At 41.0% G+C, this 113,616-nt stretch overlaps 5 protein-coding genes, 1 long non-coding RNA gene and 1 pseudogene across 8 annotated transcripts in view; 6 read left to right on the top strand and 1 right to left on the bottom strand.

Moving 5' to 3' along the window:
• The first annotated feature begins 2,379 nt into the window (after positions 1 to 2,379).
• On the top strand, positions 2,380 to 12,227 carry katnal1 (katanin p60 subunit A-like 1). 3 transcript variants are annotated; one of them, XM_060887676.1, is made up of 11 exons: positions 2,380 to 2,438; positions 5,148 to 5,310; positions 6,085 to 6,245; positions 7,097 to 7,241; positions 7,902 to 8,026; positions 8,903 to 9,008; positions 9,287 to 9,445; positions 9,658 to 9,784; positions 9,862 to 9,996; positions 10,103 to 10,229; positions 11,380 to 12,227. In XM_060887676.1, exons 2-11 carry the CDS (start codon positions 5,149 to 5,151, stop codon positions 11,576 to 11,578), a joined length of 1,446 nt encoding a protein of 481 aa, XP_060743659.1. In that variant the 5' UTR covers positions 2,380 to 2,438; position 5,148; the 3' UTR covers positions 11,579 to 12,227. The 3 variants fall into 3 exon arrangements, with proteins under 3 accessions (XP_060743659.1, XP_060743658.1, XP_060743660.1); XM_060887675.1 differs by lacking the exon at positions 2,380 to 2,438 and adding an exon at positions 3,783 to 4,010; XM_060887677.1 differs by lacking the exon at positions 2,380 to 2,438 and adding an exon at positions 5,015 to 5,034.
• Positions 12,228 to 15,201: 2,974 nt separating this feature from the next.
• On the top strand, positions 15,202 to 18,637 carry LOC132857702 (tripartite motif-containing protein 16-like). Its single transcript, XM_060887678.1, has 6 exons — positions 15,202 to 15,509; positions 16,598 to 16,681; positions 16,827 to 17,060; positions 17,249 to 17,375; positions 17,644 to 17,703; positions 18,033 to 18,637. The coding sequence occupies exons 1-6, from the start codon at positions 15,354 to 15,356 to the stop codon at positions 18,560 to 18,562; spliced, it is 1,191 nt and encodes a 396-aa protein (XP_060743661.1). The 5' UTR covers positions 15,202 to 15,353; the 3' UTR covers positions 18,563 to 18,637.
• A 9,888-nt stretch (positions 18,638 to 28,525) lies between these two features.
• LOC132857692 (tripartite motif-containing protein 16-like) lies at positions 28,526 to 95,813 on the top strand (annotated as a pseudogene).
• Positions 41,279 to 46,621, top strand: LOC132857707 (telomerase protein component 1-like). The gene is made up of 11 exons (XM_060887685.1): positions 41,279 to 41,390; positions 41,515 to 41,639; positions 42,397 to 42,496; positions 42,652 to 42,837; positions 42,964 to 43,150; positions 43,235 to 43,291; positions 43,699 to 43,831; positions 44,765 to 44,995; positions 45,552 to 45,709; positions 45,955 to 46,064; positions 46,517 to 46,621. Exons 5-11 carry the CDS (start codon positions 43,148 to 43,150, stop codon positions 46,518 to 46,520), a joined length of 696 nt encoding a protein of 231 aa, XP_060743668.1. The 5' UTR covers positions 41,279 to 41,390; positions 41,515 to 41,639; positions 42,397 to 42,496; positions 42,652 to 42,837; positions 42,964 to 43,147; the 3' UTR covers positions 46,521 to 46,621.
• On the top strand, positions 68,919 to 75,585 carry LOC132857696 (tripartite motif-containing protein 16-like). Its single transcript, XM_060887670.1, has 6 exons — positions 68,919 to 69,556; positions 70,908 to 71,003; positions 71,121 to 71,354; positions 71,523 to 71,682; positions 72,786 to 72,845; positions 74,572 to 75,585. Exons 1-6 carry the CDS (start codon positions 68,969 to 68,971, stop codon positions 75,099 to 75,101), a joined length of 1,668 nt encoding a protein of 555 aa, XP_060743653.1. The 5' UTR covers positions 68,919 to 68,968; the 3' UTR covers positions 75,102 to 75,585.
• On the bottom strand, positions 76,401 to 80,645 carry LOC132857718 (uncharacterized). Its single transcript, XR_009649603.1, has 3 exons — positions 80,478 to 80,645; positions 79,345 to 79,402; positions 76,401 to 76,987 (listed from the first exon to the last, which is right to left on the bottom strand). It is a non-coding gene; the product is annotated as an uncharacterized LOC132857718 (long non-coding RNA).
• A 13,632-nt stretch (positions 95,814 to 109,445) lies between the features above and the next one.
• The window catches only part of LOC132857713 (E3 ubiquitin/ISG15 ligase TRIM25-like), a 5,683-nt gene continuing 1,512 nt past the window's right edge, over positions 109,446 to 113,616 (top strand). Inside the window, exons 1-5 of the mRNA XM_060887693.1 lie at positions 109,446 to 110,040; positions 110,845 to 110,940; positions 111,175 to 111,408; positions 111,597 to 111,756; positions 112,189 to 112,248. Coding sequence (XP_060743676.1) covers positions 109,456 to 110,040; positions 110,845 to 110,940; positions 111,175 to 111,408; positions 111,597 to 111,756; positions 112,189 to 112,248 — 1,135 coding nt within the window. The 5' untranslated portion in view covers positions 109,446 to 109,455. The remainder of the gene's footprint in view (positions 110,041 to 110,844; positions 110,941 to 111,174; positions 111,409 to 111,596; positions 111,757 to 112,188; positions 112,249 to 113,616) is intronic.

The raw sequence follows: 113,616 nt of genomic DNA, 5'->3' as shown, positions 1-113,616 counted from the left end.
ATGAGTGATTTTCCTCCTTAGTGCTTTGTGCTACCAACTTCCCATTTCAACCATGAAGGACATTTCGAGATTAACGAGGTTTAATCCCGTTACAAACTGGTCTCCAACTTATAACCAGATGTAACCACTTCAAAACGCCTTATCGGCTGAAGCAGATTCCCTTGGTCTCTCTCCCCTCCAAACACTAGAGCACTTAAGGTCACACTTCCAGCTACAACTGATCATCACCTAACATTTTGGAAAATTCTGTTTATGTGCAACATCATTAGTCTTTTTACTTTCTCACACTTACTCTATTCCAATGTAAAGATGCAAAATACTTTACCAAAAAACCATGCACACACTTGCACTCGCAGCACTATTCCAAGTTACTTTTTCCATTACTCTGTCCTGCTGCACAGCTGAACCCAATAAAACCGTCAAATGTTTTTTACTCTTGCCCGTGCCTACCAGTGTGATATTTTATTCTTTAATATACTTTAATTCTCTCAAAGCTCAAAACTTCCACGACACAGATCAAACAGAGTTTCAGATCCTGTACCTGAGCAGCCTGTGTGGACAAAGATGGCCAAATTCTTCTAATGTTGTAGAGAAGGAACTGACATGAGCATGTCACATTGCCAACATGCAAGGAAAAGGACAGTTGATTGTCCTTGATTACACCAAGCTGTGACTGAGGGGGAGATCAGATCGTTATGCAGGGACATTGCAAAATCGTGACCTGGGCATGAATTACCTGGGATGATCAGCAGTTCAGTACTTACTGACTTCTAAAATTTCATGATAGCACATTAGGTGGAATATCTGTGGCAGAAAATAGTGGAGGAGACTTTGTCTGAGTTTTGCACCTCTTATACATGTTTTGTCTTTGTCCATCCTTGTATAACTTGTGGACAGGAGTCTTGGATACCATAACAAAATTAACTGGGGGGAAAATAACTAAATGCTCTTACTGCAATATTTGAGGTTTTTCCCGTACTGAACTTCTACACTTAAAATGGATGCCCTGGCCTATCCTACTTGCTAATAAGACTATTACAGACTAACTGGAAATCAACACCTCCTCTCTTTCCCAATAGATTAGAGATAATTGTTTTGTAAAACTGGAAAAGATTAGACTCTATGGGAAAATTTAAATTATGGAACCCTTTTTTCAGCTGGCCTAGAGTATACATTTCTTTACCTCCAACATGAGTGATGGTTTGGCTGGGTGCTCTGGTGGTCTGGGGGACAAGGTGGCTTAGTGGTTAGCACGTTTGCCTCACACCTCCAGGGTTGGGGGTTCGATTCCCGCCTCCGCCTTGTGTGTGTGGAGTTTGCATGTTCTCCCCGTGCCTCGGGGGTTTCCTCCGGGTACTCCAGTTTCCTCCCCCAGTCCAAAGACATGCATGGTAGGTTGATTGGCATCTCTGGAAAATTGTCCGTAGTGTGTGATTGCATGAGTGAATGAGAGCGTGTGTGTGCCCTCCAATGGGTTGGCACTCCATCCAGGGTGTATCCTGCCTTTATGCCCGACGAAGCCTGAGATAGGCACAGGCTCCCCGTGACCCAAGGTAGTTCGGATAAGCGGTAGAAAATGTGAGAGATAGTGAGTGGTGGTGGTCTGATCTATTACAAACACACTTGAAAGAAAACAGGATTTTATTTTTAATTCAAACTTAATATGTGTATATTCATTTTATGATTCATTGCTAACAGTAAGGGTAATTTTTGCCAATTATTTTATTTTTGTAAACCCCCCAAAAAAGAGGAGAAAGTCTCTCTCTTTAAAGCCACACCCAGTCTCAGCCACGCTATAACACGATATGAGTCACTCAGAGTGGCACTTTCTCTCTCAGTGTAAGAAAATGGCAAAGGCCAGTATTTTAGTAGATCACGATACGTTTATTTGTCCATTGTGTCTGGATCACCCGAATGATCCCGTAAGTACTCAGTGTGGGCACAATTTCTGTAAGACGTGTATTAATGGCTTCTGGGATAAGGAAGATCAGAGGAGCGTATACAGCTGCCCCCAGTGTAGAAAAACTTTCACTCCAAGGCCTATTCTATCCAGGAACAACATGCTGGCTGAAGTAGTGGAGGAAATGAAGAAGACTGAACTCCAAGCTGCTTCTCCTGCTCACTGTTACGCTGGACCTGGAGATGTGGAGTGTGATTTCTGCACTGGGAGAAAACACAAATCTGTCATGTCCTGTCTGGTTTGTCAGGCCTCCTATTGTGAAGATCATCTTAAACCTCACTATCAGTCTCCTGCCTTTAAGAAGCACAAGTTAGTTGAAGCCTGTGCAGAGCTTCAAGGGAAGATCTGCTCTGAACATGACAAACTGATGGAGATCTACTGTCGTACTGACTAAAGCTTCATCTGTCACTTGTGTATGATGGATCAACACAAAGGCCACAACAAGGTTGTAGCTGAAGCTGAAAGAAATAAAAAACAAGTAAGAACTTGGTGCCATCATTCCTTTACATATCACTTTCTAGAAATTTTGTTTGTAATTTATACTTATTAATTTAATTAGTTCTATGATTTCTATGAATTCTGATTTAACACCAAATTGTAGGCAAGAAAGGGTTAAACATTTAAGTGTACATTGGACCCAAGTTTTGTATGTTTGTGTGTGTAGCTGGGTGTAACTGTGTGTTCTCTTCTGAAATGTAAACCTTGGTAGTTTGTACTAACAGATTTATTAATAGTTAAAAAAAAATTAATAAAGTGCAGTAGAGCAACAAATGAATTCTTTAACCACTCTCAGATGGGGAACACCACAAGTTAAGCAAGAAAGCCTAAAAGAAAAAGCACAGAATTTACTAGGTGAGAAGGCAAGGTAAGAGGCACACTATACAGAAGTGCCAACTCCAAGATAAATGCAAACTTGCTCTACCAGCCAGTAACAGTGTCATATGGAGTGTGGGAGGCCTCTGTTTTGTGGAGGAGACCTTCAGGGTCTGGGAGATGTGATACCTGAGACTGGTGCAAGGCTTCACAATAGGCTGAAAGGACATAAAGAGCTTGAAGTCAAATTAATGGATGTTACATCTTTTCAAAAACCCTATATCTTGGACTGGATATGACATTGGTGAAATAATCATGAATTTGTGTATTATATTAAATCTTTATATTATTCTTTATAATAACCTTTTGTTTTATGTTTATATTCTGTAAAGCTGCTTTGAGACAATGTCAGTTGTTAAAAGCGCTATACAAATAAACTTGAATTTGAAGAAAATCATATTATTATTGGTGCTCTACAAACCTCTACCCACCCAACATGAACTGTAGAGATCTAGAGTGAGGAAAAGATCTCAGAAAATCACTCTGGATCCCTCAAATCCAAGTCATCAGCTTTTTAAACCTTTACCATCGACACAGAGCCCCAAATACCAGCACAATCAGACACAAGAACAGTTTCTTCCCCCAGAAAATCTACCTGATGAACAGTTAAATGTTCCCCATTACACAATAACAGTGTGCAGTAACCTTACAGTTGATTATTACCACCTCCATCCTTATACATCCTGCATCTCATTCTATTCTATTCTCACATCTATAGCACAACTCTACATACAATTTATTTATTTTTCAATTTATTTTTTAATTTTTTACATATGTGTAGTTTTTTTTTGTTTTGTTTTGTTTTTTTGTAAATCTCATCTTGTTGTCTCTGTATAAAAACATTATAGCATAAACATTGTACATAAAACGAGCCGGAAACAGAATCATTTATGAAGCGGAAGTGGTTGAAAATTTTGGCACAACAACCGGAAACCCAAAATCTACAGGAAATAAAAAGAAATAAAATGTGTCAAACCTAATATTTTATGATTCTCAGCATCAGGTGTCACTAATATCAGAATGTTTTACATCACGTCGTACTGACTGACGTGTAAAGAAATCCCATTGGCCGTCCATATTATCGGTTCTGCGTCACTAATCTGTCGCTTGTTTCACGTGTCTCCATGGTAACGTCAGAGCTGCGCGAGCTGTGAGCCGCACAATAGTTCACATCAAGGTAATAACATTGTTCATTCGAGCTCAGAGATGCATTGTAACGCGTTTTATGTTCAGAAATTTACACGATTGTTTAATAGTCGTTATTTTGTTTGTGAACTCGGTATTAATGCTGTATTAATCCCTGGTCTAAGGCCTGGTCTGGTGCTTCAGATGGGAAGTGATGTTAGTAACAAACACTAGTGACACTGTATTTCACATCAGCTCCAGGAGACAGAGTAATGATAGGAAAGTTGGGAGTTTATCTTTATCTGTTGTCACTAGTATAAATACCTGATGGCATGCATATCAGCTTATAATAATAATAATAATAATAATAATAATAATAATAATAATATCAATAACTATTCATAATCATAATAATAACACAAACACCAACAACACCAATAATAATAATAATAATAATAATAATAATAATAATAACAACATTACTACTACTAATAATAACACCAACAATAACAACAACAACAACAATAATAATAATAATAATAATAATAATAATAATGATAATAATAATAATAATAACAATAATAATAATATTGAATGTATGTTTCTACATTTCAACATATTTTTTTCAAATAGTTTAAATATTTTCTACATACTTTTCTCAGTCCTGGGGATTCCCCTGGACACTGAACAGGAGGTGGGAGAAAGTAAGATGGTAGCTGCCATCATTGATGAAGAATGACTCTCACCTCTTGTACAAAACAGTTTCATCTTTAAGCAGCTCCTTCACTCACAGACCAGTCGCTATAATGCACCCTGTTGTTACTGTTTTTTAAACTGTGCCATAACAGTAACTTACATTTTTGTGCAATAGCAACTGTGCAATAAAACCATTTTTTAAACTGTGCAATATTACCTAGTGCAATTTGTTCGAAAGTGTAACTACCGAATTGCTTGCTTCTTTTCTTTTGTATTTATACAATGTACTGTACTGTATATGTTTCTATGTTTCTACTCTATATTTGCACATTTTTTTCTATGCTGCTCTAACATAGAAATTTTCCACTGTGGGACAAAAGGTACATCTTATCTTATCTTATCTTATCTTATCTTATCTTATCTTATCTTATGTTCGGTCAAGCAATCTTAAATCAGGTTTTTATGTCAAGTACTAACTGAGATATTTTTTCAGGATGAATTTGGCCGAGATTTGTGATAATACGAAAAAGGGAAGGGAATATGCACTGCTCGGGAACTATGACTCTTCGATGGTGTACTACCAGGGTGTTCTACAACAGATCCAAAAGCACTGTCAGTCTCTTAAAGATCCTGCACTAAAGTTCAAATGGCAGCAAGTAAGACACACAAACACACACACACGCACACACACACACACATCATTCAGTGAGCTCTATTGTCCAGTGGCTGTCATCATTGTCACTGTCAAGAAAGCAAAATGTCCTACAAAGTACAACAGTGCCACCAGTTGTCCATTAATATATATGATCTATTATATATGATGCTTTGGGAAGCACGATGACTTGGTGGTTATCACGTGTGACTCACACCTCTGGGGTTGGGTTTGATTCCTTAATTTTCTGTGGTGTGTGTTTGTTTGATGGGTTGGGTGTCTAGTGTGTCTAGTTTGTTCCCCATTTTGTGCCTTGAGTCCACTAGGAAAGAGTCCAGGCTCCTCACAAGGCTTCATAGAAAAAGCAGTACAGAATATGGATGGATGGATGGATGGATGGATGGATGGGTGTATGGATATTATATGTTGTGGTATTGTGTTATTGTGACTGATTGGCCTCACCCTATGATAAAACAGGAGTGGTCTCTTCAACTTCACAATCACCAGAATACACCCCAACTGGGCAGATTTTGACTGATGCACAGATTGAGGGGATATCCAAAGATAACAGCCCCAAAGGCTTGTAGAATTGCCACCAGTGTACATTGACACTTCATATCGGTTTTACATTCAGTTTATATATTATCTGTATATATATATATATATATATATATATATATATATATATATATATATATATATATATATATATATATATATGTCTTACAAGCACTGTTTACCGATCTCATGTGCCACTATGTTACATGTTTGGATTCAGGTTAGACAGGAGCTGGTGGAGGAATATGAACAGGTCAAAAGCATTGTAAACACTCTGGAGAGTTTCAAGATGGAAAAACCAGTTGATGTTCTCAGTAATCGACCAGAGGACTACATATCGGACCCTGCAGTGTGGCCACCCCCCACCCCTGTTGAGCACAGGTACTGATCAGGATTATTGTACTGAACTACAGTAACTTTGACTACGTCCAGCTGCTCAAGTGTCTTTATCTTAGGCAGGTATATCAGTCGGATCAAACCAGCTATAACAAGCTGAAGGATCTGATGCCCAGTATAAAAAGCATGATAGAAATGTGATGTACACAATTTATTAGGGGTGTAAGGACACACTCTGTTCATGATTCAATGGAATGAAGAAAAATGCTGACTGAAAAGACTCAATTTGTACTTCAGAATCATAAACAATAATTTATATAAGTAATGTTTTAATATGGTAAAACAAAATGCATAACAGTTCACCCTTCTTTAAAAATAAAGAAATTAATGCATTTATTAATCCTGGCAAATGGTATTAAATTAACAAAGTCTGTGACCTGCTGAAGATGATCATGACGAGCTCTGTAGCAGCACCTGAGTTATTTTAACTGGAGATTGAACTTGACATATCCTCCATGAAAGAATGAGATCATATGACCAGTCTGCTCTCTCTCTCTCTCTCTCTCTCTCTCTCTCTCTCTCTCTCTCTCTCTCTCTCTCTGTATGTATGGGTATGCTAACTGTATGGGCTGCACAGACTGGGACCTCTGGTGTTAAAACAGTGCAATTGCATTAGACACATATTAAATTGATTGTTGATTGGTAATTTATTTACTTCTCTATAATATATTGCAGATATGACAAAAAGGATTTTTTTTTATCCTACTGTACATTTGTAGGTGGCTAGAATGACATTAAACTTAAGCAATGCTAAGGAACATTTATTGTGGCCCTGTGACAGTTTTATCTGTTATATCATCCATATATCTGCTTGTCATTTGGTTTCTGAATCCCAGGATACCTGTTCAAGTGAAAAGGCCAAACACTGGTGCGAAGGCCCAGCGTAAAGACTGTCCTGTCCGAGGCGCTGCAGGAAAATGCCAACCAAGTTCGAAATCAGATCGACCCGCTGGCCGCATTCCTAGAGTTAATGAAGAGAAGGTTAGCAAAAAAAGTATTATATTTAACAGCAATTTCAGGTCAGAATGGCCAGATGTAAATGTGTCATGGAAGATAAAATGAATTATAAGGAATTATAGGAAATCTTTGTAAGGCTGTGTACTGAATTTAAATGCATCAACTCTCTGAAGTGGAGGGGCACGGTGGCTTAGTGGTTGGCACGTTCGCCTCACACCTCCAGGGTCAGGGTTCGAATCCCGCCTCCACCTTGTGTGTGTGGAGTTTGCATGTTCTCCCCGTGCCTCAGGGGTTTCCTCCGGGTACTCCGGTTTCCTCCCCCGGTCCAAAGACATGCATGGTAGGTTGATTGGCATCTCTGGAATATTGTCCAGAATTGTGTGTGTCCTGCGATGGGTTGGCACTCCGTCCAGGGTGTATCCTGCCTTGATGCCCGATGACGCCTGAGATAGGCACAGGCTCCCCGTGACCCGAGGTAGTTCGGATAAGCGGTAGAAGATGAGTGAATGAATGAATGAATCTCTCTGAAGTGACTCAAACTGTCCCAAAACCTTGCTTAAATTATAGACTTATATAGAATTTTAGAATTATAGGTAAACTTTATCAAGACATAATCTTAGCTTTACTCTACTGTATGTCTGTAGACTGTATTAATTCTGACCATGTTGTTTTTGTCCCTTTCAGGGTAAGAATGTCCAGGAGGGGGCAGCAGAAGGAGAGTTAAAGAAATTTGATGATGCAGGTTATGACAGTGACTTGGTTAACAATTTGGAGAGAGACATCGTGTCAAGAAATCCTAATATCCACTGGTAAAAAAGGAACCTCTTTTGGACAACTATAAAACTATTAATAAGCAAACTTTACTAAAGTTCCTACTGTATAAGTCCTTGTGGTCATAGAAATTAGGAATTGCTTTTGTTAGGAATTATTTCTATATGAAAACAGAAAACCTAAATCCTGGATGATACAGATCATGCACATTAACAGACAACAAAAATTGCATGTCTAATTTTTTTTTTACCAGTTCATTGGCATTTCACGGAATGGAAATAGACTTATAGGACTTTTTCATTCCAGAATAAAGAACCGAATGTTGTGTCTATGAGTCTGATCTAAAATGAGTCAGGACTCTGTTGTTCTTTCAGTGTGAGATGCGGGCAATCTTACACTGAATTTTAGTGTTGTAGATAAAATCTGAGCAAGCACATGGTGCATCTCAGAGAGCAGAAATGGGTTTGATATCAACATTTACTCTGAAGATACAAACGTTTGTGTAGAAAAAACTCACCGTTTTTCTGTGAATTTATTAACCCCTTGTAGAGAAGAACAGAAATACAGAGTGTCTACTTTCATATGAGCTTCATATTAACCATCACACAAAGATATTCATTCATTAACATGGACATGTTCATAAACACAGGAGTAAATGTTTTGTCTTCTGGTAATAAAGCATGCACATCCGAGATCAATGGTATGTTTTGGTCAGAGAACGAAATAGGAAAAATGTGCAATAATACTGTGCAACACTGTATTCAACAATCTGTTGTTTTTTTTTTTTCTTCTCTGTGAATTTCAAAATTAGATTCCTGTACAATTTGTTACAGCTGTCAATCACTGCAATGATAAAAAAAAAATGCCATATTGGACTGTTAGTCATACAGACTGTTGATGCTTGATTCATATAGGAATGATATAGCAGACCTGGAGGAAGCCAAGAAACTGCTACGGGAAGCCGTGGTTTTGCCAATGTGGATGCCAGATTTCTTCAAAGGCATACGGCGCCCATGGAAGGTGAATATGTTAGCACAGATATGTGCTATGTTTTGCATGTCACACACCTACTCAAATACTTAATGCAGGTAATAAATCGTAAGATTAACGTGACCAGGTTGCGGCAAAGGTTTTATGATTCGGTGGCATTAAACACATAGATATTGGGTGAAATCCACTTGGTGGTATTCCCTCATTAGTTTACACTTGGTGTTCTTTTATAACCAATGTATGTCTCTATAATAATTGCCCCAGTATGTTTGTCCAGTTTGTCATTGTTTTTCTGTACAATGTGCCAGGGTGTACTGATGGTTGGACCTCCAGGTACAGGCAAGACCATGTTGGCTAAAGCTGTAGCTACCGAGTGTGGTACTACTTTCTTTAATGTCTCATCCTCCACACTTACCTCCAAGTACCGGGGAGAGTCAGAGAAACTTGTTCGGCTGCTCTTCGAAATGGTAATGAAGCCCTACAATATTACTGACCATAAGTTAGTAAAACTTTTCTGAATTTTAGAGAATCTCAAGGCAAATCAGGCTTTTTCATTTCATTTTAGTTTAAAATGCTACTTAAAATGTGAGCCAATGTCTAAAAACTTAATGATCAACTTAATTGGCTCGGGGGTCTCTTGTAGCTTCTCTACAAACAAACAAACACTTCTTTTCAACAGGCTCGATTTTATGCCCCGACCACTATATTCATCGATGAAATCGACTCGATTTGCGGGAGACGTGGAACATCAGATGAACACGAAGCAAGCCGCAGAGTAAAATCTGAGCTTCTGGTGCAGATGGATGGTAAGATGGATGAGCACATCAGCAGCTTGAGGTTCAGGTTTTAGTTTTTTGAATATAACCTTAAATTCATTGTGCAGGTGTAGGAGGTGCAACAGAAAATGATGACCCCTCTAAAATGGTGATGGTTCTGGCTGCAACAAACTTTCCCTGGGACATAGACGAAGCCCTGAGGAGAAGGCTGGAAAAGAGGATCTATATTCCACTGCCCACTGGTACAATCCAAATTATTTCTTGTGCTCTATTCTCTTACTCATAGAACAAGTTCATCCAAACTGCAGCTAATATTTTATACTTATTACATGTAACTGCTCTCTTCAGTAAAAGGGCGAGTGGATCTGCTCAGGATTAGCCTGAGGGAGGTGGAATTGTCTCCTGATGTTGACTTACCCACCATTGCTGAGAAGACGGAGGACTACTCTGGTGCAGACATCACCAACATTTGCAGGTACAACATCATAATAAAGGCATACAGTTGGTATACAGGTTAGTATAACGTTACATGGTAGATCGAGTAGATGGTGATTGATGAATAGTTTGCAAAGCTTGCTTGAAACGTGTTCATCTCCTAGGCAAACAGGAAAAGCAAAAAAGCTCTTATACCCCTTTTCCAATGCTGGTTCAGAGCTAGTGCTGGTGCTTGTTCAAAGTTGGTTCCACTGGCGAACCTTCTAAGAACCGGTTTGCTTTTCCATCAGTTAGAGAGCATCACAGAGCCGAGTCTGACGTCACTGTATACGTGTCACGTTACAGAGCAACTTTAGCCCAGCAGCGGCAAACACAAACACAACATCAACAATGGCGGATGTTGCTTTACTGTTAATGCTCATGGCTTTGCGAACCATAATTAGCATCCAAACGCGGCGAATCCAACGTGTACGTGCAGCTCCATGTAATCTGTATAAACGGAGGTTGTAATCGAGAAAGTACATAACGTTATTTTATCATTAACACAGAAAAAGGTTAGCCTTATCATGTAGCTACCTACTATCATATGTGCTGATAATTGATCATATTGCAGTAAAGTAAAAGTGTATTAAACATTAGTATACTTAAGGTATATTATCAAATGCACTAACAGTAGCCCCGCCCACAGCCCCGCCCACAGCCCCGACACAAGCAGTTCTTAAGTCTAGACCAGCAACGTTTTGGTGCTACTTAAGAACCACTTTTCCTGGTTCAGTGCCTGGTTCTAAATTAGGCTCCGAACCAGCACTCAAACTGCCTCGGTGGTAAAGGGGCATTAGAGTTTGATATAAAACTAAAGTTCTTCTATTTCGCAGTCCATCCAGTTAAAGCCAGAGAAAACATGTATCTCTGATGTTTTGTCCAAGATCTAGTAGAAAGTCTTCCTAGAAGTGTGGAGCGTATTATAACAGCAAAGAGGAATAAATCTGTGCTGATATGTTAAAAAAATCAGATATAGATGTGATCAGGTGTCCATATACATTTTGCTGTATAGTCTACATATTTCCAAGGTGAACTTAAGATAAAACGACAGAGTGAATGTAGGTATAAGGTATGTTCATCTAACAACCTGAATTTCCTGAATTATCATATTTAACAAAACAATTAACAGTATATGTTTGTGTACTCAGAGATGCAGCCATGATGGCAATGCGTCGGAGGATTCAAGGCTTGAGCCCAGAGGAGATCCGAGCGCTATCTAAAGAAGAGCTGCAGATGCCTGTCACTATGGAGGACTTTGAAATCGCTCTTAAAAAGATCTCCAAGTCCGTTTCTGCTGCCGACCTGAAAAAATATGAGGCCTGGATGAATGAATTTGGCTCTGTTTAATTAGAAATACTGAACAGCAGGGATGATAGGAATCACCATCTCAGGCTTCAATGCTTAATTATGCTCTATTGCCCAGTCTGCTGTAAACATTCAGCCAATTTTATAAATAACATTTATAAAGTTTCTAATTCGGTTACCATCGAGCCATTGTTATTTCTGACATTCCTTATATATTTAATTTAGCTAAATTAGACTAAAGTTCAGCATTGGTACTCTTTGGCCTGATTTTATGGTACTGTTTACTGTGACTTCAATAAACCATAGTATATTGTTTACTTTTATACATATTTTACTTTTCTTTATGGAAATTCCAATATTACCAATGTTATTTCCTCCTATCTACAGAACCTAAGTGTAATGTTCGTTCTTTGCCATACTTTGTAGACATTACACAAAACATCAGGACCCATATTCATAAAGATTTTAAAAATGCTCTGAGAGAGCTCCTAACTTAGCTTAAAAATTCTAGAACTAAACTAATCTAAAGTTGAACTCTTATCTTAAGAGTGATTCAGGACCAATCTCAGTGCAACTCTGAGCAAGGAAAACAGAACAACTAGAGAGGAGGCGGCGATAAACCCGTTACTAGGTATGACATTCTTTTAAAGACTTGTGATTTATTGTCCAATAAAATGAATTGGTTTTAAAATCTGGTCTATTATAAGCCTTAATTTTGTCTCTGTGTTATTTGAGGCTATATCGTGTAGGGTTTACATTTGTGACCGATCATATTAGAGATACACTAACGTCTGTATACAAATGCAATAAATGTAATGTTAATGTAACCCTAACCCTTACTAGGATCTGCTCTTTAATCATAAGAGGACACGCCCACATTTCTAAGAATTTTCTTAGAATTACGTCACTAGGAGCAACTCTTTGCCCTGGAGCTGGATCTGAAGTCCAGCACTTGGCGTGAGAAGGGGAACACACACCCCAGACAGGATGTCAGTTCAATGCAGGGCACCAAGGCAGAGGCAGCGGTTTTATCCACACCCCCTAAATGACCTGATGGGCCATTGGTCAGATACAGTGATACAGTCATAAATGATAACTCTTGGAGACTATTTATAATCCTCCATGCTGTAGCACCCATGCATGTTTGTATGTGTAAATATAAATATGTTTTCTATATTTAATCCGAATTTTATTCCTATTACGTTCTGATTTGCCTTACTGAATCTAAGATAGACATGACTGCTGTTCTCAGAGGGTTATCTGGATGTAAAAAAAAATAATATCAGTTAATTAAAAGTAAAAATCTTTAACAACTAATGCTTTAGGTTTAAATTAATTACAAAAAATCACAGAGGAATTCAGAATATAGCCCTGGGGATCTGTAGAAATAATTCTAAAATACTTTTTTGTGGCTTTATGTTGTTAGTACAAATAACATATATACAAACTATGTATATATTTTTGTTTTATGCCTTGATTACCATCATAAATAACTGCAACACCTCCTCCCCTGCCTTTTAGGCGTGGCTGATGTATACAACTGTAACCGGGCAGACAAGCTTCATTTAATGCATCATAATTTGGTTTAATCCATGTTTCTGTTAAAGATAGTACATGAAACTCCTGATTGATAATAAGTTTGTTGACAGTAAGTGCTTTAGATGTATGAGATCTAATATTACAGTCTAATATTACTGTCTACAGACTAACACAGGCTTACTGTAATCAGATTTTTTGCTAAACAGGTTACTAAAACACACTGAAAGTTTCTACATTTTTGCTTACTTCTGGAAACAGACACAGTCTCTATATTGTGAAAACTAGGTGACAATTCATTGCAGCTAGCTGAAGGTCAGTCTAAAACCTGGCATTGGCTCTGGATTATCACAAATTAAAACAAATTAACGTCTATGTGCTATGCTAGAAATGAAAGCAGCACCTTCCAGAGCAGGATGGATGCCATCCTGCCCTAACAGGCCGGCCTTGTCCTCAAAACTACTCCAAATGTCTATAAAAACCCAATTGTTCTCAGAGCAATACCTGGAAATCCAGCAGTTGAATTGCATTACAGACTGAGACATCGCCCTCACTATTTACACACCTCTACAATTTTACTTTTAGTAACCGCTGATGAAGGCGTATATCATTAGCTCCTATATGAAGAACCTATGCTTGCCTGGCTCACGGTATACACCTAACCTGAGCTGCTGTAACCCCTAAAGGCCTGACTAATTTCACATGCCTTAAAGTAGAGTCTTTTTTACCAAGAGATCTTTCAGGTTTCTCAGTAGGGGCTTCAATGAGTAGAACAAACATGGTTGAGACATGAAGCAGAGAGGAGTGGTGCTCCCGTAAGTGAGCCTTAGGATTAGATCTGGCTTTGTCATTATGCCAATGAGTTGTCACCTCAAGTGGACTACAATGTGTGCCACGTGAATAAATCACACGTTCAGAGTTAACTGGATTTGTAAGTACACACACCTGTTCACAATCACCCATTTGCTGTAGTTGCTGATCGTTTGTTCTGGGCTTGTGTATTGGATTGTTTGCTTGATTCTTTACAGGTTTTCCCCAATTGTTTAAAGATGTTTGCTAAATCTTTGGTCCATTGTCCAAAAACTCTAAACACAAATCCACAAACACAATGCAAGAATCTTTTGCACCAAACTCACACACACCTACTGTACACACACCCACACACATTGTATGAATAGATCAACAACAACACACCGATGTGCTCAACACCGTTGTGCTTGACACTGATGTTTGCATGAGTTTAAATATTTGGTTGCATGCAGCTTCATGTGATTTTAATAATTCAAGATAAAAATTCTAATATATTAAAATTAATATTTATATTTATTCCTAATGAGCAAGACATTGGCAACTGTGTTAAGGAAACCTCCGTGCGATGATGTGAGGAAGAAAACTTGTGAGGAACCAGACTCAAAAGGGATGTCTCCATATAATGTGAATATAAATAAAGTGTGTATTATATACAGTCACGTGCAATTGTGTAACTGGGAGTTTTTGAACAACTTATGAGTATGAGCACCAGAATCATTTCAAAATTTATTATACTTTTAACGAATTATTTTCTGTTGAGGTTCAGTTCTGTCTAAAGCACAAAAAGGATCATGGCAATTGCAATCCAAAGCCATCTACGTGGTCTTCAAGTGGCATTATCCACAGCAATCTCCAGGCTGTCCATTGGGAGCCACCCTTAGCAGCAGTAAGCAACCTCAAAATGATGAGACTCTAAATAGCAGTAGGGCTGCAATGGATCAGGGGAACAGAAAGGGTTAAGATCACTGTTTCAAGATCTGGTCTGGGGAGCAGAAAGGGTTAGGAGCACGGTTTCAAGATCCAATTTTAGTGTGTAAACAACTGGGAAAAATTGGGATAAATAAAAATGTAGTAAACCTACATTTGCATCCAGATCTGCCATCTGCATAACAATAATGCTGTTTTGGTCTTTTTTTAAAGTAGATTTTGTTACTTAATGATGTTAGAATCTATCGTAACACGAATTTGTCTGTTTTTTTTCTTAGTAGATCAAAGTATGTGCTCATGAAAAAAAACTTTATGAAAAAAAATTACTGTATGCCTGCACTTTTTAAAACCACACCCACTCTTTGTGTGAGGCTATAAAATACACAGTAACTGAAAGTTGATTTCAACTCCTGAGATTTCAGCACAGGAAGAAAATGTACAGCTGTTAATTTGTGTCTGGTGTCTCAGGCCTTCTGTTGTGAAGCTCATCTAAAACCTTACTATTATTCTCCTACCTTAAATAAGCACAGGTTAGTCGAAGCCAATGCAGAGCTCCAAGAGAAGATTCTGCTCTCATCAAGACAAACAAATCAAGATCTACTGCGGTGCTGATCAAAGCATCATCTGTTGCTTGTGTACGGTGGATGAACACAAAAGCCACGATATGGTTTCGAATAAGGCAGAAATAACTGAAAAACAGGTGAGAACTTGACGTCATTATTCTTTAACAAAACTAATACTATTTTTTAAACTAGTGTTAAACAGGTCAGACCAGCTCAATGGAGCTTAAAATTCAGTCCCCTTAGAGCATTTTACAGCTCTGTGACAGTTTTTTAGATTTTTAAACTGTTTTCTTTTACTTGTTAGTTTATAATAGTTTTAAAAAGTTTCTATATAATTTCTATTTGCACATATTGCATAAATGTATGTACTCTGGATTCAAACACAGTATATTAAAGAGTAATGATTTACATGGTTTATGGAGGTCTAAGGGCAATGAATTATGAGAATGGCTCAAGTGGGAAGGGCTGCAAGCTTGGTAAAAAAAACAGTTGTCTTAAGGGGGTGTGTTGTGCATGATGTTATCTCATTGGTATGTACTGTTGAGAGGACAAGGCTTCACCTTTGCATATACAGATTGAGATCGAATGAAAACAACTGTCAGACATGCTGCTAATACTGGAATGAGGAACCCAGTGAATGGACCTGCCATATTTTAGACATGTCACTGCCTGTACAGTGAAGCAGTACTATGGAGATGGGTGTTACTGTTTACGCAATACACGACGCTGCTTGAGGAGCTCAAACATAGAAACAGGACGGTACAGATGACTGGAAAATGGTTCATCTGATGATATGAATGTTTACCTGAAATGTTTGCATTTGCACAAAGTTCTGTCACATGGAAACTCAGCGTGAGAAACACAGATTTATAGAAACTAGTGACTAGGAAGAAGAAATAAATTAGTTATGTGCTTTCCAACATTTGATCATCTACAGAAAAAATCTAATAAATGTGTCTGTGAGTGAATTAAAAAAAAAAAAAAAAAACAGAACACCACAATGCAAAAGTGCAGCAAAAATATGTAGACAGACGTTAATCAATGTTAGCAATGTTAACAGTTGTCATTCAGTTGAATTTTTTTATTTTCAAATACAATTCTATAATTATTAAAAAAAAACTATAATTCAGCAGAACATGAGTAAATTTAACTCTTTAGCTGCAGTTATTATTGACATGCTGATTAACTGATGCAGAAATAATGAAATGTGTTTTATTTGGTAAAGGAGGAGCAGATGAAATCGCAGCAGAGGATCCAGGAGAAGCAGAAGAAGGTGCAGGAGCTGAAACAGTCTGTGGACATTATTAAGGTGAGGAGAAAACTGGGGGATTCACATAAACACACATTATAGAGTCACTGTGAGACAAAGAGATGATCTTTAAATGTGTGTGTGTGTGTGTGTGTGTGTGTGTGTGTGTGTGTGTGTGTGTGTGTGTGTGTGTGTGTTCTAATAGATGCGTTCACAGGCAGCAGTGGATGACAGTGAGAGGATCTTTACTGAGCTGATCAGCTCCATGGAGAAAAAGCGCTCAGAGGTGAAGGAGCTGATCAGAGCTCAGGAGAAAGCTGAAGTGAGTCGAGCTGAACGACTCCTGAATCAACTGGAGCAGGAGATTGCTGATCTTAAGGAGAGAATCACTGAGCTGGAGCAGCTTTCACACACACATGATGACATCCACTTCCTCAAGGTAACACTCACTGTCTGATCTACAGAGGGCGCTGTTCCTCACAAAGTTTCCTCCTAAAAGCTCATTACAGCAACAAGAAATGTTCCTGTCTGAGATCACAAGTGTGTCTTTGTTCTGATTCAGTCTGAGATTCATTCGTTCCTCTCGTCCACTTTTCTCCTTCTCTATGATGTGTTTCCTCTCTGTAGAGTTTCCCGTCTCTCTGTGTTTCTCCTGGATGTGACGACTCACTCAGCTTCACTGTCAATCAACATGTCTCATTTGATGGAACGGGGAAATTTCTCTCAGAACTGAAAAAACACGCTGAGCAAATTTGTGAGTAGCTAAAGTTAAACAATCACAGAAAAGAAAAGCATACAATTCATCAAACAGAAATAAGAAGTTAGCAGGAACAAGACTGCAAAAAATCACAAAGAATTAGCATCAGCCTTGTACATGACATCACAAATGTAGCAAACAGACATTCAATGGAACTAAAGGTGAGCCCAGTGAGATAGTGATGTTGAGGCCTCTCTGAAACCAGCAAGGAATCTAATGCTTTTCATGCTTTAAACTGTTTTATTTTAAATCTGTGTCTCTACAGCTGCAGCAATTCAGATGATTTTACCCTCAGAACTGAAGAGCAGAGAAGATTTTATGCAGTGTAAGTGTAAAACACACACACACACACACACACACACACACACACACACACACGCACACACTTGTGAGTAGCACAAGTTAAACAATCACAGAAAAGTGACAAGTTAATCACAGAAAAAAGAGGCATACAATTCAGATGATTTTATCCAAACATATGTGTTGTTTATCTAAATCTGATCTATTTTTCATTTGATGACTGATGTTGGATATTATTTATAATATTTCATAGAGAGCAACATTAGGAGGTTAGAAACCCAGACAGGTGTCTCACACACACTTATTATAAATCCTGTGATTAACATCTAACCTCTGGATATTTTGTTGTTTTAGATTTCTGTTATTTGACTCTGGATCCAAACACAGTACATCATCAGCTAAATGTGTCTGAAATGAACAGAGTGGTGACATGCAGTGAGACAAAACAGCGATACTCTGATCATCCAGAGAGATTTGACTCCTGGACTCAGGTGTTGTGTAAGGAGAGTGTGTGTGGACGCTGTTACTGGGAGGTGGAGTGGAGTGGTAAAGATGTGTTCATTTCAGTGTCATATAAAGAGATCAGCAGGAAGGGACGGGGTAATGAGTGTGGGTTTGGACGCAACAGTCAGTCCTGGAGTCTACAGTGTTCTTCTTCCTCTGTCTCTTTTTGGCACAGTGACATAAAGACTGTGATCAAAGATCCATCGTCCTCCAGAATAGGAGTATATGTGGATCACAGTGCAGGAACTCTGTCCTTCTACAGCGTCTCTGACACCATGAGGCTCCTCCACAGAGTCCACACCACATTCACTCAGCCTCTATACACTGGGGTTTATGTGTGGCAATATAACTCAACTGTGAGGTTATGTGATCCAAACTGAATTGTTAGTAACTCTGTTAATTACAATTTACATAATTTACAAAAATATTACAGTAAAATTACATCTGATGTTTAATTTTTCCTTGCATTGAAATTAGAATTTTATGCACAAACTGTAACACTTACATTCTATCTATCTATCTATCTATCTATCTATCTATCTATCTATCTATCTATACTTATGTGAATCATTTGCAATGTGACATAATTCAGTTTTTTGTCTATGCCAGAAACATTTCTCAGTAATACTTAAACTTACTCAAACTGTTGTCTTTTGGAGTATAGACTTATACAGATTTTTTTGTCTTACTAAATGAAACAATGTTTGAAATTAATTACAAAATCCTTATAAAAGCCTTTTTTGAAAGTGGTCATATAGTCATAAGTGTACAAAATGGGGCTCAGATTAAAGTAACTTTACAACTTTTAAGTAAAGGGGTGGGGGGCATGGTGGCTTAGTGGTTAGCACGTTTGCCTCATACCTCCAGGGTTGGGGGTTCGATTCCCACCTCCACCTTGTGTGTGTTTAGTTTGCATGTTCTCCCCGTGCCTCGGGGGTTTCCTCCGGGTACTCCGGTTTCCTCCCCCGGTCCAAAGACATGCATGGTAGGTTGATTGGCATCTCTGGAAAATTGTCCGTAGTGTGTGATTGTGCGAGTGAATGAGAGTGTGTGTGTGCCCTGTGATGGGTTGGCACTCCATCCAGGGTGTATCCTGCTTGATGCCCAATGACGCCTGAGATAGGCACAGGCTCCCCGTGACCCAAGGTAGTTTGGATAAGCGGTAGAAAATGAATGAAAGAATGAATGAAGTAAAGGGGTTTAGTTCTGGGGTGAGAGAGAATAAGATATGTCTGCACAAACTGCCTGTCAGTAAATTGGAGATTCAGTGATACAGGGCAGGGCAAAGTCCCAGGTCCTCAATCTTGGTGGTGAGTTTCCAAGCTGTTGTACAGGCTTTGCACATGGAACTAGGAGTAAGATGAGCAGTCGATCACCTGCATGAATCAATTGGGGCTGGGCTGGCTGGGTATAGCTTTTCCACCTGGACCAGGTATCAACAGGTATCACTTTGTTGCTGTTTTTGTATGCCGAAGGCAGAAATTGAGGCCTTTCTCTAAAGAAGAGTTTGAAGGTTTTAAAGTCCATAAATGGTGGCGGTGTTTCTTTGACAGCAAAGAGAACATAAGGGAAGAAAGAAGTTCTAGTTCTTCCCTTCCTTGTCTACCACCCACAAGAACATACGCTTGAGTATCTGCTTGAACCTCTTAACCAAGCTATCAGTCTGTTAGTGGTAGTTTGACATCATAAGTCAAACTACAAAACATAAGTGTTTTAACTGCAATAACCTGCACAGATCAGATATTAGTCAAGAGACAAAGGTCACACCTTGGTCAGTGAGAAGGTCCTTTTTGAATCCTTACCTGGCTGCAGAGGATCACAAGTTTCCTGGTAATATTCCAGGAGAAGTGTTCTTAAAGGGAAATAGGTGGTGTATTACCAAGGTGACCACAAATTGAATGCTTGTCTCGAAAAGACAAGGTTGTCCCTTTTGGTCTTCTCTGGCATCATCTGAACTCCTAATTCTGATTGGGATTAGTTGCAATAGATAGTTTGGGCACTAGGCCCACCAGGAATCGGCCACTTATCAGAGTGAATCCCCACCAAACCTCAGCAGCAGGAACCTCCCTGATGTCCACATGCATGCAGGAATCTAAAAGGCCCACATCCTGGCAGCATGGAGCTGGATAACTGAGCAATGTCCTCTCCATTTTGAAAACTTTGGAAGGGGTGTGACTCTTAGGATGAAGGTGGTGGAAGGGGTGAAGTTGTGGGCCTAGTCCCTCTCAGGCCAGCCATGAGGAGGAAGACAGCCTCAACCTTTGTTCAGTGGTCATCTTCTTGTTGCTGGACAGTGGCAGTTTTGAGTCTACAAAGAGAAAAGGTAATATGAATAAAAAAAGAAGAAAAAACAGTTAATATACCTCACAGAAGTGAGTACACCCCTCAAATTTACATAAATATTATATTTTATTTTTTCATGTGACAACACTGAAGAAATGACACTTTGCTAAAATGTAAAGTAGTGGGTGTACAGCTTTTTCAACAGTGTAAATTTGCTCTCCGCTCAAAATAACTCAACGCACAGCCATTAATGTCTAAACCACTGGCCACAAAAGAGAGTACACCCCTAAGAGAAAATGTCCAAATTGAGTCCAATTAGACATTTTCTATTCCCGTTGTCATGTGACTTGTTAGTGTTACAAGGTCTCAGTGAATTGGGAGCAAGTGTGTTAAATTTGGTTTTATTGCTCTCACTCTCATGCTGGTCACTAGAAGTTCAACATGGCACCTCATGGCAAAGAACTCTCTGAGGATCTGAAAAAAAGAATTGTTTCTCTATAAAAAGATGGTGTAATCTATAAGAAGATTGCTAATGCCCTGAAACTGAGCTGCAGCATGGTGGCCAAAACCATACAGCAGTTTAACAGGACAGGTTCCACTCAGAACAGGCATCGCCATGGTCGACCAAAGAAGTTGAGTGCATGTGGTCAGCATCATATCCAGACGTTGTGTTTGGGAAATAGACATTTGAATGCTGCCAGCATTCCTGCAGAAGTTGAAGGGGTGGGGGGTCAGCCTGTCATTTCTCAGACCATAGCCCGCACACTGCATCAAATGCATGGCTGCATGGCTGTCGTCCCAGAAGGAAGCCTCTTCTAAAAATGATGCACAAGAAATCCCACAAACAGTTTGCTGAAGACAAGCAGACTAAGGACATGGATTACTGGAACCATGTCCTGTGGTCTGATAAGATCAAGATAAACTTATTTGGTTCAGATGGTGTCAAGTGTGTGTGGCGACAGCTGGGTGAGGAGTACAAAGACAAATATGTCTTGCCTACAATCAAGCATGGTGGTGGGAGTGTCATGATCTGGGGCTGCATGTTGCGCTGCCGGCACTGGGGAAACTACAGTTCATTGAGGGAACAGTAGGAAAATAATTTTATGTCATTGTTTTATTTCCTTTTAGTTCTAGCATATGTGGTGGAAATCTTTACTCTAGAGATGTTTGTAAGGCCTTGTCCTTCTATGCTCGTGACTAGTAGTTATTGTGACTGGAAATTGTCATTGCCAGCGGTTGCTTTCTTAGATTATGAAAAGGGCAGAGGGGACTGGAGATGAGTTGGCTCATAAACAGCTTCTAGTAAACTTTGGTAAGACAAGATTAGCTTGATCAGGACATGAGCAAGTGTTGTGCATTTAAGCCAATGATTGATGATGTTTTGCTTTTACATGTCTTCTTTGTTTGAATCTTGTTTGAATAACAAAAGCACATGGCCAGAAGTCCGGGCTGATCCCTGACAGTACCCCCCCGAGGCGCGGTCCCAAAGCGCCAAATCCTGACAAGGTCCAGGAGGGGGGGAGGCACACGGCGAGGTAGATGGGGGAGCAAGGACCACGGCGAAGGCAGATAGGAGGAGCAAGGCGTAGGGCGAGGCAAGTGAGGGGAGTGAAGCACACGGCGGCACAGCCAGAGGGGGCCGAGCGACATCCACAGCCGAACAGGGGGGCCGAGCGACGTCCGCAGCCGAACAGGGGGGCAGAGCGACATCCGCAGCTGAACAGAGGGGCCGGGTGACGTCCACAGCCGAACAGGGGGGCCGAGAGCAACCCCTGACGCACTGCGGCCAGACCCACCTCTCAGAAACCAGGAAAGGGAAGGGAGGGCGGGGGAAAAAATAAAAAAATAAATAAATCCTAATCCACAGAACAGAAAAATAATCCAAGGTGCAAAACATGGGCCTGCAACACCCCCGCGGACAGGAAGTGGGGCGGCGTCCTCCACGGAAACCGGATGTGAAGCGACGCCCCCCACCGGACAGGTGCGGGGCGATGTCACAGGACACCGAAAAAACAAAACAAAACTCGGGCTGGTGACATGGCCTGCAACCAGGAAGTGAGGCGGCGCCCTGTGCGGAGAAACCGAAAGCGGAGCGGCGTGCCTCACCGGAAAAATGCAAACCGATGTCACCAAAACCGAGAAGTCCAGGAAAAAAGGTCCAATAAGAAAAAGGAAAAATGCTCCCACCATTGGCTGGTCCAAGCTAAAGCCAACCTGCTGGGTCTGAGTTGTTGGCGAATCATTCTGTCACGGTCTGGGTAGGAGGGAGACAGACCCATATGCAGGATAGCTTTAACTGACAGGGGTTTAATAAACAATAAAGACTACACGGTGAAATACACGACATAACCAATACAAATGACGACACTTAACAACGGTTAACATGACTAGACATGACCACACACACAACTAATGATTCGCGCTGCCATCGGCAACACGGCACACTTAAATACAAAAGACAATCAGATACAATTAGGAACAGGTGTGGAGACAGGGAGGAACAGACGAAGGCGGAGCAGACACGTGACAACAACAATAACAAAAGCACATGGCCAGAAGTCAGGGCTGATCCCTGACAACAATAAACTGTGAAACCTTTTTACTATTGCCCATGCCTACAAGTGTGATACTTCATACTGTAAATCTCTCAAACCTCAAACTTCCACAACAAGTTGTTGTTGTTGGCAGGATTCCGCACTTGAGGATCAGGATTCCGCACTTAGGGAATTCCCAAAGAGGCGTACTGCAGGTGCCTCACCTCACCTTGGGCATGAGCGTGAGAGGACGCGGGAGTTCACCGTGAGCCACCTCAACTCTGGAATCAGAGTGATTGGATACGTGGAAAGTGAGAGAACTTATTTTTGAGAACACTGCTATTATAGTTGAATAGTAAAATTATATTGTTGGATGTCTCTGTGTGGAAAGTGCTGTAAAGACAGGATCTGTCAACAGGTCAGGGTCCTGGATAGGCACCTAGTGCATGGCCTAGAAATAAAAAGTAAAGCACAGCACTAATCTGGGATTAGGTGCTAAAGGTGTATTTTTTGCGATGTTTTATGGAGTTGGGCAGACAAGGTCTTCTTAGATCGTGCAGAGGAAAACACATTTTTGTAAGTTAACACAAACTCATCTGCCAACACTGCGACTTGAGAGAGGGAGGTTTCCTTCTGTTTGTTCAGGTAAACCACCACTCGCTCTGTGAGACAATTTTTAAATTCTTCCAACAAAATTAATTCCCACAGTGAATTGAAATCATTAACTTTGCTAGCAACACACCATTTGTCAAAAAGAATATCCTTCTCTCTAGCAAACTCCACAAAAGTCAGATTAGACATTTTCCTATGATTTCTAAATCTTTGTCTATATGCCTCAGGCACCAACTCATAAGTGCGCAGAATAGCAGCTTTCACTGTGTCATATTTTAAACTGTCTTCTAAGGGCAGGGTAGAGCAAGACTTCCTGAGCTGTACCAATCAGACAACACTGTAAAAACAGAGACCAAAGATCATTTGGCCAATGGAGGGAAAGAGCAATGCGCTCAAACATATTGAAATAAGAGTCCACCTTCGTCTCCCTAAAGTGAGGCACTAAAGCAATATGCTTGCTCACATCAAAGGTAGCCGAGGACGAATCGACCACCAGGGAAACATTTGGATCTGGTGCTTCCAGCTCGAGCTGTCGCAGCTTTATTTGCTTCTCAGCCTCTATTTCCAGTCTGCGTATTTCTAATTGCAGCTCTAACTCAGCCTGCAGCACTTGGGCTTTTTCTTGGGCTTCTAGTTGTAAATGGGCCAGGTGGACCTTCAGTCGCGCATCTCCTCTAGACCCAGTTGAGACGGGAGAGAACGGTTCAAAAAGTGGTAAGCTGGCTTTGGCATCGGATTCCTCCTCTGCCTCAGCTGCAGCCTGTTCCTCCCCAAGGTTCTGCTCATCCCCAGAAGTAGGCTGTGCGACTCCCCATTGGCCTCCTCATCAAAAAAAAAAGAAAATCACATTGTGAATCTACAACCATTTATGATAAAGCATAATATATATATACACCAAAGAGCTCATTGTGGATTTTCGGAAATCCAACAACAGGAGACATCTACCAGTTAACATCAATGGAACTGAGGTAGAGCGAGTCTCCAGCTTTAAGTTCCTGGGAGGTCACATCTCTGAGGATCTGTCCTGGCAGCAGAACACTTCATCTCTAATTAAAAAAGCACAACAATGCCTATACTTCTTGAGAAGTCTCAAGAAATCTCATCTGTCCCCGGGGATTTTAACGAGTTTCTACCGCTGCACCATCGAAAGCATCCTGACCAACTCCATCTCCATATGGTACGGAAGCTCCACTGTTTGTGAACGTAAAGCCCTGCAAAGGGTGGTCAAAACCGCCCAACGCAACACATTCACCACAGCAGATGTCTGCACAGAGCTCACAACATTATCAAGGACTCTTCACATCCCAGTCATAAACTGTTTAACCTCCTTCCATCAGGAAGGAGATACAGGAACTTACGCACCAGAACCAGCAGGTTCAGGGACAGCTTTTTTCCATCCACCATCACACTACTGAACTCTACACTACACCGCTAGATCACTACAAAACAAACACAAAAACAAAACACTGTATATATACCTCTGTGCAATACATGTACATATTACATAGTTTATCTTTTTTTTACTCCTCATTACATCTGCACTATTTTTTGTATCTTTATATCATTACTGTACATTCTGCCCAACATTTCACATTCATCTATGTGTATATAAAGTGTATATATATATATATATATATATATATATATATATATATATATATATATATATATATATATATAGTAGTTTATTCAGCTTGATAACTCTTTAAATGCCATAATCTTTTAATCTTATAACCTTTCACTCTGCACACTCCTCTTCAATGCCGTAGCCTTAGAACCATTTCTGCAATTCTGTAATATTGTAATATTTATTTATTGTATATGCTTTCATATATACCAACTGCTGTAAATATGCTATATATTCATCTGCACTTTTGCACGACTGCTACATTTTGCAATTCTGGTAGATGCCAAACTGCATTTCGTTGCTGTGTACCTGTACTATGCAATGACAATAAAGTTGTTTCTATCTATCTATCTATCTATCTATCTATCTATCTATATAAATAGATACATACAGGGATAACTGACTCCATTTCACAGGGTAATGCAAAAGCAGATGTAGCAGCAAAGGCAGCTGAAAAAAATGTATAAAGAAACTTTGTGTATTTTGAAAATATGAACTCCCACAGCTGACCTTGAGGATCTTCAGGCATGTTGCACAGCATAAATTGTTTTTATTTACTAAAAACAATTTATTTATAAGTTGATGCATGAGTAAGACCATGGGTTTGGGTTTGGGTTCATTGGAGTCAGTAAAAACACAGGACAAATCATGCTCAAGCATTTTATACTGTTTTCCCTTTTTGTAGTTTAAATGAGGTTTCGCTTTGAATGTGTATTGAGCATAAGAACTGAATGTCTCCCAAATGGCTGGGATACATGTTGTTGTTTTTAAATGTTAATCATGGTCATGTAAACCTTGGCTTTATATTGTTACAATTGTTATCAACCAAATGGTCACTTTAAATGGTAATCATGGTCACGTAGACCCTTTGTTAGTGGCGATCCTTGATGTCCTGCTGCCGCTCCCATACTAATGATGTAATCAAGTTTTATTCATTTAGAGTTCTAAACATATTACCTTATGATACATAAGCCTTTTATAGGAATGAGCTCTTTTCTATGTGCATCTTGGAGTGGAATCTGGGTACATTTATCTGTAATTTCTTACACTAGCCTAATGCTTAGAGAGTTTGACTCCTAACCCTAAGGTTGTGGGTTCGAGTCTCGTGCCAGCCACGACTGAGGTGCCCTTGAGCAAGGCACCGAACCCCCCCAACTGCTCCCCGGACGCCGCAGCATAAATGGCTGCTCACTGCTCCGGGTGTGTGTTCACAGTGTGTGTGTTCACTGCTGTGTGTGTGCACTTTGGATGGGTTAAATGCAGAGAACAAATTCAATATGGGTCACCATACTTAGCCGTGTGTCACGTCACTTTAGTTAAATTCAAATTTTACATTCATATTAATATGAAAGGAAAGGGCAAGGTCACTCCCTTTGTGACATTTGTCCCATTGTTTAAGGTGTCCATTTGTTTCAAGGTCTGAGTCAAGAAGGAATGCCAAGCATTAGAGGTGAACTCATTCCTATGATAATGAAGTGGTCTGAGAAAGACTGTTATGTTAATCAGCTTAAGGATGAGTGAAATTCCAGGATCTGGTGTGAGGCTGTTACATGCTTTCATGTTTTGATTGTCGCCTGATAGGGGCCTGGGACTGCCCCCTAAAATGTGTATAATTACAATGTATTACAACTTTAAGTCAGACTTGGTTACTGCAAAACCCATGCCAGTACCCTCTGACTTGAAGACTCGCGTTCATCGTGTCTCTACAATAAAGACTACAACACAAGGAAATCCAAGTCTCCTGGTCTTCTCTGAAAAAAGTTGGTAGCAACAGATGGTGCCGTGACCCAGATAGAGCTTCTCATCTCACTAAACTTCTTCAAAACATTGTTCCAGACTCAGGATTTTTTCAACTCAGCGTGGACGAAGGAATTGAACTCAAACCTTCTGATTGGTAGCCTAACACCTTAACCATTAGGCTACCACATCCCCCTTCAATAGACTCTTCAATAGACTATACTTTGTCTGGATGAATGCTATAGTGACAGACTCAATCAAACAGAATTTGACAAAAGAAATATGGCATTCATCCAGACAAAGTATGGTCTATTGAAGAGTGTAAAAAGGTGCTAGGTGCTTGTATCAGAAAGAAACATGTCAAAGGAATGATCTGTTGCCACATGGAATTTTGTGTTACCTCAGCATGCACAATGAATTGAAGAACAATACAAAGAATTACATGCTTGTGTACCTTCTGAAAAAAAAGACTTTAATTATTTGAAAACGTCAACATCGTCAGAAAATGTATATCCTGACTTGCAGTCTTTGTCTAACCAAGAGGGAGATAGAGTGTCCCATAGCAACTTTACTGATCAGCCAGTCAATGCCCTTGAAGTGTGTGGAGCACAAAAATGTCTTCAAAGTAGAAAAGAACAGGTAGGAAATACTCCTTGCCCATCTTAAGTTTTACAAGTGCAAACAGTCATTAAAGCTTTAGGGCATGATGCAACTTTCTCAAAGTTTGCCATCAGCACATTCTCATTTTTTTTTTAATTTAGGAGAGCATTAGCAAAAAATGAATCTCTATGACATGTCTCTAGTGGAGGTAACTCAACTCTTGTCTCAGGTGTTAACTGTTAAAAAAGGGCACTGGGTAAAAGATTGTAGAAAAAAGCAGCAAGATATCAGCAACAATTTTTCCTGTTTTCATTTACCTGATGACAAAAGGGACCAAGCTACAATGTGCACTGCAGAAGCTTTGTCACTAAACAACAAAGAACTAGAATCAAAGAATCAAGCAATAAGTTGACATCTGACTTTAACCTACCTCAAAAGGTTTATTTGAGCGTGTTTGCTACCGCAGCCATTCCTTTTTGTCTAAAATTGACTCATCTACTCTCTATATCTCCTGCATGTGTTGAAAGAGAATTTAGACAAAAATGTAATGTAATTCCTCAAAGGATGGTTTATCTGTATTTCATGTTGTCTGCAAACTTAACATTAAGTAGCTGCACCAACAGGAGCTTTTTAGTTTTATTCTCAATCACACCCACTGTCTCAGCTAATAAACATCCGCCAACGCAAATGCAATAGCACTTCTATAGAATAGTCTGTTGTTTTTTGTGTGTGTTGGGTGTGTCTTGAAATTCACAGGAAATTCAGGTTTTAAAGCAAGAGAATTTTTACATTTGCAGGATCTTCCCTGTGATTTAACGATTCATTCATGACCTATTGCATAATTGAATGTGTTTTTACATCAGAGCAGGAAAGTTTATGCAAGTTTAAAACTCTCTCTCTCTCTCTCTCTCTCTCTCTCTCTCTCTCTCTCTTTCAGTGTGAAAGCAGGAAAATGGCAAAGGCCAGTATTTCAGTAGATCAGGATCAGTTCAGCTGTCCAGTGTGTCTGGGTCTCCTGAATGATCCCGTGGCTATTCCCTGTGGCCATAGTTTCTGTAAGGTGTGTATTAATGGCTGCTGGGATCAGGAGGATGTGAAGGGTGTCTACAGCTGTCCTCAGTGTAAAGAGACTTTCACGCCAAGGCCTGTTCTACGCAGGAACAACATGCTGGCTGAAGTGGTGGACAAAGTGAAGACTGAACTCCAAGTTCTCCTGCTCACTGGATCTCTCATGCTGGATCTGGACATGTGGAGTGTGATTTCTGCACCGGGAGAAAAGACAAAGCTGTCAAGTCCTGTCTGGTTTGTTTGGCCTCCTATTGTGAAGATCATCTTAAACCTCACTATCAGTCTCCTGCCTTTAAGAAGCACAAGTTAGTTGAAGCCTGTGCAGAGCTCCAAGAGAAGATCTGCTCTGAACATGACAAACTGATGGAGATTTACTGTCGTACTGACCAAAGCCTCATCTGTTACTTGTGTACAATAGACAAACACAAAGGTCATGATACAGTTTCAGCTAAAGCAGAAAGAATAGAAAAACAGGTAAGAACTGAATATCATGCTAATATTTTCAAGTAAATATATGTTGTCAAGTCAAAGGGTTGTTGTTTGTTTGTTGGTAGTTTACAAATGACTGTTATAAATGATTGCTCAGTTATAAATTGTACACAGACTGTGTTTAAACTTTTATTACTCTATTGCTTGTTTATAATATTTTCAGTTTAGTAAATTGTAACCCATTTTATTGTATACATGTTTATATTACACATTTTAGTAGTGAAAATATATAGTCTGATAGATAGATAGATAGATAGATAGATAGATAGATAGATAGATAGATAGATAGATAGATAGATAGATAGAACTTTTTTTGTAATTGTGCAGTAAAGGTCCACAAAAAATTCCAGTTATGCAGAAGTTATTTCATAACTCCACTGAAAGGTCAATTAAAAGCAATTAAAATAAATAAAATGTATTTATGTGACTGTTTATGTACAAACTTAATGCAATGTACTTTGATAACGGAACATTTTCCCCCATTTTCTTTACATTTTTATTCTATGATATACAGGTCATACATGTCTTCTCTTTAAAGTTCTCTAGTATTTTTTATATTCTGGTTGTGGGCCAGCTGATGGAACCATGTATTTGTTTCTCTGCTGTAGACTACTTTAAAATTGTTCACATATGGTAATAAAGCCTGCCTGTACTTGCAACCATCTATTTCACCTGTACAATATAAGTGGACTTCATCTTTTCCTTTGCACCTAAGATTAACACACTGAGCTACTGATGCTGAAATAATTATATTTATCTTATTTGGTATCAGAATGAGTTAAAGGAGGAGCAGATGAAATTCCAGCAGAGGATCCAGGAGACACAGAAGAAAGTGCAGGAGCTGAAACAGACTGTGGAGTCTGTTATAGTAAGAATCTCTTTGAAATCTCTTTTTCTTTGTTGAAATCACAGAACAGTTGCTCTTTTGATTAAACTAGCTCCATTTTGTGTGTGTGTGTGTGTGTGTGTGTGTGTGTGTGTGTGCAACAGACATGTTCCCAGGGAGCAGTAGATGACAGTGAGAGGATTTTTTCTGAGCTGATCAGATTCACAAAGAAAAGGTGTGTGTGTGTGTTCTAATAGATGCGTTCACAGGCAGCAGTGGATGACAGTGAGAGGATCTTTACTGAGCTGATCAGCTCCATGGAGAAAAAGCGCTCAGAGGTGAAGGAGCTGATCAGAGCTCAGGAGGAAGCTGAAGTGAGTCGAGCCGAACGACTCCTGAATAAATTGAAGCAGGAGATTGCTGAACTTAAGAGGAGATTCACTCAGCTGGAGCAGCTTTCACACACACGATGACATCCACTTCCTCCAGGTAACACTCAATGTCTGATCTACTGAGGGCGCTGTTCCTCACAAAGTTTCCTCCTAAAAGCTCATTACAGCAACAAGAAATGTTCCTGTCTGAGATCACAAGTGTGTCTTTGTTCTGATTCAGTCTGAGATTCATTCGTTCCTCTCGTCCACTTTTCTCCTTCTCTATGATGTGTTTCCGCTCTGTAGAATTTCCCGTCTCTCTGTGTTTCTCCTAAATGTGACGACTCACCCAGCTTCACTGTCTATCAACATGTCTCATTTGATGGAGTGAGGAAATCTCTCTCAGATCTGAAAAAACAAGTTGAGCAAATCTGTGAGGAGGAATTAAACAAAATTCGACCACAAGGTAAACAAACAAATTTTCTGCATCACAGTAACAGAAGTAAGTAACATAATTCATTCATGTAATAGAAATAAGAAGTAAGCAGGAACAAGACTATTGTCATCTATTCCTATGGATTAACATCCGACCTTGTTACTTCAAATCCAGAACCCGTTCTTACTGAACATCACAAATGCATATTATAAATATGCTAAGAACTGAGGTTAAGTGAAACAGAACATAATCTGTAAACTGAAAGTAAAAACATATGTATTGTCAGAGCTTTACATAGGAAACTGTATTGCTTAAGCACAAGTTTTAAGATGTCACTGATGCTTACATTTAAATGCTGCTTAATGTAAAATATTTTAACCAATATCTTTGTTGAGGCACTAAATCCACTCTCAACTTTTTCATTTTCACACTTACATTATTTTTGTGTCTCTTTTGTCTCTGTGTCTAAACAGCTCCAGTATTTCAGATGATTTTACCATCAGAACCAAAAATCAGAGAAGATTTTCTGCAGCGTAACTGTACAACAGAGCTTTACATAGGAAACTGTATTGCTTACACACAAGTTTTAAAGTTTTAAGATGTCACTGATGTTTACATTTAAATGCTGCTTAATGTAAAATATTTTAACCAATATCTTTGTTGAGGCACTAAATCCAATCTCAACATTTTTATTTTCACATTTACATTATTTTTCAGTCTCTGTTTATCTCTGTGTTTAAACAGCTCCAGTATTTCAGATGACTTCACCATCAGAAACAAAAAGCAGACAAGATTTTCTGCAGTGTAAGTGTACAACCCCTACACACACACGCAGTACTTAGTATAAGTAATAATTATAGCCGCAATAAATTGTAGGACCCTGTGGGCAAAATGTCCCCTCTAGCTACATGGTAGTACAACAGGTTTAGTCTCTCATGATTTAGTGACAGGCCCTGGAGCTGGGAATGGAACAGGGCATTGGACTGGAATTGGGGTTAAAGCAGGACATTTTACTGGAACTGTGACTAAAGCAGGACATTGGACTGGAACTGGGACTGAAGCAGGGCATTGGACTGAAACTGGGACTGAAGCAGCGCCTGTGAATGGAGCAGGACCTGGCATAGAATAGCCTGGGAGGCTGTTAAGTCGGGCTTGAACAGGGCCTTGAAGATGAAGAAAGGTTGAGAGGCCGCCACATTGGTCTTGGCATGGAGCAAGGCTTCCAAAAAGGCCTGGAATATGGCTTGGAATCAGGCTTGGGAATCCACCACATCAGCCTCTGGGGAGAGCTCTGTGCTTGAGGCTGCAATGTTGGCCTCATCAAAGAAAAGGTCTTGGGAGTGGTGGAGGCCACCTGGTCTTCTAATTGGTGATGAAAGACCATCAATTTTGCCCACCATGTTGGCTCTCCACACTGGCCTTTTCAGGGCTCTCCCACAAATTTCCAGTTCACGACTTCCGGTTCATTCCGGTTCATCAAAAGGCAGGATTCTTTTCTTTGGGTTCTGGGTTTGCTATGTTTAAGAAAATTAGAACTGGGCCTGGAGCAGGAACCTAGAGATCATACACTTGTTGAGTACTAGTTTTTTCTCTGATGGAAGCGGATGGAATCACATGTTGGCGGATTCTAACTACCAAAATTATTCAAATAAACATTGTAGTTTTTGAGATATACTAATTTTTAACGGAACATGTCATTTTCAAGCAAGAGACTCAAAAATAGGCCTAGGGTTGAATAGGTTTATAAAGTCTTCTAATAAAGTTTCTAGTGTTCCTTATAAATACTGCATAATGCCTTATTGGCTCTCTTGTGCATCTTCTTCTAATGCCTATTCAGTTGCTTAGAGCCAGGATAATGTGGTGTATTCCACTCCTAAAAAGAGTGAAGATGAAGACTATGGAAGCAATTTAAAAAAAAGAAAGAAAAAATATCAGATAAATTAATGAAATTTCATAGCTTTAGGTGTAAAAATGATGAGGGGAGCGTACATGTAGAGGAATTACATCATGCAGATAGCTGAGATCATCATGCTCTGGGGATGATTTTCATCCAATTGATGAAATTAGAGGGAGAATGGATGGAGAAAATCAGCAAAAACTTCTTTACTTCAAAAGAAACTGCTTAAATCTACTAAAGAAAAAAATAAACATAGTGAAAGTGAAGGACAAATGCACTCTAACGTGGACATTTCTATTACTGTAGATTTCTGTTATCTGACTCTGGATCCAAAAACAGCACATCGTCAACTCATCCATGTCTGAGAAGAACAGAGCGGTGACACGCAGAAGGAAAGAACGACCATACCCTGAACATCCAGAGAGATTTGACTCCTGGCCTCAGGTGTTGTGTAAGGAGAGTTTGTGTGAACGCAGTTATTGGGAGGTGGAGTGGAGTGGTATTTGTGTGGACATATCAGTCTCATTTAATAATATCAAGAGGAAAGGACGGCTGAATAGCGGTTTGTATGGATGCAACAGTCAGTCCTGGAGTCTGCAGTGTTTTTCTTTCTCTCAATGTTTCTGGCACAACGGAAACAAGACTGAGCTCCAAGGTCTATCATCCTCCAGAATAGGAGTGTATGTGGATCTCAGTGCAGGAACTCTGTCCTTCTACAGCGTCTCTGACACCATGAGGCTCCTCCACAGTGTCCAAATCCCATCCAATAAGCCTCTATATGCTGGATTCCGTGTATGCTATTTGTACTCAACTTTGAAGTTATGTGATCAAGTTTAATTCTTACTAAAATTTCTTAGTCAAATTAAAACTGACGTGTCAGATTTTCTCTAGATTAATAATTTACCTAAAAAAACAAAGCAGGATTTTTGTAGAAAAATGTTTTTAAAAAATATTGTTTCTTTAGAAAAGGCATTTTTATTTAATACATTGTACCTTGCATGATAATTCGTTGGCTATGCTTCATTACTACAAAATATTTTCTAGATTAATCTGTTGACAATAAGTGTGCAGCTCTATAATCCTTGGTGATGAATTGTTGAATTGAATTGTTACTGTTGTTTACTGATAGACGGACTGTGTTTTTCTTTGTTTCTCTCACTGAAGCCATTGTTTTTATTAAACTTTCCAACCTGCACTTCTATTTGTTTCAGCATCTTTGTCCTGAAAACATTTTTGACACAAAGGATGTCACTTGTATACATGTATAAACACAAAGCTTTTTTTAATCTTTATTGATGCTTTTAAACAATATTATAGTTATGATGCAAAGTAATTATTAACTTTTATATCACCAATTATTATTAAAGCAAATTTCTAGCAAATTGCACTGGAATAAAGAGATAAAGTGTGAAGCAGAGTGTTGAACGTTAAATTGCTGCCGTGTGGAGGTGTTGATCATCCTCTCCTGGACAGGAAGTAGGTCTGTCCCAGTGCATCTCCATACATGATCTGACTCGGATCTAAACAAACAGACCCACCTGTGACGGAGAGAAATAGAGAGAGAGAAAGAGAAATAGAGAGAGGGGGACTCAACAACTCAACAAAACAAAACAAACACACAACTCAACAAAAACAAACACAAAGACAGACACATCTGTTCATTTGTGTCTCTGTCCCACAGTTTGACCGCCCTGTCGTACGAGGCGGAGATGATGATGCCCTCTGTGAGACGCAGGACACTGATCCTGTCTCTGTGCGCCTGCAGAATCCACACCACATTTACTTCAGAGTAGATTCAATAACTTCAAACTCCACAAAGACATTTAGACTACAGTCCAAATCATCAAGATGATGACTTGATTATTATTTTCCTATAAAAGCACAACAAGTTTCAACAGTCTGTATTCCAATAATGGACCTAAGTAGTGTATACTGTAGAAAACTGGCGTACGTGTTCCTTAGTGACACATGTTTTCGGATCGCGTAGGAAACCCTTTCACAATCCCACTAAGCAATGTGTCCTAGTTTGCACAGGTTAGTTTTGAAAACACAAGATCAACTATCAGAATTGGTCTTACCTTGAACACAGGTGTCCTTTGAAGTCCCTCGGTCTTCTAACAAAGGATCAAACAATATTAGAATATGTAAAATTTATTAAAATGCAAAGATTATAACAAACCAAGAAACACTCTCCAAGTGTAAGTTTGCATTTGTTCTCTGATGCACATAGATTATAACATGCACTGAGCTTGTTTACACTAGAATGCACACACAATCTAATTCAAGACAAGCTTTTATATATTTTCAAGCCTTTCACCAATACGCCATTCTTACTGACTTTAAAACCAACATTCCTTTCCATTCCTCTCTTAAAAAAACAACACCCTCTACCATTTCTCTCTCAAAGTCGGTGACCCTGTGGCAGAGATGGGGGACCCTGTCTGCAGTTCTGGCCCTGTGCCAACACATTGCTTCAATTTTACACAATGGGTTGGGATCTGATAAGTCATCAGGACGGATCTCCACATCTCTTTTTTGCCCTAACCATCCAATTTAGTGATGTGCTATATGCATTAAATTTTGAGCTGTAAAAGACTGGCTGCTCGGTTTTCTCCTAATAACGAGTCAGAACAACCTGTAACACATTTTCCCAAGATTTCCCACTCATCATCGGCAGATTTGGCCAAAGAGAGATGCAGAGATGCATGGTTCATTTGGAATGGGTGTGGATAACCAGCTCGAGTTGAAACCTGAGATAAGTCTACCTCTACCGCATATCTGTGCGCACTCCATATCAAACGTTTCAACATCAGTACACCTGGCTTATCTAACTTCGTATACCACTCTTTCTCATAGCTCTCATCTGATTCACATCTGTGTATGTGTGAAGTGCAATGTAAAGTTTCTGGTTTTATGTAGTCTGTGTGAGAAGAAGAGGTGAGAATTTTTGCTCTTCCCACAAAAGTGTGTGTAACATCAATAAAAGAAAAAAATCACACGGTTTCCATTTGTATCATAGAGCAGAGATCTGGGATACCATTTTACAAAGCAGGAGTCATCTCCCCATTATATCTTAGGCCTAGTGATGTGCTGATAAGATTTAAATTTAATTTGCACATCGAATCTTGACCCAACAGATTTATTGGGCAATATTTAGAAATCAAAAAAGAAAATTCAAATTGTTTCTGTGTAGTGATGGTTTCGCACCTTAAGGGCGCTGAGAATGTCTCAATGACTGACATTCCTGAAGTAATCAGGGAGTGATTGCTCATTTTAAGTGAAATAGAAAATTCACACAATCGTATCACAATGTCCTGCTCCTGAGTCAACTAGAAACTGTATTGGTATTTGTTCAACAAGTAATGTAATCACAGGCATTTCTTTAAACCTGGCTCATTATATTTAGCATAGCTTTCATTCACAAGTATAATAGAAAACTACACCCGGTTACGTATGTAACCCGGTTCCCTGAGAAGGGAACGAGACGCTGCGTCAGTGCTTACGCTTCTGTGAGGAAGTTGTGTCAGAAGCTCTGTGTGAGCACACGCCATTTTAATGGCTCGGGAAGTACATTTACATTTACATTTACAGTTACAGCATTTGGCAGACGCCCTTATCCAGAGCGACGTACATAAGTGCTTAAATCTCTAACATTGAATACATTAATGCTGGCTCACTAAGTTACATATTTAAGATACCATGAGTTTAAAACATTTGTTCAAAGTTACAATGAAAAAGTGTCAAAGGTGTGTTTTTTTTTGTTTTTTTTAAATGCAAAAGATAAGGAAAGAAGTGCTAGTTGAAGTGTTTCCTGAATAAGTAGGTCTTCAACCGCCGCTTGAAAATAGCCAGTGACTCAGCTGTCCGGACCTCTAGGGGAAGTTCGTTCCACCACCTTGGTGCCAGTACAGAGAAGAGTCTTGTAGTATACTTGCCTCTTACCCTGAGAGATGGTGGAACCAGTCGAGCAGTGCTGGTAGATCGGAGGGTGCGGGGTGCAGTGCGAGGAGTGATGAGGGCTTTGAGGTAAGAGGGAGCTGGTCCATTTTTGGCTTTGTAGGCCAGCATCAGTGTTTTGAATCTGATGCGTGCAGCTACCGGAAGCCAGTGGAGGGATCGCAGCAGCGGGGTGGTATGCGAGAACTTTGGCAGGTTGAAAACAAGCCGGGCAGCTGCATTTTGGATCATTTGCAGAGGACGGATTGCGTTCATAGGTAGACCTGCCAGCAGTGCATTGCAGTAATCCAGTCTAGAAATGACAAGAGACTGAACAAGTACCTGAGCAGCCTGTGTGGACAGAAATGGTCGAATCCTTCTAATGTTGTAGAGAAGAAACCGACATGAGTGAAGTACACGTGACGGAGTGATTACGCGTCAGCAAGTCCATATAAAGGCATCTATGTCACACTACTCCAGCTTCTATTTGTCTGAAGGAAGCGCGAGAGGATGCCCGGGGTGTGGCCAGCGACGCAGCGTCTCGTTCACTTATCAGGGAACCAGGTTACATACGTAACCTGGTGTAGTTCCCTTTCGAGTGAACTCGACGCTGCATCAGTGCTGACGCTATGGGAACGCCAATACCCACGTCACCACGCACCAGTCAATGACTGTGCCAGAGGCCGTGAGAGAGCACGAGCCGACTGGGAACAGACCATCAATAGTCCTAGTGGAGTGAGCCCTGATGCCCGAGAGGCAAGGCAAGACCGCGCACCTCATAGGCCTGAGCTAATGGCCTCCACTACCGAGTGCGCCCGGCACTTTTTGGAAACCGGATTACCCTTATTACGGGCCCCCATTCCACAGCCAGCCATCCTGGGCACCATAGGGAAATATCCTGCCCCGGGGTGCAGAAAAGCCTTGGACATGCCAGGGGAAAGGCATACAGACAGAGCCTCAGCCACGTCCATACAAAATCCGCTCCACCATGTGGGGGTGGAGACGTCACTCCCCGGGCCTCAGCACCTGCCTTGACAGGAAGTCTGCCTCCTTATTTACATGCCCTGGGATGGAAATCGCTCTCAGCTAAAGGAACCTGGTCTCTGCCCAGAGCAGAATCTGCTGTGCCAACCTGAAATGGGGGTGCAAACGCAGACTGCCCTGATGATTGATATTGGGAACCACTGCAGTGCTGTCTGTCCATACTAAGACATGGCAGCCCCTGAGGTGTGGAAGAAAGTGTTAGAAACACAGCCCTCATCTCCAGGCATTTTATGTGCCACGAGAGATAAGGGCCCTCCCATAGACCCTGGGCAGGACAGCCATTCTAGGTTGCTCCCCAGCCCGAAAGAGAGGCGTCTGTCGAAAGAGTCCTGCAATGGTGACACGCCCCTAGAGTGGGACCCAATTCCAGAAACCGGGGTCTTACCACATAAGAAGTGTACAAAGCCCACAGCACGTAACCCTTATAACCCTGAGGGAATGTCTGCGAGGATGAAAGCCTGCACCCCTGAGCCAGAGCTGGAATGGCCTCATGTGGAGCAGAACCAAAGGGATAACATTGGCTGCTGCCGACATGAGGCCAAGCACCCTCTGTGCCTCGGCGACAGAGAGGCCTTGGCCTAGCCGAATAGCTTTCACCGCTGACAAGATGGAAGCCACCCGAGCGGGAGACAGATGTGCTCGCATCATGGTGGGGTCCCAAACTAGCCCCAGAAAGGTGGATCTCTAAAAAGGAGAAAGCACACACTTTTCCAACTGGGTCCAACCTGAGGCCTAGAGACCTCATATGGGCAAGCACAGCATCTCAACGACTGGCCGCCATAGCCATCGACTGGGCCAGAATGAGCCAGTCATCCAGGTAATTCAATACACGGATGCCCTGGAGGCACAATGGTGCTAGTTCAGTGTTCATGCACTTTGTAAACGTGCGTTGTGAAAGGGCTAGGCCAAAAGGAAGAACACAATACCGGTACACTTCGCCCCAGCAGAATGCCTATGTGAAAATAAGCGTCCTCAAGGACAATCGTCACAAATCAGTCTTTGGACCTGATCTGGGACACGATAACCTTGAGCATGAGGATCTTGAACCTATAAGTCTTCAGAGTACGGTTCAGAGCCCACAGGTCCAAAATCGGACGCAGCCCCCCGTCCCACTTGGGAACAATGAAATATCGGCTGCAAAGCTGGAGTCCTGCCCTGGGAGGGGAACATGCTCTATGGCCCCTTTCCTCAGGTGTGAGAGAAGTTCCTCTTGTAGGAACACCGCCTGGTGTCTGGCAACAATCGTGGGCAGCACACCCTGGAATCGCTGAGGATGGGAGGAGAACTGGATCCTGTAGCCTTTTTCTACGGTATCCAGGACCCACTGAGACACCTCTGGCATGCTGCCTGGCTGTCTGACAATGGTGTCAACCTCGCGCAGACCTCTCGGTTGCAATGAAACTGGCAGGTGCCAACCCAGGGAGATCCGTGCAAGGAAGAGGAGCAAGCACAGACCCCACTGCTCCCTGAAATGCCAGAGGTGGCGGGGCAGGCAGTAGGGGAGCCTGAATGCAGCCGACTGGCATTTACCTCATGGTGCCTGTTGATAACAGTAATCACTGCATCACAGAACAAGCCCTGAGGTGTCTAGGAGAGAGGACATATCCTCATCTTTAATATTAGTTAAATTGAGCCACAGATGCCACTCCGTGGCATATGAAGCGGGCCTTCTGCTTTGTGGCACGGAGCGCAAAGTCAGTGGCTCGGTGGAGCTCAGATACCACCTGAAGGCAGGTTTCCTCCGTGCGGGCGATGTAGGTGAGAGATAGCCCGTAAGCGTCTCTTCAATCCCAGGCATCGCCCCATACCATGGCTTTCAAGCCCTATAGTGGCTGAATAGTCAGACATGGCAGGAGAAATAATACACGCTGAAAAAGGAATTCTTCAAGACCTCGACACATCAGCATGGCGGTCTGGGAAAAATGGCAGCCGCCCACGTGAAGGTGGCCTGCAGCCTGAAGTCAGAAAGCGGTCGTCTAGCCTATAACGGACGACACTTACTTCCTCTTCAGGCCAATCTAATTTTAGCCTAGACAAAGCACATGTCACCGCCTCGAGGAGCTACTTGAACGCAGCTGATTGCGTCGACTATTCAGAGGTGGGAAGCGGGATGGGAGAGTACGCAGAGGGATCCCTCACATTGCACGCAGCCGGCTCCCTCGAGAGCCGACCGGGCATGCGCATCTCCCAAACAAACAATGCAAAGAGAGTGTGTGTCGTCCCCTGTGATAAAGCGGGGGCACGGATGCACGCATCTCTTAAAATGCTTAGTTTGCAACATATTATTTTTTCCTCGCCTAGCTTTCCCTAAAATATATATTTTTCTCTCCCTGTACTAGACAGACAGGACAACCAATCGACACACATACACAGAGCGCTTCCTGAAAACAAAGAAGCTGGAGTAGTGTGACGTAGATGCCCTTATATGGACTTGCTGGCACGTAATCACTCCGTCATGTGTCCTTCCCGAGCCATTAAAATGGCGTGTGTTCACACAGAGCTTCACACAGAGCTTCAGACTTCCTCACAGAAACGTCAGCACTGACACAGTGTCGAGTTCCCTCGAAAGGGAACTCTGATACTTTGCTAGACATTGAATTAGTAACAGGTGGAAATGGAACAGTTAGCTTAATCTTTTCTTCCTTGCATTGCATAAAAGAGTCAGACTTACCCTCCCTGGGTGCTCACCTGTCCCAAACCTGTCCAAACCTCAGGCCTCTTGAATCATCTTGTTTCGCAAATCTGGGCACTACATTCCTTTGTGCATGTCTGCATGTATAACATCCTGCTGGGGAGTAAACTGTCTGTTGGTTGGATGTAGAAGCCACAGCAGTATAACAGCTGGTGGTTGGTTATTGTTCATCTGCGGGGGGTGCCTGAGGCGTTCTGAGCGGGCAGCCATCCAGGTCTGGGTCTACAAAAGATTTAAAACACTGAAGAGAAGAAGATTGAATAAGTTTGTGTGATTTGCATGCTCTGTTTTTTTTTTTTTTTTGCCTCACTTGCCCTCATATTGTATGCAACCCAATCTATTTCTTGTCTCTTTTCCCTCTTTTTTTGAAGCCTCATGCTCCTGCAACTTTTCTCTGGTCCGGACCAGAGCGATCATGGATCAACCTCGAGACTGGCATACAGACGAGGGATATCTCGGTGGCACCTCCAAAATTGTGGCGGCACTTTTGACCTACATTTTAAAAAAACACAGTCAGAAACAGAGTTGGTGGTAAAAGCAAAGAAGTAAAAATGATATTTATTTTGCTGCAGCAAAAGGCGTCTTCCATACAGTGTAGAGTGCCAAGTCTACACAGTGAAGAGGCAAAGTTTAGTGATTCAGCTCTCCCTTTTATACCCTAGATGTGTGCTTTTGTAGCCTGGTGTGTGTGTGTGTTTGTGTGTGTGCTGGTATGTGTGTGCTTGTGTTTATGTGACCTCTCAGTCACCTCAGTAAAGTCAGATCAGCTGCTCATGCCAGGGCTAAAATAGCTGTGGAATGCACAGCTCCAGAGAATCCCGTCAGGAAGCTGGGTATGGATCCCTCTGAGCACGCCACTCGGGTTTAGACATTCTTTAGTGTGTTACAGTTCTTTAGTTGCTCACTGTACTTTTGTGTCATTTGATGTGTTTGTGTGTAATTCAGTTTCCACATTTCAGCAGACTCCATCCTGTGTGTCCCTGAGTCCTGCAGCAGTTCTTGTGGCAGTGGGGACAGAACAGGCTTCTCTCCATCTCTACCACACACACCAACCAGGTCACAGCTATGTCTCCTTCCTCTCCTCTTTCTCATCTTGTTGTAGAAAAGGTAACGCATGTCTTTCTCTCAAAGTCATCAAATCCTTTTGAGGTACTCTTTTGCTTTTTTTTTTTTACAACAGGAAGTGAAGTCATTGGTTAGTAACTGTGACGGGATCTCGGGCTGTGTGTTTCTGGATGAGTGTGTTCTGTGGACCACCTCGCACGATGGCCAGGTAGAGGCCTGGGACGTTAACGGTGGTTGCAGGTCAGTGTGCAGTGTGTTGGGAAAGAAATATATTACAAATAAAGAAATAACTTCAGCAGTTTTTGACTGTCTGCATAAATAACTGTCGGAATATCTGATAAACATCTGAGCATCTGTTTGTTCACCTGAACATCTGTCTCTCTTCCTCACCATCTGTCTCTGTCTTCTTCAGCATCTGTCTGTCTTCCTCAACATCTGTCTGACTTCCTCAACTTTTTTATCTCTTTCTGAACATCGGCCTGTGCACCTGAACATTTGTCTGTCTGTTTGGATATCTGTCTGTCTTAATCAACATCTGTCTGTCTTCCTCAAGATCTGTCTGTCTTCCTCAACATTTTTATCTCTTTCTGAACATCTGTCTGTGCACCTTAACATCTGTCTGTCTGTTTGGATATCTGTCTCTCTTAATCAACATCTGTCTGTCTTCCTCAGCATCTGTCTTTCTTCCTCAACATCTGTCTGTCTTTCTCAACATTTTTATCTCTTTCTGAACATCTTTCTGTCCACCTGAATATCTGTCTGTGCACCTGAACATCTGTCTGTTTGTTTGGATATCTGTCTCTCTTAATCAACATCTTTCTGTCTTCCTCAACATCTGTCTGTCTTTCTCAACATTTTTATCTCTTTCTGAACATCTTTCTGTCCACCTGAACATATGTCTGTCTGGATTTTTGTTAGCTTCTCTGTCTAAATATCCGTCTCTCTTGATGTTTAAAGATCTAAAAAGAACAAATCAGTGTGTTGAACGTCTCTGTAGGACGGCCCACCTGATGGCCCACTCCAACAGGATAACAGGATGTGATGTCAGCAAAGACAGGAAGCACTTTGCTACAGTTTCCTTAGACTTCACTCTGAAGGTCAGAATAATTCACATTAAACACTAAAAATTAAGTTTGTCATTCAACATAAACATTTTATTTACTGTGTGTGTGTCCCTGTCTGTATCTGTGTGTGTGTGTGTGTGTGTGTGTGTGTGTGTGTGTGTGTGTGTGTGTGTGTGTGTGTACTGTAGGTGTGGTCTTCTCAGAAGGGGAAACAGGAGGCATCTCTGGAGAACCCCACCCCTCTGAACTGAGTAACCTTTGACCATGAGGGGAGTCTGGTGGTGGTGCGTTGCTGGGACGGAGCAGTGCGAGTGTGAGACTGGATCAAACAAGAGAACTGCATGGTGAGGAGGAAACAGGAAGTGAACAGAGAAGTATGGGTTAATGTTCTCTCTCTGTCGTTTTCACTTTGTACTTATCGCTTTTTCTTTCTTATTCTTTTTGTGTATCTTTCATTTTCTTCTTCTGTCTCTCTTTCCCTCTTTCCTCCTTCCCTCCAGACACTGATGACCTAACAGAGTTCGTCCCCCTCTCTCTCGCTCCTTTTTTCTGGGGCGTTGGATGGAGAGATGAGGTTGTGGTCAGTTCCAGGAGCGTCCTGTGTATGGCGCTCACCGTGGCTCCACTGAGGCTCTTCACTTTCTGAGTGATGGAGAGTCACTGCTCAGTGCTGGACATGATGGCATGGTGAGGACACACACCCACACACACATACAAGTGTGTTACTGATTACTGATGTAAAACTAAAGTGTGTGTGTGTGTGTGTTGCAGGTGCAGGTGTGGTCTGGAGGTCTCGGACGCTCGGTTTCAGTTTTGGGGGAGGAAAAGGTAGTGCTGAAAATACTGAGTTACCAGGAGCATGATGATCTGTCTGTCTGTCTGTCTGTTGATGATCATGGTGATGTTGATGGTGATGATAGTAATGATAAACATGGCAATGATGAAGGTGATGATAGAAATAATGACAATGATGAAGATGGTGATGATAATAGTAAGTGGTAAAGGTGAAGATGATGATGGTATTAATTATGTAGATAATGGTTGTGGTGGTGATGATGGAAAAGATAATGGTGGTGGTGATGAGTGATGTTGGTAATGATGAAGATAATGGTGGTAGTGGTGATGAGAATGATGATGATGATGATGATGATAGTAATGATGAAGATAATACTGGTAACAATGATTAAGATAATAGTGACAATAATGATGAAGAAGAACTTCATTCTTCATTAAAGAAGCTGTTGAAATCATCGGGGTCCAGACCCGTTGCGATGTCTGAAGATGCAGCTCTCTGCGTGGCTGTGAACGGTCGCTACGCTGCTGTGGGTTACCATGGCAACGGGCTTAAACTTTACAACTTACAGTCAGGTACAATTTCATTTCAACTATAAACAATCCTGGCTTTTCTACAAGTGTTTTTTAAGACTTAAACACTTTAAAAATGCTGAAAAGATCTAACTCTAACCTTTGCACACTTAAAGCTGCGATGTTTTAGGACTTTTCCCGGATAAATTTGAACTGATTTTAATTGATTTGATATTTAAGACATTGTTTCTGGATTTTGAGTTTGTCAATATGTAGATGTTGATTAAAGGTTGGGTGATGCACGATGTTTGAGAAACGCTTCAGAAAACTGAGTCGGGCCGACAAACAAAACAAACGTGTAGCCAATGAGCAGAAAGGGGCGTGTCTTGTCAATATGCGGCGGAGAGAGTGTTCAGTGCGCATGTCTGACATTAGCAGAAAGCGTTTGAAACATTGACATGGAGGATACCTGCCGTGGGTTCTAGGTGTAGAATGTCATCTTCCACGTGAAACGGAGCTAAACCTTTCAAAGTACAACACACAGTACTACAAAAATACATTTGTATTACCATAGTATTACTCATTGTGTTCATTTATTGATAAAAATACCCCCTCAGCCAGCTGCCCCAGCAAGTTCCGCCATAATAGTTGCCTGGGTTACATATGTATGTGTGGGGCGGAGCTATCAAAACAGGGGTGACACCCATTTGGGTTAGGGGCGTGTTTGTTTTGGTGATTTCAAATGTCAACATTGGCTTTCAAACATTGTGCACCCCGTCTTTGATATTATGATAATATTATGATTACTTTTGATAAAATTTACTGTATTGAAAAAGCTGAATGTGTTTTTCTATGTTGCTTGTTATTCACATTTACTGAAGATTATGTGAAGAAATAGGATCTTTATTCACGTGTATGTGTTTGTGTATGTTTTTGTGTGTGTGTTTGTGTGTATGTTTGTGTGTATGTTTGTGTGTGTTTGTGTGTGTGTTGTAGGTGGCTGTGTGTGGTTCACTGAGGACCTGCGTGTGTCCATGCTGTGTTTGCTCTGGCTGCAGACCTCAGCAGACGCTCTCCTGCTCTCTGGAGGCTTAGATCAGCACCTACATCTGTGGAGGGAGCAGAGAAAACATGGCAGGTCTCTGACACTCGCAGGAGACTTTGGGGACCAGAAGGGAGCTGTTCTCACTCTGAGCCAGAACTCCACTAATGTAGCCTCCGCATCGGGTCGGTACCACACACACGTCCAGGTTTCGTAATAATAGCAATACTGTCTGATAAAAACAGAGCATCGTCTCAATTTACACTCCATACACCAATGCAGTGTTAAATCCTGGATTCTGATTAGTCAGAAGGTCCTAATTAATTATCTAGAACAACACTCTGAGAGCAGCACAGGTTAATGTTAATGCGCTCACTCTGATACCTTGTCGTTTCTATAGCAACATCTTGGGCACAGTGAGGTACAGTGAATGCATCAGAGAAACATATTTAAGATGAATCTGTTGGTCTGTAAGGAGACGTTTATTTTACATTTATGGAAGCAGTCTGAGGTCTTCAGACAACATTGTGATTTCTTGTGACATGACAAGCTGCACGTTGTTGTCCTTATTGATGTTTCACAACATTAATTGTATTTAATTTTTTCTTTTTAAATTAGTAAGTTGTAATTGTTGACCCATTGCTCTGTGTTGCGAGAGGAATAAAACACTTCAGTGTGATCAGTAACGACGTTCTCAACGCTGAAGCTCACTGGTTTTTAATCCTGTGTTTGGTCACTCAGATGACTTCACGATCGCATTGTGGCTGAAGAGAGATTTGACCTCTGACCCCTGGGTTAAACCGACAGCAGTGAGTCTTGTGAGGCGTCACAGCGGAGGGGTCACGTGTTTGGCCTTCAGTCCAAATGGAGATGAGCTGCTTTCAGGGGGAAAAGACAAGGTACAGAAACATTTCACCATGAAACACCACACACTCCACCAACTTCAACTTATAATCTTATCACTGATTATCAACGTTATGTATTTCATTCATGTTAAACGTCCACAGTACAGGAAACTAATCAACACCTTCTGACCAATCAGAATCCAGAATGTACCAGTGCTGTGGTAGAATGAAGAATAATGTTTAAGTGTTCAGGTCATTTTTACCTCAACATGTGTTTATTAATGGTGTGTTTGCTTCAGGTTCTGATGGTGTGGAAGATAAACTCCTCTCCTCCGTCTCTCTCTCTCGCTCTTTACCACACTGCCATGGAGACTGGATTACTGGATGTGCCTGGACTACATCTTCCCTGGTAAGTGTGTGAAATTTTACAGCTGTTTCCTGGAAAATTCAACACTTCAAACTATACATTCAACTCCAAAAGTATTGGCACTCGCTATAAAGTCACTTCATGTGACGCAGAGTACACTTTATTACTTATTATAACACCTTTATAACACATGTATAAACACTGAACAGTATATTTATAGTCATGTGTGTGCGTGTGTGTGCGTGCGTGCGCATGTGTGCTTGTGTGCGTGCGTGCGTGTGAGTGAGTGTGTATGTGTTTGTATTTGTGTGCGTGCGTGTGTGCGTGCGTGCACGTGTGTGCTTGTGTGTGTGTATGTGTGTGTGCATGTGTGCTTGTGTGCGTGCGTGTGAGTGTGTATGTGTTTGTATGTGTGTGCGTGCGTGTGTGCGTGCGTGCGCGTGTGTGTGTGTGTATGAGCCTCAGAGGATAAATGATGTTTAATGTGTCTGTAGCTGAGCTGCTCTAACGACTGCAGACTGCGACTGTGGGACATTCAGACAGGAAATTGCATCAGAGAAGTCTCGAATGCATCCTCTGTGGGTGCGATGTGTTGCTGGGTGAGTCAACGGGTTTGTCCCAAACAGTAACATTTCCGTATTTCTATATGGGATGTGGTAGCCTAGTGGTTAAGGTGTACTTATATCTGTCTGTCTGTTTATTTCTTTCTATCTTTCTTTATAACCTCATATCTGTCTGGATGTTTATCCGCTTGTTGTTTATCTAGTTTGTCTTTCTGACTGTTATATTCTACTTTGTTTATCTTTGTCATCTGATCTGTCTTTCTGTGTGTTTTCCTGTATGTATATCGCTCTGTCTGTCTGTCTCTGTTTTACACTCTATTTATCTGTCTATCTACCTGACATGAGACAATATATTTTACTCAGTTTTATGATTAAAATTTTATAGTATGCAAATGCGTATATGTATATACATATATATATATATATATATATATATATATATATATATATATATATATATATATATATTTACACAATTGTGTGTGTGTGTGTGTGTGTGTGTGTGTATGCTGCAGGAGGACTATGTGATGTTGGGTTCATCTGATGGACAGCTGACTGAGTGGAAATCTGATTTAGGAATGATTACTGAGATCAAAGCCCATCTTTCTTGCCTCCACCACACCACCGTTATCTCTAAACCATGTAACACACAAACACACACAAACACACACACATACACACACACACACACTCGTGTGTAACCACTCTTTCATTACCCACTCATTCTCTCCGGATGTGTTCTCAAGGCCTGGTGAAGAAACCCGAAGACCTGCTGATCGCTACAGCATCTGATGATGGATCTGTGAAACTATGGAAACCTCTGCAGGTAGAAACCATATTCAGATTAAAACAAATCTCTAACCTGTGCTGGAAACATCAGATCAGTCTAATGTTTATGTTAATGCTCTCGTTCTGATGCATACACACACTTGTGTCACCACTCAGAAGTTGATCATTTTTATATAAGTGATCCCCACATGGTAGTAGTAGTAGTAGCCTTTATTGTCACTGGTCACAGGTACCAGCGAAATTAGCCATCAACCTGCCCATACATACAATACATACAATACAAGGGGAGGACAGGACAGGAAGACAGGGGATTGAGAAGAGATACAGCATAACATGAGGGAAGGGAGGAGAAAAAAAAACAACAACCCCCAGACTATCCTCCGGTGGGGAGTACAGTGTGGGAACAAGAAAAAAACACCTCAGCAACATAAGCACATAAACAGTACGCCATAAACACATGACTTGCAACAGGGGAGGGGAGTGGGGGGTGGAGGTAATCCAGCACAGGCAAGCAGCCATCAGGTCCTGCGGCCTTTCGGCGCTGGTCACAGACCCGCTTGTCAGACTGGCGGTACAAAACGGCGAAGGCGTGGGATGGGGGGTGGGGGGTGAGTGCATATCTTTATATATGTATGTGTGTGTGTGTGTGTATGTATGTAAGTGTAGGCCTGGAGAGTCGTTGCTCCCGGCATCAAATCTTGGTGTGCCTCAGTCCGCAAGATTGTCATAGCGATACACAGCAAATTGCCATGGAGACAACCTTGATTAGTCCCAAAGAGAGTCAACAATCAGCAGGTGTCTGTAGAAGTGGGGGAAGGAACGCAAGAGCGTCTCGCTGCAGTGCTCTGCCGGGGGAATTGTTGTTCCAACAGCGGCCTTGGCCGAGGCCAGTGCTGGTTGAGAGGAGCCGAAAGCAGATAAGATTGGGATTGTTTAGTCTTGGGGCGAGTAGACGCATTCCAATTTACACGACTACACTCTTAGTCCATTCTGGTCTCCATATCGATCCGATTTTCTTTCCAAAGCTTCTCCATGATGTTAACCAAAACAGTATCCAAAGCAGTGAGCTTCATCGTGATGTTACCCATAATGCGGTTATTAGTCCCAGCCTCAGTGCTGACCGCTCTGCCCACTGCATCGATCATGACGGACAGCTTTGGGAGATTTTGAACAGCTGTTACCGTTTTCTGATTCTCTCGATAAACCAGGGCAATGCCTAATCCAATCAGCAGAACTCCTGTTATCATGGTTCCGAATAGGTAGATATCTTCAATGTCCTCCACAGAAAGAGCCGCCAGACACACGACCCGCCACCTCTCCCACGCGTCCATCGTATAGCCAGCTGCAAACGTTCCGGCAGGGCAGTCAGGTTCCCCCGAACCCAAGCTTCTCGTCGAGAAGATGGTGTCAATTGCATTGAGAGACCAGTTTATCAAATCCATGATATTTTAGTTTGGAGAGCAGTGCGGAGAGAGTCTCTCAAAGTATAAGACAGTAGACGAGACGAAAGAAGCAAAGCAGGGAAAGTAGAGGGGAGGAGAGGGAGAGAAAATGCGACCGCCTTCGTTGAGAGCCAGAGAAGAACCTCATGGTGTTCCCCGTGTTCATTTTTTATACCAAGCAATTTTCCTACAAATACCCTTTTTAATTACCCCCACCCCTCTCCCTCTGCCCCCCCCCCCCATCCCCCCTCTCTCTGCCCCTAGGTTGACCATCGCAGTACTCTAGTCGGTCACAGTGGGAGTGTTTCTGCTTTAGCGAGCAGTTCTGGTCCAAACTTCCTCACTGTGTCTGAGGATCACAGTCTCCGAGTCTGGAGCATTAACACAGGTCTGAAGTCTCATCCTCATGTGTCTTATCTTCTGATATTCTGACAGTTCACATCTTATGACTGAATAGTTCATCGTAAAAATCAACATACTCCTTTATAATCGTTCTTTATTCCTCTTCTCAGTGCTGTGTCTGTAGAGTGTTTGTTACTCATTAAAACATTTCCACACGCACTTTGTCTTGAAGATAAAGATTAAAAGCACAAAGTTACAGTTAAAATATTTGCCCCAGTTCACTGATGAATGGAAACAGACGTATGGGACGTTTTTTTTTTCAGTATAAAGAAGCGTCTGATTTCGTGTCTGTGAGTCTGATCTAAAGTGAGTCAGGACTGATCTAAAGTTATTTCAGTGTGTTTTAGACGTGTGTTTTTCCCTCTGTTGAGAATCTAACACTGAATTTTAGTGTTGAAGAGAAATCTGAGCTGCTTTTTAGATGAACAAGAACTTGGAGCATCTCAGAGAGAAGAAATGGGTTTGATATCAACATTTACTCTGAAGATACAAACATCTGTGTGGAGAAAAAGAACCAGTTTTTGTTTTCTGGATCTTTTCAATGAATCTATCAGCTCTAGTATTGTAGATAAAAACAGAAATAGTGATGAAACTCTACAAATTCTTAAAGACCTGAGTGTTTATTTTCATATGAGCTTCATATTAACACCACTGTGGAGTGAAACATGATAATAAACAGGAAAAGACTTCATCATATTCATGATTGTGTGTATGTGTGTGTGTTTGTTTGTGTTATTACCGTGCACGTGCGTGTGTGTGTGTGTAAGGACTCTGCCCGGACTCTGGCCACGTGCATCTGTTTATGTTTCTCGTCACGTGTCTGCCCCGCCTTCGTCTGCTCCTCCCTGTCATCACACCTGATCCTTATTGTGTCATTGTCTTCTTGTATTTAACTGTGCCGCGTTGCTTCGTGCAGCGCGGCATCTACTGTGATTTGTCCTGTCTAGTCTGCGTCCTGTTTCATGTTTTCAGTTATTAAACCCTATTTTGATTTATGCTATCCTGCGTTTGGGTCCGCTCTGTTTCCCGTCGTTACAGAAGATGCCGCCACATGAGGACCCAGCGGGATAGCAGCTACTTGGACCGGCTGACTGGGAGTACTTTTTTCGTGTTTGTTTTTTTTCCCCCTCTGGACTTGGCGCGTTTGGCGACGTGGGTCCGCATTTTTTCGGTGAGGGGCGCCGCCTCACTTCCTGGTTGCGGGCCATGTCGCCAGCCCAAGGTTTGTTTTATTTTTTCAGTGTCCTGTGACATCGCCCCGCACTTTCCGGTGGGGGGCGTCGCTTCACTTTTGGTTTCCGTGGAGGACGTCGCCCCACTTCCTGTCCGCGGGGGTGTCGCAGGCCTGTGTTTTTTCCTGTTTTTGGACTTCCCTGTTTTGTGGAGGATTAATTTTTTTTTTTCCCTCCCACCCTCCCTTTCCTGGACTTTGGGGGTGGATCTGGCCGGGGTGCGTCTGGGGTTGTGCTCGGCCCTTCAGCTCGGCTGTGGACGTCGCTCGGCCCTTCAGCTCGGCTGTGGACGTCGCTCGGCCCTTCAGCTCGGCTGTGGACGTCGCTCGGCCCTCTCTGGCTGCGCCGCCGTGTGCCTTGCTCCCCCCACCTGCCTCGCCGTGTGCCTTGCTCCCCGCACCTGCCTCGCCGTGTACCTTGCTCCCCCCACCTGCCTCGCCGTGTGCCTTGCTCCCCCCACCTGCTTCGCCGTGTGCCTTGCTCCCCCCACCTGCCTCGCCGTGTGCCTTGCTCCCCCCTCCCGGGCCCGTCGGGACTGCCTGGACGGATTGGCGCGTCGGGAGCCGCGCCTTGGGGGGGGGCTCTGTAAGGACTCTGCCCGGACTCTGGCCACGTGCATCTGTTTATGTTTCTCGTCACGTGTCTGCCCCACCTTCGTCTGCTCCTCCCTGTCATCACACCTGATCCTTATTGTGTCATTGTCTTCTTGTATTTAACTGTGCCGCGTTGCTTCGTGCAGCGCGGCATCTACTGTGATTTGTCCTGTCTAGTCTGCGTCCTGTTTCATGTTTTCAGTTATTAAACCCTATTTTGATTTATGCTATCCTGCGTTTGGGTCCGCTCTGTTTCCCGTCGTTACAGTGTGTGTGTTTGTGTTATCACCGTGCGTGCGTGTGTGCGCGTGTGTGCGTGTGCGCATGCGTGCATGTGTGTGTGCATGTGTGTGCATGTGTGTGTGTGTGTGTCGGGTTGGTGTGTTTGTGTTATTACCGTGCACGTGTGCGCCCGTGTGTGTGCGCGCGTGTGTGCGTGTGCGTGTGTGCATGTGTGTGTGTATGTGCGTATGTTTGTGTGTGTGTGTGTGTGTGTGTGTGTGTGTGTGTGTGTGTATAGACTTGCCTTCCAGAAAGCTGGAGAGTGTGACTGCGATGTGTTTCCTGGAACTACAGGATGTGCTGGTTTGTGGCTTCAGCTCAGGAAGACTGGATATGTTTCAGCAGCTCAAACTCATTTACTCCAATAAGGTGAGTTTAAGAAAATACACTGACCCTCAGTCTCATGTAACAAACTCCACGTGTCACAACATCATCACGGATCCTTTTCACAGCCTGAGACTCATGGAGTATTTAAGTGTCTGAAACACAAACACAAACATTCATTTTATGCTTCAGGGAATAGAAAATGGCGAAGAAACAGGCGGATAGATAGACTGAAGAAAAGAATAATCTTTCTTTCTTTCTTTCTTTCTTTCTTTCTTTCTTTCTTTCTTTCTTTCTTACTTTCTTTTTTCCTTTCATTCATTCAATTAATCTCTGTTTATCTCTCTGCCTGATGTGAGACAGATCATCTCACCTTTATCATATTGTTCACTGTGAGACTCTGACTCTGTGAGAACCCTGAGACATCTACAGATCTACCGGCTCCAGTTGGACTCTGTGATACTTGTATATTTGTAACCACACCATCTAGTGTCACCCATATGAGGATGGGTTCCCCTTGAGTCTGGTTCCTCTCAAGGTTTCTTCCTTTACCAATCTAAGGGAGTTTTTCCTTGCCACTGTTGCCTGAGCCCTCAGACTTGCTCATTGGGGACAAATACACATACACACATACATACATACATACACACTGTGAACTGTATATATCTTGAATTTTTATTATATTAATTCTTTATACTTCTCCTTATGTTTATCTTTTGTTTTATGTTTATGTTCTGTAAAGCTGCTTTGTGACAATGTCCATTGTAAAAAGCGCTATACAAATAAACTTGAATTGAATTGAATTGAATACTGTTTATCTGTAATGTGGAAATGTATAAAGAGAGGTGTGTGTGTGTGTGTGTGTGTGTGTGTGTGTGTGTGTAGATGAGTAATAGCTGTATCACTGCATTAAGCAGTTTGCCTGATGAGCAGTTGGCGGTGGGCTGCAGTGACCCTTCAGTGAGTGTGTGGAAGCTGGAGAGAGACTCACAGGGTAATAACACACGCACGCACACACACACACACACAGGGAAATAACACAAAGATACACACACACACACAGGGTAATAACACAAACAAACACACACACAAACACAAACACACACAGGGTAATAACACAAACACACACACAGGGTAATAACACACACACATACACACACAGGGTAATAACACAAACACACACACACAGGGTAATAACACAAACACACACACACACAGGGTAATAACACAAAGACACACACAGGGTAATAACACAAACAAACACACACACACAGGGCAATAACACAAACACACACAGGGTAATAACACAAACACACACACAGGGTAATAACACAAACACACACACAGGGCAATAACACAAACACACACACACACAGGGTAATAACACACACAAACACACACACACGCAGGGTAATAACACAAACACACATGCATAATAATGAACTAATAAATGCACTGTTTTCTTTTCCTTTTCAGTCTTTCTAAAGTTTCCTCATACACTCTGGAGAGCAGTGTGATGTTCCTGCACTACTGCACCACCCTGCTGGGTGTGTGTCAGGACACCACCATCATCGACGTCTTTCCATCTGTACGAGGAAAACACAGAAAAGCTAAGGAGTAAGTTCACACACACACACACACACACACACACACACACACACACACTAGTTTTTAATTATTACTTTATTCTCATATACATATATACAAACTTCCTCCTCTTCAGCCTCTTCTGGCTAAAAACTGAACTTTGTGACATGTTGCACCTGGACACCTTTTTTTTTTCTTTTTTTCCTCACACTGAAATGTTCTTGTCTCAGTTGGCAGCACCAGGTGCGTGTGTTGGCAATTCAGGGAAATGGTGAAGACGGCCTGTGGCTTCTGGGAGACGAATACGACATGCCTAAACTTGCATATCTGCTAAGTGAACAAACACACACACACACACACACACACACACACCCCACACACACACACACGATTTATCAGGAGCTAAATTATTTTCTATCTGTAACTGAAAACAGATAAAAGTACAACATACATTAAAGGCAGGGTCTCCGATTTTTGAAAGCCAATATTGACATATAAAAATCACAATCATCGAGAAGGAAAAAAGCGCCTCAATAACTCCTGAGCTAAACGCTGTTACTACACAAAACACGGTGGTAGCTGCGTCTCTACATTACTATGATAGAAAAGAGGTGTTATTTGTGTAGTAACAGCGTTTAGCTCAGGAGTTATTGACTCGGGAAACTCCAATCTGTGAATATGTGACCAACTTCCTGCTCCTTCAGTTCTCTCCAGCGCTGGAAAGCTGATCCTATATTAACACGTCCTACTTCTTACCTTATCGTAAGTCTTTCTTCTCTTTCTTTCTTTGTTTTTATCCTCCATGTCAATGTTAAAACCACTTTCTGCTAATGTCACACATGTGCACTGAACACTCTCTCCGCCCATATTGACAAGACACGCCCCTTTCTGCTCATTAGCTACACGTTTGTTTTGTTTTTTGTTTATTTTTCGGCTCGACTCAGTTTTCTGAAGCATTTCTCAAAAATCAGAGACCCCTCCTTTAATAGATTAAAAAATCCTGTGGAAAACGAGGAATAACACACTTCAGGATGCGCTGTTAGAGGACAGTAATCAACGTTTTGGAGTGGTAACTGTAAGTCATCCTTTATCACACCATCCTGATGTTGATTATTTTACTATAAGCACATGACTCCGGATGCATTATATCTTTTATTTCAGTGTCTCATTAGATTCATCATTTAGATATAAAGGTGTACATACTTTTGCACTTAACAGTCTACACTACTGTTAATACTAATGCTAGGCTCATATTAAACATTTAAACACCATTTATTAGATAACGGTTTATCAGGATGTCTCATTCCAGGATTGAGATTTACTTCACCTTTTGTTTGTAGCACCCTCGATACAGATGAGCAGGTAAAAATGGAGGGAAAAAAGAAAATGGAAAAGAAACAGAGTTGGGAATCAGACGGACAGCTATGGTTGGACACTAACATCAACCTGAAATCAGGATTTGGTCAGATGCAGGAGGAGGAGCAGGAGGAGGAGGAGCAGGAGGAGGAGCAGGAGAAAGAAGAGGAGCAGGAAGAGGAAACAGAGGAGGAAAAGAGGGAGGAAATGGAAGAGGACACAGAAAAAGGAAACAAGGGAGGAAACAGAAGAGGAAATGAGGGAGGAACCTGATGAGGAAATGAGTGAGGAAACAGATGAGGAATCGACGGAGGACACGGAGAACAAGGAAGAGGAACAGGAGAGAAAGTTCACCATCACGGCTGCTGATTTACACGGCGGTGTGTTATTCATTTCACACTAAACACACTAAACAGCAGCCACGAGAACTGATCCTTATTTTAACTAAAATTGAATGTAATTGTGATCACATACATACACAAACACACACACGCACATACACATGCACACAGAAATAACACACTCAGAAAAATACAGGGCACTCAAGTTTTGAAGACAGGCAAGAGTTACATATTTTAAATATGTCTCGGGTTTTCTCTGTGGGTGAACGAGGATGATGCTGAACAATTCCAGTAACAATTGTTTTTCATTGGTTGTTGCGTTGAGCCCCAGGCACCATCTCAGAGCCCCCAGTTTTAGAACCACTGGCCTAGACTACTTGTTCTGAGCAGGTGTTGTCAGTGAACAGGCTGTAAAACTGTTGGCTAAGTTACAGACACACATGAAAAACTGATGCTGATTATCTGGGAAACGTCTGTAACAGCAGTCACAATGTCATTGTTTGTGTCAAACAAGTTGTGAAGTTGTTGTAACATTAAAACAGGAGATCATGACTCTGTGCTCAAAGTGATACTCGCAGCTCCAGTGCTTTTCTCTGTGGGTGAACGAGGAGGATGCTGAACAATTCCAGGATCTGCTTTTTTTCATTGGTTGTTGCGTTAAATCTTACCCAGATACAATAGTGCTATTTTCTGATTGGCTATTGTGTAGCCTCTTTTTTGATTGACTGATAAGTGTCAGGCTCGACTAGGAACTCCAGGTGACGTGCTTGACGTCCTGCCTGGTTCCATAGAGACAGCGGTGCGGACAGATACATTTTGGGCGCTGCGGCATATTAAATATATGATAAATAGTCAAAAGGTTTTTCTGTGTGACAAATACAACGTGTGGCGGGAGAGCATGACAAAATGCGTGATACTTGACAGCCCTGCTCACACACGCTCTCTCTCTCTCGCCCTCCTTCTTCTTCTTCTTTGGAATTACAATAACAGTTGCTCTTGTAATAAAACTCGATCCACTGTGTGTGTGTGTGTGTCCTTATAGATGCGTTCACAGGCAGCAGTAGATGACAGTGAGAGGATCTTTACTGAGCTGATCAGCTCCATGGAGAAAAAGCGCTCAGAGATGACGGAGCTGATCAGAGCTCAGGAGAACGCTGAAGTGAGTCGAGCTGAACGACTCCTGAATCAACTGGAGCAAGAGATTGTTGATCTTAATAGGAGAGTCACTGAGCTGGAGCAGCTTTCACACACACATGATGACATCCAATTCCTCCAGGTAACACATCTACAGAGGGCGCTATTACTCCCAAAGTTTCCTCCTAAAAGCTTATTACAGCGACAAGAAATGTTCCTGTCTGAGATCACAAGTGTGTCTTTGTTCTGATTCAGTCTGAGATTCATTCGTTCCTCTCATCCACTTTTCTCCTTTTCCAGTTTTCCAGATTATCAGCATCAGTTTTTCATGAGTGTCTGGGCCAGACCCTCAGTCACTTCTCAAAATTCGTTGTCATGAGGATGTGCTTGGACGGGTAACCCTGTCCCAAGGCAGATGATCAAGATGACGGCCATACTGGTCACTGGTTGTGTGTCCTGTACTCAACTAGAGGCAGTCGTTCAGTTCTCTGCAGCCTTTTCTGTCACCTCCTGCAGCTTTAATGATCCGAAGAACCGGCACAGAAGGGTCCGTGGAGTGATGATGGGAGAGGCCAACAGATTGAAAGCACCTTCTAGAAAACTCATGGAAGGGTTAAAAGGCTGTATCTCAGTAACATAAAGAAAATGGTGTCACACAGAGTACACTTTTATACATTCAAAGCGGAGTCAACCCCAGAAGGACATCTCTTCACCCTGGTAGCATGGATCCACTGTGGAAAAAGATCAGTTAGTACACCTGTGCGCGTAGTCGTGACTATTTCCGCTGGCCCATCATATTTAATTTCGTCCAATGGTTTAGGTTTTAATGATTTAATTAGGACCATGTCTCCCACTTCAAAGCTCCTGGCCCAGGTTGTAGTTTGTGAACAAATTTGTTACCGGTTAAGTTGTTCCAATCAAAAGTCATAACAAAACTGCATTTTTGATGTCAAGACAATATAGGAGAGTGTAAGACTTAAATATGTCTCACAGCTGCAAACAAAAAAGTCCTACAGTATATGACATTTAACCCTACAGTACTCTAACCCTACGACTGTAGGGAGGGTTGCAAATATGTGATGTTCACCAATTTTATTTTACATATTGAGGAAGTTTTAAGCGGAAAAAATACTTTTAAATATTTGTTTAATTTTTTAAAAACTTGTAGGTCAATTTGACCTGCAACATACTGTAATAAGAGGGTTAAAGTCTAAACAGGTCCTAGATGCATGTCCTGAAAATATCTTGTCCTCGGTTCAAATCACGCTCTTGGCATACAGTATATTTGTCTTAGTTTTCATTTTGGTAAGTAAAAATGCATCAAATTTTTAAGAATGCTTGATGGTAATAAATGATCCAAAATCATTCTTTTTTAATTTAAGCATAATATGTCTGTGAAGATTCTCAGTCATCCTAGGTGAAGTTTTCTGAAAGTTGTTCTCAAGGCACATCATTCTCCCAGAAGACAGAAGAGTCTCCCAGAAGACAGAAGAGTAGAAGGCGGATGTTGAGAACATTGCTGATAACACCCAGCTCTGCTCCTCTAGTAAGCATAACAAAGGGGTGTTCTCTCCCTCACGTCTCACAGACAGATACTGTAGGTCAAAATGCAAACTCTGGTATTCACCTCCTGCAAATCTGAGGATTCCTATTAAAACTGATGTCTCTAATAGTGCAGTGTTGTTATGCTTTGTGATGCATGTTTTAATATATATATATATATATATATATATATATATATATAAATATATAAAATAAAAAGTGACTTTAATTTGCACAAGTTCAAAACCCACAGTGTCACCAAATACAACATCCATCTGTCTGTCTGTCTCTCTCCAGTGTGTGATAATGACATTAAAGTTTCAGGTCCTTCCTACTATCTTCCTGCTGGACAGGTAAAAGGTGAAAGAGAAAATTGCTTCTATACTCTTAAAAAAATGTTGTCTCTGACCTGTAAAGTCAGGATCAGAAAGTGTTTGTGAGCAAAGCCACTTATTCTGGTTGTGCCTTGGAATTGCATTACAACATCTAAAAATGGGGGTGGCTACATTAGAATATTCACACGTCCTTGATTGCCTGTAGAGAGGGGGGCTCATGACAACCGCCTGATAACCATGTGATAAATGTGTGATGAATGCCTGACTAACGTCAGTTACACGTCGAAAAAGAACAATTTTGAGCTGCTGCATCTGTAACTTAGCCTCGTAGGGTGTACACTGCACGAGACCCACGTCACCCATGTCTAGTAAAGCAAAAAATGAGAATGGTGAGTTCTGTGTGGTAGAGAGAAAACAGTCGTTAAATATCATATCAGATAAATGTGACAGTGGAGCAGACTCAGGAACACAAACAACAAGTTTAAAGCCAGAGAACCTTATAGAAACGTGTAGCCTGCTCATGAGATCCCTCCCCAAAAGATTAAAAGGACACTCTGACATATAAACAAATCGGTGATGTAAAAAAATGTTAGGATCAGAAGGACATGTGACGAGGAGGGATGGAGTAAAAGGCGTTTCTTTTATGACCCCTTCTATTCCCACAGAGCTAACAGATCCCCCTGAGAGAGGACCCTCATATTGCTTCCCCATTACTGACATTGTAGCTCCTGTATCAAAGAGGAAAGAATATACTGTGCCACTTACACATAACTCAAGAAAAGGCATTTCATTTACCTGATGTGAATCATATGTACAATGTAGCATGGTCGGGGTCACGCTCTGTGGGCATCTCTATGCGTGATAGGGATTTGCCTGCATCCCGGTGAAAGGGCGAGGTGCAGCCTGGGGTGGTTGGGGAGGCAGTGCTGGAAGGGGACCTACTGGAACATCTCCCATCTCTTTAAGATTGTAACAGTTTCCCTGTTACTTATGTACCAGGAGTACTCTTAATGCAGCTATGTAATTACCTACCGGAGCAGTAGGGGGCGATCTGCCCAGGTGATACATTCATTCATTCATTCATCTTCTACCGCTTATCCGAACTACCTCGGGTAACGGGGAGCCTGTGCCTCAGGCATCATTGGGCATCAAGGCAGGATACACCCTGGACGGAGTGTTTGGGACCCATCGCAGGGCACACACACACTCATTCACACATTAGGGACAATTTTCCAGAGATGCCAATCAACCTACCATGCATGTCTTTGGACCGGGGGAGGAAAATTGAGTACCCGGAGGAAACCCCCGAGGCATGGGGAGAACATGCAAACTCCACACACACAATGCAGAGGCGGGAATCGAACCCCGACCCTGGAGGTGTGAGGCGAACGTGCTAACCACTGGTCTGCTGAGTCCTTTACTAATATCTTAGTAAACTAATATCTTAAACTAATATCAACGAAATAGGTGTGTCACGGAGTCACCAGATCCTTCTCTCACTCACCAGCAGTCACATTCCCCTGAGTACTAATCAGCACCACCTGCTCTGCATTCATCAATCAACACACCCTATATAATCCATTCTCAGTCACCCAGTCTTTGTCTGGTCTCGTATGCACTAACGTGTTTTTTCCCCGCAGTCATTCAAGCTCCAGACCCCCGTTTTGTTTGCAGCAATCGGCTCTCCTTCCTCCTCCCTCGCATTCGGGGCAACAGGTTTATCTCCTGCTTCTACTACCTCCAGTTAAGGATCCCGTGTCTCTTCTCCCTGTGTTATTCCCAGCGTGTGTGTTTATGCGTGCTGCTACTTTGTGGTGCTTCATACAGTTCTATTTCGATTCATTTGCTCACGGACTTCAATAAACATCACTTTGGTTTTGCTTACCCTGGCCCGTGGCGTGTGTTTCATTACAAAGTGTTACAAGTTTTCTCCTACATTCATTCATTCAATGCCCATTCCTACCACAATAAAAACAGGCGCCTTACTCCTCTTCTTCAGCCTCTCCCTCGGGCCGAGTCACCATTATATACATTGCCTTCAGCCACAGCGAGGCATACTACTTATCTACTTTCTAAAATACCATCGCCTTCCATAGTGTGCACTGTCTCCCCTAGAGTTTTAACTATCATATTGCTACGATCTGTGAGCTGATATTTAAGAACCTTCTGCACCTCAAATCTACAATTATTCATGAAGGTTGTGAGGAGCAAAGGATTAGCGATCAAACTTCGGCAGAGATTTTAATACTTTTTTTTTGTTTGGAATAGAGTGATATTTATCCCAGATCAGTTTCATTTCTAGCCATTTCATATAACCGTCTGTCATGTACTGAAAATCCTAATCAGGATCCCCAAAGCCGTCATAAATTTGAATGTAAGCAGATGCCAAATATTCAGGTTTAAACGTACCACCATGAGGAAATGTCAAAAACTGAGATTGTGATTCGGTCCACCCTGCTAAATTGTCTAGCCAGGGGGTAGTATAACAACCTAGACCACAACGGTTCATCCAGTCACGAGGAGTTTCCTCGTGGTCTGGCTTAGGATATTTCATTCCTGAATTACCCATGTCCAACTATAGGTACAACCAATATTATTACACACAATCAACACAGCACAATCAACACAGCACAATCAACACAGCACAATTAACACAACACAAACAACACAACACAATTAAGACAACACAATTGGAGACCAGCGATTGAGACAGAGAGGGCGATCAAATAAATTTATAGCCTCTAACCTTAGAGACATAGATGCTTCATCGACCGGAGTGGGAGTAGTCCTTTCCCAGCAGCAGGGGAAACCACCCAGTCTTCATCCATGTGCTTACTTCTCTTACACTCTTCTCTTTCTTAACCCTGAACTCCTTGCCATTAAGTTCGCTTTGGAAGAGTGGAGACAATGGCTTGAGGGTGCCCGGCATCCCTACACTGTGCTGACGGATCATAAAAATCTCCAGTACCTACGTGAAGTGAAACGGATGAACACCAGACAAGCCAGGTGGGCTCTCTTCTTTACACATTTCGATTTCATCATCGCTTACCATCCGGGAAGTAAGAATTGCAAAGCTGATGCTCTTTCTAGAATGTTTTCTCCTGAAGATGACCCGAAGCCATCCTTCCAGATAAAGCCTTCGTCTGACCCATCGAATGGAGTGAAGAGGACACGATCGCTGAAACACCAAATGTTCTGCCGGGCTGCCCTGAAGGTCACAAGTAGGTACCACTACCTCACCGTATACCCTTGATTACTAAGGCACATACCTCTAGAGGCACTGGTCACCCTGGCATACAGCAAACCCTCTCGCTGCTTAAACATCGCTTCTGGTGGCCTAACATGGCTCAGGATGTCAGAAGGTTCATGAGTGGGTGTAAGGATTGTGTGATGGCAAAAACACCACAACATCTTCCCAGTGGAAAACTTCGTCCTCTCGTCACTGGTTGCATCTGGGAGTAGATTTCGCTACAAAACTCCCCGTCTCACAAGGTAACACCTGTATTTTTGTGGTAGTAGACCGCTTTTCCAAAATGCTGACTCATACCCCTTAAGGGTCTGCCTATGGCCATGGAAAGTGCAGAACTGTTATTTCAGCATGTGTTTCGATATTTTGGCATAACCAAAGATATTGTGTCTGACAGAGGTCCTCAGTTTATTTCCAGGGTATGGAAATTCTTTTTTAAACTCCTAGATGTGACCATAAGTCTCTCCACTGGATACCACATTCAGGCCAATGGCCAGACTAAACGTAAAGTCCAAGAGGTTGGGCGTTCCCTCCGAACCTTCTGCCATAACTACCAGAACTCGGAGCCAGTTCCTCCCATGGGCCGAGTACGCACAGAACTTGCTGCTTCAGCAAATGACCGGCTTAACACCTTTCCAGTGCATGCTTGGCTACCAACCTCCCATGTTCCCCTGGATGGAAGAACCATCAGAAGCACTATCCACTGCAACCTGTAATTATTCAAGGGACTGTTATTGAGACTGTGATGGAATATAAGTATCTGGGCACTATTATTGATTATAAACTCAACTGGTCTGCCAACACACTAGCAAGATACTCAAAAGCACAGCAACGGCTCTATTTTTTAAGGAAACTGCGTAGTTTTAATGCAGACACAACGACTTTGACATTGTTTTACTTAACTTTTATTCAGAGTGTGGTGACTTTCGCCATCCAGTGCTGCGGGAGGTCTTTCTGTCCAGAACAGGAATATGCTGCATAAGGTGACTAAAATGGGCAGAAAAATTACTGGATCCGATGTTAAAAGCATCTCCAATCTTATAGATCAGTATACCCTCAATCTGGCATTGAGGATACTGGATGATCCATCCCACCCACTTTTCTTAGAGTTCTCCTTACTCCCATCTGGATGTAGATTTCGAATGCCACCAACAAAAACTAAACCTGCCATTACATCATTTGTCCCGAGGAGCATTCAGTTACTGAACAGATCAGACATAGGCACATAGAATTTTTAAAGAAATTTTTTAATTAGCTATCGATTCATTTTTAGATATTGGACTGATTATTGTATGTCACTATCATTGCTGTGTTTGTGTTGTTTATGTTTTTTTTTGTGTGTCTTCTATGTTTGTAATGTTGTTGGATGTTAATGTGGCTTCCTTGAGTGCAAAACAAATTCCCTTCGGGGCAATAAAGGTTTTCAATTTCAAGTCCCTTCTGTTCGGCACTGGTTCAGAGAGAGAGGGTATGGGACTCAGCTCACCATCACCTGCAGGGTGCTGTCATGCGCCAGCAACAGCAGGTGGATGTTCGTTGTGCCCTGACACCCAACAACAAAGTCTGGCTGTCTACAAAGAACATCCGCCTACGCCTCCCTTGCAAAAAGCTGAGTCCTTGGTTCATTGGTCCATTCGTCATTGTGAAGGAGTACAATTCGGTAACCTACAAGCTCCAAATCCGGATTCACCCAGTATTCCACGTTTTATCACTCAAACCAAATCACTCACTTGTCTCTCCTTCTCCCCTCACAGAACCTGGCGAAGAAGCCTCCCCTCTCGAAGAGGGTTATGCCGTGTACACCGTCCGGCAGCTCCTGGACATCAGGCGCCAGGGTGATCGGTTAGAATATCTTGTCGACTGGGAGGTATTCGGCCCAGAGGAATGTTCGTGGGTCCCCAAAAATGACATCCTGGATCCCGAACTCCTCAGTGACATCCACACTGCCCACCTCGAAAAGCCTGCACCATGAAGTAGAGGCCATCCACCTCGGCACCAGAGGTCTCAACGGTCCTCCGGCGCGGACCCTCGTGGTTGGGGGGTGGGGGGTTGGGGGGCTTGTACTGTCACGGATTTACCAGGTTCTCCCCTCACACAGCACAGCAGACCCTCATCACCCAAATTCTAATCACCGTCACCTGGCACCCCTCATTACCTCACCGCATTAAAGACACTCTCAAACACACACACATTGTCCGGTCTCGTAAATGTTGCTACAATTATATGCTGTATCTACTAACCTGACTCTATCTTTTCTACCAGTGTTTTCCCAAGTTCATCGTCCACCGAAGGATCTAGGTATCATTGGTTTGCAACCTGTGACCCGGTGTGTGTGTGTGTTGGAACCTCACCTGGACTTATCTTCTATCACTCATTTCATTCACATCTACTCCTCAATAGACTGTGATTTTACATTATATCTGCCTCTGTCGTCTTCTGTCCCTGACATCTTATTGCTCTTTCTGCAATTCCATTTGACTCAGGTTGATATTTCACTGCTTTTTTCAATCTTACTCCATGTTTGGTTAAAAGGTCTTCTACTTCTTTCCCTGTTATATTATTGAGCATTATCACCTCTTACGGAATAAGGGGTTCCATGATGTTTGAAGTACTGCTCTAAGCATTTCACTACAAAAGCTTCTGTTGCTGTTGGGGTAGGGTAGATTACTTTCACATTAGTGTGATTGTCTACTACCATTAGGAAATAGCAATTTTTCTTCGGTGTCATTAGAGGACCTGCAAAATCTATATAAAAATATTTGTCCATAATTGTTGTTTCTTGCTGTCATTGTTTTCCTCCAATAAGGGCATTTCATTTTAATCTTTTCATACAGCTTTACATAGTTTGGCACATTTATTTTGTTTTTTCTTAAGAACATTCCAATCCATTTTGTGGATGGATGTAAATTGTCGTCATGTAGATTTTGTAAAAGTGTCATGCTATCTTTATAGCTTTTCACCATATTTACTGAAAATAGCATATCTACTACTCTTTCCCTCAGCTACGTACATTTTCTGCTTGGTATGACTACTTTGATGAACCACTGTTGGTTTTACTTCCTTTCCTAGTTCAGCGATTTGTATCCACATTTCTTTGTGGGCTATCTCTTTGCACTTGGCTGTTACAAAGCCATTTAACTTCCATGTGTCTAAATGTTGATTGTAAGCATCTACTACATATTCAGAGTCTGCCACAATGATGGTGTTTTTCCAACCTCTGTCAGTGCAAAAGGTCAGTCCTTGCAGCAGAGCTGCTACTTCAGCGGTCTGTGCGCTCCCTGTTTTATGTTTGGTCACTTTTCTGAACACGGTTTTGCCTTTGTCTTTACAACTTCTGACCTTTCCTCCTCTGCTAGATCCATCAGTAAAAACAACTTGGGTTTTTCTGTCTACATGGGTTTCTTTTTCTTTCTTTGACCCCCTCTTCACCCTTTATTTAAGTTGTATATTCAAGTCACTTTTATTGTCACATCACCACAGCACAGCACAGTGAAATTTTTGCGAGCGTACTCCAGAAATTGCAGAAACAAGTAACATACAGGTTAAATTAACAGGTGAAAATGTGCAATATGCTCATACATATAGTCAGTACACACAGTGTACTATTAGACATACCTACAGTTAAGACTACACATTATATGCACAATATGTACATACATACAGTGACATTCCTACATTATGTACACATATATGTGCATAAAAATATGCTAAGATGGTCCAGTGTTGAACTGTTGAGTTAAAGTGCAGTATGTGGCATACCATATGTGGAAGTATGCTGTAGGGTGTATTAGTTCTGACTGTTAATTAGTCTGATAGCCTGAGGGGAAAAAGCTATCCCTCAGTCGGCTAGTGTGGGATCGGATGCTGCGGAGACATCTTCCTGAGGACAGCAGAGAGAGCAGACTGTGGGACGGGTGGATGGAATCACTAATGATCCTCCGGGCTTTCCTTATAAACTGCCTGGTGTAGATGCTCTCTATCGTGCAGGTGTAGAACGTTCTGAGGATGCTGGGGCTCATTCCAAACTTCCTCAGCCATCTCAGGAAGAGGCGGCGTTGATGTGCCTTCTTCAGCACTGCGTCAGTGTGTGTGGACCAAGTGAGATCCTCACTGATGTTAACACCAAGGAACTTAAAGCTGCTTACCCACTCCACAGGTGTCTTGTTGATGGTGATGTGTTTCTGTTCTCTGCTCTGTCTCCTGAAATCTACCACCAGCTCCTTGGTCTTGTCAATGTTGAGTGATCAGTGGTTCTCCTGACACCATTTAGTCAGGGTGCTCACCTCTTCTCTGTAGGTCGTCTCATTGTTGTTGATGATCAGGCGTATCACCGTTGTGTCATCAGCAAATTTGACAATGACATTGAAGCTGTGTGTGACTGCACAGTCATGTGTATACAGGGAGTACAGGAGGGGGTGAGGACACAGCCCTGAGATGCATCAGTGTTGAGGGTTAGCGGGGATGAAGTATTGCTGCCCATTCTTACCAGCTGACTTCTGCCTGTCAAGAAGTCCAGGATCCAGCAGCACAGAGATCTGTTTATTCCCATACTCTGGAGCTTTGCAGCAAGTATGGCAGGCTCTGTGGTGTTAAATGCTGAGCTGTAGTTCACAAACAGCATTCTCAGGTGTTCTAATTTTCCAGGTTGGAGAGAGCAGTGTGTAGTGTGAAAGCAATAGCATTGTCTGTCGAACGGTTGCTACGATATGCAAATTGTAGTGGATACAGTGTGGCAGGCAGCACAGAGCAGATGTAATCTCTGATGAGTCTCTCAAAACACTTGCTGAAGATCGGTGTGAGAGCACGGGCCTCCAGTCATTTAAACATTTGATTTTGTTTTTCTTTGGTATGGGCACAATAAACTGGTGGACTTTTTCTTTGTTTTTAATGAGATTCTTTTTCTCATTTTCTAAAGTATTTATTCCTCCTGATTCTACTATGTCCGCTTCAATTATTATTTGCTTTGTCTTAGCAAATGTCTTGAGAGAAATCAAGAGCTTACTGTAGCTATAGTCATTAAAATGTCTATAAGCACTGTTTGGCTCATGTTTCAGCTGTTTTCCTGTCTGGGTCTGTATCGTAAATTTCCTCTTTCTTGAGGGGGCCTCATTTCCGTTACTTTATGGTAAGTTTTGGCCTGTCTGTGATAGTATTCATGTTGTGGATGTTTCGGGGTCTGCTTACCTTTCTCCATGAAGGACTGATCTTTACTCTTGTCCTCCTCTCCTCCTTTTTCTTTAATCAGGGCCGACTTTCTGTCGTATTTTATCCCTTCACTGAGGATTGTGTTCATGGGAGTTTTTGGTCCCATTTAGAGGAAGGGATTCAGGCCTTCAACTTTCCATTCCTCATGTATTTCTCCTATCATTTCTAAAATAGCCTGTCTCCTGGTACCTTTGTCCATTTCATTTGTCAGGAATATGTTTAGGCCATGTATAGTTTATCCTGTATAGTTTTCTCAATCCTAGCCTTTTCCTTTGTACGAGGGTTTCCTAGGATTAGTTCATTTGTATGTTATTAGTTCAGTATTCCATCCTGGCCTTATTTTGTGCACTAACAACTGATTTATCAATTATGTTGGTGCATCCAGCATTTGTCCTGCTTTAAGCAGTTGATTAGCTCTTTCTAGTGGATCTTTTCCCCTTATTTCAGTTCCTGCAAGCACTTGGAACATGATGGGGTCTGTAATTATGTTGCTTTGTAGAAGCCAACATTCTGTTTTCCTATTTAAGCTTAGACAAAAATTTAGAAAATTGAATGCGGCCTAGGGCTTTCGAGCCACATGCACCAAATTCCGTTTGTTGCTTGTTGCTATTAATTTTTTAAGCGATCCGAGTACCGGTACTTCCGGAACCGGGTCTCAAAGTGGCCTTTTTTCCCATAGACTCCCATTATAAAATTTGGAGGTTTATGATTCGGCAAGCTTTCGAACTATCTACACCAAACTCGGCCAGCTCCTTTAGGGTGATACTCTGAACAAACTTTTAAATTGGTGTATCGACTGGCCTTTCGCTTGTGCCGCAGCCCTGCCCCTCAAATATTCAAAATCAAAAAACTTTTTACAACATGGACATGTGACATATCAAAACACTCAGAACAATGAGGGGAACTTCCTCACGTGTATTCTGATGACGTCACGTGACGTCGTATGATGTCACGTGAAAATAAAGATTTTTGCACAACATGGGCATGTGATATATCAAAATGAGGGGAACTAAGCCCAATGAGGGGAACTTCCTCAGGAGTATTCGGATGACGTCACATGCTCATCTCCACTTGCCTCCAAATGTTTTGTCACCCTATCTTTCTGTCCACTTGCCTCCAAAAGTAACACTGACCCTTATGTCCACTCGCCTCCAAAAAGCACCGTCCTTTGCGAATACTTGCCTCGTCAAAGCCAACATCAAAGTTTGTCGCAACAAACTTTACAAATCTAGTTACTTTAGCTGTTTTAGTCTTTATTTTTACAGCAGCTTTCTTTTTCCTTAGTCCTATTTCTTTTAGAATTTCATCTACTTCAGCTGAAGTCTCCAGTGTGCTGTCTTCAGCAAAGGAGCTTCCACTATCTGGGCTTAAGGCCCTTGCACTAGCCCTATCACACTCATCTTCAGATTCAGAGTCAGCCCAAGCCTGAGATCAGGGCGTGTCTACTCTTCCTTGGCTCGATTTTTTTCAGTCAGTTTGTCTCTCACTCCGCATACATGGGGATCTCTCAGATCAGTTAGATCAGAGATCACGTGGCATAAGACTTCTTGCATGGTTTCACATTTCATTTCTATTAAATCCATTTTAGTCTTTTCATTTATGTCTGTCCTATCTTTAAACTCGTCCACTGTTTCTCCAATAGCTAACTGGAGTATTGAGCATGAAGTTAACGATTCATTTCCTTCATCATCCATTCTACCTACTAAAGGTCCCAGTCTTAAAACAGTGTATGTGTTTGTATGTGTGTGTGTGTGTGTGTGATCACCATTACATTAAATATTAGTTAAAATTAAGGATCAGTTCTCGTGGCTGCTCCTTAGTGTGTTAAGTGTGAAATGAATAACACACTGGCCTGTAAAGCAGGAGCCATGATAGTTTTCTCACCTATTCCTCTTCCTTTTTCTCCATTTTCTCTGTTGAGTCCCCATCTGTTTTCTCCCTCATTTCCTTTTTTGTTACCTCATCCATTTCCTCCCTTGTTTCCTCTTCTGATTACTCCTCTGTTGTGTGTTATTACCCTGTGTGTGTGTGTGTGTGTGTGTGTGTGTGTGTGTAATTACCCTGTAATTATGCAGCAGTACAAAATGATGGGACAAAAAAAACTAAACTAAACAAATGTAGCTAAGAGAAGGTAAAGAAGAGAAAAATGGATTTTGAAGGCACTGAGACTCATTGCAGCATAAAGAGGTTTAACTGGTCACCAACTTAGCAAGTCTGGACTGAATAACTTCAACATATTTATGACTTTTGGGGCAAAATATCTCATTCATAAATAAAAAAGACAAAGCACCTTTGAGAATTAATAAAGCTCTACGAATAACTGACTACTGATTTTTTTGCCTTTTCCTATGCTAACTTGCTCAACTGGTGCAATAATGAAATTTTAGAGGGTGTACAGAGATGAGTCATTTCTCAGCATGCAAAGAGATTCTGGTAATTGCCAAGGTACTTTCCACTTGCTGTGACTGAGTCTATTATTTGAATCAGTTGAATTCCTGGTTCTTGATATATTGGAGCTCTCTCTCTCTCTCTCTCTCTCTCTCTCACTCACTCTGTGTGTGAAAGCACGAAAATGGCAGAGGCCAGTATTTCAGTAGATCAGGATCAGTTCAGCTGTCCAGTGTGTCTGGGTCTCCTGAAGGATCCAGTGACTATTCCCTGTGATCACAGTTTCTGTAAGGTGTGTATTAATGGTCACTGGGATCAGGAGGATGTGAAGGGCATCTACAGCTGTCCTCAGTGTAGAGAGACTTTCACTACAAGGCCTGTTCTACACAGGAACAACATGCTGACTGAAGTGGTGGACAAAGTGAAGACTGAACTCCAAGCTGCTTCTTCTGCTCACTGTTACACTGGATCTGGACACGTGGAGTGTGATTTCTGCACTGGGAGAAAACACAAAGCTGTTAATTCCTGTCTGGTTTGTTTGGCCTCCTTTTGTGAAGATCATCTTAAACCTCACTATCAGTCTCCTGCCTTTAAGAAGCACATGTTAATTGAAGCCTGTGCAGAGCTCCAAGAGAAGATCTGCTCTGAACATGACAAACTGCTGGAGATTTACTGTCGTACTGACCAAAGCTTCATCTGTTACTTGTGTACAATAGACAAACACAAAGGTCATGATACAGTTTCAGCTAAAGCAGAAAGATCTGAAAAACAGGTGAGAACTGAATATCATGCTAATATTTTCAAGTAAATATATTTTGTCAAGTCAAAGGGTTGTTGTTTGGTTGTTGGTAGTTTACAAATGACTGTTATAAATGATTGCTCAGTTATAAATCGTACACAGACTGTGTTTAAACTTTTATTACTCTATTGCTTGTTTATAATATTTTCAGTTTAGTAAATTGTAACCCATTTTATTTTATACATGTTTATATTATACATTTTAGTAGTGAAAATATATATATATATATATATATATATATATATATATATATATATATATATATATATATATATATATATATAGATAGATAGATAGATAGATAGATAGATAATTGTAATTATTGTACAATTATACAATATAATTGTAATTGTGTAGTAAAGGTACAGAAAAAAGCCCAGATCTGTCAGGACCACTTTGTCAAATGAGAATTTATTAGATGATATGCATACAGTTAGTGTTGGCGGTATGGTTCTGTTCCATGCATGGACAGCGCGGGGAGAGCAGCAACTAGAAAATAGAATAGACCCCCGCGTATAACAGAACCATTAATCATGCATAGTATTAGATATACTCGCTTACGAGTTTTTGGAAAATAATAAATGAATAAATGGATAAATAAATAATTAATTAATTAGAGAGGGGGGGGAATATGTGGAGATTTAAGACGTAAACTGGTACAATGAACACAGGTTACGGCAGGGTGGAGTCAGGGTTGGAGGAGGGAGTTTAAATCGCAGCAGCAGCGAAGCGCTAGAAAGCGGCTCAATGAATGGGAATTTAAATGGTCGGGTAATATGGATGTCGTAACCGGATTGGTGTGCGTCGTGGACAGCTGATTAACATCTGACGATGTGGCCTGCCAGAACTAACGCGATGCTTGATTTATGCAAAAACTTTGCTACTTTAAGCATGGCCTTTCTCACTAATATCAGTTATTTCATAACTCTACTGAAAGGTCTACAGGAAAAAGCAAAGAAATAATAATTTTTTATGTGACTATTTTGTGTACAAACTTAATGCAATGTACTTTGAAAACGAAACATTTTTCCCCATTTTCTTTACATTTTTATTCTATGATATACAGGTCATACATGTCTTCTCTTTAAAATTCTCTGGTATTTTTTATATTCTGGTTGTGGGCCAGCTGATGGAACCATGTATTTGTTTCTCTGCTGTAGACTACTTTAAAATTGTTCACATGTGGTAATAAAGCCTGCCTGTACTTGCAACCATCTATTTCACCTGTACAATATAAGTGGACTTCATCTTTTTCTTTGTACATAAGATTAACACACTGAGCTACTGATGCAGAAATAATTACATTTATCTTATTTGGTACCAGAATGAGTTAAAAAAGGAGCAGATGAAATTCCAGCAGAGGATCCAGGAGAAAGAGAAGAAAGTGCAGGAGCTGAAACAGACTGTGGAGTCTTTTATAGTAAGAATCTCTTTGAAATCTCTTTTTCTTTTTTGAAATCACAGAACAGTTGCTCTTTTAATAAAACTAGCTCCATTTTTTGTGTTTGTGTGTTTGTGTGTGTGTCTGTTCTAACAGAAGTGTTCAAAGGCAGCAGTAGATGAAAGTGAGAGGATCTTTACTGAGCTGATCAGCTACATGAAGAAAAGACGCTCTGAGATGAGGGCGCTGTTCAGAGCTCAGGAGGAAGCTGAAGTGAGTCGAGCTGAACGACTCCTTAATCAACTCGATCAGGAGATTGCTGATCTTAAGAGGAGAGACACTGAGCTGGAGCAGCTTTCACACACACACGATAACATCCACTTTCTCCAGGTAACACTCACTGTCTGATCTACAGAGGGCGCTGTTTCTCACACATTTTCCTCCTAAAAGCTCATTACAGCAACAAGAAATGTTCCTAAGATCACAAGTGATTCAGTTTGAGATTCATTTGTTCCTCTCATAGAATTTTCTCCTCTTTAATGTGTTTCCTCTCTGTAGAGTTTCCCGTCTCTCTGTGTTTCTCCTGGATGTGACGACTCACCCAGCTTCACAGTCAATCAACATCTCTCATTTGATGGAACGGGGAAATTTCTCTCAGATCTGAAAAAACGAGTCAAACAAATCTGTGAGGAGGAATTAATCAAAATCAGACCACAAGGTGAAAAAACAAACATTGTTTCAGCATCATAAAGAAACATTCATGTAACAAAAATAAGAAGTAAGCAGGAATAAGACTATTGTCATCTACTCCTATGTAGTAAAATTGACGTTACTTCAACGTTAAATCCAGGACCAGTTCTTACTGAACGTCACAAATGCATATTATAAATATGCTAAGAACTGAGGTTCAGTGAAACAGAATATAACACTCTGTAAAGTGAACGTAAAAACAAATGTATTGTCAAAGTTTTTCATAGGAAATGTTATTGTTTACATTGCTCAAGTTTTAAAGTTTTGACATTTTATTGATGCTTACATTCAAATGCTGCTTAATATTAAGAGATTTTTGACCAATATCTTTGTTTTTGCACTATATCCAATATATACAGTGGGGCAAAATAGTATTTAGTCAGCAACCAATTGTGCAAGTTCTCCCACTTAAAAAAGATGAGAGGCCTGTAATTTTCATCATAGGTACACTGCAATTATGAGAGACAGAATGGGGGAAAGAATCCAGGAAATCACATTGAAGGATTTTTAATGAATTAATTGGTAAATTCCTCGGTAAAATAAGTATTTGGTCACCTACAAAAAAAAAGCAAGATTTCTGGCTCTCACAGACCTGTAACTTCTTCTTTAAGAGGCTCCTCTGTCCTCCACTCGTACCTGTATTAATGGCACCTGTTTGAACTCATTAAGACACCTGTCCACAACCTGAAACAGTCAAACTCCAAACTCCACTATGGCCAAAACCAAAGAGCTGTCAAACAAAATTGTAGACTTGCACCAGCCTGGGAAGTCTGAATCTGCAATAGGTAAGCAACTTGGTGTGAAGAAATCAACTGTGGGAGCAATTATTAGTAAATGGAAGACATACAAGACCACTGATAATCTCCCTCGATCTGGGGGTCCACGCAAGGTCTCACCCCGTGGGGTCAAAATGATCACAAGAAAGGTGACATAGTTGAAGTGTACCTATGATGAAATATACAGGCCTCTCTCATCTTTTTAAGTGGGAGAAATTGCACAATTGGTGGCTGACTAAATACTTTTTTTGCCCCACCATTTTTCTGTTTCCATTTTGTCTCTGTGTCTCCATAGCTCCAGTATATCAAATGACTTTACCCTCAAAACCAAAGAGCAGAGAAGATTTTCTGCAGTGTAGGTGCACACACACACACACACACACACACACACACACACATACACAGTATAGTAATAAGTATAACAGCAATAAATTGTAGGACCCTGTGTGCAAAACATTCTCTACAGCTACATGGTAGTACAACAGGTTTAGTCTCTCATGACTCTCATGAGTTGGGAGGCTGCCACATTGGCCTCAGCAGGAATCTTTGCTTGGAATAGCCTGGGAGGCTGTTATGTCAGGCATGCTGAGAGGCTGCCACATAGGTTTTGGCATGGAGCAAGGATTTAAAGGGGCCTGGAATATGGCTTGGAACTAGATTTGGGAATCATGAAGCGGGTCTTAGAGGTCTGCATTGGAGGCCATCACCTAGACCTTAGAGGAGAGCTCAGAAGTGTAGGCTACCATGTCTGACTCTTGGTGTATAGGGGCCTTTGAGCCCAGTGAAGGCTGTTCTGTCACCCTTGTCTTGAAAAAGAGCTTGTCTTGAATTCAAGCCAGACAGTGATGGAGCTCCCAGGAATTTCAATTCAATTCAATTTTATTTGTGTAGCGCTTTTTACAATGGACATTGTCTCAAGCAGCTTTACAGAACATAAACATAGAACAGAAGATAAACATAAGGAGTAATATAAATAATTAATATAATAAAAATTCAAAATATATATAGTTCACAGTGTGTATGTATGTATATGTATTTATCCCCAATGAGCAAGTCTGAGGTGACTCAGGCAGCAGGAAACAGACTCAAATGGGAACCCATCCTCATATGGGTGACACTAGATGGTGTGGTTACAAATATACAGTCAGGCAAGTGTTGTATTGGTGTAAGGATCACATGGCATTCAGATCTCCTCTTAGTATCACAGAGTCCAACTGGAGCTGGTAGATCTGTAGATGTCTCAGGATTCTCACAGAGTCGGCCTCATCTCAGCGGAGGTCCAAAAACTTCAGGAATGCTATCAGTGGTTCCTCTGTAAGATCACAAAGATCTCTTTAGTTTTATCAACATTCAGAGACAGGTTGTTGGCTCTACACCAGGTAGTTAGCTGTTGCATTTTCTCTCTGTATGCTGACTCATCATACTCACCACGGTCATGTCACTGGTGAACTTGTTGATGTGGATCTGTGCATTGCTGCACAGTTGTGAGTCAGCAAGGTGAATAGCAGTGGGCTGATCACGCAGCCCTAAGGGGCTCCAGTGCTTTGTGTGGTGGTGCTGAAATTGCTATTCCCGATCTGGACTGACTGACAGGTCTCCCAGTCAGGAAGTCCAGGATGCAGTTGCAGCATATTTTGTAGATTTGGTCTGAAATGCTCTTGTTACAGCTGATTGGCTGCATGAGCATGATTCAGTTTGCCCAATCCTAGTCGGTGCAGGGAGGAGACACAGCATACGGACACCGCCCCAGAAGAGGTCCGCAACAATTAAAGCGCAAACTTCGTATCAACTCATTGTTGGGTTGTTGATTTTCTGTTTGTTTCTTTCCTTTGGCACTGCCATTGTCCCGTCTGGTGTAAAAGTACAAAACTATTTTGTATATTTTTGTAAATAAGATTGCCACATTGTACTTTAAAGAAAAATCAACTCAAGCATTGTGTCCGGATATGTAATTACTGTTGTTGACCGATACATGAACTGTAGGGGGTCTGTAACTGTAGTGAGCTTAAATGAAAGTTCACCTGTAAGAAGGACAATGGACCCAAATGCACTCTAACCTGTGGACATTTCTATTACTGTAGATTTCTTTTATCTGACTCTGGATCCAAAAACAGCACATTGTCAACTCATCCTGTCTGAGAAGAACAGAGCGGTGACACGCAAAAGGAGAGAACGGTCAAACCCTGAACATCCAGAGAGATTTGACTCCTGGTCTCAGGTGTTGTGTAAAGAGAGTTTGTGTGGACGCTGTTATTGGGAGGTGGAGTGGAGTGGTATGGGTGTGGACATATCAGTCTCATTCAATAATATCAGAAGGAAAGGACGACTGAATAGCTGTTTGTTTGGACGCAACAGTCAGTCCTGGAGCCTGCAGTGTTTTTCTTTCTCTCACTGTTTCTGGCACAAAGGAAACAAGACTGAGCTCCAAGGTCCATCGTCCTCCAGAATAGGAGTGTATGTGGATCACAGTGCAGGAACTCTGTCCTTCTACAGTGTCTCTGACATCATGAGGCTCCTCCACAGTGTCCGCATCCCATCCAATAAGCCTCTATATGCTGGATTCCGTGTATGCTATTTGTACTCAACTTTGAAGTTATGCGATAAAGTTTAATTGTTACTAAAATTTCTTAGTCAAATTAAAACCGACATTTCAGATTTTCTCTAGATTAATAATTTACCTAAAAAAACAAAGCAGGATTTTTGTAGAAATTTTTTTTTTAAAAAATCTCAAAACATTCAAGAAAACAGTTTTTTCAGAAATAACAAAGTGCAACTAATCTGCGTTTTCTTTCTATTCTGCAGCTGATGTAAAAACACCTACTGTGTGCAAAAGGCATTTTTATTTAATACGTTGTACCTTGCATGATAATTCCTTGGCTATGCTTCATTGCCTTCATAATTATTTACTACAAAATATTTCTAGATTAATCTGTTGACAATAAGTGTGCAGCTCTATAATCCTGGATGATTAGGACTTAATTGATTTTCTGCTTTTGCTCTTGCCTTGACTTGTTACTGTTGTTTACTGATCGACTGACTGTTTTTCTCTGTTTCTCTACCGATGCCATTGTTTTTATTAAACTTTCAAACCTGCACTTCTATTTGTTTCAGCATCTTTGTCCTGACAACATTTGAGACACACGGGATGTCACTTGTATACATGTATGCTTTTGTATGATGCTTTTGGACATTAGACATTATAGTTATGATGCAAAGCAATTAACTGTTATATCATCAGTTATTATTAAAGCAAATTTGTAGCAAATTGCACTAGAATAAAGAGATAAAGTGTGAAAGCAGAGTGTTGAACGTTAAATTCCTCTCCAGGGCAGGAAGTAGATCTGACCCAGTGCGTCTCCACATATGATCTGACTCAGATTATTCGGGTTCACCTGCAGCACCTCGACCGGAGCGCCACAAACAAACAGACCCACGCTGTAAAAAATTGACTTATTCAAGTCATCTTGTTGTATTGACTCAGTTAAGTTTAGCCTACATTAGGTGTTAAGTTCACTCAACTTTTATTCATTTGTTGAAATTATTGAGCCAACCTACTGAATCAATTAATGAGAATTTAAAATCTTTAGTTAAGTCAACTAAAAAAACCTATTGGTAAAACACAATTTTTCATGTTTTCACAACAATAGATCTAGTCTAATTGACATAAAATAGTAATTTTTTCCTCAACATAACTGAGTTTACTGGGCTTCATTTTTTTTGACAAGTAGTTCTGGATATCTAACCAGATTTTTTTTTTTTATGAAATCAACTGCAAAATTCAAACTCAGCATTTATTTTTTAAACAGATACATTGCATCCAAAAACACAGACATGAAGAATTCTCTTGCAAAGACCTTCACATATACACAGCTCACACAAACAGGCGCAAACTTCTGTATGCACAGACCCATCTTAGAGCCAAAATAGTAAAAATAACTCTCCTTGTCATCAGATATATTCATTGCAAGAACAAGTGTACTTGAATAATTCACAATAGGTTGTGTTAAACTTTACATTAAACTGTTCAAAAACTGTCTTCAATTCCCAATCATAGAAAAAGATAGATTTCAAGAATACCAATTTCCCACTTAAAACAGAGATCTAAAAACAACAATGCTCTTAAAATTTAAACCAGTACAACAAATAAACAGTAGCAAAATGGAAAAAGGGTTTTGTTTGTTTTATCTTATCGCAGCAACTTGGTCTTCAAAGAGTGAACTCTTGCGGTGCAAGAGTCTGATCCAACTCCAATAAACAGCCGCTGTATCACTTCAAAAGTGAATTTTAGTTCCTTTGGGTAGTCAAGATTTAATGCATACACCAGGCCCATCAGGTTCAGAAAAGCTTTACGTATGTCAGGTGACACATTACCACTTCTTCCACAATCACCAGGGCAACGTCATTGTAGAATGCTGGGAGAGGTTCCATCACATTTTCCACAACCACAAGAATTCCAATCACCACACCCTTGATCACATCCTCTTCACAGTCACTGGGCTTTATAGAATGTAAACAAAACATGGTATTATTACTTAAAAGCAATTACTATCAGCATTCAGAGAGAGAGAGAGTCGGGGGAGAACCCAAACATATTTAACATATCCCGTAAAACATCATTAACCAGCACCTGGAACACCGCTGGGGCATTAGTGAGACCGAATGGCATCACCAGATACTCCTAATGACTAGTGGGGGTGTTGAATGCGGTCTTCCATTCGTCACCCTCCCGAATACGAACTAGGTGATAGGCGTTCCGAAGGTCCAGCTTAGTGAAAATGGTGGCTCCAAGCTCAAACGTGGAGGCCATGAGTGGCAGCGGGTAGCAATTCTTAACAGTGATGGCATTAAGACCCGGATAGTCGATACAGGGCCGTACAAGCGGCCCCGTGGGGGGGACAGTGCACAGTCGTAAGGTCTATGAGGTGGCAGGGAAGTGGCACGAGCTCTACTGAACACTTGGCCCAGATCATGGTATTCAGCTGGCACCAGAGAGAGGTCAGATGGCAGGTCCTCCTTGACTAATAATGGGCAGAGTGTCAAGGTGGTCAGGCAGTGAGGAACATGCGAATTTTGCTGGACATGCGAATGCAAAGTGTCCTGCCTTACCACAGTACAAACAGAGGTCGTGGGCCCGACTCTGCTGAGGACAGGAGACGCCGTCCTATCTCCATGGGCTGAGGAGATGGTGGCGAGTAGGATCTGCTAGGTTCCGAGTGGGGCTTGACATACGGGTCCCTGGGAGGCAGGTATGATCTGCCAGGTTCTGAACGAGGCTTGGCGTACGAGGTTCTCGGAGGCCAGGAACGGGTTGGGTGTCCCTCCTCTCTTCATTCCTGGATTCGCCGATCAATCCTGGTTGCCAGACCGACCAGGTCGTCAAGCTCTTCGGGAAGTTCTCGGGCCGCGAGTTCATCCTTAACCTGGGGAGCTAGGCCATGGTAGAAAGCATCGTAGAGAGCTGTTGGGTTCCACCCACTGTCCCCAGCTGCCATACGGAAATCTACAGCGTACTCCGCCACGGAGCGAGACCCCCGAGATGATTCGAACAGGGCTCGAGTGGCGTCCAGCTTGAGTAGCGTGGTGTCAAAAACCTTGCAGACCTTGCAAACCTTTCTGCTGAAAATGCATCAAATGAAGAACAGATGAAAGGCTGACATTCCCACTCTGCTGTAGCCCAGATCTTGACCTTGCCAGATAACAAGGAGATAACGTACGCTACCTTAGACCGATCCGAAGGGAAGGAGGAGGGTTGGAGCTCAAAGATCACTGAGCACTGCATCAGGAACGCGTGGCAAAGTCCCGCCTCTCCAGAGAAGCGCTCAGGGTGAGGCAGATGTGGCTCCCGCATGGGGTTTTGGTTTTGCTCTGCCATGGGTAGGGGGGCTGGGCCAGTGGCCTCAGAAATGGTGAGTAGGACTGTAACATGGTGAGCATGCTCATGCACCGAATGAGTTCATTAGTGGACGTGGCTATCTACTTGAGTTGACGTTCGTGAGCAGCAGAGGATTTTGACAAGGAGTCGAGCTGTGACTAACTCCTGAGATCCTGCTGGGCTCATTGTTAGCCAGATGATACTATCAGCATTCAGAGAGAGAGAGAGAGAGAGAGAGAGAGAGAGAGAGAGAGAGAGAGAGCGAGCCGGAGGAGAACCCAAACGAAGGCCAATGTTCAAAAGAGAGCTTTAATAAGTTAAGTAATTCAGTAGGAAACAATAGCAGGCAAAGGTGTACACTCAAACCTCATGCATAGACAACTGTAAGGAGGTGACACATGAGCACAGGAGCAGGAAATAGTCTGTGGGAGTTACAGTTTCTGACACGGAAAAAAAGCCATCCACTCACAGGAAATAATAGAATCCAAACAGGGAGAAAATAAATAATCCACTGAAAAGGAAGAGAGAAAAGTTGGTACAAATCCGAATTCTAAAAATAAACTCCAACCGGCAGGAAAACACCGGAGCACAAAAAACTGGGAAAAAAGGCAGGCAGCATAGAGCAGCAACTCTCTTAAGAAAACAAAAAGGGGAAAAAGTAAATCCAACCTGGCAACCACACTCGGAGCCGACAGCAGCGAGAATACTGGCAAACTTCAGACAGGAGGCAACAGGATGACTCACAGACCGCGACATACTGAAGAGAGATCATCTGGCAACAGCCCAGCATGAACGGCGCGCTTAAATAGTGCTGTCGAGTATAAAAGTCTGGCAACTAGGGAATGACTTCACAAGTGCGCGCCGCGAACGGGAACAACGAAGGAGTATGCCAACAATTACACAAATATAGTCCCAGTCCCCTGCAAATTGAGAGATCTAATGTTCAATTTTCCCTGGTTTTGCCTTACATGTTTTAGCTTACCTCGCATGTACCATGGCAGACCTAGCAATGCTCCTGTCCTCATCTTTTGGTTTGTTGTCTGTAAAATATAATGGTTAAAGTACCAGCTTTATTCTTTCAATCCTTTGTTTTTCTTTATCATTTCTCCTCCTCCCTCGTTCTTCGATGCTTTTGAAAAAATGAAATTTTTTTTTTTTCAAATATGCACATTTACACTTGTATACTTTTATTGTAAATAAATTGACAATGATGTGTGAAACAACAGTTGTTTGTTAACTTTTTGTTCACCAAAATAAGATTTAATAGTGGATGTAACACGCTCATGCTACTTAATTTAGGGGTGTCTAATCCTGCTCCTGGAGAGAAAAAAATGTATTGTAGAGTTTAACTCCAACCTGGTTCAACACACCTGCCTGGAAGTTTGAAGTGATCCTGAACACCTTAATTAGCAGATTTGGTGTGTTTAATTGGGGTTGAAGCTAAACTCTGCAGGATCTTGGCTCCCCAGGAGCAGGATTGAGTATTCATGCCTTAAATTCATTGTGGATGTAACAACAATTTAAAGATTTTAAAGGATAGGTTACCAAAGATAATTGTCATTTACTCACAAACATGCCACTCCAAACACATGCAAAAATTTTCATTCCATAAAATTAAAATTAATAGTGGCTAGGCTGTTCAGCTCTAAAAAGCAAAGAATTCTGTAAAAGTAGTGGATCCCTCATGTTGCCATTTTTAAACATTTTTTTAAGATAACTTTGTGTAATAAAAAGATCATATCAGTTTTTATGTTATCATGACATAATACATCAAACCTCAGTTGTTCTTGTGTCACAACATTTGATCAAAAGAACCAATGAGGTTTGATATTAATCTAGTAGCTAATACAAACTTTACTCTAAACAAAGACTGAAATTTTTATGTTTTCATCATACAAAGAGAATGTATGTTTTCAGAAGACTTGGAATATGACACAAAAATCGTGTAGGTTACTTTTTAGACACTTAGTCATTGGATGAAAAGATGTCACTCTCACTACTTTTATGATTCATAGAAGAAAAAAGGTCACAGAGGTTTGGACAAACATGAAAGTGAGTAAATGATCACAGAATTGTCATTTTGGGGAGAGAAAGACTGCTTTGAAATAGACTTACATCCTTATGAAGGCTCTGCAGTATTGACGTCATTTCTGGAATGTCCTCATAACGCTTTGACCTGAATAACTGTATAAGCTTCGAGAGATGACGATCTAGGCCTTCAAAAAAGGACTTGCTCAGGTCTTGTGACACAAGCCTGGTGAATTCTTTGCTCAACTATAAGAACAAAAATACATTTACAAATTTAACAAAGATGCCAGGGTCTCAGTGGCAGTCTTCAACAGTACTAAATTAAAACATCATGCAGGATGTTAAACATTTTCATGTTACTAAACATGACAGAAGTGGTCATATAATCTTAGGATTTTAAGTTTGCCTATATATTCTGGGCAAACTTATATTATATATAATATATACAACAGCACAACTTATATAGCCCAAGATTTTCTGATAAATTCAAAGCCTCTCAAAGTCTGAAAAGTGCTGGCCATCAAACTTTCATTTGTGACACTGGTGGCTCCTCCTCAACGACTTCTTTTCTTCTCATAGAAAACGTGCTGCTCATAGCAGAATCAACAAAGCTGATGTCTGTAGTCCTCTTCATCTCCACAGCTATTTGATCTCTTTCCTTATCTAGACTTTCCTGGTCTTTGCCCTGAGGTAGATCTGGAAGAAAATTAGTTTCACACCGTCTAGGTTTCTTCACTTTGTTTCGCTTTCTTCTTGTCTCCCCAAGACCTCTCTTTTCAGAATTCACTTTCAGTTCCTGACAACCTGCATCTCTCAGCTTTTGTCTATAGTTGCCCATCTTAAACTTCAAACTAATTTTCCACCCATACCATCCAGATGCAGAGCTTGGGTCTTTGAGACAGGGGTGTTTTTCAATTAAGGCAGCTGCTACACTGTCAAACTCTTCATTTACAGGATAGGCTTTGTATGAGTATATAGTTTCTGCAAGTTGCGCTAGAATGTCAATCTTCATGTCTCTGGGAACTGACAGAAGTGTTCCATCCTTTCGAAATGCCTCATTACCTTGTCTTAGCCTTAACTCCACATTATATGTAAAAATGGGGATGGGGATGGGAAAGGCTGTTGGCCATGGCTGCGAACGGGCGGCAGATGGCTCTGAATGGATGCTGGGTGAAGAAGTTGATGTGGATGAAAATTCACTTAAAATTGCAGTGTCTAAACTGGAGTCTGACAATGTATCTGGAAAAGGGGTGAAAAGAATCTTCAGTGTCGCCTTGTCTTTGGGCAGATCAGCTATACATGTAAAGCTACAGAAATCATGGAAGTCTTCATCTTCATATTGAAGGTCAAAAGGGTCTTTCAGCTGAAGCCTGCTTTTAAGTTCAAACTTGAGGCCATCAACAGAATCTGGAACAGGATCAAGTCTAACTTTTTGAATGTTTTGTGGGGAGATGATCACGCGACATAGCATTTTGTTATAGCAATAGAAAATTCCTGGGTTTCTCTGCAACTAGGGAAAGAGTAAAAAGATGTGATCACATTAAAGGATGCAATCATCAATCAATGTAAACAACTGGAAAATCATGTGCATTTCAACAAATTTACCATAGTGAAGCAAGAAGGTTTTTGGTGTAATGTATAGCTTGCCAGCTCTTACATATGGATAGACTGGATGGTATCCATTAAGCTCCTGGGGTTCTACAACTGGCAGATCAGCAGAAAACCGGCAACTGGCAGAAAAACATTCCCTTTGAGTACTTGGTACCAAAGACGCATGCATGGGTTAAAATAGTGTTTAGGTTTCCATATTTATGCTGAATGGCCTGCCTCACTGAATGTTCAAGTGTGTCAGGTGAAACCACAGCAACGTGCCCTACTTCTAGATCAGGTTTGAAAACACTTGGCAAATCAAGGTAGTAAGCCAAAGCAAGCTGGTGCTTTTTGGCCTGAGTGAGCAAGACATTCTTGAAGTTTTTACCGTCATGTACAACTCTCTTAAAGAAATTGTGCTTAGCCTCAAATCGAATAGTCCAAAAATCAGTCAGAGGCCCAAATCGACGAATCATTTCAGGATAGTGTTCCAAAAAGTGATGTTTGGGGAGAATGTGGAAATCTGGGAAACACTCTTTCAGCAAGCACCTGTGTTCTGATATTTTGGCCTCCAAGTAGCACAATGTCTCATCAGAAAATTGTCCAGTAGCTATGGAGCTCAATAATATCTTTCAGATCTAGTAAGATTTCCCAAGTTTTGTCTCCTTCTGCTACTCTGTGACCTATCATCAATGGCAGTAGCCTTAACAGAGTCCAGTTTTCATGGCAGTTTTCTCCAATTGAATGTTTTGACACAAATGTCTTTGAAATTTGTTGTGGTTTGTTAGTTTTATCAGTAAACTTGAAAGGAAAAGACTTGATGATGGCATTAAGGTCATCTAATGTGAAGTACCGTTAGGAAATAAAGGACTTTATGCAAAGACTTAACTCTGTTGGTACTATATCTTCAAACAGGTCATGCATAAAATCTGGAGGAAACCCTTGAACTGTCATACACAATCTTTATAGATGCATGGGAGTGGACAGAGACTTGCCGGACTTGTGGACAGAGACTTGTGGACAGTGTCTCAGCTTGTAATGTGTGATTAGGGCACGCTGGTTGGGTGAGGAAAATCTACAAATCTTGCAACACCACCTCATTGATATGGAGTTGTGCTTCCACTCTACTTGCACTGCACTGATCCTGCAAATAAAAAAAAACAGTAGTCAAACTCCATCAAAGTACACATACACGTTAAAAACACAGAAATATTCACTGAACATCTTTCTTAGAACATCTTTTCATATTTCTATGACTGGGTGATACATTGAATATTATAGTGTTGATATTGCTGCCAATATGAAATTAAGCAATGCTGTAAATATAACTTTTATTAGGTGAAAATGTTTCTAAATTTCATGATTCTTCAGGGCTTCATAGATAATACAAATGACAAAAGTTTAATGATGCGATTATTAAACTACAAAAAGTTGTGCTCAGATGTATGTATGTTTCTTAAACGATCAAGCATTTTTATAATATAAAACCAATTAGAACTAAATGTTGTTGCAACCATGTATAATGCATATTTCTCATTAAACAGAAATATGGAGTGTCGGCGGTGCTTCTAATATAACTGATCATTCGGTGTTTCTTTGATAAAAACGATAATGACATCCGATTAAGAACACGGTAAAAATTAAAAACTCTTTCTGCTCACGTCTCGACTGCAGCTTGTTGTCTAGCGAGCAAAATTTTAGTAATGGCCGGTTCGCGAACGAATCATCACGTCCAGAGTCATCACTGTTACACAATTAGTAATTTTCCGCGAACCGGTTCTTTCGGACAGTTTGTTTCAATGAACCGATTCAAAAAAACGGTTCACCAGTTCTTTTACCTCCTCAAGTAACGAAGTTGTTTCTATCGTCCCATGAAAATACAATTAAAGACATTTAAATAAACTAATTTGTAATCATAACTTCAGTTAAATAATCATATCATCGTTATCTTGGAAAAGCACCCATAGTGTTCTAATGGGCAAACAGATTTTATTCTTATGAATTGTACTTTATATAAGTTGACTCGTATTTTAAATTGAACTAGTCTCCATTACGGGGGGCACGGTGACTTAGTGGTTAGCACGTTCGCCTCACACCTCCAGGGTTGGGGGTTCGATTCCCGCCTCCACCTTGTGTGTGTGGAGTTTGCATGTTCTCCCCGTGCCTCGGGGGTTTCCTCCGGGTACTCCGGTTTCCTCCCCCGGTCCAAAGACATGCATGGTAGGTTGATTGGCATCTCTGGAAAAATTGTCCGTAGTGTGTGATTGCATGAGTGAATGAGAGTGTGTGTGTGTGTGCCCTGCGATGGGTTGGCACTCCATCCAGGGTGTATCCTGCCTCGATGCCCGATGACGCCTGAGGGGAGCACAGGCTCCCCGTGACCCGAGGTAGTTCGGATAAGCGGTAGAAAATGAATGAATGAATGAATAGTCTCCATTACCTTTTTACAGAGACGAGGATTAAGCTCATAAAGCTTAAACTAGTACATTTTTAGGTTTATGCTCGAAAACCCTCTAATGTGGCTGGTTTACAACAATTCTGCAAAGATGAGTGGACCAAAATTCCCCCACAGACACTTGATTGCAGTTCTTGCTGCTAAGTATGGCTTATTAGGTTTGGGGCAAACACTTTTTCACACAGGGCCATGTGAGTTTGGATTTTGTATTCCCTTAATAATAAAAACCTTTATTTAAAAACTGCATGTTGTGTTTACTTGTGTTATTTTTGACTAATGTTTAAATTTGTTTGATGATCTGAAGCATTAAAGTGTGACAAACATGAAAAAAATTAAAATCAGAAAGAGGCCAATTTTTTTTACATTTTTTTTATTGATAAGATAAGAAATATGACGTCAATACATGATGTTCATACTCATACTGTTTCTGGATGATCTCCCTCTGGTCCGGGAGCAGTAAAGGCCCCAGCGGAAACATGGAGCAGCTTTTTTTTTTGCTGTTGATGTTGCAGAGAGACGAATCTGTGGTAACGCTCAGGACCAGGCGCACATCCTGAGAGGACCAGAGTAGAAAAGTTAACGTTGAACAGGATCGTCACTGCAGCCAATTAACTAGCACATGTTCATATGTTATAAAATATAAAAATATCTGTCTGCTTCATATTTAACATTTATGGAAGGAGTCCCTAACAATGCTGTTTTTAGGAGTTTATGCTTCTTATGAGTCTACACTTTAGTTTATTAGGATCAAGACAAGTTGCATTTATTATATTATCTTTAAGAAAGATAAAATAAAGGCTACTCTCTATATCTCCTGTATGTGTTGAAACAGAATTTAGCCAAAGATGTAATGTAATTTCTCAAAGGATGTTTTATCTGTATTTCAAGAATGCAAACTTAACTTTAAATAAGCTGCAACAACAGGGGCTTTTTAGTTTTCTGCTCAACCATAACCACGGACTGATAAGCATCCGCCTACACAAATGCGTTAGCACATTTGTGGGGGGTTTTTGTGTGTGTGTTGGGTGTGCCTTTAAATTCACAGGAAGTTCAGGTTTTAAAGCAAGAGAATTTTTACATTTGGAGGATCTTCTCTGTGATTTAACTATTCATTCATGACCTATTGCATATTTGCACTGTCTCGGTTAGCAACAAACAATGGCACATAATAAAAGCTTTTAACATTTACCTGACCCGAATTAATAAAATACAAAAGACTAAGGACCCTTTATAAGGAAGTAATTGTGCAGCAGTACAAAATGAGGGGGCAAATATAGCTAAGAGAAAGTGAAGAAGAGACAAATGGATGAATCAGTCTTTTGAAGGCACTGAGACTCATTGCAGCATAAAGAGGTTTAACTGGTCACCAACATAGCAAGGCTAAATTAAGTAACTTATAACAACATATTTATGACTTTTGGGGCAAAATATCTCATTCATAAATAAAAAAGACAAAGCAGCTTTGAGAACTAATAAAACTCTACGAATAACTGACTACTGATTACAGGATGTAGAGGATGTACAGAGATGAGTCATTTCTCAGCACGCAAAGATTTTCTGGTGATTACCAGGTTCAGTCATTCCATGATAGCGTATGCATGTGGAAATAAATAGTAAGTTTGAGTCAATTCAACCCAGTGGCGTGCACAGACCTGCAGTGGGGCAGGGGGGAAGGACCAAAAAGGGCACTAAAAAAAAAAAGACAAAAATATTACTTCAATAAACAACCAAATGTATTTTTGTACAGATTTTAACTTATTTATGAAATTACCTGTATTTAAATCAGTATTCGTCGATCTGCTGTCTTTTTAAATATTTGAATGACTTCATCACGATTAATTGGAATGTCTCGCTCAATGGAGAGCAGCAGTAGGTCAGAAAGCCTCTCTTCATTACACAGACTTTGAAGACTGGATTTCACAAGTTTTAACTTAGAAAATGACCTCTCAACTGTAGAAGTGGAGACAGGCAATGTTGCATAAACTTTTAGGAGTTCAGAAAGAGAGGGGAAAACGGACTCAATCCCAATCACAATGGTCTTTTAGGCACTTTAGCATTTCCTGGACATTACTTTTGGTGAAGGAGTAGGATGCATGAAACACTTTAAGTTCGGTGAAGACCTTCTCTTCCTCAATCCCGTAGAACTTACTAACTGTTCTGACAAGTTCAGCATCACCAGGTTCTACTCCTTTTGACCATTTGGATGCTACTGTCAGACTGTGTAAGCATTTGAGGATAATGCCAGTTGAACTATTATCCTTTCCTTTGAATCGTCTGAGCATCTCTTGAGTAATGGTATCCAAAAAGGTGTAGTACACCCTTGTTCGGTAGAACTCCTCCAAATTCTCAGGGTGATGGTCTTCTCCTGTTGACTTGGAACTGTACTTATACCTTGCAGGTATTTTTCTGGGTCTTGACTCACCAGGTATTTTGTCAGGAAACTCAATTCCAGTAGCCTCAGTCCGCTCCTTTGCTTTTTCAAAAACAACCTTGAATTCACTTTCTGTCCTCAGTTCTTGAAGCCTTTTTAGCACTCCTTCCACCAATGTGTATGACACTGCTAGATCCACATCTTTATGCTGAAGAGCAGCTGAGGCAACAGCAGTCTTCTGAAACACTGGGGTGGCCACCTCCAAACAAAGCATAAACTCAAAATTTATGCTGCGATACAACATTAAAGCATCAACTGCAGCGCTATCTGGTGGATTGCTGTCTGAGATTTTTCTCAACAGCTGTATAACTGCAGAAAAGGCTTTCTGCAGTGCTTTTAAGGCATTTTCACGACAGGCCCAGCGTGTGTCACTCAGCTGTTTTAATTCCCAGGTTTTCTCTCCATACAACAACTTTTGCATTTCTATGAATGCAGCATGACGCTTGCTGGAAGAAGACAGGAAAGTGTAGAGCCTCTCTACCAAATTAAAAAAACGCACAAAATGGGGGCTTGATTTAGCAGTCTCCACTAACACTAAGTTTAAACAGTGTGCATGGCAGTGCACAAAGAGGGCTTTTTCATTTTGCCTCTGAATTCTAGCCTGCAGCCCCTTGTAACAAGCACTCATGTTGGCTGCACCGTCGTAGACTTGGCCCCGGATATTTTCAGCATTCAACCCATTTTCTGAAAGAAGGTTTCTGAAAGTGGTTGATTTAACCTGACATACTTGGATGAAACGCTCCTTTATTTGCATGTCATGGACGAACCGGACAACAAAGGATACTTGCTCGGAGTGTGACACATCTGTAGTTTCATCCAGAAGAATTGAAAATATCTTGGCCTCATTAATCTCTTTCAGAATGACATTTCTCACTTGTGTTCCAAGAGATCGTATCAGGTCATTTTGGGTCCTTTTGGATAAAAATGTCACCTGTGCCTCCTTTTTTTGGGATTGAGTGATCTGTAAACGCTCAAGATGCATTCTGAGGACACTGTCATATTCTGCTAAGAGGTGCACAAGCTCAAGGAAGTTTCCCCAGTTAGAACTGGTGCTGCTTTTGTCATGTCCCCTAAATGCCAGTCCTTGTCTTGCCAAATATACTGTGATGTCGATTAAGCGAAACAGGATTTCTCTGTTCTTCTGTCTTTCTTTTTCATTTTGTAACCCACATTCTGCAGCCTGAGCTTTAAAAGCTTCAACTAAAGGCCCTTTTCTATAGTTGGCCCACCTCACCATACTGATCATATGGGCTTCAGTGGCTGAATGCTCATAGATCTTTTCAACAGCCTTCCTCCAGTTGACAACTCCACTTGTTCTCCATGCAGTCCTGGCTTTAAACTTGTCTTCTGTCAAAAAGAGACGACAACTGAAGCAGTACATGGCATCTTTTTCCAGAGAATACTCCAGCCATTTGTTACTAGCATACCACTGGCTCTGAAAAGACCGTCCTTGTGGATTTTTTGGAAAGCCAGCTACTGGCTGACATGGCCCAAGAGAGCAGCAGAACTGTATGTAGTCGCTAGTAACCTGTATTTTAAGCTGATCAACATGAGCTGGGTCTGTTGGAAACTGTAAGGCCAACAAGGATTGGTTAATGTCTTGTTCACTTGTACCCTGAGTCTGGTATTCAATATCTGCTCCTGCAGCTCCTTCCTCTGTTATCTCTCTATCCTTTTCTTGACTAATGTCTTCATCTTCCTCACTGAGCCTAATGTCTCCTTGTATTTCCTCACTTTCTTCCTCATTGGCTCTAACATCTCCTTCATCTTTCTCACTTGTCTCAACTGCTTTCCCTTGAATCTCTTCAATACGTTCCTTATCTGAACTGCAGCTCTCTATGAAAAACAAATGGCCATATAATGAATGGAATTAATGGGGACACCATTTTGGTTACCACTGGCTTTCAGTATATGGACAAAACAAATCTTGTAAATATTCAACAGAAGAAAGCCATACAGAATTGAAACATATAGATGATTAAATGAGAGAATAATCAATTTGGGTGATTTATTCATTTAACAAAAATGTCTAAAGTATTGTTTAGACTGTAATATAAGTAATAGCTTACTAGCTTAAAAAAAACAAAAACAAACATAAAAACAAACAAACAAACAGCACCTTCATCTTTATTCTCTCTCCTCAGCCAACTTGTGAGAGGGATGCTACCTTTAGCTGCATCGGAGAGTTCCTTGTGTTTTTTTCTTTTGATCCTTTCTTTCCTTGGCATTCTATTAAATTTGTTGATAGACATAGAATGCACACATCAAGCAAAAATAAGGAGATGATGATAACAGTGAGAATCAATAAGTTAATCATGTTGAATTCATGTTTAGTTTTGTTGATATTGAAAACTTTATTTGTATTACATGGATGAAGCGTTAGCTATCATTAAATCAAAGATATAAATGTGTTTTATGTTAGAGTTGGACGTGGAATTAGATTTAATTTCACTAAATGCATTTCCTCGAGCTAATGACATGAGCACATTCTAAACTATGCTAGCGCCTATTAATGGCCTTGGATAAAAAAAAAAAGACATGTCAATGTCAGAAACGTGGCAGCATTCAAGTAATACTTATATTATAATTAATCATAAGTCCCGTGCTACCGTATTCGCTAAGTTAACAACAAAATTATGGTAGGATAAATGTCCATTTTCCACGTTACCTGTCTGCTGCTCTTGTTTTGAAGACTCACGGCTAAGATGCGGCTGCAAAGCGTGTAAAGGTAAATCCGCCTTCCGCTCCACCTCAACGTAAATACGTCCGCCTAAACTTTTTTTTTTTTTTTTTTGTGTTGTGTTAATTATTATTGTTACTGGCAAATGGTATAGAAGTGTATTGTTATTTATTATAATAATAATAATAATAATAATAATAATAATAATAATAAGAAAGGGGCACTTTACACTTTTAGACAAAAGGGGCACTTTACACTTTTAGACAAAAGTGTAAAGTGCACGCCCCCCCCGTGCACGCCACTGATTCAACCCACTGTTTTTTCCGTATAAGAATGTCTTATCTTTTGTAATCTGTGGGTTGTGTTACTCACGCTTAAGAATTTATCATGTTATGAAGAATTTAGTTTTCATGTACTTTCCTGTTACTGGAGCAGCCTTATGGTTTTCTGTGCTGTCAAATATTACACTCATTTTTTTTTGACCTATAGGATTAGGGGCTGCTACTGTTGTCTATGTTTACATATCTAGGATTTACTTCCCACTGTTTTCTCTGGAAATGAGACAGATCCATTTTGATGTAAGACAGACTTTATTGATTTTCAGTAACTCCAGTAAGTTTTACTTTTCCTACTTTAATTCCCCAATATTTGCATAATTAATGTTGCACTGTTTAATGTGTAGTCTATAATTAAAGATCCCTGTTTATATTCTATGTCTGGTGTCATAAATAAAACACATCCTGGGCTACAGCTATAAACCAAAACTATGTGCTACACTTATCCTTTAAACCCTAAACCCCTCTTTCTTTTTAAAGCCACACCCACAATCTATCACACTATAACACACAGAGCTAAGAGAGTTTCAGAGAAAACAAAACTCCTTCTCTCTATCTCTCTCTCTCTCTCTCTCTCTCTCTCTCTCTCTCATCTGTTACTTGTGTACGATGGAAGAACACAAAGGTCATGATACAGTTTCAGCTAAAACAGAAAGAACTAAAAAACAGGTGAGAACTGAATATCATGCTACTATTTTCAAGTAAATATATTTTCTATTAACTGCAAAGTGACATTTTGTTAGAAGTCAAAGAGTTTTTTGTTATTAAGTTATAAATTGTACACAGTCTGTTTCCTACAAGACACAGAGGTTTTTCCTGTGAAGAAAAAAACCCCGACCCGTCTTTAGAATGACAAAATCTGCTCTGAAAGAAATCCGTTAAGAAGCAAACTTTGATCTGTAACTATTTCATATTGAATGATGCTGAGATACAGGAACAGATGCAATAGTATTTCTATAAACAGTGGTGCATGAACACACACACACACACACACACACACACACACACACACACCAGAGGTGGGAGTAAGTCACACATGTGAGAAAGTCACATGTAAGTCACATGTAAGTCATGAATGTCGTCAAAGTCAAGTCAAGTCTTTTTTTAATATTTGTCAAGCAAGTCTCAAGTCTCAAATTTGCGACTTGTGTCATAAGACTCAAGTCCCCCATCTCTGGTGTTAAAACTCTAAATTTTATTGATATATTGCTTTTCTATATTATTTTTAGTTTAGTAGACACATTTTATTTTATACATTTTTATATTACACATTTTAGTTGGGGAAATTAATAGATTAAGCAAGTAAAATAAATAAAATGTATTTATGTGACTATTTCTGTACAGCCTTAATGTAATGTACTTTGAAAACAGAACATTTTTCCCCAGTTTCTTTACATTTTTATTCTATGATATACAGGTCATACATGTCTTCTCTTTAAAGTTCTCTGGTATTTTTTATATTCTGGTTGTGGGCCAGCTGATGGAACCATGTATTTGTTTCTCTGCTGTAGACTACTTTAAAATTGTTCACATATGGTAATAAAGCCTGCCTGTACTTGCAACCATCTATTTCACCTGTACAATATAAATGGACTTCATCTTTTCCTTTGCACCTAAGATTAACACACTGAGCTACTGATGCTGAAATAATTACATTTATCTTATTTGGTATCAGAATGAGTTAAAGAAGGAGCAGATGAAATTCCAGCAGAGGATCCAAGAGAAAGAGAAGAAAGTGCAGGAGCTGAATCAGACTGTGGAGTCTTTTATAGTAAGAATCTCTCTCTCTCTCTCTCTCTCTCTCTCTCTCACTCACACACACACACACACACACACACACACACACACACACACACACACACACACACACACACTTCTTATTCTTTTTCTTCTTTGGAATTACAGTAACAGCTGCTCTTTTACTAAAACTTGCTCCATTGTGTGTGTGTGTGTGTGTGTGTGTCCTTACAGATGTGTTCACAGGCAGCAGTAGATGACAGTGAGAGGGTCTTTACTGAGATGATCAGCTCCAAAGAGAAAATGCGCACGGAGGTGACGGAGCTGATCAGAGCTCAGGAGAAAGCTGAAGTGAGTCGAGCTGGACGACTCCTGAATCAACTGGAGCAGGAGATTGCTGATCTTAAGAGGAGAGTCACTGAGATGGAGCAGCTTTCACACACACACGATCACATCCACTTCCTCCAGGTAACACTCACTGTCTGATCTACAGAGGGCACTGTTCCTCACAAAGTTTCCTCCTAAAATCTCATTACAGCAACAAGAAATGTTCCTGTCTGAGATCACAAGTGTGTCTTTGTTCTAATTCAGTCTGAGATTCATTCGTTCCTCTCGTCCACTTTTCTCCTTCTCTATGATGTGTTTCCTCTCTGTAGAGTTTCCCGTCTCTCTGTGTTTCTCCTGGATGTGACGACTTGCCCAGCTTCACTGTCAATCAACATCTCTCATTTGATGGAGTGAGGAAATTTCTCTCAGATCTGAAAAAACGAGTCGATCACAACTGTGAGGAGGAATTCAACAAGATCAGACCACAAGTTGAACAAACAAACATTGTTTCTGTATCACAGGACAGAAACATTCATGGAACTGAAATAAGAAGTAAGCAGGAACATGACAATTGGCATCTACTCCAATGGATTAAAACTGAAGTTACTTCAACATTAAATCCAGAACCAAATCTTACTGAATATCACAAATGCATATTATAAATATCTTAAGAACTGAGATTAAGGGAAACAGAATATAATAATCTGTAAACTGAAAGTGAAAACACATATTGTTAAAGTTACACATGAGAAACGTTATAGCTTACGCTTATACTGTAAAGCTTTGTGATTTCACTGATGCTTACCTTCAAAGTTTTCATAATGTTTTGGTCAATATCTTAATTGAGGTATTAAATCTTTAATCTGTAAAAACATTATTTTCAGTCTTTTTTTTTCTGTGTCTCCACAGATGCAGCAGTTCATGTGATTTTGCCTTCAGAACCAGACAGCAGAGAAGATTTTCTGCAGTGTAGGTGAACCACACACACACACACACACACACACACACACACACAAAATAAGTAAAGGCATTGAGAGAACTTTTAGGACCCTCAAAATGTCCTCTCCAGCTACATGGTCATATAACAGATTTAGTCTCTCATGATTCAGAGACAGGGGCTGGAGCTGGGAATGGAATACAGTATTGTAGTGGATCTGGGACTGAAGCCTTGGTGTGGAACAAGGCTTTAATCAGGGCCTGGAACATGGCTTGGAACCGGGTTTTGGATGCCACCGTATTTGCCCCAGTGTGGAACAGGGCTTGGAACAGAGCCTGGAACAAGTCTTGGAAGCAGGCTTGGGAATCCACTATATCAGCCTCTGGGGAGAGCTTTGTGTTGGAGGCGGCCCTGTCAGCCACATAATGGAACAGGTCTAAGAGGTCTATTTTGGAGCCCATTCTCTTGGCCTCAAAAAAGAGCTCAGCAGTGGACACCATCAGCTACACTATCGGCCTCAACAAGGAACAGGGCTTAGAGTTCTGCACTGTAGACTGCCCTTTTGGCCAGAGCACAGCTCTGTGGGCCATCCTTATGCCTCAGCATGGAGAGGAGCGTTGAACTAATAAACCACACCATCAGCCTCTGGAGAAGGGATTAACATTGATGTTAATTCAACATAAAATCCAGAACCAAATCTTACTGAATATCACAAATGCATATTATAAATATCTTAAGAACTGAGGTCAGGTGAATCAGAATATAATCATCTGTAAACTGAAAGTGAAAACACACATATTGTTAAAGTTACACATGAGAAAAGTTATAGCTTACGCTTATGCTGTAAAGCTTCGAGATTTCCCTGATGCTTAAGTTCAATGTTTTCATAATGTTTGGTCAATATCTTAGTTGTTGTATTAAATCCAGGAATAAATTTTTAATTTTCATGCTTCAAACTGTATACACATTATTTTTCAGTCTCCTTTTTGTCTATGTGTCTCCACATGTTCTCCCCAGAGGCTGATGTATTGGATTCCAAAGCCTGCTTCCAAGGAATGTTCCAGGCTTTGTTCCAAGCCACTTTCCACATTGGGCAAATATGGTGGCCTCCAAAGCACGGTTCCAAGCCATGTTCAAGGCCCTGATTAAAGCCCTGTTCCACACCAAGACTTCAGTTCATGTGATTTTACCCTCAGAACCAAAGAGAAGAGAAGATTTTCTTCAGTGTAGGTTTACCACCGCTCAGCAGTGGACACCATCAACCACACCATCGGCCTCGTCAAAGAACAGGGCTTAGAGCTCTGCACTGGAGACTGCCCTGTTGGCCTCCGAAGAGAGCACAGCTCTGGAGGCCATTCTGACACCTCAGCATGGAGTGTAGATTTGCACTAACAACCACCCCATCAGCCTCTGGAGAGAGCTCATCACTGGAGTCAGGGAGTTGGGGAGCTTTGTAGGGAGTTTGGGAGTGGTGGGGGCCACCAGATCCCCGTAATTGAATAAGTGATGTAAAGCCGGGCAAATTCGCCCATCATGTTTGCTCTTTGCAGTGGCCTTTTGTGGTCTCTCCCAGTCTCCACAATTTCCTGGTTCATGGATTGAACAAATTCCTCCAACCTGTTCCTCCACAACAGGTAGAGGCTTCCCATTTCAGTAAGACACTTTAGCCAGTAGAGGGCTTAGCCTGTCTAGAAAGACAGCAGGAACCCTAGACACTCCTTTTATTTGGGCTTGGAGTTTGCTAGTTTTGAAAAGTAGAACTATGACTACTGTCAATACAATACCTTATGGGTTCTCTTGCGCCCCTCAGTCTTCTAATGCCTAATCAACAGGGTGGCTTAGAGCCACAATATTGTGGTGTATCCCCCTCCCTAAAAGGAGTAATAACTAAGGAATATAGGAGTTTAGTCCAGATCTGATTCCCAAACTTACAGTTGTTTATCTAGTAAAAGATGATTCTATAATTGACTTGGTTAAAGGAATTAAATATTTTGCAAGCACCATTTTTTATTTATGCTGAATTTTAACTTTTTTATAGATATTTTATTTCACTTTAAGAGCAGATTGGTCTGCAATCTAACGTGTGGACATTTTATTACTGTAGATTTCTGTTATCTGACTCTGGATCCAAACACAATACATCATCAACTCATTCTGTCTGAGAAGAACAGAGTGGTGACATGCAGTAAGACACAACAGCAATATTCCGATCATCCAGAGAGATTTGACTATTGGACTCAGGTGTTGTGTACGGAGAGTGTGTGTGGACGCTGTTACTGGGAGGTGGAGTGGAGTGGTAAGGGCATGGACATATCAGTGTCATATAAAGAGATCAGCAGGAAAGGACGGGGTAATGAGTGTTTGTTTGGACTCAACAGTCACTCCTGGAGTCTGTGGTGTTCTTCTTCCTCTGACTTTTTCTGGCACAACAACATTAAGACTAAGCTCCAAGGTCCATCATCCTCCAGAATAGGAGTGTATGTGGATCACAGTGCAGGAACTCTGTCCTTCTACAGCGTCTCTGACACCATGAGGCTCCTCCACAGAGTCCACACCACATTCACTCAGCCTCTATACGCTGGGTTCCGTGTATGCTATTTTAACTCACCTGTAAAGTTATGTGATAAAGTTTAATTGTTAGTAAAATTTCTTAGTCAAATTAAAAAACTATTTTTTTCAAATTATACTACATTTTCTCTGTATAAATAATATATTTACCTAAAAAATAGGATTTTTGTAGAAGTTTGTATAAGTTTTTATTCAAGAAAACCTTTGCTTCGAAATAATAGAATGTACCTAAACTTTTTTTTCTTAATTGATTTTCTGCTTTTGCTCTTGCCTTGACTTGTTACCGTTGTTTACTGATCGACTGACTGTGTTTTTCTCTTTCTCTACTGATGCCATTGTTTTTATTAAACTTTCAAACCTGCACTTCTATTTGTTTCAGCATCTTTGTCCTGACAACATTTTTGACACACGGGATGTCACTTGTATATGTTACACACGAGGTCCACAAGTGTGTTGATATTTAGACAAATGGTTCGTTTATTTCAAAACTTAGTGAGCACAACGTGGATCAGTATAATACTGCACTTCCGCATCTCGCATTCTCGTGCTCTTCCTCTAACAACACCTGTCTGTCGAGCTCCGTTTTTTTAAAGACACAGACACAAATATGTTAAACTAAGGGAACATGAAAAAAAACCCTAAACATTACAAAACCCAGAAGAAACAAATGTCATCAGCAGAAACAATACAATCAGTTAACAATCATAAGCATAAAAAAAATAAACAAAACATTATTTGAATCCCGGGTGGGGGGGCTTATTCCCTTACACTCTCCCCTCCAAAAATGATGTCGTCCCCGTCATCCCGTTTAATCCCAACATCTGAGACCTGTAGGTTGATCCGCAGGAGTCAGTTATAGTTATGCAAGGATACAATGTTGGCTTAGCCAAAATCACATATACAGATATCTCCTATGTTCTTGTAATGTGTCTGTAGCTCACATCATTGTGCACCATGAAATCAGCTACATTGTCTGTTTTTAAAACATATACAATATCCTTCTGCAGGTCTTTTATACCGTCAACTCGAACAACCGTACTAGATTAATAACCGGTATGTGGTACGTTTCAACACAATTCAGTCTCTTATGGCACTTCTTCCAGTTCTTACTCTTGCACACGACTTTCTATTGCCATACTCTCACCTGTATGTCATCATCATGTCTGATTAAACAGGGTCAACGGAAAATTCAACAGTTTTCACTCCTAACACATCAATTGTATCTGTAACTTGTATCTTAAAATGCTATTCATCAAATAACATAAAAAATAAGTAGAGTGAATGTTTTCTTTCCCTCCACATGTATCCCTTCCTGAAAATGTGTATGCATGTATAGGTACGTATGTATGTGTTCGCCAGTATGGATGAATGTGTGTGCCTGTCTGTAAGTGTATGTGTGTAATTCTTGTGATTTAGACTATTATAGTGTAGGTTGTCCTAGTGTGGGGTACGTAAATGTCTGCTTTTGCTTTCTTTTTCTCAAAGGATATAACCTCTGTGGCAATGCAGGTTCTAGCCTCTGGACCCCATCTTCATTTGACTCAGTCCTTAGCAGCTCTGGTTCCCTCTCAAATCTCACCACTTCCTCTGTCTCTGAGGACTGTTCTTCCTCAGACACACTTATTCCATCCTCTTCTCCCTCTTCCATTCCTTTCTCATGATGCTCGGCTGGTTCTGTGGATGAGCTGTCCATTTCTGCAGGTTCATTTGTAGTTCCTGGGTAGAACTCTTTAGCATCAGGACGGAGCTGTTTGTGGAACTGACCAGTACTAAAAGTACCCTTAAATCCAATCCAGTCACTCTCATCCTCGGAGCTACTGTCTCTCGCCTGCTGCTTGGTGTTATTTTTGCAGTTTTTTAATTTTACTGCCTTTTCTGAATGACTTTGGCATCTTCTACTGGCAGGAATTCACAAGGAAGGAGCATGTTATGGTGAAGGACCCTGACTCGCCCTTGTCCTGTTTCAGGGTGCACCTCGTAGACTGGGCACTCTGATCTCTTTTTCTGGACCACATAGACATGTTCCTCCCAATACGATCTAAGTTTTCCTGGGCCCCCTCTTTCTGTCATATTCCTAATGAGAACTCTGCAACCAGGCTGTAACTCTGCTCCATAGATCTTATTGTCATACCCGCTCTTGGCCTTTACACCCTCCACCTTTGATGCTTCCGAAGACAGCTGATAGGCCTGATCCATTTGTTTCCTCCAATTTTTCACATATTCATGATGAGATGTTGATTGGTCCCCGGGAGTCAGGTTGAACATTATATCAATCGGAAGCCTTGGGTGACGTCCAAACAGCAGGTAGTAAGGTGCAAATCCTGTGGCTTCATTGCGTGTGCAGTTGTATGCATGAACAACTTGGGAAAGGGAGTTCTTCCAATCAGCTTTTTCCCTGTCAGTCAAATTCCGTAACATCGATAGGAGTGTTCGATTGAATCGCTCGACCTGCCCATTCCCCTGTGGATAGTAGGGTGTCGTTCGGGAACCTTTAACACCACTGTGCTGCTGAAGTTGTGCAAACAATTGGTTATCAAACTCCTTCCCCTGATCATGATGCAGTCTTGTAGGGAACCCAAACTTTAACACAAAATCCCCAAAGATCTTTTGGGCTGCTGTCTTGGCTGACTTGTTGCGGCATGCATAGGCTTGGGCAAAGCGTGTAAAATGGTCCATGACGACCAAGATATACTCGTATCCACCTCTGCATCTCTCCAGGTGGAGGAAGTCAACTGAAACCAGCTCAAAAGGGTGTGTTGTCTCAATGGAGGTGAATGGTGCTCGATTTGGCTTGTTGGGGCGTTTCGTCTTCAAACAACGACACACTCTTAAGACATGTTCAACATCCTTTTGCAGGTGTGGCCAGTAAAATCTGTCTCTTATCAGGTTAAGCGTCCTCTCTACACCAAGATGACCCATGTTCTCATGCAACTCCTTAAAAACCAAACCGTGAAATTTCTTGCGCAGTACAAGCTGTGAGCGGGTTGCTGTTTTCCTGTACAAAACTCCATGCTCATCCAGGACCAACTTTTTCCTTTCTCTCATCAGTACTGACCGGCCATCATGACCACTCCATTCCCCATCTTTCGGCCATTTGCCTTTCTCTATGCAACCCAGCACTTTGCTGATCACTGGATCCTCTTCTTGGGCTTCTCTCAGTGTCATCCAGCTTAAAGCCAATGGGTCATTCCTTTCCTCACACAGCGCTGTCGCAATAGTTACTGGACACATCCACGGAGTGTGTTCTTTTGACTGGATACTGAGGGCCTTGGTTACACAGCTTATGACATCTGGACTCACTTCTTCTGAACACCTCTGCATATATTCTTCCATTTCCAGCGGCATACGAGACAAACCATCTGCATCTGAGTTGGCTTTTCCTGGACGATACTTAATAACAAAATTAAAATCGGCCAGCTCGGCGACCCAGCGATGTGTGGTAGCATTTAGTTTGGCTGTCGTGAGCACGTAAGTTAATGGATTGTTGTCAGTGTATACAACAAATGAAGGGGTATAGTATAGGTAGTCCCTGAAGCGTTCACATATTGCCAACTTCATGGCCAAGAATTCGAGCTTCCCAGAATGAAGATGGTAATTTTTCTCTGGGGCTGTTAATATCCTTGATCCATAAGCAATGACCCGTAACTTGCCCTCCCTTCTTTGATACAAAACCACCCCCAGGCCTTCTTGGGATGCATCACAGTGAAGACTGAATGGTTCTTCAAAATTGGGATAACCCAGAATAGGTGGTTGTGAAAGAAGAACGATCAACTGGGACAGAACCTTGTGATGCTCTGGCGTCCAGATAAGAGGATGGTTTGAGGGTAGCTGTCCCTGGCTGTTCCCTTTCCAAACGGCTCTCACTTTACTTTTAGGTTTTGTCTGGCATGGACCCTTTTCCTGGCTCAGAAGGTCATAGAGTGGTGTAGCTATCCTAGAGAAGTTTCGTATATGTGAGCGGAAATATGATACAAATCCTAACAATTTCCTAACATCTCCTACTGTTGTTGGTGTCCTCTCTCTTAAGGCCTGTACCGGTGCTATGTCGGCAGGGTCCATGGTATATCCATCTTTGGACACCAGTCTTCCCAGGAACCTCACTTGACTCTTAAAGACATCACATTTCCTTGCTGTCAGCTTGATCCCATGCTGTTGATGGCGACGCAAGATTTTCCGTAGGTCATTGAGATGGTCGTCAAAGGTTTTGCTGTGCACAAGGTTGTCATCCAAGTATGGTTGACATATTTCATCTGTCAGCCCTACTAAACACTCCTCCATGCATGTTGGAATTCTGCGGGTGCCGAAGAGAGACAAAATGGAATTCGGATCCATTCGTATAGGCCCCAGGGTGTAATGAATGCAGTCATTGGACGGCTGCTCTCCTCCAATAACCCTTGGTGGTAGGCTTTTCCTTGGTCTAAAATGGAGAACCAAGCACTTCCAATGAGACTATCAAGCATGTCTTGGATGCGAGGAATTGGATGACGATCTTGTATGCTTTTCTGGTTCAATTCACGATAGTCGCAACACAGTCGCAGACTTCCATCTTTCTTTCTCACACAGACAATGGGCGAAGAATATTCAGATCTTGATTTTGTGATCCATCAGTGGTTTAAGAGATCTTCCAGATACTCTTTGACTTCCTTATGAAGTGGTTTTGGCACAAACATATATGTTAGCCTGACTGGTGTTGTGTCTTTGAGTCTGATTTTCAACTCCAGCGATGGAATACAACCTACATCTTGATCATCTTTGGAGAAAGCAGCACATTCCTCCCTCAGCAGTTTCCTCACCTATTTCTGCTGTTGAGGTGACAAGTGGTTAACTGGAACAGGTGGGTCCCATAGATCTCCATTACACTGGGTCATCGATCCCGAGTTCAATTCTTTTGTTGTTATGGGGTTTTCTCCTGCTGGTGATTTCATGCTGTGGTCCACTGAGTCTTCTATCTCCACAGGTTTTGCAGCAGCAGGGTAGACCGCTTTTACACTCTGTACATGGCCTAACACGGTGCGTGGTTGAAGTGTAATGTCATGGCATGTATCATTACATACTGGGATGAGGGCCTTTGACCAGGTGCCTCTCTGGAGCCTGACTAAATTCTCAGTGACTGAGAGTCCTTCAGGCCACTCAGGACTCTCAACTGGAACAAACAACATCTCCTGGTTACAAATCAATGGAACAGTCCGCACAGAACACTTTACCATTTTTGTCTCACCAGGTGGCATTTTTGTTCTTTGTCGGCTTCCTCTAACTGTTCCCTCACAAGTGCTGAAATCTCCCTGTTTGACCAATCGTATGAGCCCCTCAGCCGTTTACAATCCACTGAAAAGGCTGCAGTCAATGTATTTATGGTAGCTTGAGATGGTTGTTCTTCCTCTTGCTGCAAAAGATGTTCAATAACATTATACCCAATGATGGGCTCTTCTGCCACATCAGGTGTCTTTGATACCAACAGTGGCACAAGTAGCTCTGTGTTAGATGCATTAGAGGTGTCCAGCTGGAACTTTACCTCAATCCATCCGCTAAAGAGGATGTCTGTCTGATTCACAGCCCTGCCCATCAATGTCCCAGGTCCAAGGATTTCCTCTGTGCCTCTTACTTTTACATGAGGTAGATGCTCTTTACACCACTGTTCATTAATCAGACAGACCTGTGAGCCAGTATCCCACAATGCTTGAGCAGGAACCCCATCCAACAATCACTTGACAGTACATTTCTTTCCCACCAAGTTCAGCAGCTGAGCTTTACGCTTAGGAGAGAGGTGGGCTGTGTAGATGGATCCTTCTAGCCTGTTTGCACTTGCAAATTGCTGCTTTGCATCTACTTGCTGTTCAAGATGTTTTATGCTTTTGTTAAGCAGCTCAGCAACAATGTTGCATGGTCCATCCCTTCTCTGTGTTTGAGTGTGAAGCTCCATTTGATCAACTGCAATTACTTGGTCCACATTAACTGTTATGGACATTAACTGCTGACCACATTTAAAACAATGATTACTCTGCTCACTGTTCCCACTGTCTTGACATATTTTACATATCTTTCTAAAGGATGGACAACCATAACGAAAGGATGGTTGTGATTCATGGATGCTCTTTTTGATTTCTGCTATCTCCTCTTTTAACTGTTTGACAAGTTCGAACAACTCAGCTTCTCGTTTGGAGGAGGGGCTCTGACTCTTCTGTTCTTTGCCTTTAGCCGCTGCCCCGTCCCAGAGTTTATGTCCATTATCTGTTGCATCTACTTGTCTATCCAGTCTTTGTAGTGCTTGTACATCAGCCTGGAGCTCATTTACTTTTGTCACTTTTGCACATGCATTTTTCTTTTTTTTCTGTTGTCTCTCTGTTTCAATACCTGCAGCATCATTCAACCTCTCAATGAGCTCTTCATCTGTAATACTTTGATTTTCCAAGTCAACTTTCAACTGAAATTTTATGTGGTCACTTACAGTATGAGACCCGTACTGACAGACCGTAAGAACTTCTTTTGAATCAGCCCAACAGTATACTGCTCCTCGGCCTCACCATCTCTGGAGGCAATCAGAAGTCTCTCTTTCAGTTCAATGGCCCTGAACAAGAAGTTTTGAGGCGATTCCCGGTTGTCTTGTGTGATGTTTACCAGTTTGTGGTACAAATCGGTGTGCCCATCCTCTTTGAAATGGCCTTTTAGGATAATCTTTAATTGGGGAGGCGTCAAATTGCTTTTAATTTCAAGCATATCTCGAAGGCTGAGGCCAGGAGTGATAGATCTTACAACAGCATCCACAATTTCTGTCTCAGCATATCCTTTTTAAACTCCACTGTCTATCTGATGCATCAAATTTGTGTATGACAGTCTATCCTTTTGACCACTCTCACCTATTTGTCCCCAAATTTTAAAATCACGTCTGATGGTCACTTCTGGCACTCTTGATGGCTGAGGCTTGGCATCCCTAAATATAGCTGAGGCTGACCTGCTCTCTTTTTTCTTTACTTGATCACTAAGCCTCGTAATTTCGCTCTCCAATGATTTTGTGGACCTCTGAAACATCAACTGGATGTCTGCATATTGTTTTTTTTAACTTTGCCAGCTCATCTTTGTCCTCGCTTAACCTCTTTTCTGCCTCCCGAGCGTTTTCATTTTTCATCCGTTTTATTAATTCCAAAACATCTCCAATAAACTGGCGTGCTGCCTCCTTATCTTCCTTCTCGATAACTACATCAATCTCTTCATTGATTAGATGAAAGATAACATGCTTTTTTCTCACCTTATCCACGGAAACTTTTGCAAATTCAGCCAATTCTTTAAGCTGATCCCACGTCAGGTGCGGTAACTCCGCGCCGAGCTCCTCGTGCAGCTGCCGAAGATCCATCTCCGTTTTCCACGTTGTTCTTTTTCACTCACGCGCACACTATTGCAGCCGCACTCTCGCTATTTTCATGTATGAAATCTCCTGGGGCTGGCTCGCCAATTTTGTTACACACGAGGTCCACAAGTGTGTTGATATTAGGGATGAGCGAGTACAGCATTATCCGTATATGTATCTGTATCTGTTAACCATATGAATTATCTGTATCTGTATCTGTACTCGGAGTGAAAAAAAAAAAAAAACATTACAAAACCCAGAAGAAACAAATGTCATCAGCAGGAACAATACAATCAGTTAACAATCATAAGCATAAAAAAATAAACAAAACATTAATTGAATGGGGGGGCTTATTCCCTTACATATACATGTATAAACACAAAGCTTTTTTTAAATCAATCTTTATTGATGCTTTTAAACATTATTATATTTATGATGCAATGCAATTACTAACTGTTATATCATCAGTTATTATTAAAGCAAATTTGTAGCAAATTGCACTGGAATAAAGAGATAAAGTGTGAAAGCAGAGTGTTGAACGTTAAATTGCTGCAGTGTGGAGGTGTTAATCATCCTCTCCAGGACAGGAAGTAGATCTGTCCTAGTGTGTCTCCACACATGATCTGACTCGGATCATTGGGGTTCACCTGCAGCACCTCGACCGGAGCACCACAAACAAACAGACCTACCTGTGATGGAGAGAGAGGGAGAGAAAGAGAGAGAGAGAGGCAAATTACACACAACTCAACACAAACACACAAGCACACACACAAACACACAAATGCAGACACACATGTTTCTTTGTGTCTCTATCCCACAGTTTGACCGTCCTGTCGTACGAGGCTGAGATGATGATGCTCTCTGTGAGACGCAGGACACTGATCCTGTCACTGTGCACCTGCAGAATCCACACCACATTTACTTCAGAGTAGATTCAATAACTTCAAACTCCACAAAGACTTTAAACTACAGTCCAAATCATCAAGATGATGACTTGATTATTATTTTCCTATAAAACCACAAGAAGTTTCAACAATCTGCATTCCAGTAATGGACATAAGTAGTGTATATTGTAGAAAACTGGATATTTGGAAAGTTACAAAATGCACCTCTAGGGTTATGACATCACTACCATGTATTCACACATATGTAAATCAGAGCAGGTCTTACACTTGATGTGTAAGTAAGTGCTTTTGTATGTTATTGTTGTATGTGTGTTCACACTTGTGTGTGTTGTTTTGTAATGCTGTAAAGTGTGTTATTACTGTTTGTATTTGTGTGTGTTATTTCTGTGTAAGTGATTTCTGTGTGTGTGTGTGTTATTTCTGTGCTATTTGTGTGTTTGTGTGTGTTATTTCTGTGTGTGTGTTTGTTTTTTGTGTTATTTCTGTGTATGAGTGTCTGTGTGTGTGTTATTTCTGTGTGTGTGTTTGTTATTTCTGTGTGTGTGTGTGTGTTATGTCTGTGTGTGTGTTTATGTCTGTTATTTCTGTGTGTGTGTGTGTGTGTGTGTGTATCCAGACTGTTGAATCTTGTGATTTTATAGGAAGTCATCATCTTGATGATTTGGACTGTAGTTTAAATGTATTTGTGGAGTTTGAAGTTATTGATTCTACTAAAAATAAGAAAGAACATATAAAAAAAACAACCACAGCTGTCCTTCTGATTCCCCAACTCTGTTTCTTTTCCTTTTTCTTTTTTTCCCCTCCATTTTTACCTGCTCGTCTGTATCGAGGGTGCTACAAACAAAAGGTGAAGTAAATCTCAATCCTGGAATGAGACATCCTGATAAACCGTTGTCTATTAAATGGTGTTTAAATGTTTAATATTAGCCTAGCATTAATATTAACAGTAGTGTAGACTGTTAAGTGCAAAAGTATGTACACCTTTATATCTAAATGATGAATCTAATGAGACACTGAAATAAAAGATATAATCCATCCAGAGTCATGTGCTTATAGTAAAATAATCAAAATCTGGATGGTGTGATAAAGGATGACTTACTGTACAGTTACCACTCCAAAACGTTGATTACTGTCCTCTAACAGCGCATCCTGAAGTGTGTTATTACTCTTTTTCCACAGGATTTTTGAATCTATTAATGTATGACTTGTACTTTTATCTGTTTCCAGTTACAGAAAATAATTTAGCTCCTGATAAATCGTGTGTGTGTGTATGTGTATGTGTGTGTGCGTGTGTGTGTGTGTGTGTGTGTGTGTGGTGGAAAAGTGCATGATTCTTTTAAATCAGCAGCAACAACGCAACCTTTCCGAACAAGGTGTAGTTCCTGAGTTCCTGACAGGCCAATCAGAGCTTAGCTGGACTCATAGATCCCTTCTTCATCAACAGCTTCTGGAGCTGCAGGTCGAAACATGTGAGAATAAACACATGAGTATAAACATGTGAGGAAAAAACACATAAGGATAAACATGTGAGGATAAACACATGAGGATAAACATGTGAGGATAAACATGTGAGGATGAACACATGAGGATAAACATGTGAGGATAAACACATGAGGATAAACATGTGAGGAAAAAACACATAAGGATAAACATGTGAGGATAAACACATGAGGATAAACATGTGAGGATAAACACATGAGGATAAACATGTGAGGATGAACACATGAGGATAAACATGTGAGGATAAACACATGAGGATAAACATGTGAGGATAAACACATGAGGATAAACACATGAGGATAAACATGTGAGGATAAACACATGAGGATAAACATGTGAGGATGAACACATGAGGATAAACAGGATCTCAGTTCATTTTATTGGGAGATGCTTTTTTGTTTTTTGTTTTGTTTTTTTCGTTTTAATATTCCGATCTGATCCAAGTCAAAGGTACATAATCATTCAGTATGGCAAAGTTTCAGCTTGTCCAGTTTGTGAGCTGCAGAATGTTCAGTAATTCTTACTTCATCATTAGCATTAATTTTACTTGTGATAAGTGTATGTTAGAAGACTACATATGCGATGTATACTTCTATGTATGCTGGAAGACTTGCTGTGATAAATGGAACCATGAATTCTGCTGTCTACCAAAAAATCCTGAAGGACAATGTGTGGCCATCTGTTGGTAACCTCAAGCTGAAGCGAACTTGGTTCTGCAGCAGGACAATGATCCAAAACACACCAGCAAGTCCACCTCTGAATGGCTGAAGAAAAACAAAATGAAGACTTTGGAGTGGCCGAGTCAAAGTCCTGACCTGAATCCTATTGAGATGCTGCAACATGACCTTAAAAAGGCGGTTCATGCTCGAAAACCCTCTAATGTGGCTGGTTTACAACAATTCTGCGAAGATGACTGGACCAAAATTCCCCCACAGACACTTGATTGCAGTTCTTGCTGCTAAGTGTGGCTTATTAGGTTTGGGGCAAACACTTTTTCACACAGGGCCATGTGGGTTTGGATTTAGTTTTCCCTTAATAATAAAAACCTTTATTTAAAAACTGCATGTTGTGTTTACTTGTGTTATTTTTGACTAATGTTTAAATTTGTTTGATGATCTGAAGCATTAAAGTGTGAGAAACATGAAAAAAAAATTGAAAATCAGAAAGGGGCCAATTTTTAAAAAAAAATTTTATTGCTAAGATAAGAAATATGACGACAATACATGATGCAGAGGAGTTTATGCTTCTTATGAGTCTACACTTTAGTTTCTCAGGATCAAGACAAGTTGCATTTATAATATTATCTTTAAGAAAGATAAAATAAAGGTTAATCTCTATATCTCCTGTATGTGTTGAAATAGAATTTAGCCAAAGATGTAATGTAATTTCTCAAAGGATGTTTTATCTGTATTTCAAGAATGCAAACAACATTAATTAAGCTTCAACAATGGGAGCTTTTTAGTTTTATGCTCAACCACAACCACTGTTTCAGCTTATAAACATCAGTCTACACAAAGGCAGTAGCACTTCTTTAAAAATTTATGTTTTTTTTTTTGTTTTTTTTTGTGTTTGTGTGTGTTGGCTGTGCCTTTAAATTCACAGGAAGTTCAGGTTTTAAAGCAAGAGAATTTTTACATTTGGAGGATCTTCCCTGTGATTTAACGATTCATTCATGACCTATTGCATATTTGCACTGTCTCGGTTAGCAACAAACAATGGCACATAATAAAAGCTTTTAACATTTACCTGACCCGAATTAATAAAATACAAAAGACTAAGGACCCTTTATTAGGAAGTAATTGTGCAGCAGTACAAAATGAGGGGGCAAATATAGCTAAGAGAAAGTGAAGAAGAGACAAATGGATGAATCAGGCTTTTGAAGGCACTGAGACTCATTGCAGCATAAAGAGGTTTAACTGGTCACCAACTTAGCAAGGCTAAATTAAGTAACTTATAACATTTTTATGACTTTTGGGGCAAAATATCTCATTCATAAATAAAAAAGACAAAGCACCTTTGAGAACTAATAAAGCTCTACAAATAACTGACTACTGATTACAGGATGTAGAGCAGTAGTCGCATCGCTTGAGATCAATACGGTATTTTCGTCAAACACGCATGTGAGTGGGAGTTTCACAGTAGGAGCAAGATCATTTGAGTAAACAATTTGTGTCAAGTTAGCTCTCAAAATGGCAGGGAAAAAGGTGATGTTCAAGTGTGCCCATGTGTATGATGTGGCTCTTTGCGGTAACACAGTAACAAATACTCTTGGTCTCTGACTGGTTGGCCACCCCTGATGTAGAGGATGTACAGTACAGAGATGAGTCATTTCTCAGCACGCAAAGAGTTTCTGGTGATTACCAACGTACTTCTGAGGATGACAAAAAAATATTTTTTGGGAGTGAGTTGATTCTTTGATCAAGTTGAATTAGTGGCTCTTGAACGTTTGGAGCTGAATCACAAATTTGAAGAGTCATTTTTGTGATTGAAATGGCACAAATCTTTTGGTATGATTAAAAGGTGTAACATCTCAGTATGTTATGAAGGCTTCTGGGGAAACATCATAGTGCATGTTGCAGTTTGCTTTAAAATAGTGTACTTAAAGTTCATTGACACATTTGGTATTGAGATATATAAATACTCCTACAGTAGAAGTAACTCGGTACCTGGAGCTTCGGTGTTTGCTGATTGTTTGCTTTATTGAAACTTCTTGCTTACTTTTGGTACATTATGATTTTTATTTTCTTGGAAGGGTCAAAAAGTCAATTGTTGTAGGAGTTTCTGTAATACAGTAAAAGTATATTACAATACAATAATATGTCCCAGTTTCATCAGTTTTCGTGTAGGTTGTTTGTGATCAATGTTTGTCATTCTAAAGGGTATCAGCGTACCTTATTCTCTGTGTTGTCTCCTTTTCCCTTTTCACCTTTTTCTAAAGGTTTTTACTCATTAGCTTCTCAGTGCCTTTAAAGATTGTTGTGAAGACTGATGAGGGAGGGATAAATCTGTGAAACTCTTCGTTTTTTACATCTCTCTATTAAATAAGACATAACAATACACAACAATGATATTTGTAACAAATCGGTCTTTAATTCAATTTAAGGAAATAACTACGGGAAATAACAAAATAATAAAAAATATCTAATAAAAAATTAGTCAAGTACTCTGTCTTATTTTAGTTATTTTGATGATCATGTATTTTGTGGATGGATAATAATTCCTGTTGAGTCACGCCTCGTGTTGACAAAGCAAGGTGTTGGTCCTCAAAGAAGTGTTAATGCTGTAACGCTATCAATATCACTGTGACTCTGAGACAGTTTTGCATATAATTCTGTGGAGATCAATGTTATTAACTTGTGGTTATCTGGTTCAATCAAGAGTGGAGAAAAGTGCTTTGTAGGTCCTCTGTGTGCTTTTCAAGCAAAAGTGAAGCATCAGAGGGAGTGTTCACTTTTAAAAATTCTGTAGAAGTGATTCAATGTGAAGGGAAAGTTGTATTTTGTTTCTAGTATTGCATGCAGAGAAGAAACAGGTTCAGTCATTCCATGATAGCGTATGCATGTGGAAATAAATAGTAAGTTTGAGTCAATTCAACCCACTGTGTTTTCCGTATAAGAATGTCTTATTTTTTGTAATCTGTGGGTTGTGTTACTCACGCTTAAGAATGTATCATGTTATGAAGAATTTAGTTTTCATGTACTTTCCTGTTACTGGAGCATCCGTATGGTTTTCTGTGCTGTCAAATATTACACTCATTTTTTTTTTGTCCTATAGGATTAGGGGCTGCTACTGTTGTCTATGTTTACATATCTAGGATTTACTTCCCACTGTTTTCTCTGGAAATGAGACAGATCCATTTTGATGTAAGACAGACTTTATTGATTTTCAGTAACTCCAGTAAGTTTTACTTTTCCTTCTTTAATTTTCCAAAATGTTCATAATTAACGCTGCACTGTTTAATGTGTAGTCTATAATGAAAGATCCCTATTTATATTCTATGTCTGGTGTCATAAATAATACACATCCGGGACTACATCTATAAACCAAAACTATGTGCTACACTTATCCTTTAAACCCTAAACCCCTCTTTCTTTTTAAAGCCACACCCACAATCTATCACGCTATAACACACACAGAGCTAAGAGAGTTTCAGAGTTTCTCTCTCTCTCTGCCTGTGTGTGTGTGTGTGTGTGTGTGTGTGTGTGTGTGTGTGTGTGTGTGTGTGTGTGTGTGTGTGTGTGTGTGTAAAATCAGAAAAATGGCAGAGGCCAGTGTTTCTTTGGATCAGTTGAGCTGTCCAGTGTGTCTGGATCCCCTAAATGATCCAGTGACTATTCCCTGTGGTCACAGTTTCTGTAAGGTGTGTATTAATGGTCACTGGGATCAGGAGGATGTGAAGGGCATCTACAGCTGTCCTCAGTGTAGAGAGACTTTTACTCCAAGACCTGTTCTACGCAGGAACAACATGCTGGCTGAAGTGGTGGAGAAACTGAAGAAGACTGAACTCCAAGCTGCTTCTCCTGCTCACTGTTACGCTGGACCTGGAGATGTGGAGTGTGATTCCTGTACAGGGAGAAAACACAAAGCCATCAAGTCCTGTCTGGTTTGTTTGGCCTCCTTTTGTGAAGATCATCTTAAACCTCACTATCAGTCTCCTGCCTTTAAGAAGCACAAGTTAGTTGAAGCCTGTGCAGAGCTCCAAGAGAAGATCTGCTCTGAACATGACAAACTGATGGAGATTTACTGTCGTACTGACCAAAGCCTAATCTGTTACTTGTGTACGATGGAAGAACACAAAGGTCATAATAAAGTTTCAGCTAAAACAGAAAGAACTGAAAAACAGGTGAGAACTGAATATCATGCTAATATTTTCAAGTAAATATATTTTCTATTAAGGGACATTTTGTTAGAAGTCAAAGAGCTGTTGGTTATTAAGTTATTCAGTTATAAATTGTACACAGATTGTGTTAAAACTGTAACTTTTATTGCCCTGTTTCTGTTATATTATTTTTAGTTTAGTAGACACATATTATTTTATAAATGTTTATATTACACATTTTAGTTGGGAAAGTGAATAGATACATACATACATACATACATACATACATACATACATACATACATACATTCATACATACACAGGTAGAACTTTTTTGTAATTGTGTAGTAAAGGTACACAAAAAAAGCCCAGTTATACAGAAACTTCAGGCATGGCCTTTCTCACTAACATCACTTATTTTATAACTCCACTGAAAGGTCTACAGGAAAAAGCATTTAAAATAAATAAAATTTATTTATGTGACTATTTCTGTACAGCCTTAATGTAATGTACTTTGATAACGGAACATTTTTCCCCATTTTCTTTACATTTTTATTCTATGATATACAGGTCATACATGTCTTCTCTTTAAAGTTCTCTGGTATTTTTTATATTCTGGTTGTGGGCCAGCTGATGGAACCATGTATTTGTTTCTCTGCTGTAGACTACTTTAAAATTGTTCACATATGGTAATAAAGCCTGCCTGTACTTGCAACCATCTATTTCACCTGTACAATATAAATGGACTTCATCTTTTCCTTTGCAACTAAAATTAACACACTGAGCTACTGATGCAGAAATAAATACATTTATCTTATTTGGTATCAGAATGAGTTAAAGAAGGAGCAGATGAAATTCCAGCAGAGGATCCAGGAGACACAGAAGAAAGTGCAGGAGCTGAAACAGACTGTGGAGTCTGTTATGGTAAGAATCTCTCACACACATGATTTAAAAGAATTGTGCACTTTTACACCATACACACATGCACACACACACTCTCTCTCACTCTTTGTCTTTCTCTCTCTCTCTCTCTCTCTCTCTCTCTCTCTCTCTCTCTCTCTCTCTCTCTCCTTCTTCTTCTTCTTTGGAATTACAATAACAATTGCTCTTTTAATAAAACTCGCTCCACTGTGTGTGTGCATGTGTGTGTCCTTACAGAGGCGTTCACAGGCAGCAGTAGATGACAGTGAGAGGATCTTTACTGAACTGATCAGCTCCATGGAGAAAAGGCGCTCTGAAATGATGGAGCTGATCAGAGCTCAGGAGAACGCTGAAGTTAGTCGAGTGGAAGGACTCCTGAATCAACTGGAGCAGAAGATTGCTGATCTTAAGAGGAGAGTCACTGAGCTGGAGCAGCTTTCACACACAGATGATGACATCCACTTCCTCCAGGTAACACTCACTGTCTGATCTACAGAGGGCGCTGTTCCTCACAAAGTTTCCTCCTAAAAGCTCATTACAGCAACAAGAAATGCTCCTGTCTGAGATCACAAGTGTGTCTTTGTTCTGATTCAGTCTGAGATTCATTCGTTCCTCTCGTCCATTTTTCTCCTTCTCTATGATGTGTTTCCTCTCTGTAGAGTTTCCCGTCTCTCTGTGTTTCTCCTGGATGTGATGACTCACCCAGCTTCACTGTCAATCAACATCTCTCATTTGATGGAGTGAGGAAATCTCTCTCAGAGCTGAAAAAACGATTCGAGCAAATCTTTGAGAAAGATTTCAACAAAATCAGACCACAAGGTGAACAAACTAACATTGCTTCAGCATCATAGTAAAGAAACCTTCATGTAACAGGGATAAGACGTAAGCAGGATCAAGACTATTGTCATCTACTCCTATGTATTAAAATTGACGTTACTTCAACAATAAATCCAGAACCACTTCTTACTGAACGTCACAAATGCATATTATAAATATGCTAAGAACTGAGGTTAAGTGAAACAGAATATAACACTCTGTAAAGTGAAAGTAAAAACAAATGTCAAAGTTTTGCATAGGAAATTATATTGCTTACGCTCAAGTTTTAAAGTTTTGAGATGTTATTGATGCTTACATTCAAATGCTGCTTAATATTAAGAGATTTTTGACCAATATCTTTGTTTTTGCACTATATCCACTATATATATTTCCACACCATTTTTCTGTTTCCATTTTGTCTCTGTGTCTCCATAGCTCCAGTACTTCAGATGACTTTACCCTCAAAACCAAAGGGCAGAGAAGATTTTCTGCAGTGTAGGTGCACACACACACACACACACACACACACACACACACACACACACACATACACAGTATAGTAATAAGTATAACAGCAATAAATTGTAGGACCCTGTGTGCAAAACATTCTCTACAGCTATATGGTAGAACAACAGGTTTAGTCTCTCATGACTCTCATGACTCTCATGAGCTGGGAATGGAACATGGTATTGTATTGGAACTGGATCTAAAGCAGGACATTGGACTGAAACTTGGACTGAAGCAGGACATTGGACTAGAACTGGGACTGGAGCAGAGCCTGGGAGGCTGCCACATTGGCCTCAGCAGGAATCTTAGCCTGGGAGGCTGTTATGTCAGGCATGCTGAGAGGCTGCCACATTTTCTTGGCATGGAGCAAGGCTTTAAAGGGGCCTGGAATATAACTTGGAACTAGATTTGGGAATCATGAAGCGGGTCTTAGAGGTCTGCATTGGAGGCCATCCCCTAGACCTTAGAGGAGAGCTCAGCAGTGTAGGCTACCATGTCCGACTCTTGGTGTATAGGGGCCTTTGAGCCCAGTGAAGGCTGTCCTGTCACCCTTGTCTTGAAAAAGAGCTTGTCTTGAATACAAGAATACAAGACAGACTGTGATGCAGCTCCCAGGAATGCTATCAGTGGTTCCTCTGTAAAATGTAGTCAGGATGGGGGGAGAGAGATGCGCTTTTCTCAGCCTTCAGAAGTTCTCAGTTAGATGAACACCAAGAAACTCTACAGGTGATCCATCAATTTTTAATCGTCTGTGCTCTCCTGAAGTCAACAACCATCTCTTTAGTTGTATCAACATTCAGAGACAGGTTGTTGGCTCTACACCAGGTAGTTAGCTGTTGCATTTTCTCTCTGTATGCTGACTCATCATACTCACCACAGTCATGTCACTGGCGAACTTGATAATATGGATCTGTGCATTGCTGCACAGTCATGAGTCAGCAAGGTGAACAGCAGTGGGCTGATCACGCAGCCCTAAGGGGCTCCAGTGTTTTGTGTGGTGGTGCTGAAATTGCTATTCCCGATCCGGACTGACTGAGGTCTCCCAGTCAGGAAGTCCAGGATGCAGTTGCAGCGTATTTTGTAGGTTTGGTCTGAAATGATCTTGTTTCAGCTGATAGGCTGCATGAGCGTGATGCAGTTTACCCAATCCTGGTCAGTGCAGGGAAAGACGCAAACGCTATATCAACTCATTGTTGGGTTGTTGGGTTGTTGATTTTCTCTTTGTTTCTTTCCTTTGGCACTGCCATTGTCCCGTCTGGTGTAAAAGTACAAAACTATTTTACAGTAAAGAAAAATCAACACAAGCATTGTGTCCGGATATGTAATTACTGTTGTTGGCTGATACATGAACTGTAG

Source organism: Tachysurus vachellii, chromosome 15, assembly GCF_030014155.1.
Source record: "Tachysurus vachellii isolate PV-2020 chromosome 15, HZAU_Pvac_v1, whole genome shotgun sequence".
Lineage (NCBI taxonomy): Eukaryota > Metazoa > Chordata > Actinopteri > Siluriformes > Bagridae > Tachysurus > Tachysurus vachellii.
The sequence above is the reverse complement of the archived record's forward strand: the minus strand, read 5'-3'. Positions and strand labels throughout refer to the sequence as shown.

Bases quoted from the DNA above. Each gene is read 5' to 3' on its own strand.
- katnal1 (XM_060887676.1), top strand. From the start codon at position 5,149: ATGAATTTGGCCGAGATTTGTGATAATACGAAAAAGGGAAGGGAATAT. The intron at 7,242-7,901 runs GTTAGCAAAAAA...TGTCCCTTTCAG, and splicing joins CTAGAGTTAATGAAGAGAAG to GGTAAGAATGTCCAGGAGGG. The intron at 10,230-11,379 runs GTACAACATCAT...TTGTGTACTCAG, and splicing joins GACATCACCAACATTTGCAG to AGATGCAGCCATGATGGCAA.
- LOC132857702 (XM_060887678.1), top strand. From the start codon at position 15,354: ATGCAGAGCTCCAAGAGAAGATTCTGCTCTCATCAAGACAAACAAATC. The intron at 17,061-17,248 runs GTAACACTCACT...TCCTCTCTGTAG, and splicing joins ATGACATCCACTTCCTCAAG to AGTTTCCCGTCTCTCTGTGT. The intron at 17,376-17,643 runs GTGAGTAGCTAA...GTGTCTCTACAG, and splicing joins AAAACACGCTGAGCAAATTT to CTGCAGCAATTCAGATGATT.
- LOC132857707 (XM_060887685.1), top strand. The intron at 43,292-43,698 runs GTAGTGCTGAAA...TCTTCATTAAAG, and splicing joins CAGTTTTGGGGGAGGAAAAG to AAGCTGTTGAAATCATCGGG. The intron at 45,710-45,954 runs GTACAGAAACAT...TGTTTGCTTCAG, and splicing joins TTTCAGGGGGAAAAGACAAG to GTTCTGATGGTGTGGAAGAT.
- LOC132857696 (XM_060887670.1), top strand. From the start codon at position 68,969: ATGGCAGAGGCCAGTATTTCAGTAGATCAGGATCAGTTCAGCTGTCCA. The intron at 69,557-70,907 runs GTGAGAACTGAA...ATTTGGTACCAG, and splicing joins CAGAAAGATCTGAAAAACAG to AATGAGTTAAAAAAGGAGCA. The intron at 71,004-71,120 runs GTAAGAATCTCT...CTGTTCTAACAG, and splicing joins AGACTGTGGAGTCTTTTATA to AAGTGTTCAAAGGCAGCAGT.